The 144179-nt window shown below is 43.3% G+C and overlaps 1 long non-coding RNA gene across 2 annotated transcripts; it reads right to left on the reverse strand.

Annotated features, from left to right (window-relative positions):
• Positions 1-37727: 37727 nt before the first annotated feature.
• Positions 37728-90557, reverse strand: LOC142829394 (uncharacterized). Of its 2 annotated transcripts, none has more exons than XR_012903788.1 (4): positions 90508-90557; positions 47180-47287; positions 42317-42436; positions 37728-38865 (listed from the first exon to the last, which is right to left on the reverse strand). It is a non-coding gene; the product is annotated as an uncharacterized LOC142829394 (long non-coding RNA). The 2 variants fall into 2 exon arrangements; XR_012903787.1 differs by lacking the exon at positions 90508-90557 and adding an exon at positions 56922-57051.
• Positions 90558-144179: the final 53622 nt, after the last annotated feature.

Genomic DNA, 144179 nt, shown 5'->3' on the forward strand with positions numbered 1-144179 from the left:
GATTTGCAGTCCTATAAACTCAAGGGCTGTGTCTACACTGGGCCACTTATTCCAGAAAATCAGCCGCTTTTCCGGAATAAGCTGCGAGCTGTCTACACTGGCCCTTGAATTTCCGGAAAAGCAACGATGCTCTACTGTACAAAATCAGCCACTATTCTGGAAAAACTATTCTGCTCCCGCTCGGGCATAAGTCCTTATTCCAGAACACTGTTCCGGAAAAGGGCCTGTGTAGACAGCCCAGTAGTCTTTTCCGGAAAAAAGCCCCGATTGCGAAAATGGCGATCGGGGCTCTTTTCCGGAAAAACGCGTCTACATTGGCCACAGACGCTTTTCCAGAAAAAGGGCTTTTCTGGAAAAGCAGCCTGCCAATGTAGACGCTCCTTTTCCGGAAAAACTGAAAATGGAATAGTATTCCGTTTTAAGCATTTCTGGAAATTCATGCCTGTGTAGACACAGCCAAGCTGTTTCAGCATATATAATAGACTAAGGTGAAAATAAATCTTGTGGACTCACCTAATTTGTTGGAATGTTGGGAATTTTTAAAACTCTCTTAAAATAATTACTCCTTACTTAACCTGTAAGATTTCCAGGGCAGGGACCATCACTTTGTATTATGCTTGTTAGCACGTTGGGGCTCTGATCCCCAATTGGAGCTTTTAGGTGCTATCCCAATGCAAATGAATAATAATCTGAATCAGAAAATATGCTCCATTCAATTTAGGTTTAGATCTGGAATCAACACAGCAAGGAATGGAGGATTCTACTTTTATCTTGTCACCACTGGTGATTAACAAGTGAACACTAGTACATTAATCAGCCCTGCTCTCTTTCTCCGACTATTTTCATGTTTATTTATATTTTCAAGAAAAAATACTCTGCACTTTTATAGCATCTTTCAGCCAAATTCACCAAGCGCTTTAAAACATTCATCTTGCAATGTCTTAAAGTATTTTAAGTAATAACAGCCCCATTCAGGGAACTAAGGCTCAGAGAAGTTATAACTTAATGCATGTTGAACCAATGGGATTTTCAGCAAAGCCAGAAATAGAATAATAGAATCATAGGGCTGGAAGAGACCTCTGGAGGTCATCAAGTCCAAGCCTCTTCTAAAAGCAGGACCAATCCCAACTAAACCATACTAGCTGGGATTTAAAAACCTCTAGGGATGGAGATTCCACCACCTCCCTAGGTAACCCATTCTAGTGCTTCACTACCCTCCTAGTGAAATAGTTTTTCCTAATATCCAACTTAGACCTCCCCCACAGCAACTTGAGACCATTGCTCCTTGTTCTGCCATCAGTCACCAATGAGAACAGCCTCTCTCCATCCTCTTTGGAACCTCTCTTCAAGAAGTTGAAGGCTGCTATCAAATCCCCCCTCACTCTTCTCTTCTGTAGGCTAAATAAGCCCAAATCCCTCAGCCTCTCCTCATAAATCATGTGCTCCAGCCTCCTAATCATTTTTTTTTGCCCTTTGCTGGCCTGTCTCTAATGTGTGCACATCCTTTATGTAATGGGGGCCCAGAACTGGCCATAGTACTCCAGATGTGGTCTCATGAGAGCCAAATAAAGAAGAAGAATCACTTCACTAGATCTGCTGGCAATGCACCCCGAAATGCGTTTAGCCTTCTTGACTATAAGGGTATACTGTGTATCCCAGATATCTTTAAACTTAATCCACTACTTTTACCAGATCACATTTCCCTAGTCTTTGACCATTAAAGAGAGGCAATGTTTGTCACAGGAGACCTCTGTGTGCCATACATATGACAGCACATTGTTTGTATTTACAGAGGCATCAAACAATACTTTCTATGATATTTATTGTGATATCTTAAATGGACACAGGTGCCACAGGGTTGCAATTTAGTAACAAGCTTTACAATGATCTAGAATAGTGTTTCTCAACCTTTTTGATACCAGGGGCCAGCTTTCTGCTGTCCTAAACTGTGTCAGAGAGATCTCAAGGACTGATGCTGGTCCATGGACTAGTCATTGAGGAACAGTGGCCTAGAATGTAGAAACAAAACCCTTGATGAGCAATGTGGAGTTTTTGTTTGTTATTGGGAATGGATTTTAAATGGCAGGATATTATATATTCTTTAGTAAACATTCTTAGGGTGTGTCTACACTGCCATCCTAGTTCGAACTAGGGTGGCTAATGTAGGCATTCGAACTTGCAAATGAAGCCCTGGATTTAAATATCCCGGGCTTCATTTGCATGTTCCTGTGCACCGCCATTTTTAAATGCCCTGTAGTTCGAACTACCTGCCCACGGCTACACGTGGCACGGACTAGGTAGTTTGAATTAAAGCTCCTAATTCGAACTACTGTTAAACCTCCTTGCAGGGCAGGTAGTTCGAACTACGGGGTATTTAAAAATGGCGGTGCCCGGGAACATGCAAATGAAGCCTGGGATATTTAAATCCCAGGCTTCATTTGCAAATTTGAATGCCTACATTAGCAACCCTAGTTCAAATTAGGGTGGCAGTGTAGACATACCCTTAGGCTACATCTACATTGGCACCCCTTTCCGGAAAAGGGATGCTAATGTAGACTTCGGAATTGCAAATTCCGCAGGGGATTTAAATATCCCCCGCGGCATTTCCATTTACATGGCTGCCGCTTTTTTCCGGCTTGGGGATAAGCCGGAGAAAAGCGCCAGTCTAGACGCGATTCTCCGGAAAATAAGCCCTTTTCTGGAGGATTTCTTATTCCTTTCAAGTAGGAATAAGAAATCCTCTGGAAAAGGGCTTATTTTCCGGAGAATCTCGTCTAGACTGGCGCTTTTCTCCGGCTTATCCCCAAGCCAGAAAAAAGCGGCAGCCATGTAAATGCAAATGCCGCGGGGTATATTTAAATCCCCCGCGGAATTTGCAATTCCGAAGTCTACATTAGCATCCCTTTTCCGGAAAGGGGTGCCAATGTAGACACAGCCAGCGTGTGATCCTACCTCAAGGCACTGGTCAAGTATATGGCAGGGAACAATCCTTCATTCATTGAGATTGCAGTCATTTCCATTCTTGCTGTCTTATGATTGTGATAATCTGCTTCAGGAAATAAGCAGAAGCATGAATAGAGGGTAGGTGACTATGATAATGTGCTGTTCAAGCCCTTAGCCTGTGTGGAGCATATGGCCTGCACATCCTCAGAAAGGAAGGATTATATTTCCACACAGAAATCCCCTGCACAACACCCATTTGTCCAATGATCTTAGGTAAAAAATGGTTAGTTTACGATAGAGGTTTCCTCCTTCCTTTGAAGCATTAGATATTGGCTGTTGCTAGATATATTAAGGAGATGCGGCCAGATTTGTAGAGTTATTTAGACACTAAGTAGGACTTTCAAAAGTGCCTAGGGTTAGGCTTTTGAAAATCACTGTACACAACTATCTGAATCTTTAGGTTCCTAAATACCCTTTACAAATCTAGCTGTAGATGGATTGAAATATTTTTAAAAGCAGAAAACAGAGGAAAAGTACAGTGGTAAAGTTACAGATTCAAACGAAATACTTTTTGTATATCCCTACCATCTATCGTGGTGCCCTAACCAATCTTTAATATATTTCCCAGCATAAAATAATGTGCAGTGCTGCACATTTTGTGTACTAATAGGCAAAAAATAGGTTGTAATCTCCTTGAATATGTACAATAAATATATTAATATTAATTTATATCTTTTGGAAATTACTATAGATTTGCTGACTTACACAAGTGCAATACATAAATACATACATAAAAGTTTAATGCATGCGTATTCCTGCAGCCATCAACAGTGGGTGTTGACATATTTTTAGTATTTTCTTATTGCTGCTTCCTAGCCCTTTTTGAAAAACTAAAAATGGATGGGAGAGAGAGATACACAAATGTAACACTGCTTCGGGTTGGGTCTTTTGCAGGAATTGAACCTGGAATTTTACATTCTAAAAGCATTACTCTCTGTGGGTTGGGCTAAAAGCTCAGGTCTATTTGCAGCGAGGCACAGAAACCTCTTGACATGGCCCACTAGAGGCTGACAAAGACTAATGCTGCATTAATGTGAGTTGCACACTGCCCTGGATGGAGAAGCTTCTGTTGAGTGTTGGAGGTCTATGGCAGTGAAAATCTTCATACTGTCCAACACATAGCAACAAATCAGCTGGTCAGGTCATTGATGAGGGTAGAAACCTTTGGATCTAAAAGCATAAACTCAACCATCTGAGATAAGGGGTTGGGTTCATTAACACAAAAGTAATAACAGACTCATAAACTTTGTCATAAGGTCACGCCTCTACACCAGAGCAAAGATATGTGCACATTCTGTTACTCTATGTACAGAACTGTACCTTGTTTATGAGGAAGATAAAACACAACACAGCAGAAATTAATCCACTGAAGAAATCTAGCAAAATACGCATTAGGCACTAAATCTTGCCTTGGATGAGTGGCTATACATGAGTGTTGGATAGGATGCTCAAAACTCTGAATCCAGCAAACTGGCAGCATTGGAATGATCCAAACTCAGTGGAAAGGCAACCCAATGACTTCATTGGGCTTTAAAGCCAGACTGTCACAGGAGTGGGCAGATAGTATTCTGCCATGACACACAAGTTGGCATGCATAATGTGGCAGGCATTGCTGTGTCCAACAGAGCATGACTGTATCACAGTCCAACAAGTGAGTAAGCTGCAACAAGTAGTAACTGGCAGTAGTTGCTGTTACAGAGAGATGCACTCTAACAGTATGATGTTTAATGGCCCAGTAGGAGACATCCTGCTCTGCAAAATATGTCCTGCTTTAGAAATATATCCACCTGTACACTGCTACCTCCCCTGTGCAGGATTTTGTTTGCAAAATCTCAATTTAGACTTGTCTCTCTCCAGCAATTTGCCTGATCTGCAGACAAATAAAATCAGTGAATTTGCTATTTCTGATTTCAAAATCCCTCATTCCATCACACAGGCTGAGTTCAATGTTGGGTTTCCACTGGTGTATCTCCGGGCACAAGATAAGCCGTGACAGTCCGTGTCCTTGAAGGAGATGGTAGGGATGTGGTTCCCTAAACCTCTGATCTGTTGGAGGGGCCCGAGGTGGGAAGAAATGTCCCAGTGTGTGTCACAACCTGTAAAGCATTACTCTCTGTGGGTTGGGCTAAAAGCTCAGGTCTATTTGCAGCGAGGCACAGAAACCTCTTGACATGGCCCACTAGAGGCTGACAAAGAAACCTCTTGACATGGCCCACTAGAGGCTGTAAAGGTAGCATGGCTTAGGCGTTTGCTGAATCGGGGCTTAATCTGGGAGGTACAAGGTTGTTTTCCCATTGAGTTAATAGTAATTATGTTGGGTGATCACTGATGTCCCCAGACAACTTCCAGGAGCAGGAATCCTATGAAGCTCAGCTATAGTTGCTGCCCTCACCTTTTAGGAGTTATGCCAATGCCTTGAATTGGACAGGTGCAGATATTGTTGTTGCTTGTTTGTCCCGACAGGCTTTCTTTCAGCTATGCAACATTGATGCTATGCCCAGAAAGATTGATTAGAAAGAACTTTCATCCTGTGATATGTATAGCATTTGTTTGTTGCTTTTTAAAAAAAAATCTAAGTTGTTTTCTCTGATTGTGGAATATTTACTAGAGTACCCAGTTTCTAAACAAACAAACAAACAAACAAACACTGTGAGAATGTCTTTTCTGCCATACTTTCCCCCTTTTATGCTATTTTTGTTACCCTGTCACCCCAAAACTATTATTTAAAAATTTAAAGTTATGCTATGCCTATTAAGAAGTTAAAATATTCATAGCACCTTGAAACTTTGCCTTCTATATCCTTGCATTTAAATGCATGAGTAAGTGCATCCTTATTCAGCAAAGGACCTAAATAAATCCTATTGGCTGCTGAATTTTAGTCCTCCTTCGGAGGGCCATTTCTGGGGCTGAGGAAAAAGGAGTAATATTAGGGTTTTGACGTATAACATTTCAGCATGTTGTCAGTAATTGACCATATAAAAATAAAAAGATAAATAGATATTTTAAAATTGTCACACGGAATGAAAACAAAAACACACAAAACAAAGCAAAATCTCTTTAAAAGGATAGGGTTTTTCTTTAAATATCTGCAGTTACAAAATCCCAAATAAAATTGAAAATACAAATGCTGTAGGGTTTGAAATAAATATGTGATGTATTTTCTGCTCCAATACATGATTTATTTCTTTTATGTTTTATTATTATTTCTGAGAAACCCATATAGAACTCTATTAATTAAAACTCAACCTGACACTTTAGCTCCATAAGATTTAGAAATTAGTGAGATTTCATCTCATTAGTGCATTTATTGCAGTGCTCATCCTTTTAATTAAGCATTAAGTCCCTCCAAGGTGAGTTTTATCATCCCATAATGCATCTGGGTTTCCACTACTTGTCTCAATGTACATTATGGGATGACAGCCACTTTGGTAAACCTTAAGTGTGAGATCAGTGAAATTTGATCTTTTGTCTTTTTCTCCCTCTTCTTTTTGATGGCTCCGTTGGCAATTTTTAACCCTTGGCCTTTTTAAATATTCAGGAATTGCATTGCTGTGAATTGTGTGTAGGTTAAAATCAAGGCCTAGTCCCACTTTATCTCACAAAATTAAGAAATCTGTTTTCAAGGGGGATTTTTGCAAATCCTTTTCTATACATCATTTTTTTCTTTTTCTTCTTCATCATCATTATCTGCAATATAAATGTTAATGCTCATAAAAGGCCTGATCTAAAGCCTAGTGAAGTAAACAGGAGTCTTTCTACTGACTTGAATGGGGCTTGGATCAGGTCCGAAAGCTGTTGTATTGAGAACCCTGAAGTCTGATTTTCCATCCTTATTCACCAGATAGGCCCAGCACAAGCAGTATAAGCTTCCCAGCCAGTCTGTGCCTCAGCCTTTTCATTTCTAGGGAAACTTGGAAAATATTTAGAAAATCTCAGAGTAATTGATGTGGGGTTCATTAACTTTCATTGCAAAACTTAGAGATAAGTTTGGTTATAGTCACTAATTTTTAGAAGTTAAAGTTAATTTAATGTATATTAATCATTAAATTGCTTTTTCTTTTCTTACCCCCAAAATTAAATGTAATCATAGAAATGCCCCAGGCATTTAGCTGAGCCCTGGATCCCCTTTTTGCATATTGGGGAGCTAAACATGCCTGTATGTAAACAAGGTTGTAGTGGACAAGTGTACTTTTTAAATGTAAAAGCACTTCTTATACTGTACCTTTGGCACTGTCATCATTAATTATGTGATATTCCAGCTGCCCTCTAGAATGGGTTGTTTATTTATTTCTGTAATATTTCTGTTACCTAAGAGATCTTCCACCCCAGGACATTTTATTGTATAAGTCTGAAGATGTAAAGACAATTCAAAAAGTTAATAAGAATGTATAAACACTCCTCATGTAAAATGTCCATTCACAATTGGACTTGTGAAACCATTAAGAGATTACAAGCTCAATAGCTGGCCTAGCCAAACAGACATCAAACTCAAAAGGATTTGTCATCCTGGCTGCTTTTCTTGCTACTGACTGATAACGGTGATCCACACTGAAAGCTAAACTTTGCCTAGCATCCTGTTTCCCCTCTCTCTCCTAAGGCCTCCCTTTAGCAAGGGGTACGACACTTTTACCGGGAACTTTGCTAAGCAACAAACTTCCCAGAATCTTCCCAACTATCATCCATGCAGGCAGCGTACATATCTAGGCCTAACCCTAAACCCAGCCCCATTTGCCAAGATGGCTGCTGGGAAGAGCGGTGGAGGACAAAAATCCTTCCCTCCCCCTTCCCAAGGTTGCAGAGAGAGAGAGAGAGAGAGCAAGAGGGAGAGAGCAATAAGGCCTTTGTGTGGTCCCCCCTGAATGGAAAACAACAAGGGCTCTGTGAAGCAGCAAACTAATTATAAAATTCTCTTTTTGGGTGTGTGCATACAGCTCTCACTGAAGTTAATTGAAATCATGTGCACCTCCAGGTACTGAGTGTGTCCCTAGAACTTACTACATTGCCATAAAAACAGGAGATTATTTTCTGATTTGACATCAAGACCCTTTAGTTGAGACCCTCTTCTAGCATAAAAAATCTGTGCTCCAGCCAGAGAAGTGCAAGTGTTTTCATGTCATTGTATTTGAGGCCCTGAAGCCAAGGGAGATCTGGCCAAAGATTAGCTGTTGAATCATACAGTGGCGTTAATTTGCTCTTTTTCTTAATATTTAAGGCTGGTGTTTTCAAAGGCCTGTGGAGGCAAGCTGTGTTGCTCTAGTTTGAATGAGATTTGAGTACTCAACTTTTTTGGCTTTTTTTTTAAGGACCAGCCTGATACGTGATCACATTTGGAAATACTGTTTCCTCTGTCCACTGTGTCCAAACTCCATTTTGCTTTGTCTTTTATCTTTATCCAGACTGTCACTTACAGGCAAAGACAACATCAAATCCAGGGTCCAAATCATATTAGCTGCCATTGTTACCTGCCACGTTGGTTGTTACACCCTACTGATTAGGAATAAAGTGCAGCTATAGGGCCTGATTCTCCTATTTCTTACTCTGGTGTAAATGAGATGGCACTCGACTGAACTCAGTGGAGCTAAAGTGGAGTAAAAGTCCTGTGAGAGGAGAATCAGATCCACAGTGTCTCAGTTTAGGCGTCAATACAGAATGCATGCATCATCTCATTTAGTGCTGCAAAATAGCAGTCCCCAAACTTTAGATTTTTCCTGAGTAGACAATCTCAGCACTGTCCTCTGTGAGAATGATGGGATTACTCATCTTGAGCAATTGCAATACATCTGTGGTAGAGGTCCAGGTGTGCAAACTTCACCCTCTTCTGTTTAAAGAGATTATCAACTCTGAATATAATCTAAGGAAAAGTTACTCTGCCCTGCTTCAGTAATGAAAAGTCACCTATTTTCCCAACAAATTAAAAGAAAAGCCTTTCTACTCTATGAGAAATACAACCTTGCGGTCAAACGATGGGGCAAGGTAATCACCTTTTGATCCCAAATATGGGTGCTCAATTTTGTAAATTTAATAAAAAAGATAAAAATGTGGCCGTGTTTATATCAAAAGCAATAAACTCTGATTAGATCTCCCTGGTTTTGTATTGAAATCTCTATGGGTAACACGAAGGTGAGAGCTTTGTGCAAGATAACAGCGTCAGACCAATGTGAAACTGTATGAAGTTTTAAGAGCCTTTCAGATCTCAAGAGTTTAGGAAATTAAAATAATTGGTGCAACTTTTGTCATAGTTTCATTGTGTTTAACTGTCCATGTCACTCCATCATGCAAGCCTTTCATGGTGAGATTCATCTGTTTCTTTTCTTGTGCATGGAATTGGTGCCTGCGTGCCTTCATTTTATTAGCCTTTAAAAATTGAGAATTCCCATTGTCTTATTGTACCACCAAAAAGTAAAAGGCCTGCTTCCCCATTTCTTTGTCTCTTACATGGTCATTTACACTTGTGCAAAGTAACTGTGAAAAGCTATGAAAACAAAATGTCACCTCTCATTTATGCTGGTTATTTGCTTTCACTTTGAATTGGTGTAAATGACTCCACAAGGCTGTGAGGAATCAAGTTTTAGATATCAATTAGCTTACCTGGCATCCATAAGGGCTCTGCAACAGGGCTCTACTGTTTAAATAACCTGCCTCTCCAGATTGATGAACTTTATTGATGTTAAGATGGGAGCTGGCTGAGTGTAAGTTACAATGCACTGTCATAATTTTACATGACTGCCTGGAATTGAACCAAGAACTGGGTCAGCAACTTTTAGCACCACTTCCACAGGGTAAAGAACAATGTTTAATTGCTCTGATTGGGTTTGAGAAGTAAGATGCTACTCAACCTAAGTAAGTGCAAGAGAATAAGGCCTTATATTTTTAAAAGGGGTGAAATGTCCTTTGCTTCAAGCAAATCTATCATCTTTCCAGTGCTCATCACCATAGAATCTATGGACAAATTAAGAATAGTTTGTATTTGGTTTTATTCTGTTATTTCAAGCCATAGGGCATGTGTACACAAGGGAGTTATTTTGAAAAAACTCCCCTTATTTTGAAATAACAAGGCAAGCATCCACATTACCCACCCTGTTATTTAGAAATAATGGGCTTGTTATTTCAAAATAGTAACTCCTGCTTCTCCTTCGAGTGATGTCCCTGTGGGTGCTCCACTCAGGTGTCGGTGAGTCCTCACACAGGTGATTGGAGAGTTTTAGGCGAGCAGTATCTTCCTGCACCATGCATGCGCAGTAGGTGTCCTGAGCTGTTTTCATCCGCTAGCTGCGCGCATGGCATGAGAGTCGCTCAGTTCCTTTTCTACTGTCATAGGCAGAAGATGGAGTTTCCAGCAGTGCTCTCCTCACTGAGAAAAGACAGGAAGATTTAGTTAGTTGTTTATAGGTTTTAGTGTATTTAATGTTTAATAGTTAGTTTGTGTTTCTCCCTTTCTCTTTTTCCTCCGTCCAAGTTCTTTGTTTCTGCTCAGCATTATGCCAGGCTCCCCTGATTCTGACAAATGCTACTCCTCCAGAGACTCAATGCCCACTTCAGATGGGCACGTTTCGTTTATCAAGTGCCTACACAAAGGCCATATGGTGCAGAAAAGCCTACACTGCCAAAGCATGACCGCCAAGGCCAGGAAGGACTGGGAGATGAGGCTTAAAAATCTTCTCTGGCAGAAATCTCTTCAGCCCCCAGAAGCCCCCTTGGAACTGGTAACACTGAAAAAAAGGGCCAATTTATTGTCCATATGGGATTTGCCTAAGTCCCGGGCCTCTCCGGCATGGTCCTTGCCAGCCAAGCTGTTGACTTTGCGTACCACGTGCTCGCCAGTGCCGTCAACATCTGGCACGGCACATAAACAAAAGATAGCACCAACGAAAGCTGTGGAGCTGGAACCAAAAAGAAAGGGCACCGCTCTGGCACCGACATCACTGGCACATGCAAACATGCCACCTCCATCGCTGCCAAAGGACATGATGACACTGCCTCAACCAGTGGAATCCTGGCGGGTAGCAGCACCCAAGCATGTCTCAGCACTGCAAGCACCAAAGTTGAGACCACATAAACCACAGTCCTGGCACCAAGTGTCACAATTGCCAGTGCCTTCCTCACCAGTGCCAATGGACAGAACGACTCTACACTCTCCTCGGATTGAGGAACCTAGTCTGCACCAGTGTTCCTCTGAAAATATTTCATTCTCTCCTATGTTGTCATCTATAGGTACCACACCTGGCACCAGAAATGGGAGCCATTTTTCCTCCCAGCACTCGTCACCAACTGGTTCAGTAAGTTCCTGGTGCACTTATTCAGGGAGGCAGTTGGGATTTACTGCCGAGGTATCCTCACAGGTCTCTGGCTCCATTGATGATGATAACCAGAAGGCTGCTTAAGTGTGCTCAGTGATGTGTGCTGTGTGTCCACAGCAGACCCCAAGAGAGCCCCCAGAGACTACAAACCAGATAAGGATCGAAGGTGCTAGGCCAGGTTTATTGTTAGAAGTACAGTAATAGTTGTCAGTAAACTCTACTGAACCACTACGCATACGTACTTGCTTAGAATGATTCAGTCAGTGGGAAATTTCCATTGCCCCGTAGGTCATACAAAGACTGTCCCCCCCACAAGACACCACCTTATATACAGGTACAACAAATCACATCTCACTGCCGATGTTGTCAGGTTACCACCCTCTGACGTTGTCAGGTTACCACCCTCTGACACTACTTAGCTGCTACCCATCATCCTGTACATCGTGGTTCGATTAGATCATCTCTATCCACCATGCTGTCATTTTAGAATCTTTCTTGAACCTGGGTCTGTATCTGTGAGGAATGGGTACCAAGGTCTTTTTTAATGAGCTAGTGGTGTCATGTGCTGTCCACTTATGACCAATACGGATAAATTGTTCTGCATTCGGTACCTATCACCAATTAGTGTTTTGGACTCTTACCCCTGTTCATGCCAAGTTCTGTTGGCTGGGGCCTGCCTCTTGTTCACAGTTTAGCTTTGCTTTATATTAGCCATGTTTTGTTCATTGTCAGCTAGGCCTCAGGCCTGGCCTGTGCTACATGGGCTTATGTCTTACTATACCTGGTGCTCAATCAGACATGGACCACCATACCACTAATCTCAAGATTCATGGTTCAATCATCCATGACTGTATCCACCTTAACAATACCAACTTCAGTGGCCACTCTAAGAACCATGGAGCCAATGTTATTCTTGACCAATGCATTGGCACCGACCTTGTCAGTTGACTGTGGCTATTTTGACACACACACCAGCAAAGACTCCTCTGCAGATTGCTCAGTCATCTTCAACCCATCCTCACCATCAGCCACGACTCAGACGGGTCCTGTAGAGGAGGAGGATGACTTAGGTCAGTCAGATTCAGATAGCCAGTCTCCACTACAGCAGTCCTTGTCATCCCACAGTGAAGTGGTGTTTCTGTCTTCTTCTTCTCCTCCAGATGATGACCTGAAACAGTTTCAGGAACTATTCAAAAGGGTATCACAGACACAAGACATGCCCTACAGGAGGTGCAAGAAAAACAGCACAAGCTGCTAAAAATTTTGCAAGTCACCACATCCTCTAAGATAGCACTACCCATAAATGAAGCCATCACGAAGCCTTCAGAAGCCATATGGTAAACATCGGCCTCTATTCTACCCACCAACCATAGAGCCAATAGAAAATACTTTGTCCTGGCTAAGGGGATGGATTTTCTTTTCTCTCACCCCCCAGCCAAACTCACTGGTTGTAAATTCTGTCCATCACCATTCTAAACAACCACAGATCACTACCTTCTTACACAATGTACCACTAGTCAACATCTGCTACATGGTCTTCCTCACATACCCTTCTCACAACATTATTCATTACAGCAACAACCGGTACCTACAATGTCTGTTGCTGATGCCGTCCTTGCTTCTTCTGGCACATAACTCCAAAGACCCACCCCATGGCCGGGAAGAGAGACCTGGGGCTGGGGGGACAGCTGGGGTTGCTTATCCCAGAAGAGGGGAGTTGACGAGCATAGCAAGCAGGGCGTGCAGCACTCTAGTAAAGTTATATTTATATTTCATTTGAGACCATACATTCTTCTTATGTTTTTGTTCCAATATACAGAAGAAGACTGTTTTGAACCAGTATATCCCAGATTTTCAGTTTTCATTTTTGTGGAAGTTCTTGCAATCTGAGGTTATAAGACATTCTGGAAAGAAAACATCTGGGACCCTACTCTGGCTCCTAAATGTGCCTTTGACAGCACATATAGGGCGTGTCTAGACTACATGCCTCCATTGACGGAGCCATGTAAAGTAGTTTACTCGGCATAGTCAATGAAGCAGGGATTTAAATAATCCCCGCTTCATTAAAATAAAAATGGCCGCCGCGCTGTGCCAACAATCAGCTGATCCGGCACAGTCCCGCAGTCTAGATGCAGCGCGGTTGGCAAGGGAAGCCTTTGTCGACTGCTCCAGTATGCCTCGTGAAATGAGGTTTACCGGAGCGGTCAAGAAAGGCTTCCTTTGTTGACGGTGCCGTGTCTAGACTGCCGGGCTGTGCTGGATCAGCTGATTGCGGCACAGTGTGGCGGCCATTTTTATTTTAATGAAGTGGGGATTATTTAAATCCCCGCTTCATTGACTATGTTGAGTAAATTACTTTACATGGCTCCGTCGATGGAGCCATGTAGTCTAGACACACCCATAGAGGACAGAGAAGAGTTGCAATAGCCCAAGGGGGAAGTCACGTGGAAAGGAATTGTGTGGGGCCATTCTACACAGTTTTAAGATGGAAGTCCCGCTCCCCCTCCTTAGGGGTGTGTCTAGACTACATGCCTCCGTCGACGGAGGCATGTAGATTAGCCAGAGCGGCAGAGGGAAATGAAGCCGCGATTAAAATAATCGCGGCTTCATTTAAATTTAAATGGCTGCCCCGCTCTGCCGATCAGCTGTTTGTCGGCAGATCGGGGCAGTCTGGACGCGACGCGCCGACAAAGAAGCCTTTCTTGATCGGCACAGGTATGCCTCGTGAAACCAGGTTTACCTGTGCCGATCAAGAAAGGCTTCTTTGTCGGCGCGTCGCGTCCAGACTGCCCCGTTCTGCCGACAAACAGCTGATCGGCAGAGCGGGGCAGCCATTTAAATTTAAATGAAGCCGCGATTATTTTAATCGCGGCTTCATTTCCCTCTGCCGATCTGGCTAATCTACATGCCTCCGTCGACGGAGGCATGTAGTCTAGACACACCCTAGGAGATGTTCCACAGAGGATGAGCATGTTGTGATGATGAGAAGAAGATGAGTATAGTGCTGAGCACCATGGACATTCTGGGCTAGAAATAGCCCATTTGTGCTTGCAAAGAGGCTGTCAAGTTAGGATTTCAGTTTATGCTCTATAATAAACCAACTATTGCATTCACTCTGCGAATACTGCAGAATACTGTTTTAAAGGCAGGAATTGTCACAAGACAAAAAATGCCAACGGGGGAATATACTGCCTAGCGATATGACAATTTAATATGATCACATAACACAGAGTGAGCTCTGAAGTCATTTATTATAGACAGGATATTAAAAGCGTTATGAGGGAGGGCTGTGCCGGGGTGTGGGAGGAAGCCCATTAATCTGTTTGGTATTTTGGAGACTTGTGCCAAATGGTTCATCAGCAATTTGGGCATCTTCCAGCATGGCTACTCCATAATCAAAAAGCAGCTTTTGCACTTCACTGCCCACAAAGCTCCAGTGCCCATAGAAAGTGGGTGGGGATTGGCCAATCAATGTAAACTGCTTGGAAGAAAGGGGGCTTTTAAACACAATGATTTGAGGGATCATCCCCTTCATGAAGAAAATGTTGAGACAAAGGGGGAAACAGGTGAGTTTCTGTTTATAGAGCGTTTTCCAAACTATCCCATCATGAGAGGAGAGTTTGAGTCATTATGTGGCAATGAAGCTAGCCTGCTCAGCAAATAGATGGTTGGATCTTGGAATATCTGCAGAGGACTCCATGCTGATTTCTGAGGGGACATGGTCAGCGGCAGCATGAATTCTACAGGTGTCGTGCACAGAGGGGGAAGGGGGACAGTCCTCCCACAACCCCACTGCACAACATGAGGCAACTCTTGCAGAGTTTTCTGATCCCCTCCCGCAGATTTCTCTGATTAAGGTCCTGTTATGCTAGGTGCTGCACATACAAAATCGTACACTGCCCCAAAGATCTTACACTCTAGGGCTACGTCTACACTGGCCCCTTCTTCGGAAGGGGCATGCTAATTTTGAAAGTGGGAATAGGGAAATCCGCAGGGGATTTAAATTCAAAGTAGGAATAAGAGATCCTCCGGAATAGGGCTTTATTCCGGAGGATCGGGCCAGTCTAGATGCTTTTTTCCGGCTTTTCCCCAAGCCGGAAAAAAAGCGGCGGACATGTTTATTTAAATCCCGCGGGGGATATTTAAATCCCCCGCGGATTTCCCTATTCCCACTTTCAAAATTAGCATGCCCCTTCCGAAGAAGGGGCCAGTGTAGATGTAGCCTGGGGTATGTGCATGCTGCAAAGATGTGATTGAACTCAGGTAGTCAAATCTGCACTAATTTTAATGTAACCAGCATGGCTAAAAATAGCAGCAAAGGGGTGGTAGCCTGGATTTGGTGTGGGCTGTATGGGTACATCTAGACTACATGGCTCCGTCGACGGAGCCATGTAGATTTGTTTGTTCGGCAAAGGGAAATGAAGCCGCGATTTAAATAATCGTGGCTTCATTTAAATTTAAATGGCTGCTCCGCTCTGCCGATCAGCTGTTTGTCGGCAGATCGGGGCAGTCTGGACACACCCCTGCCGACATGAAAGCCCTTTATCGACCTCCCCGGTAAACCTCATCCTACGAGGCATAACGGGGAGGTTGATAAAGGGCTTTCAGGTTGGCGCGGGAGTGTCCAGACTAGTGCGCTGAGCCAACAAACAGCTGATTGGCTGTTTGTCGGCTCAGCGCGGCAGCCATTTAAATTTAAATGAAGCTGCGATTATTTAAATCACGGCTTCATTTCCCTTTGCCGATCAGCCTAATCTACATGGCTCCATCGATGGAGCCATGTAGTTTAGACACACCCTATGAGCCCATTTGGAACCCAGGATACATACTCCCTTTGCTTGGCTGTGCCAACATTTGTGCTATGCCTTTACTGCTATTTTTAGGAAGCTAGCTAGATTACAGCTAATGTGCTCACACCAGGTGCAGTCACACATCCAGTTGCAATGTAGGCATAGCCTACACAGACAAGACAAGAGTAGGATAAAAACATTTTTACAGACTGGGAAACTGAGGCACATAGTAATGAAGTGACTTGCCCAAAGTCACACAAGAAATCTATGGCAAAACCAGGGAATTGAACCTATCTGTCCTGAGTCCCAATTCAGTGCCTTATCCACAAGATCATCCTTCCTCTGCAGTTTTAGTCAATAAAGCAATTTGCACAAATTCAAGTGCATTGTACTAGCATATATATGCTATTTGGGCCAAGTCTTACAGTTTTATTTAGTTTTTACATAGACAAAATTTTTTGTGTCTTACATAGGAGTTTTGCATATGTGAAAACAGCAGTATTTGTCTCCAGAACTATTTGTTATTTTTAGAGTTGTCTACACTATAATTCTCCCCCAAGTCAGGGGGAAAGAAATATTTAGATAAATGATGTTATTGCAAACAATTTAAAATACTTAATCCTTCAGCGGTCAGTGGAGAAATATATGCCCTTACTGGAACTAATAATAAACAGTTCTGAAAGTAAAAATACTCTTGTTCCCATTTAGGGTAAACATTTTCCAATCCAGGTAATCTAAGTAATACATTCCTTTACATACATATTCCCAGAACTATATAAAATTAAGTCTTCCTGAGTGTTCTGAAGGCTTTACATCTCAAACCTGACTGCAAATATTAAATGTTTTTTCATTAATTTGAGGGATATTTGGCAAGGTCCTCATCTGATATAAATGGGCATAGCTCCACTGAAGTCAATGTAGAATCACTGACTTGTATTAACTGTAGTTTGACTGTAATCACATCAAGTATATCAGGGTATATCTACACTAGCCCCCTAGTTCGAATTACGGAGGCTAATGTAGGCATTCGAAATTGCAAATGAAAGCCCGGGATTTAAATATCCCAGGCTTTATTTGCATGTTCCCATCCGGTCACCATTTTGAAATTCCACTAGCCCGAAGTAACTGCCTGCGGCTACACGTGGCAGTTCAAATTACTTACTGTTTTACTAAGTCCTTAGTTCCAATTAACTGTTACACCTCATTCCAGGAGGCGTAACAGTTAATTGGAACTAAGGACTTAGTTCGAATTACTGTTTCACTGCTGCGTGTAGCCGCGGGCAGTTACTTCAGGCTAGTGGAATTTCAAAATGGCGACCGGACGGGAACATGCAAATAAAGCCTGGGATATTTAAATCCCGGGCTTCATTTGCAACTTTGAATGCCTACATTAGCCTCCCTAGTTCGAACTAGGGGACTAGTGTAGACATACCCTTCATTGATTTCACTGTGGTGCAGGCCACCTGTCTAGTGAGCATCAATCTGACAAAGGGCATATAAGGAAATTTCTACTTCTCTGGGTGAACTGTAGTTCGAAGTCGTTTCCAGTACTGTTCTTTAGAGGCCAGGAGGGGTGTAGACCCATAGTCCGATACACTCTTGCTATCACAAAGTCGGTAGCTACCTTGCAAGGGATATTCAGTTCTTGGGAGGATGGATAGCAGTAGTACTGCCAGAGAAAGGCAGCTTCAAAATCTGCACAGAGATCCATAGAAACCAGCACAGGATTGGAAGAGGCATCTGCTGGTTGACCCGGCTCTGGTTTCCTTGGGCACACCACTCAGAGTGGGCACTGCACTTCTGACTGACATTTGCAGTTGCAACGATGAAAGTGATGCAGCTCAAAAAGTGAACCGAGACCCATGTGTGGCCAGAATAGGTAACTGGGATATCTACCAAGATCATAGATCACACTGTAGGTTAAATTAAGTTTAGTATTGGATTCAATATAGCAAAATCATGTGTCTTCTGTAATAACCATCAGAAACAATATGCAGAGTAGGACTTGGACTGAGCTTAGCCCAGACTCCCAAATTTGGGAAAGTTTGTATCTAGATCTGTATCTGAACTTTGCAATATGTCCCTGATTCTAGAAAGGATCAGGTAATGTTTAGAGAGCACCCAGGTTTAACAGGAAAGAAGCACAATACCTCTCTTAACTGTATAAACATTTAGAGGAGCCATGTCTGGAAGAAAGAGAAGAGATGAGAGAGAGAGCTAACTTCAGAGAAAAATAAACGGAACTATTTATTTATTTATTTAAACCTTTTTTTTTTTTTAATATGTATTGTGTTTTAAACATTTTGTAAGCTGCCTCAAATATTTTAAATAGAGAGGCAGGATAAAATATTTTAAATAAATAAAAAAATAGATTTAGTTATAGATAAGTGTACACAGACATATGGGCTGTGTCTACACTGGGCCACTTATTCCGGAAAATCAGCCGCTTTTCCGGAATAAGCTGCGAGCTGTCTACACTGGCCCTTGAATTTCCGGAAAAGCAACAATGCTCTACTGTACAAAATCAGCCTCTATTCCGGAAAAACTATTCTGCTCCTGCTCGGGCATAAGTCCTTATTCTGGAACACTGTTCTGGAAAAGGGCCAGTGTAGACAGCCCAGTAGTCTTTTCCGGAAAAAAGCCCCGATCGCGAAAATGGTGATCGGGGCTCTTTTCCGGAAAAGTGCGTCTACATTGGCCACAGATGCTTTTCCGGAAAAAGGGCTTTTCCGGAAAAGCAGCCTGCCAATGTAGATGCTCCTTTTCCGGAAAAACTGAAAACTGAATAGTATTCCGTTTTAAGCAGTTCCGGAAATTCATGCCAGTGTAGACACAGCTATGCTGTACAGACCAAGACACCCCAGGTCTTAAGAATTCATTGTGGGAATTGATTTGCTGGACCTTTATGTTGATAAATTCTTTGTAATACTTAAGAAAGGGTGAAATATGCACAGTAGAGTGGAGACTGATAATAGGTTTTACTGCCTATTACATCTAGGGGACTTGTTTCAATTTAATCCAAGGGGCAGGTAGTGCCCAAAGTTATTACTATTATAGGAGTGTTCGGTGGGCAAGGCAAAATACATTTGTGGATTCTTAATCTTGTGCTATAGTAGGCAGCTCTCTTCACTATAAAACCATCGTAGCAGATGCACTTGTTGCCAGCTTTGTCAACATACTCATGAGAGTAGGAAAGAATTGGCTGAGCATATAGACTAACCTGACTTCTAACCCTTGGAGGTGGTTTAAATGCTCTAGGACTGGTGCAACAGTTGGGTTGGGTGAAAATTTGCATCTAATCTATGTGATGCTGCTTCCATTATTTTAATCCATGTGTTAAAAAGATAACTCTTGACACCGATTTATCCACCCATTTGGTCTGATTTTGCCCATCCCTTCATGTTATCTCATGAATATTAGAACCAAAGCCCAACCCCATCACTCTTAGCAAGCTAAAGAAACACAGATGCAAATTGTTATACACTATCCTCCCCCTCTCCAGTCACTTTCTCTCCTCTAGCCATGGACCATATAAAAAGATGACACTTTAGACACAAATAATTTAATGACTGATATTAAAAGCATCTTTTTTTAAACAGGTTTTTTTGGTTAAATCTGTCATTATGAAAAATGCTCCTAGCAAAGTTTGCACACTGAGAAAGCTTTGAAGTTATTAGGCATATAAATTGACTGTTCTCTCATTTATATGCAGGCAAATTGTTAAAATTTATTAATCTGATTTGCATATAAAATTATGGCACTCATTGTCACTGAGAATTCTTGTTTAGGGAAGGTTTTCCAAACATTATTATCATTAAACAGGTATTGAAAATACATGAAGGGTTATTTGTTGTGTTGTTTTGTTTTTTAAATATCTATTTGTCTAGCTCAGTAAGGAACTTAAAATAAGTTTATTCCCAGTGGAATAGCCTGGAGGCACCTCTGGAATCATCTCATGAGCTTACACTTGGTATTTATTACTAATTAGTAACTAAATGTTTGATGTTACTATTCATGGGGGGGGGGGGCGTAACTTAAAGGAACTGTCTTATTGTAACGTAAAGGAAGACACTGTATTAACTCGAGCTTCATTGAAAATTATAGTGTAAATCTTTTCAAAATGAATCAAAGCCCATGCTGAATTATTTCTCACCAAAGTTTTACAGTCAGAAAGATCTTAAATCAGTATGACTTGTCTTGAACAGAGAGCTATATTAGTGTTTCTACATCTTCTGCAAGCTCATCCATTCTTGGATGAGAAAGTCTCTGCCATGGGTCCATTTGCTAAAGCAACAGCTGGCTTTTTGAGGCAACGCATTATCTGCGTACAATTAAAAACCATTCTAGCTAATCTGAGCCTGAGCAGATGAGGGACATCATTGACAGTGCGGTTTTTCTTCACCCTTCCCCATTTGTTTCTTAAACATTTATTTTATTTTATTTTATTTTATTTTATTTTATTTTATTTTATTTTATTTTATTTTATTTTATTTTCTCTTCAGAGCTGTCTCTTTGCCATGGAGTCCAGCTGAGAAAATGCTCTCAGAACCTTCCGAGGCAAAAGCAGGGAGCACACTGCAGATCAGCAAGGGTGGTAGCTTGGGGATCAATGACAATGAAAGAACATATGGTCAATAATAAATCTGTACAGTAGTGCCAGTCCATCTGAATCACAAGATTAAGAATAATAACACATTCGTACAAGTAGTGTGGTAAATCTCCCATTACATTTACTAGGCTTAATATATCTGTATATGTATGTTTATAAGGGTATCTTATAAGATATAATATATGAAGTGAAGGAGGATTTATGGAACAGTTTGTGTGAAAATGTTCTCTGATAAAAACAGCAGAAAAGGGCATGATAAAACATTAACATCTGGAAATACATATGTCACTACAACACAGAAAAAAATCTGTCTGTGACTGGGACACAGAGCAGTAGAATAAGACTCCTGTCCTAACAGAACTGTAATGTGCCAAGTTTTTTACAAGTCTTGGAGAAATCATAATCCAGGGTTTTTCATCTCATATTTTAAATGTAGGAGGTTGCATGCCATCCTTTAGTTAATTCCTTATTCTGCCTTGAATTATTGCTTTATTTTATAGATTTATTCCCCAACACATTTTGCAGGAAATCTAGACTCTTTTGTTGCATTTTCGTAGCAATGGGACTTGTGCTTTTGAAAAATTTCCCCATAATGGCTATTATTTCCCTCAACATCCCATGATCTTTTTTCACAATGTAAATCTCCACATAGGAAAGACATCCATCTTATGTGAATTTGTTCATATGTGTTTAAATAATTCTTATCCTCTCAACACTTCTGTGCGATAGGGAATTGCGGTTATCTTTATTTAACAGATGAGGAGTTGAGGCACAGAGAGAATAAGTGATGCATCTGGTAACAAAGGGACTCTGCAGCAGAGCAGAAAATAGGATCTGGGTTAGCCATGTCCTGGGAGAGTCCCTAACCAAAGGAACATCCTGTAAGTTGAAGGCCTGAATACAGCTCTGGGGTGCCCAAGCTGCACTTGGTGAAAGACCTGAGACATTTGATGCAAAGGTGATTTCCATCCACGTGTGGATCTTCTGAATCCTGGTATCCATCTGGGCTGGCCTTCATCTTCTGGGTTCTGTGTGGCAGCTACGGATTGCTGAGGTGTAGAGAAACCCTGATACACCCAGTTTTCATGAACAATGTTCCTGCTCAAGGAAAAGGATGAGGTAAAAGTCCCTTGCTGCAGCTTACAGTGTTTCCCAATTGGTGCTCCACAGAACTCTGGGGTTCCGTGAAGTGAAAGCAAGGGTTCTGTGAAGAGCTGGCCCCTTCTTAAAGAGCCATAGCGGGGGCCTTTTTTTTTTTGCTTGATGAAATGTGGCAGGGGCCTTTTTTTTTAAGGCAACCTCAGGGGTTCGGTGGCCAAATAAAATTGGGAAACACTGCTTTAGGGAACTGTAGCAAAGAGAAGAACTAGGGGCACATCTACACAGCACACAGGGAAGCCTCAAAATTAATCCGACGCAGTCTTCCCTAATGTGGACGTGCTATCTAGATTTAGAGCCCCAGGAGGCACTGGAGAGGAATAACTTAGAATGGCTCTGGGTGAGGAACTATTTCGACATAGCAGCAGTGGAGTGTCTACATATGGCTTATTTCAAAATACCTTTTTTGGAAGAGGCCTTATTCCTCCTGGAATGAGATTTACAGATTTCAGAATAAGCTATCTGTTATTTCAAAATTATTAATGGAATGTCTGTGTAGACGGTCACTTTGTTATCTCGAAGTAACGGTGCAGTGTAGACGTGCCCTAGATGGGTTAACAGATTTTTTTTGACATGTCAAATGTCTATGATTCATTAAAGAGCTTAGCTTCCTGCTTAGTACCAACAGGCAGGTTGGCAGAAGAGTCCCTTGTTTTTAAATAAAAGGGTAGTATTCTTCCCTTGGCCATGGTCTGCTATCCTTTCCTCATTTTGATACAACCTTGCACTGTGAGCAGTTCCAGTGAAATCCCTGGAATCATTTGCATAGTCAAATACTTCTCATTGACCCTGCTTTAGGAAAGTTCTCTACCTCTGTGATAGGCTGCTAGCTAGGAAGTCTGAGCCAGAGCTCTGTCACACCAGCTCCATCAGGTAGGTTTCATTGGAGCTGGCTGAGTAAACCCAAAACTAAAGGGCGAATGGGGAACAGCTGCTGGCCTCGTTAGACAGGTGTTACATGAGGCTGAAAGGAAGGAAGTAGAAAGGGGAGGAACCAGGCAGTGGAAGGATGTGTTGCTCTGCTAACTGCAGAAGCTAGTGGTCTCTGAGGGAATTGAGCTACATCAGTTGCATAGCTTATTTTGAAATTCGGAGCATCTAGACATACTTCAAAATAGAGCACCCTTCCTCCGACGTCCCTTACTCTTCATACAGTGAAAGTTACAGGAGTCGGAGTAATAAGTCCTCCAGCTTGACAGTATTTTAACATTATTTCAAAATAACTACCTGCTGTGTAGACGCAGACTAAGTTATTTCAAAATAATGTTGCTGTATAGATGTATGGAGTCTCAAGTTTTGGAAATAGAAGATGGTGGGAATAGACACTGGAAATAAAGAGTATGGGTGATCATGGAATCATAGGGTTAGAGACCACAGGAGGTTATCAAGTCAAACCTCCCTGCCTAAAGCAGGACCAACCCCAACTAAATCATCCCAGCCAGGGTTTTGCCAAGATGGGATTTAACTTCCTCTAGGGATGGAGATTCCACTATTTATCTAGGTAACCCATTCCAGTGCTTCACCATCCTCCTAGTGAAATAGTTTTTCCAAATATCCAACATAGACCTCACCCACAGCAACTTGAGACCATTGCTCCTTGTTCTGTCATCTATCACCACTGAGAACAGCCTCTCTCCAGCCTCTTTGGAATCCCCCTTCAGGAAGCTGAAGGCTGCTATAAAATCTTCCCTCATTCTTCACTTCTGCAGACTGAATAAGCCCAAATCCCTCAGCCTCTCCTCATAGGTAATGTGCTCCAGCCCTCCAATCATTTTTGTTGCCCTCTGTTGGACTTTCTCTAATGCGTCCACATCTTTTCTGTAATGTGGGGCCAAGAACTGGACACAATACTCAAGCTTTGGCCTCACCAGTGTCAAATAAAGGGGAATAATAACTTCTCTAGATCTGCTGACAATGCTCCTACTAATGCATCCCTATATGCCATTAGCCTTCTTGGCTACAGGGGCACACTGTTGACTCTTATCCAGCTTCTCATCCACTGTGATCCTCAGGTCCTTTTCTGCAGAACTTCTGCTTCACCAGTCAGTCCCCAGGCTGTAACAATGCTTGGGATCCTTCCGTACCAAGTGCAGGACCCTACGCTTGTCCTTATTGAACCTCATCAGATTTCTTTTGGCCTAATCCTCTAATCTGTCTAGGTCACTCTGGACTCAATCTCTACCCTCCAGCATATATACCTCTCCTCCTAGCTTAGTGTCGTCCATAAACTTGCTGAGGTACAATCCGTCCCCTCATCCAGGTCATTAATTGATGTTGAACACAGCTTGCACTTTGAGGTTTGGTTTGCATTGGTGCTGACACTTGCTGTGCAGAAGGCAGATAAGATGGTAGCAAAGACACTGATGAAACGCATTTCACAAAACAGAAAATATGGTTGTTTTCAGTAGTGCAGCTGGTACAGAAGAGACCATTTGGACCTGAAAGCTTCACAAATTTAAAATTACATACCTGTCCATAATTTTAAAATGATCTCAAGGATCCAGACTGCAACAAATGTTTTGCTGCTATTTGAGTCAGTCCTTGCACTTCATTTGAGAACTCAGGCATCATTTAGCTAACTGAGGCAAGAGATGAAATTCACTGCATAGTGAGCTAGCACAAGAGCTATGCAATTTGATGTTTTACTTTTGAAGGGTTACATGATTCATGGTCTGTGTGCTGGCTTTTCACATGGGATGAATCTTACCTTTCCTAAGCAAATTCCCGTTTACACACGTAGAACTCTGATGCTTAGAACGCATGCAAGAAACATTCCAATAAACCACTGCAAGGCCCATTTTTTTATCTGTCTGAATGCCAGTATGACAATTCCTCTTTGAAAATCTTATAACTTAGAGTGACTGCACAGTAAGCTGAAGTCCATTGAACCAAATGTAAACATAGTAGACTACCTAGTTCCCACAATACTGAATTTCCATTACAAGAAAGGAAAGAATGATTATGAAGCTGTCTACCTTAAAAGCCTAGAGTAACCTTCTACTGGTCAGCATTTCATTTTTCACCGAGAGTCTTCTGTTCCTTTCTGGCTTCTTCCCATCTGTGCTATAAGGCTACATCTAGACTGGCATGATTTTCCGGAAATGCTTTTAACGGAAAAGTTTTCCGTTAAAAGTATTTTCGGAAAAGAGCATCTAGTTTGGCGTGGAGTTCGCGTTATAACGATGCGCTTTTGCGGAAAAGCGTCCGTGCCAATCTCGACGCGCTTTTCCGCAAAAAAGCCCCGATCTCCATTTTCGCGATTGGGGCTTTTTTGCAGAAAACAAATGTGGGCTGTCTACACTGGTCCTTTTGCGCAAAAGTTTTGCGCAAAAGGGACTTTTGCCCAAATGGGAGCAGCATAGTATTTCCGCAAAAAGCACTGATTTCTTACATGAGATTGTCAGTGCTTTTGCGGAAATTCAAACGGCCAGTGTAGACAGCTGGCAAGTTTTTCCGGAAAAGCAGCTGATTTTCCGGAAAAACTGGCCAGTCTAGACACAGCCTAAGTGTATAGCATCCTTCCTAGATTTCCTGTCTTGACATCTGATGAAGGAAGCATCTATGGATGATGTGATGCTGCAGGCAGTCTAAGGGTATGTTTACACTGCAAGCTTCTTTCGAAATAAACTTATTCCAGAATAGTTTATTTTGAAATAGGGTGTCCACACTACAGAGAAGCCTGAAAATTAGTCCGAGGCAGGCTCCCCTAATGTGGATGCGCTATCTCGATTTAGAGCTGCAGGAAGTACTGGGGAGGAATAACTTAGAATGGCCCTGGTGAGGAGCTATTTCTACATAGCAGCAGTGGAGCACACATTGCAGTGAGGATACTAGTATTGTTTTTCTGGAATAACGGCCATTGATAATTCCATTGGTAACAATTACTATGCCTAAAGCAATATGAACAAGAATGCCAGAAAGAGGACCTTAATAAAATAAAATAAAATAAAATAAAATAAAATAAAATAAAATGCTTAAATTCCTGCAACATAGAGCAACAATAATAGTGAAAATGTATTTATTTTCTCAGGATATTGACAAACAGCAGTCTCTTAAGTGTGATGGTCTTTTAATAATGCAGGAAGAAACTTAAAAAGGCTAAAAGAAATCCCATAAAATAATCCAGTCATACTTATTTGCTTGCAAAAGCTATTTGCTTGATTACATTTCAGTTACTAATAACTAAAATACTAATCCTTTTATTTTTATAAAACAATTGAACAAATACAAATGCTAGTAGGAACAGATGTTTACATATGGAAAAGGTCACTTGTAGCCAGATCATTGATCTGTCTGCCAATTTCCCTAGACATAGGTGAAATAACATCAATCAAGTTTATTATATATAACCGCTGCCTAGTGTTCCAGTCTAGAAACCTTAAGCAATACACAGAACTGTGTGACTGCAGCAAGCTGTCTCCTGTACAGTCACACATGTGTATGCACTGTAGGTGAAATCCAAAGGGCCAGCACAGAGTTTATAGTTCCACCCAAGGACTTATGTGGCGTGATAGCCTGAATATCACCCTGCGTAACGTATGGGCAATGACATCCAGAACAATTAAGCCATTCTCCTAGGAGATGGTGCAGCTGACCTTGGTATGACTACTGGGTAATCTCTGATCATTTAATTCAGGTAATTTAACATTGTACAATTCTTTGGAGACACTTCTGATTGGTGACTTAATAAATGTTATCTTCAACAATGTTTTACTTTATGTTGCTAGGATGCATCACAGTATTTACACCTGTGGGTATATTTCAGCCCCCCTGAAGTTAAAGCTTAAAGTTAAGTGAATGCTGGCATGCTTTGCTAAATCAGGGCCATAGCAAACACTTTCCATTTATATTATGTAAGAATAATCTAGCGCACTGCTTAAGTGAACAAATATTATTTGTATTCTTGAAATCTCAACCACCTGGCAATGGAATTGTTACATCTACACCTACAGTTTTTAAAAGTCCCTTTCTTTAAGATACACCACTTGGTTGGAATTATTTCTGAAACAAATGAAACACCCTAACATTAATTGAATCTTTAAGCACTGCCTAGTTTCCTGGTGTAAGTAACATTCAGAGGGCTCCTCTTTCCTGTTCTTTCACTGTATGTACTTTGTATGCCCAATATCAAAACGTTTCTAGTTGGGGGGAGGTGAGGTAAGACTCATGTCAGCATAAGCTGCTGCATTACCCAGCCTGATGTTGAAAACCCTCCCTGATCTCAACAGTCTCCATGAAATTCCATCCTTACTCTCAGGCCAGACACAGGTCAGCTGGGAACTCATGACTAGGAGGATCCTGGAGGAACCTGGCATGGATCTGGAACAAGTATCAGTGAAGTGAACTAGTACATGTGGGCTTAGAGAGGGAAGGGATTGGCCTGTAGGGATAGTGAGGGTAGAAATGTCGAAGAACTTTTAGGGGGACAGAGAACAGGATTTAGAATGAAAATCTAGGTATCTGTTATGGATGAGGGGGAAGGGAGGATGCAAACACAAGAACTGCCATACCAGATCAGAGCATCTAGAATCTGACACTGAGGCAGGATAATTCTAATCAAGTGTAAGACCCAGTAGCAATGTGAATTGATTTAAATGAAGGCGATTAGGGGTTTGGAATAGGTGCCATATGAAGAGAAGTTAAAAAGACTGGGACTTTTCAGCTTAGAAAAGATGAGACTATGGGTAAAGAGGGGATTTTCTGACATTTGACCTGTGTAGACTAGGCCAAATGGTGGAAAAACCTCTTCCGGGAAAAAAATCCAGAAGAAGGTATACAAATGCAAGCGCTGTTTGCATACCTCTTCCAAAAAAACCGCAACAGTGTAGCTGTACCCTAAGGCTGTGTCCAGACTCCATGCCTCCGTCGACGGAGGCATGTAGATTAGCCAGCTCGGAAGAGGGAAATGAAGCCGCGATTAAAATAATCGCGGCTTCATTTAAATTTAAATGGCTGCCCCGATCTGCCGATCAGCTGTTTGTCGGCAGATCGGGAGAGTCTGGACGCGATGCCCCGACAAAGAAGCCTTTCTTCATCGACACAGGTAAGCCTCGTGAAATCAGGTTTACCTGTGTCGATGAAGAAAGGCTTCTTTGTCGGGGCATCGCGTCCAGACTCTCCCGATCTGCCGACAAACAGCTGATCGGCAGATCGGGGCAGCCATTTAAATTTAAATGAAGCCGCGATTATTTTAATCGCGGCTTCATTTCCCTCTTCCGAGCTGGCTAATCTACATGCCTCCGTCGACGGAGGCATGGAGTCTGGACACAGCCTAAGAGGGGATATGATAGAGGTCTATAAAATCACGACAGGTATGAAGAAAGTAAATAAAGAAAAGTTATTTACTTGTCCCCATAATGTAAGAACTAGGGGTCATCAGATGAAATTAATAGGTAGCAGGTTTAAAACAAACAAAAGGAAGTTTTTCTTCACACAGTGCACAATTAACCTGTGCAACTCCTTGTCAGAGGATGTCATGAAGACAGGACTTTAACTAGGTTCAAAAAAGAACTAGATACATTCATGAAGTTTGGATCCATCAATACTAATTAGCCAGAATGGGTAGGAATGGTGTTCCTAACCTCTGTTTGTCAGGGGCAAGAAATGGATGACAGGAGAGGGAGCACTTGATGATTACCTGTTTCCATTCATTCCTTCTGGGGCATCTGGCATTGGCCACTGTCAGAAGAAAGGATACGGGGCTAGATGGGCCTTTGGTCTGACCTAGTATGGCTGTTATTATGATCTTGTGATTTAAATCATTGATCATTGATTTAAATCACCAAAAAAAACCCTATTGATTTAAATTGTTTCCCACTGATACTTTTTCACATATTTCTTCAAACACTAGACTGCCTTTCACTTTCAATCTCAACCAGTTCCTCTCTATTGGTCAAAATCAAATCTAGAACAACCTCCCTCCTGTAGCTTTCTCCCCCTTCTGAAATAAAAAGTTGTCTCCAATATATTCCAAGAACTTGTTGAATACTCTGTGCCCTGGTGTGTTGTTTTCTCAACAGATGTCTGGATAGTGGAAGTCCCCCATCACCAACAAGTCCTGTGGTTTGGCTGATTTTGTTAAAAAAAAAAAGCCTCATATACCTCTTCTACCCGATTAGTTGTTCTGTAGCAGACCCCTACCATGAAATCACCTTGGGTTTTTTTTTTAACACTTTTATCTTTACCTAGAGCATTTCAACTTTCTCCTGTTTCCATCTCAATCTCAGTCCAATTGTATACATTTTTCATATATATGTCAACATCTCTTTCCTTTTTTCCTTCCATGTCCTTCCTGAGCAAGCTGTACCCTTCTATACCAATATTCCATTCACGTGTATTATCCCATTAAGTCTCTGTGATGCCAACTATGTCATAGTTGTGTTTAATTGCTAGCATTATGAGTTCTTCCTGTTTATTCCCCATTTGTATACAGACACCTAAGATATCGATTTGATTCCCCACCAGTTCTGTCTTCTCTCTGCTTTACCCCTGGTATTACAGCCTATACTCCCCCCAAATTCTGACCCTTCTTCAAGGTCTCAGATTTGACTTACATGTAGGCTTTGGTCACCTGCTCCCTTTGAACCAAATTTAAAGTCTTCCTCATTAGATTAGCCAGTCTCTATCCAAATATGCTCTTCTATTTCTTTGATAGGTGAACCCTATCTGCTTTGCAGTCCTTCTTTCTGGAAGAGCATCCCATGGTCAAGGAAGCCAAAGCCCTTCTCATGACACCATCTTCACAGGCAGGCGTTCACTTCCAGGCTATGTCTGTCTCTGCCTGGACTCCAGAAAGATTGGACAAAACTCCACCTATTCTCCAAATTTTTTTGCCTGTTCTCCCAGAGTCCTGCAGTCATTTCTGATCTTTTGAGGGACATACCTTGCATGGATGAATAGCATCAGATAGCAGTCAGAGAGCTGGATGATCCTCGACAATCCCTCTGTAATGTCTTCGATATGGGCCTCTGGCAGACAGCATACCTTCCAGGATGCCATCTCAGGGCAACAGATGGGTGCTTCCATCTCTCTAAGAAGAGAGTCTCCAACCAGCTCTCAAAAATGAGGTTTACAGGATCTTTCGAAAAAGAGTTTATTTTCAACAGATCCATGTCTAGACTGATGGGTTTTTTCGAAAAAGCTCAGTTTAGAAAAAAAGTGGCGGCCAATTTTTTGCTAATGAAGCACGGGATATTTAAATCCCTGCTTCATTCGCAATTTCTACGTGCCTAATCTACATCTTTCTGTCGACAGAGAGGTGTAGTCTAGACGTACCCCTAGAGACCTTTTACTGGCTTTCTGCACAGGAGTGAATTTAACCCAGAGAGTCCTGAAGAACGACTATGAGACTCTGAGACAGATCCTTGGCTGCTGTAATTTGGCATGGGTTCACTGAAGTCAGAAAGCTGTGCCAATACACACAAACCAAGGATCGACTCACTCTGCCCTACCAGAACTGGTTAATTCTGTAGTCAGTTTCAGACACACTGTCACACAGAAATTCACAGATGAGGACCCAGACAGAAAAGCTAAACTACATAGAGGTGTAAACAATGAAATATAAGATATGTATTTATGTGTTGATTTTCTGCAGTGTGTGTCAGTGTTTAAAGATTCTGGTTAATTTTTGAAGTGTGAGTTTGTGTATCTACTCTACTGTACAGCTGTGGAATTGGCAAACACAAGGATGCTCGTTACATATTCTCAACCACTCCAGAATGTTAACATATCATTAATATGCGTAGGTGCAGATATCTGCCTGTTGTTTTAAAATGCTATACCATTTATATAGTGCTAGTACTTGAAGGATATAAGAGACTCCATGCTTAGCTAGAGAGTTTCCTAAATAAAACCAGTAAGTTATTGCAGAAGTAATCAGACAGCTCATAAGAGTTCAGGTTCAGATGTCTCTCTATATATTCGCCCAGCACTTGAGTTCCATCTCAACTGTCTCCCCATGTGCCCCAGTATAGCCTTTCTCTCTAACTGACAGTTTGCTGTTATAAGCTTCTACCAATCTTGTTACAATGGAGTCCCTTAAGACCCGGGAGCAGTCATTTAGATGGTAAACAAGCTGATTTCCTCCTCTCTCCCCCAGCTTTTTGTTTAGAACTATATTCTGGCACCAGTGTTTGTTTTAAAATGTACCTGTTTGCAATCCGAAGCAATCGTATGCTTCATATGGTGCTCAGGCTCATGACAGAGGGTCATATTTCTGTGGCTAATTGGACTGGTTGAAGTGAAGTACTCTGTGTGTGTGTTTAGTTTCTGAGAGAATTTAGTGCCGGTGAGAGGTGCCAGATAAAAAACCCTGTGGACTGAGAACCTTTGTTTTATCCACAGAACAGGCAGCATGGGCAACAGCAGTGCAAGATTATTCACTGATGGCCAGTTCTATAGCCTTGTTGCAGTCAAAGGAAACACATCAACTGATACCAATGGACTGGCTATGAACCTTAATGTGCGTGAACCTTGCCCTAGAAAATCCAACCCGAGGCAAGACAGGGTGCATCTGTTTCCATGCGGTACGTCTACACTACAGGCTTTTGTCGACAGAAGTTTTGTCGACAGATACTGTCGACAAAGCTTCTGTCGACAAAGAGCGTCTAGACTACATCCAGTTCTGTTGACAAAGCAAGACGCTTTGTCAACATGACAGTGTAGTCGCAAAGGACACTGTTATAATGCCTTCTGTCGACAGTGATAGAAATGTAGCCGTGTTAGTCTGGTGTAGCTTGTTAGTCTTTAAAGTGCTACATAGTCCTGTATTTTGTTTCTGTCGACAGAACTCTATCGACAAAAGGCGTTATTCCTCGTAGAATGAGGTTTACCGCCGTTGACAAAACTGCTGAGTTCTGTCGACATTATGTGGCAGTGTAGAACTCAGTGGCAGTGTATAGTTTTATCGACAAAAGTCCACTTCTGTCGACAAAACCCTGTAGTCTAGACACACCCCATGTGTATTTTCATACTTGTGCTGGTGGGTTTTGTGATGTGTTCCAGTGGGGCTGGATTAATACCACTGTGTCATCTTCAATGGATCCCTGGCTACGTTACCTCATGGTAATAACTTACAATCACCACCAACCTACACCTCAGATCAGGAAAGCACCCAAATAAACACATGGAACTTCATCCCTAAGCATGGGTTAACTTTAAGCATGTGTTTAAACTCAATGAGAAATTCATATTTTGCAGGAAAACATTTTGGCTGTAATATTTAAATGAACCTAAGGAAATCAGGCACCCAACTCTGAATTTCATGAGGCTCCTTTAAAAATCCCTGTTTTTAACTGTGTAATGTTAATGCTCTATTCATTGTATGTTTGAGCATGTAGCCTTATATAGTCATTGATTTTATTACCATTATTTAAACTGAAATAAAAACATAAATAAAAGTTATTTATGCAAAAATAACTAGATTTTCCAATATTTAGTGCTAAAAAATTCAGAATTTACGTTTTTATTGGAGCTGGAAAGTTTCCGGTGGTGAGAGAGGATAAAACATGTTAAAAAGGCAAACTGTAGTGGAGTATATATAATTGTGCACTTTGTCTTGATCAATTACTCAAAACTCATCTGACTTCTTAGCACATATTATGTCAGTTTGTCTTATTTTCCTAGCCCTCAATGGGCTGTTTTCAGATAAATTCTTCCTTTGCAGGAACTGTACAGATTCATTATTATTTTCTAGCACCCACAGATGTGCTAGGCATTGCAGACATATAAAAAAGACTGGCCCACATTCAGCCAAAAAATGAAGCATATGGTTAACTTTAGGCACATGTTTAGCACATGGACTTTAATAAAACCAAAGCATGTACTTTAAACCTTTAATGAATTGAAGCTTTATATTCTAAGGGTGTGACCTAACACCTAATTAAATCAGTCAGGGTATGTCTACACTACAAAGTTAATTTGAACTAACGGATGTTAATTCGAATTAACTTTGATAGGTGCTACACTAGCGCTCCGCTAATTCGAACTTAATTCGAACTAGCGGAGCGCTTAGTTCGAACTAGGTAAACCTCATTGTACGAGGAGTAAGCCTAGTTCGAACTTACTAGTTCAAATTAAGGGCTGTGTAGCCCCTTAATTTGAACTAGTAGGAAGCTAGCCCTCCCCAGCTTGCCCTGGTGGCCACTCTGGCCAACACCAGGAAACCTCTACTGCCCCCCTCCCGGCCCCGGCCCCCTTAAAGGGGCACGGGCTGGCTACAATGCCCGTGCCAGGTGCAAGCCTGCCAGCACCCAGCTAGCAGACCCTGCACCTGGCACGGCTCGAGCCACCCACCCGATACCCCCTAGCCCTCCCCCTCTTCCTGGGACCAGGCTAGTGGCTCCCAGGAGCTTGCCCGGGACCGCAAGAGGTGGGCACCCGCCTGGTCTAGTGCGGACATCGTGGACCTCGTCCACGACCTCTGCACTAGGCACAGGAAAGTGGCCGTCTAGGGCAGGAGAGCTGCCAGCCTGGCCACCCAGGAGCAGGTGTGCATGAAAATCAAGGTGGTCCACTGAGAACCCCGACCCTGAACCCTGAGCTTACAATGGCCGTCCTGGGTCAGGCCAAAGGTCCATCTAGCCCAGTAGCCTGTCCGCCGACAGCGGCCAACCCTAGGGACCCTGGAGGGGATGGACCGAAGACAGTGACCAAGCAATTTGTCTCGTGCCATCCTTCTCCAGCCTTCCACAAACTTTGGGCAGGGACACCACTCCTACCCTCTGGCTAATACCACTCCATGGACCCAACCTCCATCACTTTATCTCACTTCTCTCTAAACTCTGTTCTAGTTCTAGTCTTCACATCCTCCTGCAGCAAGGAGTTCCACAGGTTGACTATTTGCTTTGTGAAGAACAACTTTCTGTTACTAGTTTGAAGCCTGCTACCCATTCCTTTCCTTTGGTGTCCTCTAGTCCTTCTATTATGGGAACTAATGAAGAACTTTTCTGTATGCACCCTCTCCACCCCACTCATGCTTTTATAGACCTCTATCCTATCCCCCCTCAGTCTCCTCTTTTCTAATCTGAGAAGTCCCAGTCTCTTTAGCCTCTCTTCATATGGGACCTGTTCCAAACCCCTGATCATTTTAATTGCCCTCCCCTCTCCCAGCCTCTCTCTTCCCCTCTCCCACCTCCTTTTCCCAGTCTCCCCGAGTTTTGTTCAATAAAGAGAGATTCTATTTTTGACCACACGTTTTCTTTATTTTGTACATCAGGAAGGGGGGGGCTAGGGAAGGGTACGTGGAAGGAGGTGAAGAAGGAATGGGGCACGAGCCCCCGATGGGGAGGACTGGGCTGGCTCTGCGAGCTTCTGGAGGTGGAAGCTCTCCTGCAGCCCCCCAATTGCCCCCTCTCCCCAGATGGCAGCCTGCGGCAAGTGCAGCTGGTCTGATGGCCGAGTGCTGTGATGTGCCCAGTGTGGGCACTCAGGGCACTCCAAGCCAGGACTGCTTTGCAAGTGGGGCATCCCTGAGAACTGTCTGTCCTGGGTGGGGGTCGGGACCCTTTAAGCACAGCCCTCGGCTAGCCTGAGACAGCAGCTCCACGCTCTAAGTCCTCATCTGATGCCCTGCCGGCACTGCTTCCGGCCATCCTTAAGCCCAGTTCAGGGTCCACTTAATGTGGACATGCTAGTTCGAATTAGCAAAACGCTAATTTGAACTAGTTTTTAGTTCTAGATGCGTTAGTTCAAATTAGCGCTGTAGTGTAGACATACCCTCAGAGTGTTTCCATTGACATCAGTGGGCTTTGGGTCTATATAGTTGATTCTTATCGTCATAATATTTATATAAAATTTTAAGAAGTTATAATATTGCTTTCCCTTTTTGGCACATTTCAGTCAAAATGCTTTATGAAAGTTAATTGCTTTATGAAGGTTAATTTTCACAATCTTTATGGGAGGCTAGTAAATGGTGTCACGCCTTTTTTACAGTAATAGAGATGTGGCCGTGTTAGTCTGATCTAGCTGAAACAAAAGACAGGACTATGCAGCCCTTTAAAGACTAACAAGATGGTTTATTAGGTGATGAGCTATGGTCGTGCCAATTTTCTTCCACAATTTGATCTGAGGAAGTGGGTCTGGCCCACGAAAACTCATCACCTAATAAACATCTTGTTAGTCTTTAAAGTGCTGCATAGTCCTGTCTTTTGTTTCACCTTTTTTACAATCAGATTAACTGGGGCACAGGCAGTTCAATGACTTGACAATATTCACCTACTAAGTCAGAAGCAGAACTGGAAACTGAGGCCAGAGAGCTTGTTTAACCATAAGATTACTTTCACTCTGAATTTAGGATGGAGTAACTAGAAAATGAAATTAACATGTTTATATGCGCTTTGTATAACTGTTGTGTAATATGGTTTGTGCGATGTAGACGTCCAAATCAAGGATGCAGATGCTCCTCTACTTTCTAAAATTAATGGCAATTATCTCTGCCTTCGATGGCAAACAAAGACGGGAGCCTCTCATTTCCACAATCTATCATGCCACATAAGATTTGCTGACTTATGTTTTGTGATGGGCCAGTGTGGAAAATATACAAACACATATGCCAATGCTGCAAATCAGTTCTGCAGCAAAGTGGAAATAAGTCTAGTACCAATAAGCAGCAAAAGCTATGAAAAAATACCTTTTTTTCTCTAAATTTTCAACTTGCAGATAGAAAGCAAAGCCATCAATCATGCTTGAGAGCCTCCATTCCGGGGATGTTGTTCTTAAAGACAAGCCAGATGAAATCAGACAAGACCAGAATATGCAAAGACTTTTTTGTAGGTGTTAAGAGGAGGGAAACTTCTTTTTTCTTTTTCTTTTTTTTTTAAGGCAAACTTGTAGCCTGGCAAAGGCATGTATGTTGGCTAAGTTTACTGACAAAATGACTAATTAATTGCTTCACAAATGGCTATTAATCATCCATTAATGAGATAGTCTCTTTTCTTTGGCAAATACAGGCTCTGTGGCAATCCTTTCTCCTTGGTACCCCAAGCAGGCTAAAAGCATGTAGGACTCAATTAATCTTAGAGCAGCATGGGGTGTTCGAAACTGCTCACAAGCTGAAAAGAAGCAAATAGCTAAGACATTTAAACTGTCCATATTTCACTGTGTAAATTCAGAGGCACTTAATCATTCCTCCAACCATTCTTTGTTCCTTTTCTCTCTCTGCCTTGTTATATGTATGTTTCAAGCCCACCTTGGAAAAAAATATGGGAGAGGTTCTAATAAATCTGATTCCAAACACATTCAGAGAAACCTTTAATGAATAGACACAGATGTGCACTGTTCTTCTTGAAAAAATGCTCAGATAATTTTGTTCAAAGCAACTACAGAATACAACCAAGTATCTCTTCAAATCTACCTGGCTGTGTCTACACTGGGCCACTTATTCCGGAAAATCAGCCGCTTTTCCGGAATAAGCTGCGAGCTGTCTACACTGGCCCTTGAATTTCCAGAAAAGCAATGACGCTCTACTGTACAAAATCAGCCGCTATTCCGGAAAAACTATTCTGCTCCCGCTTGGGCATAAGTCCTTATTCCGGAACACTGTTCCGGAAAAGGGCCAGTGTAGACAGCCCAGTAGTCTTTTCCGGAAAAAAGCCCAGATCGCGAAAATGGCGATCGGGGCTCTTTTCCGGAAAAGCGCGTCTACATTGGCCACAGACGCTTTTCCGGAAAAAGGGCTTTTCCGGAAAAGCAGCCTGCCAATGTAGACGCTCCCTTTCCGGAAAAACTGAAAATGGAATAGTATTCCGTTTTAAGCAGTTCTGGAAATTCATGCCAGTGTAGACACAGCCCCTGTGTTTAGAAGAAGGGATAGGGCTTGTTTCCCCACAGTGTGACTCCAGTTTCACTTCAGAGGAGTTACATCGATAGATAACTCGCGTTAACACAGTGGTGCTTTAGATACAAAATGTGCAATGCTCGTTTGGTTAAAAGATTAGGCTAGATTGTTGCCTGGTGTAAATTGGTGCAGACTTACACCATCTGAGGATTTGGCTAATTAGACCCTACAGCATGGTATGACTATGTATTGTGACACATATGTAGTGCCTGTCTGAAGACTCCATTGGAAAAAATAGATCATGTAAGGCTAAATCCCACAGTTCTTCTTGAACAAGGCTTGAAGGATTTGGGCTGTTGTCTTTATAGATATCTTAAGAGCCATTTGAGAGCAATACAGCAATTCTACTTTTCTTTTAATCTCTAATAACATTGTAAGAGCTGAAAGGAGCACTGAAGGGGTTGGAATTGGGGGAGTGTGATATTTTAGGGGATAACCTGACCTCTTACTATTGGGAGTTTATGAGGGAAATTTTCCCTAATGTATGTTACTCCATAAAAGCTTTCTGCAGGGTTTCTTGCACCTTCCTGTGATGCAGCTGGTACTGGCCATTGTCAGTGACAAGATGCTGGATTAGATGGACCACTGGTCTGATCCAACATGTCAGTTCCTGTTTCTGTGTACCATTTGGTGGCCAGTTCAAACTCACTCTTGATAGCAATAGAAAGTGATTCCTTTCTTCTGAGCGTTTAGTAGTCTATGTGAAGTCAATTTGGTGGTCTTAGTCTAATGTCCACATTGCAAAAATCACCACAGTAATTGACCCTATATAGCTTCCTTGCTGGATGTCACAGAAGAAAGGTCAGAGATTGAATGGTTGTGCCCTCTGAGCTATAGAGGGGAGTTAGGCTAGGACAGGTCAGGTCAGGGTTGAGGAACATTGCCTGGATGGTACAGAAAAGCTTGCACTGCTGCTTCCTTAGTAGCAAGTCATCACAGGAGAGTCCCCAAAACTCTCAATCATGGATATGGCAGGACATCAGTCTCATCATTTTCAAAGCAGTTCTGTTAAGTATTTTTATTACGAAGAATGCAATGACTACAAGCATTAAAACATTGGCTTCACTTTCTCTCAACGTCTCTGTCTGTGATAGTCTTTGATGCTCATTTCTACTCTCTAGGAGCTTTCTTCGCATGTCTCCTGTGCCACATGGCCGCTCATTACCAACACTGGTATTGAAATAGCCAAGATAATAAGGGACCAAAGCTGTTCCTTGAAGTGGTTTTGTGCCTTGTTTTACAAAGAACAATGTGTGTTATCTCTGTGTACAGAAGAATTGATTCAAATAAACTAAGTACCCATGGCAAGCTTCCTGTTAAACTCAAATGTACCCTTCTGGACATTTTTAAAAATTAAATTCTAAAGTGTTTACACTTCCTGGCTTTCAAAGGGTCAGGAAGCTGTTCCGGCAAATTATCCAGCACATAGTTATGAATATTAAATTCATTTATGAAACCATGATCAGCTGATGATCATGTGGAAACCCAGAAAAGGACTACATTTGCAATTAATATTACCTGTAACAAATCATTTGACCTTCTCTGCTATCTGGCCAAGGGTAACCAACTCAAAATGTATTAGGAAATAGTCTAATAGTTATGTTTGTTAGGTGCAATTCATTACCCAATTGACGAAACTGTAACTTATCCTCCCTTTGTACCTTCCAAATGGCTAAACCTTATTTTTTCCAGGCCTGGATTTTTAAATATTCATCTTATAGGGGAAAGGCATTTTGTTTTCTAAAGGGTACTGTAGAGTGCTCTCCTTTTCCTACAGGACGATGAAAACAATAAATTATTCAGCCTAAGAATATCTACAATGCTGACTCACAGCTAGTTCTGATTTTTTTAGGCCTTGTTTTCATTAACTTCTCCAGTAATAGTCCAAATCTGTAGTCGGATTGAAATGTCCTATGAAATTGCCCTGTTCTACTCAAACCTGGAAGCCCTCAACCTCTAGCAAGTGTTCTGAGATATTGTTTCTGATTCTGTGAAATAAAATATGGTCTAGATTTGACAAGAAAAGATTAAGCTGTAACAATTTGTAGGCTACCCCTCCCCATAAGACAGAATGTGTGCCTTTGCAGCTGCAACCATGGTAGGAGTTGTTATTAGAGAATGTATCAAAATGACCTTTTCTTAACTGTTGAGCTCTATCTCTGACTTGCTTCTTTCCTAATGAAAACAAAGAAATAAGTTCAGAGGACACCAGGGCAAAGTCGACTGTTGGATAATTTTTGCTTTTTCATTCACAGAATATATTTAACAATCAATCAATATATAAATCACGGTCATGTAAACCAAAACTTTTTTTACCTTATTTAAAATATACATTGGAAACATTCATTCTTTGTACCTTGAAATACAATACACTGGCCTATTCATCTGCCAAAATATACCATCAAAATATACAAAATATATATTACAGTAATATGGAACCAGATCAAACAGTCCTCGTTCACAAGTGTAATCACTACTTATGTGAGTAGTTCCACTTATGTCAATGAGATTACTTTTGTGAGGAGAAAGGGTTGCAGGAGGTTGAACGTTGCACTGGAATAAGAACCATGGATTCGGAAATAGCCATACTTTTGTGCTGAGTGATATAGATACACAGATTGCATGGGAGAAATCGATTAAAAATTAATTCCATAAAATTTCAAGTTTTATAATTTATAACATTATTTTTGTGCATCTTAGGGCTTTATGTGACTCAGTTACGGCTTAGCCCATGCATGGAGCAGCCTATAGCTGCACTATCCTAGGAGTAGCCTAGGACTGAATCACACCTCTTCCCCCACCCCCGCCCCCAGGTTTCCTGTCAGTTCCAGGAAGGATAAACCCTGTGCCAGCTCTATACCTGGCAATGAGCTGCATCCCTGGCAAGACAGCCCAGCTGCACTGTTGATGCATAGGACTCCCTGGTGGCATGTATTTTGGGCCTTATGGAACTACTGTATTAGGACATGTTAGGAATCATATCTCTATCCTAACTGTCCTAATATTCCAAACGTGTCTTAGGAACTGCCATAGTAGAAATAATAAAATAATATTAAAGGGATCTCATGTGCAAATAAGATATTTTCTGTCTTATTCTGTATCCATTTTTTAATGATTTCTAACATGTGCCAATACAATGGAAATGACATGTGCAGTTACATAGGCCATTCCCACCCCAGAGAACTCACAATTTAAGCTTATGAGAAGATGCAGCAAGTAGAAGAAATGGATTGGATTTCAACCTACTGTTGCAGAATGAGCATTTTTTGTCATACCAGTCTGTAGTCTCATGCCAGTGAATGAGAGCAGAATTTTGGCCCTAAAATACCTGCAAACTGGCGAGGAATGTCTTACATTTATCAGAAGTATTTAAAATAAAAATAAATTTACTGTTCTGTTGCTGGGAAATTTAAAAAAATACAGTGTTACTGTAGGACCTAGACAAAACCAGCATTTTACACTATTGTGTTCTCAGCTGCTGGATAAGCAGCAAATGTTTTCTTGCAGTCAGTATTCGTTGCTCTAGTACTACCACTTCAGCACAAATGAAGAAGTGAACATTAGAAGTCTGGGGCTTATTGTGCCTGCCAGTTGCTCTTTTCTTTTTCGGTCTTTTGTCAAACAATTTACATAGGAATAACTTTTTTTTTCTTTATTCAGGTAGCTCTACTGTTAATACATCACCACATTGAAACTGTATTCAAAGATGTGATATACTAACCACTTGTTGTACTGTTCTGTTCCAATGTGTGATTGCCAGACAAACCTTTCAGTATTACTGAATGATGTTAAGGTTAGTCACATGATTTGTTATGCTTTGTCTTAAATGTTATTTTTACTTACTGCTAATCACTTTCAATGACAGCTTAAAAAGAGGCTAATTTTATGTGACATTGTACTAATTGTCCTATATGAAATGTATGATGTTTCTGAAAGTATCAAACATGGAGTTAGGCCATCATAGAAAAAAGCACTATGTTCCTGCCCTAATCACAAAAGCACTCAGGATATGTCTGTATTGCAGGCTTCTTTTGGAAGAAGCTTTTCCAGAAGAGATCTTCCGAAAAAGCTTCTTCTGAAAAAGTAGGTATACACAAAAGTGCATCAAAGATAGCGTTCACACTGAATGGACACTATCTTGCATTTAAGCTGTGATTACTATGGACGGAGTGGCCACCAGGGGCACCTGTGCTTTTTCCTCTTTTCTCTTCTGAAAAAAATTTCCTCTTCCCCATCCACGCACGCCTTTTTCCGAAAGAGCTCTTTCAGAAAAGGCTTCTTCCTCGTAGAAAGAGGATTACCAATGCCAGAAAAACCCCCTCTGTTCTTTCAATTTTCTTTCAAAAAAATGTGATTGCAGTGTGGACGTAATTGATGTTTTTTCTGAAAAAACCCTATTGTGTAGACGTAGCCTTAAAGATGTGTTTAAGTCCCTCTCAGATATCGTGCAGAATAAGAGAATTCTGGAAGTAAAGTAGGAGTGCTCATTTGCATGTCGCTAACAAGAATGAACTTCTGGCTAGCACATTACTTCACAGAAGTGCTAGGAACAAAGGGTGTGTCTAGACTACAGAGTTTTGTCGACAAAAGTGGACTTTTGTCGACAAAACTATACCTGCGTCCACACTACCGCTGAGTTCTGTCGACATAACGTCGACAGAACTCAGCAGTTTTGTCGACGTATGTAAACCTCATTTTACGAGGAATAACACCTTCTGTCGACAGAGTTTCTGTCGACAGAAGGTGTTATTGAATGGAAACTGTCCTTTGCGTCCAGACTACCATGTCGACAAAAGCAGCTTGCTTTGTCGACAGAACTCAATGTAGTCTGGACGCGCTTTGTCGACAGAAGTTTTGTCGACAGTATCTGTCGACAAAACTTCTGTCGACAGAAGCCTGTAGTCTAGACGTACCCAAACTGAAAGACCTAGATATCCTTCAGCACACAGGATTCTTTTCCATGCACTTTCCAAACAAAAACTGTAGAAGGCTTTTCCCATTTCTATCTTCAATGTCTCTTTTGGGTATGGAATAACCCCAAATAACACAAATTCCATCCTGTCCCATTATATCACAGAGGTAGCTTTTCCTATTTGTACGGCAAATGTCATTGTTTTCTAGGATTCTTGTCAGATACCATCTGTCTTTTCATCTACACTATTGCACTTCCAAACTCCTCTCTCCAACAACTGAATTCTTTTCTAAGTACGGAAACATTGCCATATATTTAGACTCTCCTGGGAATTTTCTTTTTGTATTTGTGATGACAATAAACTGACAAGCTTCTCTTGGCATGACACTGTGTATCAATCAATCTATGCCAGGTCCAGGCTACTTTGTTCATAGTTAATTTGTTAAATTCTTTGTGGGAATAGACATGTTCCCCACTGAGCACTCAGCACAGCTGCAAGGAGAGCGAGTGGCTGAACAGAACCTACTGTGTAACATGTGTTGAGAGCTGTGATACTGTGGTAGATTTGAGGGCAGCAAAGTTCAAAGAATACACTCTTGCTTTGGGGGTTCTGTCCATAACCAGAATGACAAGTAAACCCTTGAAGCTGGAAGCTCATGCACTTTCTCATCAGTAAACATATAGTAGGAGAAGAGAGAGAGAGATTTTCCTCACCTGTATATTCTCTTGTGTCAACAGCAGGTGATAATTCTATAGTTTCAACATTTCAGAACAATTGTTTTTCATCTTGATCATTGTGTGGAGCTGTTTTGGTAACTTACCAGTAGCCTGCACCTGGTACAATTTGACAGAGTCAGAAAAATTAACACTGTGAACTGTGGGTACAGAGACCATGTGGTGATAGTATGAAATGCAAGTGAATACTACTACTACGATCCAATCAGCAGAGATTAAGCACAAATTTAACATTTAAGCACAAACTTAACATCACCTTGGGATTTTCCTTTAGACTATGCTTTCACATTCAAACTTAAGATAGCATCATAACTTCACAAGAACCCCCAAAGGCTTACTTTGCCCTGAAAGTGCATGCTCTTTGATATTTTGCTGCTTTGATTGCATCGATATCTCACCAGTCAGTTGCGTGTAACCAAATTCCAGCTGGTCACAGTTTTCTACATGCTCCCATGGACATGAGTTAGATCCAGCTGTTTTCATGCTGTTACTGATTTTTGAATGCCTCAATTATTTGCTCCCAATTTCAGATCTTCAAAGTGCCTGGTTATCCAAAAAGTCCTGAGCATCTAATACTCTGAAATTGTGCCTCTTCAGAATGTCTCAAACTAGGTTCTGAAAAACAGAGACTCCCAAAATTGCAAGTAATTTTTTAAAATGTAGTCCACCACTGAGGAAGAACGGGAGGTTGAGTCACTCTGTTTACCATTGTTCATCACTGCAGACCCTGTAAAATGTATCAATATGATGATTTAATTTCATTTCACAAAGAGCCTATAGAATTCTATTGAGGTTTTTTCAGATTTGGTTTTTTAATTTGGAAGATGAGGAAGTTGGCATAGCAGATTCCCACACAAATCTGGAACTGTGTTCCAACCTATTTTACTATATTTTCTGTAACTACCTTACTAGATAGTACAATATCAAAAGGTGTCTAATTACATGCCAGGGAATTCCAACTGTTCCCCTTGTGTTCTGCATTACACCTGGTGATGTTGGAAGAGCCTGAAAAAGATCCCTTGTCTCAAAGTTGTTTCTAGCTTCAAAAGAGTTTGTGCAGCAGACGATTTCCCTTCCTGTGACTGGTGTGCCCTTCCTGTACCTTTCCATTGATCAAATCACATTATTAAAGCGGAGTTCTGTTGTGCAGATTAAGTGACCATTCTTTTCCTTCTCCTCTCTTGGTCCCCAGGTCTTGTAAGGCCCCAGCTGATCATGGCTCTGGGAGAGTTAAATAGGCTGTGTTCTTTCAATGTCACTGCCAATATCAACTGGCAGCATTGGAGGCCAGGCTCACTGGCCAGATGCTAGCCTTTTAAATGAGATATTGAGGTTTTCCATTATGCTTGATTTAGACTGACATTTATGTCATTCTTCTGCACAGATGATTTCTGTAGCTGTGTTGTGCCTATGGAAGAATGTGATCAACTCTGAGGTGACTCGGGGTATGTTTCCGTTTTGTATAAATGTTAGGGCAAAGCTGGATGAGCTTATTGTCCAGGTTTATGGAGCTGGTTTCTACAAACAGAGGAAGGTCAGCGACAAGGCTGAATGCCTTCCTTCTTTGCTTTATTTTTTATCTTGGAACACTCACCCTTCAGTCAGGCTAATGCTGGTCCACATTGTGCTTCAGGGAGTCACACATTGCAGGGTCTTCCACACACAGGCCAGTAGATGTGGGGTAAGGCATGAGGAAAACTAACTCAATAAAAACATATTGTTTGGAGCTGGCCCAGTTCAGGGCTGGCCTTACCATGAGGCGAACTGAGGCAGCCGCCTCAGGTGCCAGACTGTGTGTGGGGGCGTCGCTACTAGGATCCAGAGTGTAGAAAATTGTGTCTCCTGCTGGTGCATATGTATTCTCTCTGCTCTAGATGCACTTAGATGATGGAGCGCTATGCTGGAGGAAGGAGGGCAGAATTGAGACCTTTCAAAGATTAGGCCCAAGCGACGGGGCATGGGGGCATCATTTGAGCTCCCTGCCTCAGGTGCCAAAATGTTGTGGGCCGGCCCTGGCCTTGTTCTCACTAAAGTCAGTGGGAGTTGTGCCCTCTCTTCAGCAGGAGCAGGACTGAGTACCTATGACCAGATTTTCAAAAATGCTCCGCTCCCATTTAGGCACCTAAATGAAGTGGCCTGACTTTCAAAAGTGCCCTGCATTCCCGCCAAGAACCACAGAACCAGCTGGGGACAGAGCTCTTTTGAAAAGCTGACCATTTTTGGCTGGCATGCCAATGCCATGGATATTATTTATATCAGTGGCATATATATCATTCAGGATGGCCTCTGAAGTAAAGAGAGAACTTGCTGAACATCCATGAGTCCTCTGACTTGTAACCCACTGACATGCTGCATGAGCAGCTGCATTCTTCTTCGAGAGACGTCCCTGGGGGTGCTCCACAGTAGGTGTAGGTGCATCCCAGCACCTTAGAGCGGATTTTTGATAGCAGCGCATTGGGGCTGCGCATGCGCGGCGCGCAGTGTGCGTTGGTTCCCCCAGTGCCATTGCGCCTGCGTGGCCACTCTCCCTTCAGTTCCTTTCTACCATCCCCGGCTTCAGACGGCCCTCCGCAGTGCTCCTCATTCCTCAGCTGTTCTGAAGCGATTTAGATAGATAGATTAGTTCATTCCAAGTTCCTTTCCCTTCTAGTTATTAGTGTTAAAGTTTACTAAAAGCCAAAAACCGCAGCATCATCAGCAGGCCTCTTTGGATAAGGGATAACATTGCCGCCATATGGGCTCACCTGGCTTCAAATGCTGTGCAGACTGCAACAATGCTATGCCTGCCTCAGATGGCCATGATATGTGTGTTCAGTGCCTCAGGCACTCACACTCCCAACGGGACTGCACACACTGATAAATGAGAGCAAATCAATGCTCGCACTCACTCAATCCATACAATTCATCGGCGCCCATCTCGACTCCACCACCGCCATGGCCTCCCTACTTACCAACAGGTTCCTCAGGATCAGCCAACTAGTGTATTCACTCTGTACAATGCCACTCGTCATCGTCAATGACTGTCTACAACTTCTCAGTCACATGGCGTCGTGCAACCCTGTGGTCCCCAACGCACGCCTATTTATGAGGAGTATCCAGGCTCAACTACAAGCCCAACATCCATTCAATGAGCAAAACACTATCACTCCCACATGTGGTAAAGATATCACTACAGTGGTGGACAAAACCATACAACCTCTGCAGGGGCATACCTTTTCAAAACCCAGAACCCACAGTGGTCATCACCACAGATGCCTCTCTCACTGGGTGGGGAGTGCACATAAAAGGACTCACAACATACGGCCTATGGACCACAGCAGAGGGGACATTACACATCAGTGTCCTTGAACTCAGAGCCGTATGGCTGGCATGCCAGCATTTCCTTCTCCGCATCACTGGAACCCATGTCAGAATATATACAGACAATACGGCCTGTATGTTCTATATAAACAGACAGGGAGGTGCATGATCACAGGTGCTTTGCAAGGAGGCCATAACACTCTGGAACTGGCGCCTTGCCCACGACATCTCCATAAGTGCATGTCACCTCCCCGGTGTCCTCAGTATAACAGTGGATGCCCTCAGCTAGCCCTACCCCAAGATCACAAGTGGGAACTCGACAGCGCAGTTCTGACGGACATAGTCATGCGATGGGGATATCCCCATATAGACTTATTCACCACCAAAGCGAACAAGAAATGTCCACTGTACCGCTCCGGAGTGGACATGGGGAAGCAATCCCTCGGAGATGCTCTCGTCCGCAAATGGGATGCACCCTTGACAAATGTGCTGCTGCCACATGGGCATCAGAACACACCTTCGCGAAGCACTCCGGACCTCTCCACTACACTAGAGCAGCAAAAGCCGTACTGCAAACAGCATACCTACCTGATCCAAAGTCCCTGCCTCCTTAAAACAAATTGCTTTGCAGTCACCTACAGTGGAGCACCCTGCGGGAAATCTCTCTCTCAAAAAAGGGGAGGTTTCTCATCTTCCTGTACCTGATGTTCTTTGAGTGGGGATGCTCCACTACCCTCCCTTCCTGCCCTCTACTTTGGAAAAAAAAAGAGAAGCTGTTCTCCTACTCTGGCTTCCGGATAGAGAAGGAATTGAAGGGAAGGTGGCCACGCATGTGCGATGGTACCGGGGTGGGGGGGAGGCTGTTGTATGTACCGCATGCTGTGCGTGTGTGGCCCCAATGCACTGCTATCAAAACTCCACTCTGAGGTGCAGGGACACAGCTACACCTACTGTGGAGCACCCCCAGGGATGCTCATCTCAAAGAATGTCAGTTACAGAAAGGTGAGTAACCTCCTCTTTTTATTTCCAGGTCAGATCCAAATTTGGTCTTAAAGGCCAATGGCTCCAAGGACCATTGCTGTGCATTCTCTTAGTGTGCTTCCTCAGTGAGCCACTGAGTCCTATATTACCCAAAAAACTTTGGGAGAAGGGAGAGTCATGGCATCACTGTACTTAAAAAATGGTGAAGAGTGCGCTCTTTTCCTTGCCTCTCTCCTGGTCCTCGTCCTCTCCCACTCACACACTTAGGAGTGCTGGCAGGGTTTCTGCTTACTTGATGGCCAAGTTCTCCCTGGACGTTCCCTTGGCTAGTGCTGTTTCTCACGGCCCTCTATCCAGGGTTGTGCCTAACTTGCCCTTCAAGTATTTCTGAATACAATTTGCTATGCTCATAAGTGACCTGATCTGTTTTCAGGGAGTCAGAGCCAACTTGGGAAGTACCAGGGAGAAGCCAACCCCTGACCTGCAACATCACACTGAAAGTTCTTTGTTACCCCCACTGACCACCCAGATATGCTTGTTGCCCTTGCAACCTAAACACACCTTGCAAGCTTTCTGCAGCTTTTCTGAGCTATAAGGAGAAGCCAGTCAGCTCCAAAGGGAATCGTGCCCGGTTAACTTCCATCAGGCATTCTGACTTCATCTGCATTCCTGAAAAAACAAAAGAAAGAGAGAGGAATAAGTGTATACTCATTTGAAAACAGTAACAATGATGCACTGAGATTGCCTTGGCACTTTTTTTATCTCCCTCTGGTCGGGGGGGAGTTTGTTATAAAAAGGTCAGACACATAACTTTGCAGCTTTCAGCCGTCTCTATTCTTTTCTTTTGCAATTCTTCTCTCTGATTAAACTTCCAGATGAGTCTAGGCACTGTTGCCCAGCCCTTCACATTTAATGATTTTATGCATCACTTGCTCTTGGCACTGCTCAGAGCCCTGCCATCTCCACTGCAGTCTGTGATCTTTGCCTTTCAGTGTCTGCCATCCACTAGCATTTCTCTCAGATTTCAAGATGCCTTTTTAGTTTTTCTGGGTAGGATCCAGAGGGAAGGTGCTGATGGGTCCCCCAGACGGGAATTACAAAACACCCCAGGTTTTTCTCAGCTTCCTCACTTTTAATGACTATTATTCACCATCCTTTTCTCTTTAATATTTGAAAAATCAGCATTAAGATCACATAATCAAACAGATGTACGTGCTGAATTCCTGACGGAATGCAGGGCTGGGACTGCATGGGAGGGATCAAAAGGTGACCCCCCCCCCCAAAATGGACAATGTTCATTATTCATAAGCAAAAGGGGAAAGACTGCATGTGTTCTGTGTGTGCTGTGATTAGGAGAGGATGAGGTGTTCCATGTAAAGGTTTGTTTTTGCCACTGAAATGTAGAAAAGGACAGACTATTGGATCACTCGGGTAATGCAGGCTGTGAAAGGTTCCAAGGGCAGGTGCAACAAGCTCAGTACAGTTCCTGTTGGCCGAGATAGAATGGAGAGAAGGGCATGCAAAAGAGGATTCTTTTCAGATCTCCTGGCAGAATCTCTTCTTAGCACAGTGCCCCTGATTTAAGTTTTTGATGCAGTAATGCACCACGTGGGTGTTGAGGGTCCTGCAAATGTATGCACTCTGCTCTGGTGTCTGGTTATCAGCTGGGCAAACCCAATGCAAACCACGGAATGACTGACTCAGAAACATCATTGGCACAGTGGGGTAACAGTCTAACACAATATCACTCTGAGCCCCGCAATCATTTACATCTCTCAGACGGACAGGCCCATCTAATATTTTCTTCCAGCGTTACATACTTGTGACTAGTCTCAAACAAAACATTTTTTTACACACCCAACATTTTTATTTTGCTGGGCCTGGATTTACTCTCTTATCCACAAAGAATCAACGCTTCTATTTCTGTCTGCTCCATTACAGTCATGTCACATTCTTTGTACTTCTTGTTGATTTGCCTGTCTATATGGCCTCAGTGGCTCAGAGTAGCCACCCGAGTATGACAGAGGGAGTCAGGCGAGTTTGCCCTTGAGCAAGTAACATGATCATGGCCACATCACGGCCACAGTGCTACTTTAGCACACCAGCTCAAACAGAGCCAGTGCCTGTCTGTCTACCTATGCTGGGAATCACCCTCCCTGCTCCTGTGTACACAAATCCAAATACACAGCACAGGCAACTGTGCATTATTACGTAACCCAAGTATGCAAGCACAGCTAGTTTCATAATATCTAAAAGATACAGGGCTAGATTGTGCCTATTAGAGTACATCTAGACAGCGGTGCTATTTCAGGATACAAGAGGTCTACCCTGTGTCTTTTAAATGCTCCCGGTATTTCAAAACATTTTTCAAAATAACAGGTGTGCTATTCTGGCATTCCTGTAACTCTCATTCCATGAGGGCTAAGGGATGTCTTGAAATAGCATGTTATTTTGAAATTTGACAGTGTGTGGGCACACCAAATTTCAAAATAAGCTCTTTTGAAATCCAATTGAAATAAGATATGCAATTTGCATATCTTATTTTGAGTGTAGGGTGCTGTGTAGACACACCCCTTGGCTCAGATCCATGTCAGGAAATTCTGTGGAGTTACAAAGGCCCAGCAGAAACTCCAGTTGGCTTAATATCTTGTGGAGCTGCTGGAGAAATTAGCCACTATGCCACCTCTTAGGCATAACCACAAAGCCATTAATGAATTAGTGCACAAAATTACAGGGACTGAACTATATTTAAAAATCAGTGTATCTTTCCATATTTACTTAGCAAGATCTGAGTTCAGTGTTTCAGTTTTCTCCCCTGAAGACTGATGATGTCAAGAGCAAACAAAAAAAGGGCAGTCCTTCCACTATTTTGGGTCCTTCGTGTTAGCAGGGGATCATGAAACCTTGGCTCTCACCAGGTAAGTTCAAAGGAAACTGATTCAAATATTTTGTTTAAAAGTGGAAATGCATTTGAAATGTGTAAGTATATGTTATGGAACAAAGGCAATGACTCTATAGTTAAATTCTTTTGAACAGTTTCTGAGAGACATTGATTATTATTGAAATGTTGACATTTAGTATTTGAAAATAATTAACACTAGTAAACATACCGGAAATTAGGAATACATCCCTCTGATAGTGCCAGATCATCACCATTACATGCTCTGTGGGCTTCTCCATGGTGTTTGTAGTATCTGTCCTCCCAGTAACTGTTACAGTAGTTCATGGCCTTTATAATATAATCGGTCTGTTTCTCTATGGGGATTGTAATAGCTGTAAATCCAGAAATAGCCCATTCATACATACTGTACACTCAGTTGGCTCCTTTGTGGAGTTTATAATAGCTAGGAGTATAGAAATAGCTGGTTCATGACCATTACAAACTGTCATCTTGTCAGAGTCGTTTATATTAGCTACGATCCCTGAAGCACAGTATTCATAGAGATTATAAATCCACACCTTATAAGGAGAGCTGCAGGGGCCTGATTCTTTAACACTTTACTTGCATAAGTAGTCTTGCAAAAGCCAAAGGGGCTGTTTGTATGACTACTACTTCTCTGTATGGCTGATGTAAATGTAGAGCAACAACTATCATTTTACCTTTTGGTGGTTAAGCCAGATAATTACATCAGATGGTTAAGCCAGATACTTGCATGTGTCACGTGTTCCAGGGTTTGTTCTGGGTGACTACAGTCACATACTGGAGAGTTTTCCATTTTCCATTTGTGCATCAAGTACCTGCCTCTACCATGATTTGTATGGGTGTGGTTTAAGGTTGCCCAAAAGCTTCAGGGAAGATTGAAGCCAGGGATCTTCTGTATTGCGTCTTTCATAAAGAGTTTTGTTTGTGACTTGTGAAAGCCATTTAGCTTTCCAGTCTTTATCGGGATTGAAGTCACATTATAGAAGTTTAAGCATGTAGGTCCAAATGGCTTGTATGGCTTCAAGTCATGGAGAGGGAGATTGCTGAGGTCCTGGTGGATAGGAAGATGTTTGTTTTCCTCTATGCAATGGACATTTTGGACGATTGAGGCATTGTGGAGAATGGATGAGGGAGCCATGTGTGACAACACAGACAGCCAAGGTATTTGGCTTGAGTTGAGGTTGCCAGTGAATAACTAAGGACTACTAGTGTCAGTTAAGTTTCCAGGATCAGGTGGAGATATTGGTGAGAAACATGAATATTAAAAATGTGTTACCTTAGACTGTCACTGGCATTTTTGCTATTGATTTAAATACTGTGTGTCAGGCTGAGAACACCAATCCCACAATGATGCACAGTAGTCGGAAGGATTAGGCCTGTGAGTAACTGCTTGCCAGTGTGGATAAGAGTTTCACAAGTTGGCCCTTGGATTTATGTTCATTTGGTGGGAGTGCTTCCCTGTCCTATAAGGGTGTTTTAATCCCAGATTTGTCCCATTGCTTTTCCTCCAGGATAAATAAATCTAACATGTAGCACACTCCACGTGGATGGTATTTTGATGTGCTATGTCAGAAGAGACATCCTGAGTAAAAATTTGCCCTTTCTTTACCTTCATGCATCTGATGAAGTGAGTTGCAACTCATGAAAGCTTATGCCACCAGACTTCTTGTTGTAATTGCTGAAACAAACTAGCCCGGCTACTTCTGAAAATTGTTTTCGGTTGCACTCAGCACATAAAAGTAATGTCTGCTTTGGAGATACCTATGGAAATATCTGTCAGAGATTATATTTAGTTGGCTAGTCTTGCTATGACTCCTTTAAGGAATACATTTATCATTCCTGCCTAGTCTTTTAGATTTAATTTTTTTAACGAGGGTCATTTTTATCTAAATAAATCCTACCAGCCAAGTGATGGTATGTTTAGATACTTGATTTCGATGGGCAATGGATGAGCCCTTCAGTTATTTCCTGCTGTACTGCAATAGTTGTCCATATAACTGGAATTACAGAATCTTATAATGGCATTTTGGCATTGTTTTTATGATCAGATTATTAAGATCTACAGTTTTACAGTTGTTTTCCTTGATATTTTTCTGGATGAGTTTATTTCCTGGAGTTTCCTGAGAGCAGAACATCAATGGCCTGCCTATTAAATTTCCAGTTTGGTAAATGAGTCTCTCCAATTTCATTTTCCATTGCATTTTCATGAATATTATCTGTGATCTTTTGTCCTTGACAGGCAAACTGTATGTACATTTTTCTTTTCCTTTATTGCATCACTTGGAAGCAGAGTGGGTAAAATTGGAAAGAAATACAGTGTGCATGTGAGATTTGTTTTGATTAATAGGGCTTTTCCAAAAAGAGAGAGAGGTAGGTCGTGCTACCTTAAAACTTCCTATAAATGTGTGGTACTGCTGGGTTGCTGATATAATATTTGACTGACAAGTATAGAGCTAAATTCTGCCGCTCATACTCAAATGGAGTATCACCTTACCCCAAGAATAACTTTGTTGAAATAAATGAGGCTACTTATAGAATAAGGTGAATATGGATGGCAGACTCTAGTGAGTATTTATTGAGATTTGCAGAGAGTTTTTGATAGTGGATTCCAGAATGTTTTCAGACGTGGTATGAAATGGAATAAAATCAATTTACCCATGTTTTGGGACAGTTCCATTCTCCAATATGTAAATCATTGATCATTACTATTTAAATTGCAAGAACTTCAGGGAAGGGATCATCTCTGTTACATTTAGATTATCTCCTGTGTACAGTGCCTAACACAAGAGTACCCTGATGCTACTGCAATGAAAATTAATAATAATAATATATAAAATAAATAATAAAATAATAAAAATAAATAATAATAATCAAGATAATGACTAATTAGGTGTAGTTTTCATTCAATGGGAGAGGTTCTGATTTATGCTGATATTGAAGCCTGAGATTTTTAAGAACTTCATCTAGTGAAGTAAGCAAGTCCTCAGTGTTACTTAACTGGTGTCTGCAAGGAGAGATCTATCTTGTATTCCAGCTATATAAATTGATCTTATTTCCAGCTATAGCTAGTTATTTGCAGATAGCAATTGCTAGTGTTTCTACTCAGGTGGCAAACATAAAAAGGTATTCTTGCTTCAGTCCATATCATAGAGAAAAGTTTCTATTGATTTCCTTTTGAAGTTTAATGAAGCTTCTGGTGACAGGTAATTATCTCACATCTCAAAAGTCAAATTTTGACCAAAATGAAGTCAAATTATGCCTGGCCCTAGTACAGGTTTACTAAAAAAGGACAGAATGCAATTTGATACTTAATATTCAAAATATGTGCTACTGTGCCTAATTTTGATACCATAAGTCACATGATAGTGTTTCCATTTTTCAATTGGCCGAGTTGAATTTTTATAATCTGATTTCAAGTGCTCATGAAAAATAAATTTTAAATTTGCTTTCCAGGATCATTTAAATATATAATATGGACATTCACTTTTGAGAAGATGTATAGCAGTAAAGCCCAACTAAATGAATTTTCACAGCAGGTAAGCAATAGGGGTGAGGATATTTTTATTTACACTCAGATGAATACTTGTGGGAAATGTTTTTCATGATTCACCTAACTCTTGTTCATGGGAATGTTTCTAACATGTTTTTAAAGGGACACAATGATATTCTTCCATTCTATAGGGTGGCGTGCCCTGGATAGTCCCTGTAACATTTTGTTCAATTTTGAAATACTTGAAAGTAGAGCTGGGTCAGATTTTTCAGATTAAACTTTTTTAACTAAAAAATAATTTCAGATCAATTGACATATTTCATGAATTTGTGTCAAATTTATTAAATAAATAAATTCCCCCCAAAAGAGGAATGTTTCCTTACTACATTTTTGTGTTGACCTATATCAAATTTGCCTTTTAATGTTTTGGTTTGGCCACTGAACCATAGATCAGTTATTCATAGAACACTTGTTGAAAGTTCATGGTGGGATATACGACACAACAGCAAGAATTTAAAGTTACTGCCAATTCACCAGTTACCAGAAAAGGGTTCACAATGGAAAAGGTTCAGGTACTACAGAGCTAGCGAACAAAGATGGAAACATTGACTTTTAATACCATAGCAAAAATAAAATTATCAGAAGGAACTACAGGCAGTCCCCGGGTTACATGGATCCGACTTACATCGGATCCCTACTTACAAACGGGGTGAGGCAACCCCGCACTAGCTGCTTCCCCCCAGCAGACCAAGGAGATGCGAAGCTAGCACCTCCCCCCCCAGCAGACCAGGGAGATGTGGAGCGGCTTTTCTCAGCAGACACCTCAACTTGAGAATAAAGGACTGAGGGAAGTGAGGTGTGGGAGAATAAAACTGAGCTCTGGAGAAATGTTTGGCTAGAGTTTCCCCTACAATATGTACCAGTTCCGACTTACATACAAATTCAACTTAAGAACAAACCTACAGTCCCTATCTTGTACGTAACCTGGGGACTGCCTGTACCATACTTTTCATTATTTTTGATAATGAATATACCACTTACAGGAGTACTTATACCATTACAATATCAACAAAGCTTTTGTGTTTTAAAGTACTGAACAAAATATAAATTAATCATAACTTACACATTTTCTGTGAGTTACCAATATGACCAGGATCTCTCTCTTTTTATCCACCAACATACCTACGATTTGTGCATGCACATGCTCACACATAGCCTTGTTTGCTAGCCATTTTGTTTGCATTATACTGATTTATGCTCAAACTAGACCATTAAGTTTGGCTCCCTAAGTAAGAGTGGTGGTGAAGAGCTCCTAGGGAAGGATTCCTCCTTGAGTTGATGGAAAACATGTTTTAGGAGAATATAATATGCATCTCGCCTTAGAGGAGTGTGGCATACACATGTCTGTAACTGGCCAGATCTGTTGACAAATATGGAAGAAGTGCAAGGACTGCTCTCCCTTGTTTCTCACACCTTCCCATTTGGATAGTCACTGCCTGTAGTGCAGGGGTGGCCAACCCATTACTGGCAAAGAGACAAAATAGTGGTGGACATAGCGCAAAGAGCCGAGGGGAAAAAGTTGTCATGCAAAAACAAAACACCCAGCCATCACGTTTGGTCGAGCAAAAAAAAAAAAAAAAAAGGAAGCTGCCCCTTTAATTTTGGCTTTTTGGCCACATCAGGCTCCCAGTGGCCATCTTGTTGGTGCTATTTTGCTTTGCCGCACTGGACAGCTCAGCACAAGGAGCACCCAGTAAGCACAGGGAACTGGGGGTGGCTTTGCAAGCCAGGAGGAAGCTTCACAAGCCTCACTGTCTGCAGTGAAGAGCTGCATGTGGCTCGCGAGCCACAGGTTGGCCACCCCTGTGTAGTGACTCTAACTATGGCAGCTCTTGCATTTGAGGAAAGAGAAAGGTCCTTGTGCCTTCTCTGCAGAGATGCCAGAAACAGCCTATATTAAGGTCTGTGGGTAGTGTTTCAAGTAATCAGTAGGCAATTTTGGATCAGCTATAAGCTGAAAGAAAACTAAAATTGTAGCATGGGTAGGCAAAAATATCTGGTTAATTCTTAAGGTGTCTAGAGTCTGAGCAACTCCCAAAGCAACATCCTGGTTTGTATGTGTGTGCCCCTCCATTCCCTGGGACATTTTCAGTACTGCAGGAGGAAAAAAACACAAGAACCTCAAAGAACAAATAAGAGATGCTCAATGAATGCCGGCAGAATCATTGTAGGCATCCTGACTAGGCCATTTACATAAGTGCCAGGGGAAGCGGGTGTAAAAGCAGCTGTTCTTGTCAGGTAGCATTTTTATACTCACTTTGCACTGATGACATCACATGGTGCAAGCAATGGTGAGTTGGGCCCTTCTCCCTTGTTGGACTAAGTGGGAGTGGGTTACATGGTACAATGCTAGCCAGAGAATGAGATCTTAGTGCTCTGATTCTCCATTGTCCAGACCCTTGTGTAGCTATTTGCATCTGTGCCATTTTGATTCGACACCCACTGTGGACCTCTTTTGCACTGAAATGAACGGCTACATGTGGAGAGCAATGAAGAATCAAGACCTTAATGTTTCCAGAAGCCTGCGCAGAATGACACGAAGTTCAGTGTTAGTAAGAATATTTTGCCTTCTCTCCTGAAAACATAATTCCTGAGTGCTTAGTAAATAATGCAGCAAAACAACATGCGGCTCAATGAATGTGCAGAATAAATGACACATCAAATCTAATTTTCCTCACATTTTACACTAGTTCTACAACAGTGTAAATCACTGGCTTCAGTGAAGATACTTCTGATTTACACTGGTGTGAGCAGAGAATCAGAATTATTTTTAAAAGGCAGCAAACAAAGTCCTGATGAATTCATTGCTTCTTACTACTTTTCTAAAGCAAAATGATTGCCAGCTGATGCAAAACATCTCACAGATTTAAGAATTAGTTAGATTAAGAACAGTTAAGCCTCATAAAGACGTACCACCTATAAAAACAGTCACATTAGGAGGGATTAGAGGGCTAATTTGATCCCTCACACACAAAGCTCTAATTTGAAGCAAAGAAACCAAATTAGTCTTAATTAAAGTCTTGTTTGAGACAACCATTTAAACACATGCTCCCTTCTAATAGGGCTGATTTTACAGATGTAGTGTCATGTATTTACTAAACCAATATGTTCTCTTTCCAAATTTACTTTTACGTGTCAGATATTTTGGATCGGACTTTATCTCTACTTTTAAATAAAACCTTTACTGAACAGGATTGGGAAATCATATCTGTGAATGGAAATGTGAGTGGTTTAAATGGCAATCAGAAATCTTTATAGGCTTAATAAAGTGTCTTTGGGCAATTACTATAGTTTATTTTGAAACAGGACAGATTACAAATAACTCTATGGCTACGTCTACACTGGCATGAATTTCCGAAAATGCTTTTAACGGATAAGTTTTCTGTTCGAAGCATTTTTGGAAAAGTGCGTCTAGATTGGCAGGATGCTTTTCCGCAAAAGCACTTTTTGCGGAAAAGCGTCCGTGGCCAATCTAGACGCGGAAAACAGTACAATGCTGTCTACACTGGCCCTTTTGTGCAAAAGTCTTTCGGAAAAAGACTTTTGCCCAAACGGGAGCAGCATAGTTTTTCCGGAAAAGCAATGATGATTTTACATGAGATCGTCAGTGCCTTTCCGGAAATTCAAGCGGCCAGTGTAAACAGCTGGCAAGTTTTTCCGGAAAAGCAGATGATTTTCCGGAAAAACTTGCCAGTCTAGACACAGCCAACATGTTTACATGAATAGCATCTCATGAGATGTCTGAACAGCAAATCTTCTTTCCATTAAAAATAAATATATCCACAAATATTGTCTTGGTTTCCTCTATGCATCCAATTTGCTTATTTCACCTGTTCGATGCCGTAACGTACAAATGTCTTGTATTGGCTAGCCTCCTAATTTGCATCCCACCTTTCACAGAGAAGTCCCAGAAGAAAACCACAGAAAGCTTCTTTTTTTCTCTGCCACTCTCTGTCTTTTTGTCCCTGACTGAATAAAGTCCTACAACAAGAAATAAGGATCTTTTTCATAGGCTGTAACATTGAAAAATCACCAAAGTACTCTCCAATATAGCTGAAATTAGACAGGAAAGCAGAGGCTTTTGTCTCCAGTAGATCATGTGAAAATATTTACTAGAGAAGATAATGTTACCCGGGGGAAGCTGACAACAACTTAAACATGAAATGCAACCATCAGGAGAGCACAGACTGTCACATCAAGCTGGTGACATGAAAGCCTCGGTCATGCTGTTTAAGAGAACGAGACTTTGTATTTGAACTGGGTCATCAGAAACTTCCCTTTGACCTCAGCAATTTCTAACTGGCAAGAGCTGCCTGCTAACATTTGTCATTTAATTGTCAATGGCCAATAAGCATGACATCTGTTATTTTCTTGCTTGCTTGTTTTCTTCACCCTCTTCATGGTAAGTATGAGTGCCTGGGGTTCTGTGGCTTTGCAAAGCTGTATGTGGCTGTGTAGGCAAATTCTGTGGAGCAACAGAAATGCTCCAGCACTCTTGCTTGGTTACCACTTTACAAGTTGCATAAACTATTCATCTAAACCACACCATTACATAACTGAATACACGCTAATCTTCACAATGCCCCAGGGAGATAAGTATCATTGTTCCCATTTTTTAATCTATTAGGGTATGTCTACACTACAAAGTTAATTCGAACTAACAGACGTTAGTTCAAATTAATTTGATAGGCGCTACACATACAAACCGCTAGTGTGAACTTAATTCGAATTAGCGGAGGGCTTAATTCGAACTAGGTAAACCTCATTCTACGAGGACTAATGCCTAGTTCGAATTAAGTAGTTCGAATTAAGGACTGTGTAGCCACTTAATTCGAACTAGTGGGAGGCTAGCCCTCCCCAGCTTTCCCTGGTAGCCACTCTGGCCAACACCAGGGAAACTCTATTGCCCCCCTCCCGGCCCCGGAGCCCTTAAAGGGGCACGGTCTGGCTACGGTGCCCGTGCCAGGTGCAAGCCTGCCAGCACCCAGCCGGCAGACCCTGCACCTGGCACGGCATGAGCCAGCCACCCGCTGCCACCCAGCCCTCCGCCTCTCCCGGGACCAGACTGGCGGCTCCCGGGAGCCTGCCCAGGTCCGCAAGAGGCGGGCGCCCACCTGGTCTAGTGCGGAGATCGTGGACCTCATCCACGACCTCCGCACTAGGCACAGGAAAGTGGCCATCTAGGGCAGGATAGTTGCCAGCCTGGCCACCCAGGAGCAGGTTTGCATGAAAATCAGGGTGGTCCAGTGAGACCCCCGACCCTGAGCCCTGAGCTTAGAATGGCCGTACTGGGTCAGACCAAAGGTCCATCTAGCCCAGTAGCCTGTCTACCGATAGCGGCCAACACTAGGTACCCTGGAGGGGATGGACTGAAGACAATGACCAAGCCATTTGTCTTGTGCCATCCATCTCCAGCCTTCCACAAACAGAGGCCAGGGACACCATTTCTACCCCCTGGCTAATAGCACTCCATGGACCCAACCTCCATGACTTTATCTAACTTCTCTTTAAACTCTGTTCTAGTTCTAGCCTTCACAGCCTCCTGCAGCAAGGAGTTCCACAGGATGACTATTTGCTTTGTGAAGAACAACTTTCTGTTACTAGTTTGAAGCCTGCTACCCATTCATTTCATTTGGTGTCCTCTAGTCCTTCTATTATGGGAACTAATGAAGAACTTTTCTTTATGCACCCTCTCCACACCACTCATGCTTTTATAGACCTCTATCATATCCCCCCTCAGTCTCCTCTTTTCTAAGCTGAAAAGTCCCAGTCTGTTTAGCCTCTCTTCATATGGGACCTGTTCCAAACCCCTGATCATTTTAGTTGCTCTCCCCTCTCCCACCCTCTCTCTTCCCCTCTCCCACCTCCTTTTCCCAGTCTCCCCGAGTTTTGTTCAATAAAGAGAGTTTCTATTTTTGAACACACATGTTCTTTATTTTGTACATGAGGAAGGGGGGCTAGGGAGGGGTGAGTGGAAGGAGGTGAGGGAGGAATGGGGTACGAGCCCCCAGTAGGGAGGACTGGGGTGGCTCTGCGGGCTTCTGGGGCTGGAAGCTCTCCTGCAGCCCCCTGATTGACCACCCCCCTCCGGATGGCAGCCTGCAGCAAGTGCAGCCGGGCTGATGGTCGAGTGCTGTGATGTGCCCAGTGTGGGCACTCAGGGCACTCCAAGCCAGGACTGCTTTGCAAGCGGGGAACCCCTGAGAACTGTCTGTCCGGGGTGGGGGTCGGGTCCCTTTAAGCACAGCCCTGGGCTAGCCTGAGACAGCAGCTCCACGCTCTAAGTCCTACTCTGATGCCCTGCCGGCACTGCTTCCGGCCATCCTTAACCTCGGTTCAGGGTCCACTCAATGTGGACATGCTAGTTCGAATAAGCAAAATGCTAATTCGAACTAGTTTTTAGGTCTAGATGCACTAGTTCGAATTAGCTTAGTTCAAATTAACTAATTCGAATTAAGTTAGTTCGAATTAGTGTGTAGTGTAGACATACCCTTAGATACTGAACTGAGATCACTTCTAAATGCAGAACCAACATATTCACTCACTTTTCTTCAGGCTATCATGAGCAAAATATAAGGTAAATCCTTGACTTAAAGCAGGTAAAGCTGTGAGTAGTATACATTTTTATTGTTTGGTTTGACTTTATGAGGAATCTTATCATCATCATCATCATCATCATCATTTAGCATTAGAGAATCTACACCTACTTGATGATGTAAAATAAAACCTCTGCCTCTCCAGTTCTTCTTTTTCTTCTCCATTGAATAAAGACCCAAAACAAAAAGGATCTTTTTCAGAGAGGCAAAATTTAACACCCCAGTATGTACAGGTCTAGGGGTTTGGTTCAATCCATAAACTGGGGTCCCACTGTGCAATTTAACCCTGCTCTCTGAGTTTTGAGTTTCCCAAAGTTCAGGGTTGTTTATGTATGATGTTTGGATTAGGTCACTCTCTACTTTGGTATGCACATGTTGCAGGGAGGTACAAACACTGTAAAAGCTTAACCAGTAGGAATTGGACCCAGCAACTGCATGAGAACAATAAGTTTGTTTTCTTTCTGAAGTAAAATGGGCAGTTCATATAAATACATTTTAATAGACATCCCATTACCACCAGCAACTTTCCTTTCCCAAATTCCCATCCCACCACCATTACTCTTTGTCTACCACTACATCAATTATAGGGAAGACTTGGCACTCACTGATATCTCCTTCTGTACACACACACACAGCACAAACTGCAACTGCAAGTCAGTTTCACACAGCTATACTTCCTTATCAGCTAGCTAAAAGCATTTGATCAGCAGAAAAACATTTTTAACTTCTAAGTTTTGACAAAAAATAGGGGAGGGGGACAAGGGAGAGCTTTTCATGGTCACTTTGTCATTGAAAAGGAAAAATAATTACCGGAAAAATAATATTTTCACTGACAGTTCAGGGTAATTAGTTTCCCAGGGAGAAGGCGTTGGTAGCAAGGGGCTTTACACAGGGAGTCTTTGTCGTTTTATGGATGCTCATCTGTCAACTGTCAGGTTGTTTCAAAGGCGCTCTGGCCATAATGTTTTCCTTCTGCACCTTTCCCATCGTGGTGGCCCAAATTTGCCTGAATAACCATTCGTCTTCCTGTTTGCCTAGTCTGGGCATTTACAATGAGCTGGGATGGAGCGGCGCTGCTGGAGCTGTATAGTGTGAGGGTTCGTTGGGGAGAGTGTTTAACATTTTATAATGGCTTGGATGCGCAAGATGTTCTGGTTGGATACACTTTATTTTTCTGGACAAAGTACTCTTAGCAAATTAGAGACAGCTCCTTAACTTGAAAAACTAAGGATAGTTCAAACAAAATACAGGACTATGTAGTACTTTTTCCTGTAGGGAAGAACTTTTCCTCAGCACAAATACATAGATAAGCAATCTACTGCATTTTTAGTATACCACATTTATCACCATAAACCCCATAACTCATATTCTCAGACAAAAATCTTTGCGAAACTGCAGTGAAAGTTGTAAAACCACATTAAGACCAAAATGTTCAAACCTGGATGCCTAAAGTTTGGGAGCTAATGAGGTGTCCTGATTGTCTGATGTGCTGATTTCAGGAGGAGTTGTGGACAAAATGAGGCCACTTACTTACATGGTTAGAGATGGATGCAAGTTCCTGGTTATAAATATCTAAGTCCAAAACACTTGACCAAGTAATTTAAAGGAGGGGAAAAGTATTAGTGATCTAGAGGTAAAATATGCAAGTGTCTGAATGACAGGATATTCTTAACTCTGCCTCCCTGTGCTTGTCTGCTCTCCAGGTTCAATACCTGCACTAGTTATGTGATTGCCGTTGTGGCAATTAGGGTCACTTGTAGTCAGATGTCAACTTTGTAATAATAGGGCAGTGAGTGATTCCCCACCTCTAAAATTCACTCCTATAAAATATTATTAGGAAAAAAATGCACCATCTTAGAAGTTCATCAGGACCCTGTTTCAATGACCTTTGGCTGAGATGCTTGCATTTACTTTTGAACAAGCAGTTTTGTTGTGTTTCTGATTTTGAACGCCTTATTGCCATAGTGCTGTAGAAATTAATGAATTAACTGGGTTATCCTCTGCATTACTTTTCTCCTCGGCCCCCAACCTGGGAGCCTGCAATCCTCTTAAAAGATATCCACCGTGGTTTATGCAGGAAAGTTCATGTAGCCTAATATTGTCAGGAAAACCAGCCATCGTCCGAGGAGGACTCCACTTTTGTGAGGCCCTGGGCCTGAGCAGGTGGCAGGCACTTGTTGGGAAAGCAGGATCAGGGCATGAGAGTGTCCCCTGCCTGCCCAGAATTCCTGCCAGGGAGTGGGGTTCAGACATGGGGGCTTGCCCCACTTTGTCCTCTCATCATTCCTGCTGGGGAGCAGGGCACAGGAGCTCGCCCCACGCCCTGGCAGAGCAGGGCAAGCCCCAATGCTCCAATTCTGTTCCTTATCAGGAGTGTAAGGATGCCACTTTCTATGCCCACCCCTTTGGGCAGGGCCCCTTGGCATGGCGCCCACTGACCCAGTGGCTATTCTACCACTGGAAATAGAGAACAGTAAAGAATATATGCCCCAATTCTCGAGTGCCACCGAGATACATTCCTACCTTACAAAATATGAGCAGTTCCACTGAAGGATTACCTGGTTATCTCTCACCTTGGATTGGAAATCTTCTTCAGAATTGTCAGCTGGAACTTGCTGTGGCAAATGGTCCCTTGACAGCTGCTATTACATTCTACCCCTCTCACTCTGCCTGATTTCGAGCACTCTTTGCAGAGCACTGCTGTGACCATGATGACAGTCAGTAGAGCTGTACAGAGGGACTTACCCGCTCAAGTCCCAATTCAGCAATGTGTTTAGACATGTGCTCCATCTTACTGCACATCTTACTCCATCTTACTGCATCAGCAGTCCCGTGGAGTTCAATGGGAAAAGCCACACGCTGAAGTGTTTTGTTGGACTGGGTACTTGTATTTTTCCAATGGGACTATTTGTGAGGGGAATCAGAGAAGCAACAAACCATAAGTTTAGAAGGGACCATAAGGGTTGAGGGGCAGGTTCTGGGCAGGACGTAGGGTGCAGGAGTGAGCTGGGTATGTGGTAGGGGGCAGGGGATTGGAGAATTTACCTAACACTGCTCCGGGGGGGGGGGGGGAGGGGAGTCACAGGTAGCCCCACTCTGCCTTCAGCACCTTGCCCTGCCTCCTGCACCTCCCACACACCCCAACCCACTGTCCTGAGCCCCTCATCTAGCCCAACCCCGACTCCAAGATGCAGGATTTGTTGTGTCTAGACCATCCAAGACAAATGTCTGTCCAGCTTCCTTTAGATAAGTCCTCACCTAACGGAATTAAGTTTGAGCAATCTGACTCAAAGTATTGCTTCTCTAACATTTGGTAAAGATCACAACAAAAAAGCTTCAGAGGGGTAGCCGAGTTAGTCTGTAACAGGAAGAACTTAAAAAACAACAAATAGTTTATTAGCACTTTAAGTACTAACCAAACATGTAGATGGTATCATGAGCTTCCGTGGGCATAGCCCACTTCTGCAAATAACCAGAGTGTTGGAAGTCTAGAACCAAGACTAAATAAGGAAGGAGGGGGAGGAAGTTGAAAGGGGGGGGGGAGACATTGGGTAGATAAGTTTCAAAGCCGAGCCAGTCTGTAACAGGAAAAACTTAAAAAACAACCAATAGTCTATTAGCACCTTAAAGACTAAATAGTTAAAAGAGGCTGATGAGAATCATTAGTTTGCACAGGAAAGGAAGAGTACTAACACCAGATCACAGACATCAAGAACACAGAACACAGACATCAAGAACCATTGGCGCCTTCATTGTTTGATTGGTTGATAATGTGCAAGCCATCCGATATCGCGATTTAGACCATTTGCATGAGTTAAACTTGTGAATGAAGTGGTGTTCCAATCCTTCTCTGTGTATTTGGCTTGTGGAATTGGCCTGAATCAAAACTGCAACTTGGAGATCCATTAATGAGTGTCCAGGGAGGCTAAAGTGTTCCCCAGCAGGTTTTTGTGTTGCCTTTGTGGATATCTGATTTGTGTCCATTAATTCTTTCCCATAGGGACTGTCTAGTTTGTCCACTATATATTGCAGTGGGCCATTGCTGGCATTTGATGGCATAGATCACATTACTGGATGTGCAGTTAAATGACCCTGATTTGGTGGCTGATGTGGTTGGGTCCAGTGATGTAATCACTTGTATAGATGTGTGGGCAGAGTTGGCACCAGGGTTGATTGCAGGAGTTGGTTCCTGGATGCGTATGATGTAGCTGTGTAGTGTGGTTACCAGAAAGGATTTGTTTCAGATGACAGGGTTATCTGTAAGCGAGAATAGGCCTTTCCCCCAAGGCCTCTGAGAGTGAGGGGTCATTTTCCAAGATAGGTTGTAGATTGTGGATAATGCGTTGGAGGGGTTTACGTTGTGGACTGTAGGTGATGACAAGTGGAATTCTTTTGCTTTCTCTTTTGGGTCTGTTTTGAAGTAGTTCATGTCTGGGTACATTTTTGGCTCTGGCAATCTGTTTTTTCACTTCACCAGGTGGGTATTCAGTTTTAGGAATGCTCTATATAGATCCCGTAGGTGTTTGTGTCTGTCTGTGGGACTGGAGCAAATCTGGTTGTATTTTAGGGCTTGGCTATATACAATTTATTGAGAAATTTGTCTGGGATGGAAGCTAGAGGCATGAAGGCAAGTGTAGCGGTCGGTAGGTTTCTGATATAGGGTGGTGGAAATTTGTCCACCATTTAATTGTACTGTAGTGTCAAGGAAGTGGATTTCTCTTGTGGATTGATCCAGGCTGAGGTTGATGGTGGGGTGGAAGTTGTTGAAATCCTTGTGAAATTCTTCAAGGGTATCTTTTCTGTGGGTCCCTATGATGAAGATGTCATCGATGTAGCGTAAGTAAAGTAAAGGTGTTAGGGGGCGAGACCTGAGGAAATGCTGTTGAAGGTCAGCCATAAAGATGCTGGCATATTGTGGTGCCATGTGGGTGCCCATGGCTGTGCTGCTGACTTGAAGATTCCAATTGTCTCCAAATCAGAAGTAGTTGTGGGTGAGGACAAAGTCGCAGAGCTCTGTAATCAGGTTTGTAGTGCTGTCTTCAGGGATGGTGTTTCTGATGGCCTGTAATCCGTCTTCATGTGGAATGCTGCTGTAAAGAGCTTCTATGTCCATAGTGGCCAGGATGGTATTTTCAGGTAGATTACTGATGTTTTGTAGTTTCCTCAGGAAGTCAGTGGTGTCGTGGAGATAGTAGGAGTGCTAGTAGCAGAGGGTCTGAAGAGGGAGTCAATATAGCCAGATAATCCTGTTGTAAGTGTGCCAATGCTTGAGATGATGGGTCGTCCGGGATTTCCAAACTTCTGTATCTTGGGTAGCAAATAGAAAACTCCTGATTGGGGATTGAGGGAAGTGAAAAAAAGATGATCATCCAGTCTGAAAAGATGCAAGAGGGCAAAAACTAAACAATTTTACTATTTAATAATAATGGCATGATTGATAGTTGACATTATTTTAATATGGCAAATAGGTTTATAGTTTGCATTTTTCTGGACATATCCCCTAATTCTGATTAATTGAATAAACAAACTACACCGAGCCCCTCAAAAGGACAAATTCACAACTCTATGGACTCCATAGAGTCCATATTTGTCACTAAACAAATATAAAAATTACAGCCAACTACCACCAGTTCTTTTTAATTTCCAGTGTGGTCACTCAGTGATACTTAAGCACTGCAAATGCTCCCTTTTGGAGTCAGATTGCTTCTTTATTAATTCCATTCATAAATATACCCTGGGTGTCCAGAGCAGCATTTGAAACCCTGATAATCAAAAGCTTATTGTTTGTTTGAGGATCTTGAAAAGGAATTTGAAGTAAATGCCAAGGGAGAATAGAATAAAGATGGAGTTTTTCCTGCTAAACCAGCAGGAAGCCATCTAAAGTATAATGTTATGCACAACTTGTAGCTTGAGGGACAGGGGTTTGGAGGTGTGTGTGCCCAAGTGACTCTGTGTGCGTGCAATTATAGTAGTAAAGTCACTGTTCCATGCATAATTAATTTGGCACTTCACAGATGGTAGATTCCCTGTACAGCATTAACAGTCTTATTATGGTTGAGGTGCATGTTTGATGTTTTGAAGACTTGTAGCTTTAGCTCAGATTAGTATTTAACTCAATAGAACACAATATTGAAAAGCCAATCCCCAACTTGTACAACATAGAGGAGAAGAGTAGCTCTGGCAACTTGAGCAAGGCAGGATTTTATTTGTGTGTACAGGCAGTCCCCGGGTTACATGAATCCAACATACATCTGATCCCTACTTACAAACGAGGTGAGGCAACCCCGCACTAGCCGCTTCCCCCCAGCATACCAGGGAGACACAAAGCTAGCGCCCCCCCCCCCCCCCAGCAGACCAGGGAGACGCGAAGCTAGCGCCCCCTTCCCCCGCCAGCAGACCAGGGAGACGCGGAGTGGCTTTTCTCAGCAGACACCTCAGCTTGAGAATAAAGGTGTGGGAGAATAAAACTGAGCTCTGGAGAAATGTTTGGCTAGAGTTTCCCCTACAATATGTACCAGTTCCGACTTACATACAAATTCAACTTAAGAACAAACCTACAGTCCCTATCTTGTACGTAACCTGGGCACTGCCTGTATATGTATGTGTGTGCGCACTTGTGCATAGAGCAGTAAACAGAGGGTCAGACCTGCAGCTGGTATAATATCACCATGGCTCCATTGACTTCAGTGGTATCTGTTTGCTTCAGCTGGAGAGCGCACATCTATTACACACTTCTTAAAGGAAATGCGTTTCTGCTTTTGGACTGGTGTTGCTTTCCTTTAAAGCATATATACCTGCACTCCTGTGAAAGGATTAAAGATAAATAGAGGCTGCAATGCCATAGTATAATGAATATGGCATATATTGACTGTATATTATTTGAACTGTAGCCTAGTGTAAAAATGATCACACTGTTTGGCAAAGAGAATAGATACCAAATGATGTCTGTTTGCTCTAATTTAAAGCATTGTTGCATTTCCAACTAGAAAAGGGATGAACTGTTGTTGGCATAAGCTTCTCTCTGCTACAGAGCTATCCTGCTATAAAGTCAGTGTACTGCCACTGTGACTCTTAAATTCACCATATCTCTGTATTACACATACATTCTTGGCTCAGCACACTTCTTAACTGGCCCTCACTTTCAAGGATAGCCTAAATGTACCCCCAGTGCCTCTGCATGCAAACGCAAAGATCAATCCTGCAGCCCACTTAAAAGGCCTGATTTTGTAGCCTCTTATTTAAATGTGCTAATTCAATGGGATTCCAGCAAAACTCTCCTTAATATCAAAAGGAGTGAGTAAGGACTGGAAGATTTGGCCACTCGTGTTTTTATAATGTTGCTATTAAGAATTATTTCTACTAAAATGCTGACTGATGAAAATACAGCAGGAAATGTTTATGATACAAGAATCAGACACAATTTTAAGTTTCCTTCTCTTTATGTTGTGTCCCATATTTTGGCTCTCTCGTCTCTCACATGTGAATGTTAGCAGGTTAATAGATACTGGGCTGAATGCAGATGTGGAATACATTGTGGTGCATTGTATATTAGGGTATGTCTACACTACAAAGTTAGTTCGAACTAACTTTCATAGGCGCTACACTAGTGCTCCGTTAGTTTGAATTTAAATCGAACTAGCGGAGCGCTTAGTTTGAACTAGGAAAACCTCATTTTACGAGGATTAAGCCTAGTTCGAACTAGCTAGTTCGAATTAAGGGCTGTGTAGCCCCTTAATTCAAACTAGTGGGAGGCTAGCCCTCCCCAGGTTTCCCTGGTGGCCACTCTGGCCAACACCAGGGAAACTCTTCTGCCCCCCTCCCGGCCCCGGACCCCTTAAAGGGGCACGGGCTGGCTACGGTGCCCGTGCCAGGTGCAAGCTTGCCAGCACCCAGCCAGCAGACCCTGCACCTGGCACGGATCGAGCCACCCACCCGATGCCCCCCAGCCCTCCCACTCTTCCCGGGACCAAGCTGGCGGCTCCCGGGAGCTTGCCCGGGACTGCAAGAGGCGGGCACCCGCCTGGGCTAGTGTAGACATCGTGGACCTCGTCCACGATCTCCGCACTAGGCACAGGAAAGTGGCTGTCTAGGGCAGGAGAGATGCCAGCCTGGCCACCCAGGAGCAGGTGTGCATGAGAATCAAGGGGGTCCAGTGAGACCCCCCCGACCCTGAGCCCTGAGCTTACAATGGCCGTCCTGGGTCAGACCAAAGGTCCATCTAGCCCAGTAGCCTGTCTGCCGACAGTGGCCAACCCTAGGGACCCTGGAGGGGATGGACCGAAGACAGTGACCAAGCCATTTGTCTCATGCCATCCCTCTCCAGCCTTCCACAAAGCTTGGGCAGGGACACCACTCCTACCCCCTGGCTAATACCACTCCATGGACCCAGCCTCCATAACTTGATCTCACTTCCCTTTAAACTCTGTTCTAGTTCTAGCCTTCACAGCCTCCTGCAGCAAGGAGTTCCACAGGTTGACTATTTGCTTTGTGAAGAACAACTTTCTGTTACTAGTTTGAAGCCTGCTACCCATTCCTTTCCTTTGGTGTCTTCTAGTCCTTCTTTATGGGAACTAATGAAGAACTTTTCTGTATGCACCCTCTCCACCCCACTCATGCTTTTATAGACCTCTATCCTGTCCCCCCTCCGTCTCCTCTTTTCTAAGCTGAAAAGTCCCAGTCTGTTTAGCCTCTCTTCATATGGGACCTGTTCCCAACCCCTGATCATTTTAGTTGCCCTCCCCTCTCCCAGCCTCTCTCTTCCCCTCTCCCACCTCCTTTTCCCAGTCTCCCCCAGTTTTGTTCAATAAAGACAGATTCCATTTTGGAAGACACGTTATTTTTATTTTGTACATCAAGAAAAGGGGCTAGGGAAGGGTAAGTGGAAGGAGGTGAGGGAGGAATGGGGCACGAGCCCCCGATGGGGAGGACTGGGCTGGCTCTGCGAGCTTCTGGAGGTGGAAGCTCTCCTGCAGCCCCCCAATTGCCCCCTCTCCCCAGATGGCAGCCTGCGGCAAGTGCAGCCGGGCTGATGGCCGAGTGGTGTGATGTGCCCAGTGTGGGTAGTCCGGGCAATGCAAGCCAGGACTGCTTTGCAAGCGGGGCACCCCTGAGAACTGTCTGTCCGGGGTGGGGGTCGGGACCCTTTAAGCACAGCCCTTGGCTAGCCTGAGACAGCAGCTCCACGCTCTAAGTTCTTCTCTGATGCCCTGCTGGCACTGCTTCCGGCCATCCTTAAGCCCGGTTCAGGGTCCACTTAATGTGGACATGCTAGTTCGAATTAGCAAAACGCTAATTCGAACTAGTTTTTTAGTCTGGATCTGTTAGTTCGAATTAGTTTAGTTCGAATTAACGTTGTAGTGTAGACATACCCTTACACACTGCTAAATGGGTGCAACTTGCACAGTAAGGGTGTGTCTAGACTACATGCCTCTGTCGTCAGAGGCATATAGATTAGACACATAGGCAAAGGCAAATGAAGCCACGATTTAAATGATCGCGGCTTCATTTAAATTTACATGGCTGCCGCGTTGAGCCAACAAACAGCTGATCAGCTGTTTGTCCGCTTAGCGCGCTATTCTGGACGCTCCCCTGTCGACATCAAAGCCCTTTGTCGGCAGCCCCGTTATTCCTCGTGGGATGAGGTTTACCGAGGCATACAGATAGTTCGGAATGGCTTGCTAGTTCGAACTATCTAGCCCGTGCTGCGTGTAGCCGCGCGGCACGGGGTTCGAACAAGCCGGCATTTAAAAATGGCGCCAGCCGGCTTATGCAAATGAAGCCCGGGAAATTCAAATCTCGGGCTTCATTTGCACGTTCGGTATGCATACATTACCCCGCTAGTTCGAACTAGCGGGGTAGTGTAGACATACCCCATGCCTCTGACAACAGAGGCATGTAGTCTAGACACACCCTAAGTGGCTGATTGTTCACCACCTTAAACCTCATGTAGCTATTTCCATGACAACCCAAGGCACTTGGGGGAAGCTGTTCTTGATTTGATTTTAACAAATAGGGAGGAACCGGTTGAAAATTTGAAAGTGGAAGGCAGCTTGGGTGAAAGGGATTGTTAAATTATAGAGTTCGTGATTCTAAGGAATGGTAGAAGGGAGACCAGCAAAATAGAGACAATGGATTTCAGGAGGGCAGATTTTAGTAAACTCAGAGAGCTTGTAGGTAAGGTCCCATGGAATGTAAGGAAGCAAGACTAAGAGGAAAGACAACTGAAGAAAGTTGGCAGTTTTCTATAGTTTAACTATTCCACTGCAGAGGTGTAATGGACAGGAGAAGTGCTGACCAGAACCCAGTGACTAAGGGGTTAACTCATGTAGCTAGCAAAGGTGACTAAGGAGTTAACTCATATAGCCAGGAGGCCAGTAGAACCAATTGATATAGAGTGTTGAAATTTGAATTGGATATAGGTTCCCTGCCATCTTTCTTTGTGTGGGAGAGAGAGACCAGGAATTGAGAGAGACAGAATGATTTAAACTCAGGCAGGACTACCATGTCTCCAAACAATTTCAGGCATGGGAGTGGACTGAACAAAGAGAAAATTAGAAGTAAGTAAAAAGGGAAAAGTGAATCCAGTCACATTCAGGGTAATTTTTCTTTATTTTGTGGTTTGGTCTCAACTGCTCTGTGTGATTCTATGCCTTCCCTCCCCAATTACATCTAAACATTATTCCTAGAGTTTTTCTTTGTTTTTTAATTTATTTTCCCTTGTTGCTCTGTGACACCTAGCAAACAAGTATGCTTTAGCAAGTTTATTTTTTGTTTTGTAATAAAAATCACTTTTTTCGAGGTGATGATTTGATTCTTGTGTCCTGGAAGGTCTGTGTGTGTGTATCTGCATGACTTTGACTGAGGGGTCAGCTACCAATGGCTGCAGCTTGTTTTTCTCTTTTCTTTTTTAAAGCTCTTTTAGGGCAAAACTGCCAACTTTCTTCAGTTGTCTTTTTTTATCCCTAAAAACCAGGAGTGAACATTTGAAATCATCCCCAGCAGCATCCCCAAGCTCTTTTAGGGCAAAAGAGCTTGGGGACGCTGCTGGGGATGATTTCAAAGGTTCACTCCTGGTTTTTAGGGATAAAAAGCACTTGCTGATGGCAGCAATACTCCAAAATCTGTGTATTATGATTCTGGGGAGAAGTTTTTTGTAACCACAGTCTGTAGAGGCAAGGTTTTGAAGCTCTCTTGCGGGCACTCACCTTCTGCACTTGGCGTGGCGGAGTGGGGAACAGCCCTAACAGGAGCAAAGATAGAATGATCCAGGAGACCACCTTGGATCAACCTGGAGATCTTACATGATCTAAAAATCAAAAAGCAGTCATATAAAAAGTGGAAGCTATGTCAAATTACAAAGGATGAATATAAGCAAATAATACAGGTATGTAGGGGCATGATTAGAAAGGCAAAGGCACAAAACAAGCTAAACCTAGCTGGAGATATAAAGGGTAACAAGAAGACAGTCTACAAATATATTAGAAGCAAAAGGAAGACCAAGGACAGAATAGTCTCATTGCTCAGTGAAGAGGGAGAAACAATACCAGGAAACTTGGAAATGGTGGAGGTGCTTAATGACTTCTTTGTTTTGGTTTTCATCAAGAAGTTTTATGGTGACCGGATGCCTTACATAGTGAATGCTAGTGGGAAGGGGATAGATTTAGAAGTTAAAATAGAAAAGAACATCTTAAAATGTCTTAGAAAAGTTAGATGTCTCCAAGTCACCAGAGCCTGATGAAATGCAACCTAGAATACTCAAGGAGCTGATAGAGGAGGTATCTGAGTCTTTAGCTATCATCTTTGAAAAATCATGAAAGTCAGGAGAGATTCCAGAAGACTGGAAAAGGGCAAATATAGTGCCCATCTATAAAAAGGGAAATAAGAACAACCCAAGAAACTACAGACCAGTCAGTTTAACTTCTGTAACAGGGAAGATAATAGCGTAAGTAATTAAGGACTCCATCTGCAAACATCTGGAAGATACGTCTACACTTGCTCCCTAGTTCGAACTAGGGATGCAAATGTAGGCGACCGAAATTGCTAATGAAGCAGGGATTTAAATATCCCACCCTTCATTAGCATGATCTTGCCGGTGCATTACTCCGCTCAACAGCTGTTTCAAAAGTGAAAGTGCACGCCAGGACGTGTTAGTTCGAACCAAACCCCTTGGTTCGAACTAACATTACTCCTGAGGAGTAACCAAGGGTTTGGTTCGAACTAATGCATCCTGGCGTGAACTTTCACTTTTGAAACAGGTGTTGAGCGGAGTAACGCACCGGTGAGATATTTAAATCCCCGCTTCATTAGCAATTTCGGTCGCCTACATTTACATCCCTAGTTTGAACTAGGGAGCAAATGTAGACATACCCGAGGATAATAAGATGATGGGAAACAACCAGCATGGATCTGTAAAGAACAAATCATGTCAAACCAGTCTGATAGCTTCCTTTGATAAGACACCAAGCCTTGTGGATCAGAGAGAAGTGGTGGATGTGGTATACCTAGATTTTAGTAAGGCATTTGTCATGGTTTTGCATGACCTTCTTATCAATAAACTAGGGAAATACCACCTAGATGGAGCTACAATAAGGTGGGTGCATAACTAGCTGGATAACCATTCTCAAGAGTAGCTATTCACAGTCATGCTGGAAAGGCATAAAAAGTGGGGTCCACAGGGGTCTGTTTTGAGAGTGGTTATGTTCAATATCTTCATTAATGATTTAGATGATGGCATAAAGTGTATCCTTATTAAGTTTGGAGATGATACCAAGCTGGGAGGGGTTACAAGTGCTTTGAAGGATAAGGTCAAAATTCCAAGTGATCTGAACAAACTAGAGAAATGGTCTGAGAAAAATAGGATGAAGTTTAGTAAGGGCATATTCAAAGTATTCCACTTAGGAAGGAACAATCAGTTTCATGTATATAAAATGGGAAGTGATTATCTAGGAAGGAGTACTCCAGAAATGGATCTAGGGGTTATAGTGGACCTCAGTTGGAGTATTGTGTCCAGTTCTGGGCACTACATTTCAAGAAAGATGTGGAGAAATTTTAGAAGGTCCAGAGAAGAGCAACAAGAATTATTAAAGGTCTAGAGAACATGACCTATGAGGCAAGACTGAAAGAATTGGGCCTTTTAGTTTAGAAAATAAAAGACTGAGAGGGGCCATTATAGCAGTTTTCAAGTATCTAAAAGGGTGTTACAAGGAGGAGGGAAAAAAATTGTTCTCCTTGGCCTCTGATGATAGGACAAGAAGCAATGGGCTTAAACTGCAGCAAGGGAGGTTTAGGTTGGACATTAGGAAAATCTTCCTAACTGTCAGAGTGGTTAAACACTGGAATGAATTTCTTCGGGAGGCTGTGGAATCTCCATCTCTGGAGATACTTAAGAGCAGGTTAGATAGACATCTATCTGGGATGGTCTAAACCAGTGTTTTTGAAAGTGCTCCACAGAACCACTGGCCCATGCCGCTTCCCATGGCGCTTCTTGGCTGCAAAGAGCAAAACAGAGCCAGTGGGAGCTGCGATGCTCCGTGGCTGCAGCGCCAGTAAATAAACAAACTGGGATGGCCAGTTAATGTGTTTCTCAAAGTGGTTTCCCAGAGCACTTTCAGAAACACTGGTCTAGATGATACTGGGTCCTACCATGAGGGCAGGGGACTGGACTCGATGACCTCTCGAGGTCTCTTCCAGTACTAGTGTTCCATAATTCTAAGACAGTAAAAAATCCCAGATGAGGAGCTCTGGGAAATGCTGAGAATTGGAAATAAGAGTACCAATTAGATAAACAATTACATTTTGACCTCAAGGAGGAAGCAAAATTGGCTGAGTAATGCTCGATCTCTCCCAGGGCTCCCATGCATGGGTCTTTGCAACTTCAAGCTCCTCTTATGGACAGTGTTATCAAATGTCGCCAATGTGGTGCCCTGACATGTCTTTCTCTGCTGAATTTTGATAACCTTGCAGGAGGAATACCAGGTAGTTTGATTTAGGGCTTTAATTCAAAATACCAGGTCTCTGCCGCGTGTAGACGCGGGCAGTTAGTCCGGACTTGTAAATTTCAAAAATGGCGACCGGCCAGGAAAATGCAAATCAAGTGCGGGATATTTAAATCCCGGGCTTGATTTGCAACTTCGAAAGCCTACATTAGCCTCCCTATTTCGAAATAGGGGGCTAGTGTAGAGATACCCAATCTTCTCTTTTCTAAACTAAACAAGCCCAATTCTTTCAGTCTTCCTTCAAAGACTTTTAATCATCCTTGTTGCTCTTCTCTGGACCTTCTCCAATTTCTCCATATCTTTCCTGAAATGTGGTGCCTGGAACTGGACACAATACTCCAACTGAGGCCTAATCAGCACAGAGTAGAGCGGAAGAATGACTTCTCGTGTCTTGCTCACAACACTCCTGTTAATGCATCCCAGAATCATGTTTGCTTTTTTTGCAACAGCATCACACTGTTGACTCAAATTTAGCTGGTGGTCCACTATGACAAATGTATTGCCTTTGTTGCAATATGCTCCTTCATACGTGCCAGGGCTGAGTTTCATTCCTGCTTCTTTTCCTTTTCAGAATATACAGATTGTCCCTGATGGTCAGACTTTCCTGTAAAGGACCCAAATCTGTTGCCCTTGCATCCATGTCAATGGGACTGCTTTCCCAGCAAGATTCTACCGTTTTCTCCTTGAAAACTTTTCCACACTGTCATAATCCTGCATTCACATGGATCCCCAATGAAACCAAGCTGTCTCTATGAGGGTGCAGGGGTCCACCTTCATAGAGCAACTTTCAGGATCAGAGCTTAAATTCAACCTAGTCCAGGTGAGAAGTGATGAGTTGCAACTGTTTACAAACACATGAATTGTTTTTTATCATATGCAACCTGTTGTTTAAAAACAGTTTCAGTATTTCCCCAGGACCCGAAGACAAACATTTGAGGATATGTGGTTATTTGTGAGGCCAAGAAAGTTACAGCATTTCCTTTTGATGTTGCATCAGATAGAATTTTCTCATGGCTTATGAGTTTATAAAATAAAGAATGGGGAAAGGCAGTAAATCATTCAGGATCAGACAAGGAAACTTTTTTTTTAAAAGCCCTACAAAACAATAGATATTTAAGGAGAAAGTGTTCCAGCTCCTTCTGACAAAGACCCTCCAGAGGATTACAATGCAGTCAATGTTGCTTTAATTAAATTTAATGCTGTGTGAAATGCACTCCGAGAAACTTTGATGAATGACTGGGGCAATTCACACAGCACACTAAAGGGCATCCAGTCCTTGCAGGGGTGTCAAGCCACGATGAATTGGTTAGTACAGGCATGTTTATAGACTGCCTAAGGAACCTTGTATCTGTGTGGTAATGTCAGAGATAATGTTATGATTCGCTGGACCTTGGGGGGCTTTGATGACACGGTTAATGAGATGTCCCAAGGAGTGTCCCAGCAGGTTACTCTCAGACCTCCCACATCAAACGAAGCAGCTTTGCTTCTTCAGAGCCTGCCGTCCTCCAAATCCCTCAGCTGAGCTTTTCTTTCCATAGGCTACTTTTTTTGTGTGTCCTTAGTCAACATTAACTTTGTCTGGCAGCTGCAATGCAAAAAGTTGTTAGTTTTTAATTTGGTTTCTCTTTGACCTGCCTATACAATGGCTTTCTAGAATTTTACAGAAAGGGGGGAGGGGAGGAGGATAAAGCAAAGGAGGAAAATAAGGAAACAAAAACTTTTTAAAAAGCTGAGGAATGTTTCCTTCACACTGACTTTGGTTGCAAAGCAATGAGCTGTGATAGTGGGACTGGATCTTTTATCTGCTTCATGCAAAGAAGTGAAGAAGAAGAAAAACCTGATGGATTAATTGATAAATACAATTGTTGTTGTTGTTGAAGTTTGTTCTAAAGGGTTGATTATAGGGCCATACTAAAGGTTGAACTTCTCTTTGTAGGAGAAAAAACTCACTATAGGTTTGGTTAAAAGTGAGGTTAAATGGCAAGTAAACATTCTTACAATAATACATCTATCTGTAAAATTCCCAGGGCAGGAAATGGACTTGAGGAATTACATCATTAAAGGGGGATGGACATCAAAGTGAACACAAGACCATCTCAAATGACCCCTCTCAAATATAAAAACTGTATTTTTTTGGTATCTTTGAAGTTTTGCAAAAACATTTTGGGCTGATAATGGTTCACAGATTTGACAGATCTATGAATGGCATCAGCCATAAGAAACACTCTCATTTGGACAGTATAACAACCAATTAAGGCAAGAAGTCCTATACTCGTCTAGACAGAGATACAATATTTAAGAAAAATTAAGATGAACACCTTTGTATCTACAATATTGCAACTGTGCCCAGGAACATTTTGACACAGACCACAGAAGGGTGCAGTGATCTGTATTCTGATGTGCAATGGTTTATGGGCTTTATATATTTCTTTTGATTGATTATTTTATCATTGTTGCGTAGCAATATGAATATCTACTTCACAGACAATAGCCAAGACACTAAGGCTGTGTCTACACTGGGCCACTTATTCTGGAAAATCAGCTGCTTTTCCGGAATAAGCTGCGAGCTGTCTATACTGGCCCTTGAATTTCCGGAAAAGCAATGACGCTCTACTGTACAAAATCAGCCACTATTCCGGAAAAACTATTCTGCTCCCGCTCAGGCATAAGTCCTTATTCCGGAACACTGTTCCGGAAAAGGGCCAGTGTAGACAGCCCAGTAGTCTTTTCCAGAAAAAAGCCCCGATCGCGAAAATGGCGATCGGGGCTCTTTTCCGGAAAAGCGCGTCTACATTGGCCACAGATGCTTTTCCGGAAAAAGGGCTTTTCCGGAAATGCAGCCTTGCCAATGTAGACGCTCCCTTTCCGGAAAAACTGAAAACGGAATAGTATTCCGTTTTAAGCAGTTCCGGAAATTCATGCCAGTGTAGACACAGCCTAATATAAAAGTGGGCCTGATTCTTGTTTAGAGAAAGGTCACATGGTGTTGCTAAGACAGTGGAAAGGGGCCTTCGAGTGGGCATAATTTATATTTATAATCTCTTAAAGGCCTTTACATTGCTAGAGCACTGTAAAGTATCTTTGGTGGAATGCAAATTAGGGCCAGAATCTGAGGGTCTGATCCTCAGACAGATCTGATCCAAAGCCCACTGAAATCAGTGGAAATTTTCCCACTGACTCTAATGAGTTATAGATCAAGTTCCTGGTGTAAACCAACATAGCCCTATTGAAAGTAATGTAAATAGGCTGATTTATTTCAGTAAAGTGTATTAAGGTGGCATGCAGTTGTAGATATGTCAGTCACATGATATTAGAGAGACAAGGTGGATGAGGATCTTTTATTGGATCAGACTTCCAATAAAATACAGTATCTCTCCCCCCCTTGTCTCTGTATTAAGTCAGTACAGCTTTCCATGGATCTTTATTTCAATTTTTCACTGAAATTGAGTTTTGAAAAATCATGAAATATAAAGCTTGACATTTATATTTCAATATGGTTTCAGCCTCATTGCCCATTCAACATATGGATGTGAATGTTGTGGTATCTACATGGAACACACCTAGGAGTGTGTCAGAGAGGTGTGGGGAGTCACTCGGCCCTGCACCCCAAACCGCAGCCAGATGTGACTCTCAGCCAGCAAGTAGGAACAGAAGGTTTATTGGTTCACAGGGACACTGCATAGAACAGACTTCTTGTTAGCACAAGAACCAGGAGCAGTCAGTCAATTCAACTTGGGGACATGGGGCCCTGGGCCCTGTTCACCCCATCCTGCTCCAAGCCCCCTGAAAAAACCCACACTCTCAGCAATCTGTCCCCGTCTCTGGCAGCCCCGCCTTCCTCTTTGACTAGCACAAGGTTTCTCCTGGTCACATCCCTTCCCATGCTCAAGTTACAGGGATCATTGTCTACTTGATGGGCTGCATTATCTCTCAGTGAGTCACCTGCAATTCCCATCCCCATCTAGATAGTAAAGCAGTACCCAGGGAAACAGAGAAACTGAGGCACACATGGGACTACTACAGGAAAGTGGAAATCACGTACAAGAAAGCAAACAGAGTGAACACTTCGTCACAGAGTGATACATAAACAAGAGATTTAGAAACAGCAACAAAACAGGAAACAGAAAATACCAAGGGACAAACTGATTTGGATTATATGCTCATGAAAGAGAGCGAGGGGGAGTCAGACTATACCATTCCTTTTATATCTCTGCATATGTTACCTGGAACTTTGTCTGGGCTTTCAGAAGTAAGAGGTGTGACAGGGTCAGGCCAGAGGGATTCAAGAGAGTAATGGAAGGGAGATACATTAGCCTTAGATTGAGTAAATCTCTGTTCCCAGGGCAAACTGTCAAGGGCTAGTCCAGAACCAGTGAGAACTTGCCAGAATCAATCAGGGCAGATAAGCACCTGGAGCTAATTAAGTGGGCTTACAAAGCCAAATGAGCCAAGGCTGGTTAGAACACCATGAGCCAATTAAAGAACCCATTGAGACTGGTTATAAAAAGAGCTGCTCTACAGTTCGTGCCCAAGGAGTTGAGAGGCTCAAGCAATAATGAATAGTAGGAGGAAGTGCCTGAGAGAAGGCAGGTGCTGGGGAAGGTGTGAGAAAGTAGCCCAGGGGTTTTGTAGCTGTCTCTCAACTGATGTTAAAGATTTTTATAGGGAGCTGCTATTACAGGGTCCTGGGCTGGAACCCAGAGTAGAGAGTTAGCCTGGGTCCTCCTGATCTCCACTTGGGGAAAAGACTGAAGACTACCCAGTGCTGTATCATTTGGGGGTCCACCAAAACTGTGGAGTTTGCTTTCCCTTTATAGCTTATACTGGCCAGGGATAAGAGTAGCTCAACAAACAGCCAGCTGATGCCCTAGGTGTGGTGCTTAAAATGAGGGCTGCTGTGAGCTTCTCAGGCAGAAATCCTGCTGGAAGCTCAGGATCCCCCAAGTTTGAGTAGGAACTTGGTCACAGAGGGCACAGCATACCTTCTTACTCCCTTGAGCAACTGGATTGGGAAAGAGCAAGGAAGTCTAAGTAGGAAGTGGGTAATAGGGTGATACCTTGAATCCAGACCCCTATTTATTGTGCTGCAAAGCTGAGCCTGTGTAGGGATGGTAGGGTATTCCTGCTCCACAAGAGCAATAGGGAAAACCATGTGATTCAGGTGTCTCCAAATCATTAGGGCTCCTGAGGAGTATTCCCTGGGGTAGTGCATCTTGCATATCTCAATCTCTAAGTCACTCGCTGTCTGTGCAACAACTGCAGTGCAGCTATGCAAATCCTACCACAGGAACCTTGTTCTTTGCACTACAGCTTGTTATATAATGTCACACATGTAGATTTTGATGTTAATTTTCTAGGAGAGGGGGTTGTGTGACTTGCTTTACTGGTTCAGTTTTTTGTTAATTTTGCTCTTAATTTTTACAAAAATAAACAAGAAAAGGAATGCTTGTGTGAGCAACAGGGAATGGATATGTTTGGAAAGCATTGATGTCCTGTCGGTAGAAGTGCACTCAGCTTTAGCTGTACAATTAATACAAATGCTCCTCAAGGATTGCATAATTAATTGACAATTGACACTCTGTTTAAACCAGCTGCACCAGTACTTCCTTCAATTCAGCAAAGGGCCTGAACAGGCAACTCCAGCCAGCTAGAATGGGGAGGGGGGGCAAATAAAGTGTTGTGTAACCTCTCCCTACCAGGAGGAGAATGGACTAGTTGGTTCCTACTATCCATTATTTTTGTATCTCTGTAGTCGAAACCAACTATCCAAGCAGAATCATTTAAAGTTAAATGGCATTTATTTAATATGTTACTGCTGGCCAATATTGTTATAATGAAGTTGAAACTAGATCACAGAGGAAGCAAATGCCAGATTTGGTTTGTCTTGCAGGAAAAAAACAACAGAAGAGCAGGCTGGAGTGTTTTCCAAGAATCTAATCTATTTTTAAATAGGTGTCTCTCTAAATTGTAACACCCACAACAATCTCTGCTATCGTTAATGGGCTGCCAGTTCTTCCATTTAAATGACTGGTTTCCGAATTAGAAGTTAAAGACATCATGTCATTGTCACTGAGTCAGTGGCAGTAAATCTAGCAAAGGACCCTGACATCATTGGGAGCAACAGTGTCTGTCAGTTTCAAACAAAATAGCAAGGTCAGCAAAGAGTCAAAAAAATGGCTTATGGTGTGATGGTCTCATCAACATGGCCAAATGTGTGAAGCAAGCCTATAATAAAAGACTTGCTTTATGGTGGACTTTTGGCAATAATAAACATATTAATAAACATATCTTATTTCTTATGTAGTAGAAGCACCTGTTACTTGAAGTCTTCAAAAATAGACCTGTACAGTATTATTTAAAAAATTAAATGTAGACTCAAGGAGCTGTAACTTCTTAACACGCTTGAGGACTACACGAATAGCTCATTGATGCAAAACATGCTCTGTCTATTGCTCTGTTACAAATCCAGTGGATTGTTTAGACTGAAATCCTGATACAAGAGTGTGATTATCCTCTGACTCGGCCTCACAAGCATTTAATATACAGCGCTTCTAGTGACTTCAGTGGGAGTACCACATACTGAGGTCTAGCAGAATTTGGATCTAGGTCTTTAAATGTTTGGGAAAGACCAATGCTGTAAGCAGAACTCCATCACGTTGACAAGGTGCAATTCAATTTTTAACATATAAAGAGGCATTTTCTTTCTTTAGACTTTATTTTCATGGTATAAAATTGCTCAATCTTGAGGTATTGCCTGGTACAAATGATTGGTTAGTTTAAGGGCCATCATCTTCACCTTGATTCCTAGACTCTTCCAGCCAGAGTCTAGTGTATAGAAAAGAGGAGGCATGTTAAGGGCATTGCAGGATGGGTAGAGGAAAGGTCAGAGCAGAGTAAAGCTCCACTGTTATTTAATATTTGTATTCCTACAGGATCCAGTCATAGATCAGGAATGCATTGTACTAAGTGTTGCTGAAACACAGGACAAAAAGACAGCAGTTGCCCATTTACAATGTAGGTATGTGCAATGATCTTGAGTAAGTGGAGACTGCCCCTGTGTGGCCCCAAATGGTCTGGGATTGAGAGGCCCTGAATCAAGCAGCCACAACTAGTCCACCTTCCACTAATTCAAAGTAGTAAATCATGGCTAGACTATCTTCAGCACTTATGCGGCAAAAACTCCATATAGTGATCTTTCCCTTAAACAGATTTACCTTAAATTATTTTTATCACTACCTCAAGCAGCCACCTCTTGATGCTGATAATCTTGCCAGTTATTGTCCTGTCTTCAGTCTCCCTTTTTTAAGGGGAACGTCCCTGATAAAGTTGTGGCCATGCAATTATGGCAAAACTGGCTGGCCTCACACTAACTTGACTACTCTTGCCTGTCTGGAATGCTCTGCTCTCCTTTGATTAATGACCTTCCCTGGCAATGGGCAAAGGTTAAACGGCCGCACCAGTTTTATTAGCTCTGTCAGGTGCCTCGATCCTGTTGGCTACTGTATTGCTGGCGATCTTGGTAGTTAAAAATGGAGCTGCTTTCAAGAGGCACCACTCATTTTATTCGTAAAGCAACCAGAGATAGAAATGGATAATTGCATCCCAACACCAACTGTGCTGTCGTGAGGCTTGACAGAGGCCTGTTTTTGTTGGATGTGAATGTGTGATTGTTAAGGGAGATCCTAGAGCGGTGCCTAGTGGGGGGATATCTCTTTAAGAGTCCTACAGGGGTGGGAGAGGTAGAAGTGAGTAGTGTCTGGGACACTGATGCTAGGCAGATTTAGCACTCCACCCCCACGAGCTTCTGGAATTGGGTGTGGTAGTTTGGGGTCTGCTCCAATAGATTCTGTCTCTGTTGCCAAGGTCAGGCTCCATGATCAAGCAGGCAGCTGCTTTTCTAAGGCCATGTGGCCTGGGTGAGCTGGGAGAAGCTGAGCTGGGAGCAGGAAGCAGGCTGCCGTCCCTCACTCTGAAGCACTTTGCAGTAAGTAGTGAGGATGTTAACCCTCTGCCAGCGAACACGGGCAATGTTAGTTACAGCAAGGGGAACTGGGAGGGAAAATAACTTCTCCTGGGTTTGTTGTCTGTTTGGAATGTTGTTTGCTTTTAGTCGAACTGTTCTAGTTACTGTCTCAGCCAGTGATATTCTTCAGCTCCTCTTTAAATGTAGCAATGGGGAAAGAGTCATTTCTATTTCGCTGGTCTCAGTTTTCGTATGATCTTGTAACAGGGTTTTCTTTAAGTTTGTATACTTGTGAGCAAGGCTCCCTGCCAGCTGCACACCTGCACAGGTACATAACCCTTTTCTGAACCCCGCACAGAGGTTCAGAGCTCCCCTCAAAGGCAGAGAGCTCAGCTGAGATGGGGGGGGGGCACTCACCCTCTCAGAGGAGCAGAAGCAGCAGCTGCTGCTGCTGCCTACATATAAATGGAGAAGCTGGCTGTAGCCAGAACTTCAGGGCTGGGCAAAAGATGATTGGCAGGCCAGATCCAGTGATGAGAACCTCAGCCGTCTCCCTGCCTGCCCCGCACCTGCTGGGCACTCAGGAAAGCCAGATTCAGGGTCACATATGTTTTTCTGAATAGGAATGTTAAAATGCGGTTAATTGACTAGTCAACTAGTCGATAGAATTTTCATCGATTAGTCGATAGGCACGTCCACATTCCTCCTTTGAAATGTACAAGAGCCCCAGCTGGGCGGAAGCACCACTTCAAAGGGGCTTTGCAATGGGGAGCTGGGGATCAGCTGGGCACTCCAGCTGATCCCCGGATCCGCTTGCACTTCTGCCCCTTTGAAGCGCCGGAGCAGCACTTCAAAGGGGGAGTGCAGCATTATTGCCTGCGATTAATAGGTTAAAAAAATTAACGCATTAATCCTGTCCTGGGTTAATCGCAGGCGTTAACGCAGGTCAATTGACAGCCCATATTTTTTAAAATCCTGTGTCACTAATTAGTACATGGTAAACCATATTGCATGAAGGCCAGATCTTTGCTATCTGGTAGAGTTCTCACTCTTACGAGTCAGAAGCAGCAAGTACTAGGTGTGATTATAGCTGTTTCGTAGGGTATAACCTTATTTGCAAAATCTTTGAAACATGCATCTGTTAGAAGGGATGATGACACACTTACTCCAAGGTTTCAGAGGGGTAGCCGTGTTAATCTATAACTAAAAAAACTTAAACAATGGCCCTGTAGAACCTTAGACTAACAAATATATAAATAGTATCATGAACTTTCAGGTTCAAATAGAAGAGTTAGCATGGCATCCTAATGAGGAGTTCCTGACATTCCCCGCCTCTGTCCAGGATGGTCCGAATCTATTGATTTTTTTCAGGTCTTATTGTGAAGCAGATTTATTTTCCTATGATGTAATTTATGGTAAATTTGTTAAATGGGTAAGATGAGGAAAGTCTTGATTTTTTTTTTTTTTTTTTTTTGCTGGGTGGAGGTCAGCTGTGGTCACAGAACTTTCTTGAATTTTGTGTGCATTTTATAAACAGATTGATAAAAGATCCTAGAGCTACGACAGAAACAGCAATAAAAAATAAGACATACATTAAGTTCAGGATAAATCATTGTACAGAATCAGTTAATGTTAACAAGTGAGAAAATATGAGGATGGTTCCAGGGGAACTTTATAATAGCACATCATCTCCTTTTACTTGTTTTAAAAGAAATCTACAGAAATGGAAACTAAATGAAATCCATTAAGTCTCTGTAATACCAAATATCATCTCCCACCATTGGATGATTTTACTACCATATGGATTGCAATGTCTGGACCTAGTGTGGTAGGCTGAAACTGAAGTTCCAGCTTTCATTTGGACTTTCTTTCCTTTGGCAGGTTGTAATCAGACCTTTAATACTGTTTTAACATAGGTTTTTCTGTATTCAATTTTCTTACATGGGTTAAATTAATTTCAGGGCTATGATCTAATGGCAGTAATTGCCTCAGAAGTGTGTACAGTATAGGATATGTTTATTTTAGTTTCAGCCAAGGCAAATGATTGGCTTCACTTGGCTTCACTTCAGGGATCAGTTGGGTTAGGGGAGCCAAAAACAACAGCTACCTTTGCAATCTGGCAAGCAGATCCAAAATACCTTACACGAATATTTGATTTAATGATATGAAGGGCAGTGAGAGTAACAGAGCAAAGCTCTTTGTGTCCTGCTTTTCTAGTGGGTGGCTGGAGTGGAAATCCCTCTGTAGCTCTTCATTGTGGTGTGAACCATCCTTGTCATATAATGACTGCTATTCCCTAATTTCAAATGGCAATTTATTCTCTAGGTTCTAAGAGTTTCTGAGGTACTTTTCAAGTAGATCATAGCTAATTCTGACAACAGGAGAGAAGAAAAATAATTGAATAATTTAATTTATTACTCCAAAGTGTGCGTGTGTGTGTGTGTATCTATCTATCTAGTGCATCTGTGTGTCTGCAACTCCATTTGTTCAAGTACTCCTCCTAACTGTAAGTGCTAGGACCACCAAATTTGCTTGCAGCTTCTTCCTACCCTAACTTAAACCAAGATCAGGGTTTGGATGTGCCTGGAAAATGGGAAGTGCCAGGAAAGGTACTGTGTTCCATAACATGGAAAGGGATGGCAGAGAGAAGAGGAATGTGAAAGGGAGGGGCAGAGGGAAGGGATGCAATACTGAGAGTGGCCTCTGGGGGCAGCTGCAGCACCAAGAGAGTGGCCAGCAGGGTTAGGGCTCTGCCATCTTGCCTGCCAGCACACTGAAAAGGAGCCCCCCCCCCCCCCGCTGTAAACCTATAGCCTGACCCCCTGTGGAAAGGCTGCAGGGGAGCTCTGAAGGAAGAGGCACTCCCCAGAGCCTTGCCCCCCAGTCAATTTGCAGTCTGCAGAGTGTGCTGGAGTGGGGGGGACTATTGGAGAGGGACAGCCCCCCCCCCCCGACAACTTGCCAGGGGAGTGAATCACTGTCTCACCCCTGAATTCTCACTCCAGCTTTAATTTTCCTTTGTAAAAATAAATGTAACTACAGTATTTCAAACATAACTCTGCCTTCTATGCTATTAATGTCAGTTGTTTGTGGAAGGGAAGGTCTGTGTAGAGGCTGACATATTTATGGGTTTCAGCAGACAGTTGGTTGACAGAGGATGGGAACTTGTTTAGGATACCTTTCCTTCATATTTGGCTTCAGAGATTTCTTTAAAATATCAAACTAAGTGCCAGACTTCATGCAGTTTCTGTAAGGTCATGAAAGCATGCGAGGCAAACAAGAAATGTCTCCTCCCCGTATTCTCCTCATATGGTCTCTGTGCTATATATAGGGCAGGTCTGCCTGTTATGTTCATGGCATACACCCGGGGAAGTTAGATAAAAACACAAATACTCTTCCTGTAAGGTTGCAATGCAACACTATTTTATTTCTTAGAATTGAGAATAATACACCAAGGGTGTGTCTAGACTATATGCCTTTTCTCGAAAAAGGAATGTAAATTAGACACTTCGAAATTGCAAGTAAAGCCAGGATTTAAATTTCCTGTGCTTCATTTGCATAATGGCGGCTGCGGTTTTTTCAACACGGGGCTTTTCGATAGAAAAAAGGCAGTTTAGATGGGGATCTTTCGAAAATAAAACCCTTTTTCGAAAGATCCTGTACTCCTCAAAAAATGAAAATAAAGGGGTTTGATTTTCGAAAGATCCCCATCTAAACTGCCATTTTTCTATCGAAAAGCCCCGTGTCGAAAAAAACTGGCCGCCATTATGCAAATGAAGCATGGGAAATTTAAATCCTGGCTTCACTTGCAATTTTGAAGTGTCTAATTTACATCCCTTTTCTCGAAAAAGGGAACCACCCCAAGACAAAAGAGAGAGACAAAACAGACTGCTCCTTAAAAGAGAGGCACAACTCACTTCACTAGGTTCTCTGTCTGCAAGCTGACTCTTCATTCCATGCTTTCCTACATAGTGGCCTAGTTTGCAAGCAGACCAGGAAAGCCCTTACAAATTAAAGTGACGGTGTGATGAAGTGGGCCGGGTCTAGTCACAGCTGAAGGCGTCCACTCAGGGCGAATTGCTTAAACTCGGGACTCCTTAGAGCCCCAGACTGGAGACCTTCCCAAACAGGCCACAAACCAGTCACACTGAGCACTCCAGCTGCCTATCTGGCTGGCCTGAAGCCTCACTATCAAAACCCCTCTGATATCCCAGCTCCCTTTGTGCTGCAATCACCCCTGGGCCTAACACACAGGTGAAGGGTTATAGAACCCAATCCCACTTACCCTGAATGAGTTCTTCCCATCCCAAGAAACCAGCCACAGTTCCCAGTCAATTTACACTCTGGATCTTACCCACAAGATCACGCTGGGCCAATCCTTTAGAATCTACAATCTAAGGCTACGTCTACATTGGCGCGATCTTGTGCCAAAGCTACCGCTTTTGCGCAAAAACATGCTGCCTGTCTACACTGGCAAGGAGTTCTTGTGCAAGAACACTGACATTCTAATGTGTGAAATCAGTGCTTCTTGCGCAAGAACAATGATGCTCCCACTCAGGAATAAGCCCTCTTGTGCAACTATTCTTGCGCAAGAGGCCAGTGTAGATAGGCAACATGAATTTCTTGCGAGAGCCCGATGGTTAAAATGGTCATCGGAGCTTTCTTGCGCAAGAGAGCGTCTACACTGGCACGGATGCTCTTGCGCAAAATCACATCTCTTGAGCAAAGGCACATGCCAGTGTAGACGCTCTCTTGCGCAAATACTTTAATGCAAGAACTCTTGCGTTAAAGAGTATTTGTGCAAGATCATGCCAATGTAGACGTAGCCCAAAGGTTTATTACTAAAAGAAAGAAAAGCATAAGAGTAAGGTTGTTAAGGAGAATACATTACATGCATCGAATCACCCAGTTCTTGATACAGATTCTTAGCAGAGATGTTATAATCTGCTATTTTAAAAGTCTCTGGTGTACATCCTATGTCAGGATGGGTCCATGGTTCTTTCCGGCTCGCTGTTCCTTGCAAGGCTACATCTGGAATCAGTAGCTGAACTGAAGACAAGACGGAGATTGCCACATGGCACTTATATATCCAGGGGCAGATGACGGTTTTGCGGGGCCCCGGGCAGCATACTTCCGTGGGGCCCCCCCTTTGCCACGGCGCATGCGCAGTGATGCCATGCGCATGCGCAGCGGCGCCACGGCACATGCGCTGGGCTTTCTGAAGCGCGGGGCCTGGGGCGGCCGCCCCGTTCGCCCTGCCGTATATCCGCCCCGTATATATCTCTCCTGGCATCTCCCTGTCCAGAGCAGGTCACATGGTCGAGTGACCTATCTGTTTCACATGCTGGCAGCCATTATGCCCTGGCTGGTTTGCAGGTATCTAGATTTCCAGACGCGTTCCTCAGGTGTGTATTGGCACCTAGAGATTCATTGTCCCTGGAGCTTTGCTAATTCGCATAGACACTGAACGAACATTCTTTACCCATTGCTTTGTCTCTTCCAGCATAAGCACAGAGAACATATTTATAACTCCACATACAGATATCATACAAATACATTAATACCATGTACAGAATCAGTAAAACACAAGCTTTTATTTGACACCTCACATGGCCCCCTTTGTACCGACTTTTGGGGAAAACACCTCCCACCCATGGGTGCAGCAATTATCTTTTTCAGAGATGCTGAACACCCACAATCCTCCTAAAATCAGTGGGCCCCACTACTAAAAATAGGGCCACCATGCTTGAGAATTTTGTTTGACTCAGTCTGTTTTCTAGCAGAATATGACGATGTGATGTTACATTCTAGTCTGTTTTTCCCTGTTTTCGTCTGGGTGATTTCAGTGGCCACAACAGAGCTACTTCAGATTTACTCTGGAATCACCAAGGATCAAATTGACCCCTTGGAAAAAATATTATTTCAATATTTTCTGTCTTTCTCACTTCATAGTCTGAATTTCTCTTCTCCCACAGATCCACTCACTCACATCTACATTTAAAATTTAAAAGCAATATATATTTAAATGTAAAACAATTGTAAGTGTAAGTATGTGTGCATACATATCTCTTCCTCTCAAGCGCGCGCGCGCACACACACGATTGGGCCTCAACCCAGACAAGGAAAAGCCCCCATAGGGATAGTTCAGACTCCATACCTACTCAATTCTTGGCCCTCCTCTTGAGATTATCCACCTGTCTGTGTCAGGCCCCATTACTCTAGTAATTAAGGACTTAAACGTAGAAATAACATATCTCCCACCCCCCATACATATACACATACACCCTGCTTCTCAACCTGGAGGAGAAATAGCTTGATTTGTCTGCTTTTTTATGTTTGTGCATGGTATTTAGTGTGTTTCTTTACATTTACTCTTTGAGCTACGGTTTGATTCCCCTGCTTGTGTATACACACTTGCTCTAGCACTCATAGAACTAGTGTGAGTATAAATAATAGGGTAGTCACAAGCAGTAGCCACTGTGAACATTACAAAGCTGCCTGAAACTGGTGAGTACATACCTGGCGCAGCAAAAACATGTCACCACTACCATGTCTATTTATTTCACACTAGCATGACTGTGCAAGTAGAAGAATTACTACCTCGTGGAATAGACAAGCCTGAAAGTGATCCAGTCTGTGGTCATTCATATCTCTTGCAGAAGTGATTTTTATAGTGTAAATTTGTCAGCCCAGACAGGTCTTGAACACAGGTCTGTGGCAGTCATCACACACCAATTCCCCACCAGTGTCTTACAGACAACTGCTGTGACCAAAGTCCATGAAGTATAACTATGGCAGAAGATATACCCCTGTGCCCAGACTGAGAGAGATCTAAGGCCCCGATTGGGTGCAATCTCTATTTATTTCTAGAGGAGGAAACTGGAAGTTGTCCATACAAGTAGGATTCATTCTGCCATGGACCACTATTCTGGTGTTTTCCTGATCTCCTGGTATCCTGACTTGGCCTTTCTGTTAGTAAGTGGCTCTTGATCCCTGCCTACTAGTTTGCCTCATGTTTCTGATCTTCAGGTGTTCCAACCCAGCTGATTCCTGATAACTGGCAGTTGGACCCCTCTTCCATGCCCAGTGCTAACCCCAGAGCAGTATTCCCGTGCTCTCACCCTGACAGCAGCCCGGCTTCTGTGAGATGCTCTTTCTCACACTCACGAGGTCTGCACTACTAGATAATGGTGTAATGCTTCCAGTAGAATATAACTGTCAAAGCGAAGCCACACCCACAGAGTGAGAGACTATCTCTAAGATAGGCAGGTCCAGTTCCATAAAAACCTATGAATATCTGGACTCATCTGGGAGCTGGTGCAAAGAGCAGAGTTCCAGGTCAATGTATTCATAGGACCTGAATTGCTAAGCAGACAGGTTGCTGTAATTTCTAACAGCTGGACTTCTCAGGCTATGTGGCTTGCTTCCTCGATTTAATTAACTTCAAATAGTGTCAGTTATGATGTGGACACTTGTCCAGTAGGAACTGGATTGAGTCCACTATCTAATTTCAAACAGATCATCAGCTAGTAACAGCTCTTGTCATTGCCAACCTAATGTAGCTTTGCACAGGAGACACAGAGGTGAAAGCTTCCTATCTTTCTCATTTAGCCCTGAGAGATCCTCTGGATTTTAACAGTCTTTTAAAAGACATTTACTGTGGTTTTTAAAAACTGGTGTCAAAGCTGCTCAAAGGAAACCACACACTGGTAAGGTAGGATTGTACAGGTCCTATGACCTGTATAATACCTGAATGACAAAAGGTAGTAGAGCTCACATATCATATGAATATTTTCCCAAGAAGATTTTGAAGGTGGATATTAAAGTTATCCCAGTTTTCTTGAAACAAATGACAGAGTTTATTTAACATTACTATTGTGCTTATTGTGGCAACCACTAGTTACTGTTATTAAAGCAGGGGAGATGTCAATATTATTATATCTAGAGATGTCTCTTGACTCCAACTCAGAGAAGACAAACAAAATGTAAAAGCCTTTGAAAACATACCTTTGATTGGACCAACTTCAGTCAGTGAAAGATGGTATCAAAGTTTGTCTCTTTCACCAACAGAAGCTGTCCAATAAAAGATAGTGTGTCATGCACCTTGTCTCCCAGGAACAATAGGGCTACAACAACACTGTAAATAAGAAAACATAGTTACACTCTGTCATTAATGTTAGACTCCAAAATATTAAGAAGCCAAGATATTCAAAACTAAAGGAAAAGGCCAAAAAAAGGCATTTTAAAATGTCCTTAGTCACATAGACATTAGAAAAGCAAAGATAAACTCCAACCGTACCATTCAGACATAAGCAAACTCAAATGAAAGGCACATACATTTGATACATTTAGCTACCCTGTTAGGCTATATCTAGACTACATCCCTCTGTTGGCAGAGGGATGAAAATGAAGCACTTTGAAAGTGCAAATGATTAGTAAATGGGAAAAACTTTTCTAAAAACAGACCTTCCCTAGTTAAATCTTTTAAATAAAAAAAAATCATACTACAAAAACTAAATTTTCTACACTGTTGTAGCTGAGAATTTAAATATTAGCAAATGCTAAAAATATTGGGACATTTTCATGTAAAATTCCAACAATTTTTCTGTCCCTGTGTCCCCACTAACCTGCCACATCTGGACCAGAGACGCTTCCATATGCCCAATGAATCTTGATTCTGCCAATGCTTCCTCCCCATCACCCGTTCTCTATTGTAACCTCCCAGTAGAGGCCAACAACCACAACCATCTCAATTTACCATCTGCAATGCACAATTGCAATACTCTCTGGATCCTTTCCTTTTCCCCCTATGTTCAGTCCACAATTTTGATATGGATTGGGAAGGTGTATTTGGTTCTCCTACCTTTTCCGTGTCTTGCCTTTTCAGACTAACTTTTCAGGACAGGAACTATTACTTACTAGGTATATATAGAGTGCTTAGCATAATAGAATCCCAAGCTCATTCGGAATCTGTAGTTGCTACTGTAATACATCTAGTAATAATAGAAACAGAATATTACAATTGGCCTGGCTGTTTCAGACCACTTTTTGTAGGGCTGCATAAGGTGGGTGAGGGAATATTTGTATTGAAAGAGGCAAGGTTCCCAGCTACACAGAGCTCTTGTTTGGGTCTAGGAAAGGTCTATGTAAGTTTTTAATTCATACTAAAAGTAAGTGAATCTTTGAAGAATGTTTGTAATTTTCAGCCGTATCCAGTAATGGTGCTAATTGTGCTTTAATTATGTCACCTTGAGAAACATAAAATATTTTTAATTGAATAAAGGTCCCTCCCTAAGTATTTCCCCTTGGTGTAAATACAGAACACACAATCAAACAAAAAAGAAGGATAACAAAGATGAAAGGGATAGAGTACAGTATGAGCCAGATTTTCAAAAGAGCTCAGACCAATTTTTCAAATGCTCAATACCTACAACGGGAGCCAGACTTTTTTTTAAAAAAAAGCTGAGCACCCAACAGCTTCTACTGGGACATTTATGGCTGTAAATTCTGAGATCTTTTGAAAATCTGGCCCTATATCTTTATCTAGAACAATTGTATGTTATTTTTTTACTTACATCAACTAGTAGCTGAGCCCAGCTCATTTCAAGCAAGAGAAAGACTTGCAATATCAAAGATGTACTTAATTTTCATTGCTGCACATAAAACATCTGACAATATTTGCGGAGGAAACCAAAATGTCTTCCTTTGTTTGAACAAGCAAAAGGATCAGTACAATGTATCCATCTGCAAATGAACATCAAAGCACTTGCATAGAACTCAGGGATGGTGACATATATTTGGAGAAGCAGTATGAGAGCAGTCTTTTGCAGTCATGGGGGGTCTCTGCGTTTAGCAAGAACAATGCTGATTGGAGCTGCATCTTTTCTTTTTTCTTTTTATTATCACTTCATGGTTAACATCTGTGGATAAGTAGGATTAACAGCACATTTTCAGTGACATTTAGCTCTTTTAACAAGTTCTCTCCAGTCAAAGGTGGCTGGCCTGAAAAAAAGGAGAAAAGTCATTAAGCAAACAAATCTTTGCCAAGATTTGATGCTAAACATGCCATCGCCCTGTGTGAGTTATTCACTGTATATGAAATTTATTCCACAAGACTGTGACCTTGATGTTGATTAACCAGAAATCCCCTTTTTCTTGTCATTATTAACAGCTTTAGGTGCCTGAATTGCCCTTTTTTAAAAAAAAAATCCATTAAAGAGGATTTTCTTAATTTATCATTTATTTAGTAATGCGGCTCGTCAGCATAGCCTCATGAGACACAACAGCTCAATTCCATGGAACTGCCAAGGATGGCAGCAGGGGATTCCTGCAATCAGTCTCCCCTTTCTATGCTTAGTATATCTACAGCCATGTGAATAATGACTGACCTGTGACAAACAGGGAACAACCCTCATGAGTAACCGAGATGTTCATTTACAGTGACAACACATTTGAAGAATCGTATAGATTCATACCAATTGGGGGGATCCTGTGGGTGACATTGTCTTGTTTCAGGCAATTTAGTCCATTATTCAGAAATTGGTAGGCATATGTGGTTCTTTCTTAGTTGTGCTTTTCCAATTCTGGATTTTCTGGGCACACTAAGACCCTTTTATACCAATCTGGTGACCCCACAGAATGGGTGGAAAATGCTCACTGAGAATACACTTGGCAAAGAGGGTTTCCACAGTCAGTGCCAAACTGGTAGAAATGGTTCTACATTCATCATGGTCCTTGTGAAGGGACCCATTTTGGGATTTGGCTGGGATACACAGCACTATGTCTGTTCTCATCTTTCAGGGACTTCTGGGAAGACATGGGAAGCAGATTGTAAGTGAGGATACCCTGAAGTTGCTCTGACTTACATTTGTGGACAGTAGAGCCATGCTCATTGCTAGGCTATAGAGAAAATGAAGATGACTTAAATCCACCCTTGTCTGTTCCAGTCTATCTCCGTCCGAAACACAGGACCAGAGTAACTAAGAATCAGGTCCTTTGTGTGCTAGCTGCTGCGTGTAAACTGAGATAGTGAACAGAGAGGGGAAAGGTGAAGCTATCTTACCTCCAAAATGTCCCCAGGCAGCTGTGACCTGTGAAAGAGAGAGAAAAGAAAAGTCAGGTATGCTTCTTATGATTCTGTTTGCATAGAGTTACACAATTGGGAAAAATAATCCCAACTATACATACAAAATTTAGCTATAACTACTCAAGAGAGAGATCTTGGAGTCATTGTGGATAGTTCTCTGAAAACATCCACTCAATGTGCAGTGGCAGTCAAAAAAGCAAACAGAATGTTAGGAATCATTTTAAAAGGGATAGAGAATAAGACAGAGAACATCTTATTGTCTTTCTGTAAAACCATGGTACACCCACATCTTGAATAATGCGTACAGATGTGGTCGCCTCATCTCAAAAAATATACTGGCATTGGAAAAGGTTCAGAAGAGTGCAACAAAAATGATTAGGAGTTTGGAAAGGGACTTTTCAGCTTAGAAAAAAAGGAGACCAAGGGGGAATATGATAGAGGTCTATGAAATCATGACTGATGTGGAAAAAGTGAACAAGGAAAAGTTATTTACTTGTTCCCATAAGAGCTAGAGGTCACTACATGAAATTAATAGGCAGGAGGTTTAAAACAAACAAAAGGAAGTTTTACTTCACACAGCACATAGTCAACCTGTGGAACTCCTCGCCAGAGGAATTTGTGAAGACCAGAACATTAACAGGGTTCAAGAAAGAACTAGATAAATTCATGGAGGCTGTTAGCCAGGATGGGTAGGAATTATGTCCCTGGCCTCTGTCAGAGGCTGGGAATGGGCGACAGGAGAGAGATTACTTGATGATTCCCTGTTCTGTTCACTCCCTCTGGGGCATCTGGCACTGGCCACTGTTGGAAGACCAGATACTGGCCTAGATCAACCTTTGGTCTGACCCAGTATGATTGTTCTTATGTTGTTATGTTCACAGTGATAAATTGCATAGATATGGAGTATTGTAAACCTAACTTGTTCTAAGGAATGATTAGATAGTATTACATTACAGAGAAGAGCTGGCACCCTTTTCTATATAGAGAGCCTTTCTGCCTTGGCTTTTATGCCAATGTGCATAGATTAACTCATAATGCTTTGTGACGATACTGTTAAACTGTCACCTTTGGCCGTCCCTTGGAACTCTGTTATGGCAGGACATCAAATGTTATCACTGCAGTTTATGAGATTGTACCTGCCTGCAAACCTGCCATAATCAATTCTTGATCATCAGAATCCATCATTGACTCTTTGTCACTTGAGACTCTACACACTTCTGCTTTTTATCATTTTTCAAGTATTGTTAGTCCTAATGCACATATCGTATTACATACAAACAGCCCACAGTCACGCAGTCAGAAGTTCACATCAGTAAATATTTCATTGCAGCTGGGCATAATCTAAATTAGTGACATTTCGGTCCAGCTTTAGATTTCATATTGTCCAACTTCAAGTTGCATCGATTGGACTTTATGCTGTAGTTGAAGTCCCATGGTGTTTGTGGTATTTCTAGTTGGCTGAGCATCCTTTGTTTACTCAGGAGAGTCAGCAGAAGCCATTCTGACTTGGATTTAATGGCCTCTTTTGAAGAGAGGCAAGAGAAATATCAACAAAAGATGTTAGAAGAGGAACAAAATCTGTCATCCATCTAAGGTGCCAGACATGGGTAGCAGGAGGACAAGACCAGATGCAGGGAATGAAGATTGTTCACAGGAGGTTGTACAGCAGGACGTGTTGGGGCATGAACACTGGATGTGGAGACAGGAAGCTATGGGGCTGGGTCAAGGTGTTTGAAGTGTGAGAGGGGGCTCAAGAGAGGACACTGGAGTACAGGGTCTGGGGCAGTGTTCCCTCTAACATTTTCTATCGTTGGGCGGGTTGACATTTCTTATGTGTACCACCAATATTGAGGTAGTGTGTGTGTGGGGATATGCACCATCAATACAAATAAAACACATGCATAATATTAAGCAGCCCGTATGTGTGGAAGAAAATATATTAAAACAAGGGATATTTAACACAGAGCAATGCATATGATATTTAATGTGAAATTAAATAAAAAAGAGAATTAACACTACCCTTGGAATACATGTAATAACCTAACAGAGCAAGTTAGTACTCACTACTTCTGACTCATAAGAGCTAGAACTCTACCAAATAGTAAAGATCTGGCCTTAATGCAATATAGTATACCATGTAGTAATTAGTAACACAGACTTTTAAAAAATTATTAAGTTTAGAGTTTTAGATATCTGCAACACTCCAAAAACCTTCTGTTAAAAGAAAATTTTCTTTCTTACCTTAAGCCATTAATACCTTATGCAAACTTTGTTTGAAATGCAATCTTTCTAATGTCCTGGCCCACACACTTCCCTGGTAGCCTGCTGCCTCCCCAATATAATCAGACAGAGGGGACTGCAGCTTGTCAGACACCCCAAGCAAATTGCCCCCAGCCTCTACCTCACTGCACAGATGCGAGCACCCACCCACCCTGTCTTTTCCCAACCTACCCCATGCAGTCAGTCCCTTATCCCCCCTTTCCCAGGAGGCTTGAGAATGCTGAGCTTTGCCTCTCTCTCCTCCTGCAGAGGGACACTCTCAACTCCCCTCCCTTCGGGCTCCTCATCAGCCAATTAATTACTTATGCACTCATTCACTCACTCCCCATCCCCCCAGCCTCTCCTTATCTCCCTTTTCATAGAATCATAGAAACATAGAGCTGGAAGAGACCTCAGAAGGTCATCAAGTCCAGCCCCCTGCCCAAGGCAGGACCAATCCCAACCAAATCAACCCAGCCAGGGCTTTGTCAAGCCAAGACTTAAACACCTCTAAGGATGGAGACTCCACTACTTCCCTAGGTAACCCATTCCAGTGCTTCACCACTCTCCTAGTGAAATAGTTTTTCCTAATATCCAACCTGGACCTGTCCCACCACAACTTGAGACCATTGCTCCTTGTTCTGCCATCTGTCACTACTGAGAGCAGCCTCTCTCCATCCTCTTTGGAACCTCCCTTCAGGAAGTTGAAGGCTGCTATCAAATCCCCCCTCACTCTTTGCTTCTGCAGACTAAACAGACCCAAGTCCCTCAGCCTCTCCTTAGAAGTCATATGCTCCAGCCCCCTAATCATTTTGGTTGCCCTCCGCTGAACCCTCTCCAATGCGTCCACATCCTTTTTGTAGTGGGGGCCCCAGAACTGGACACAATACTCCAGATGTGGCCTCACCAGAGCCGAATAAAGGGGAATAATGACATCTCTGGATCTGCTGGCAATGCTCCTCTTAATGCAACCTAATATGCCATTAGTCTTCTTGGCTACAAGGGCACACTGTTGACTCATATCCAGCTTCTCATTCACTGTAACCCCCAGGTCCTTTTCTGCAGAACTACTACTTAACTAGTTGGTCCCCAGCTTGTAACTATGCTTGGGATTCTTCCGTCCCAAGTGCAGGACTCTGCACTTGTCCTTGTTGAACCTCATCAGATTTCTTGTGGCCCAATCCTCCAAGTTGTCTAAGTCACTCTGGACCCTGTCTCTGCCCTCGAGCGTATCTACCTCTCCCCCCAACTTAGTGTCATCCACAAACTTCCTGAGGGTGCAATCCATCCCCTGATCCAGGTCATTAATAAAGATATTGAACAAAACCGGTCCTAGAACCGAACCTTGGGGCACTCTGCTAGAAACCGACCGCCATCCTGACATTGAGCCGTTGATCACTTCCCGCTGGACCCGGCCTTCTAGCCATCTTTCTATCCATCTTACTGTCCATTTATCCAATCCATATTCCCTTAACTTGCTGGCAAGAATATTGTGGGAGACCGTATCAAAAGTCTTGCTAAAGTCAAGGTATATTATATCCACTGACTTTCCCACGTCCACAGAGCCAGTTACCTCATCATAGAAGCTAATCAGATTGGTCAGGCACGGCTTGCCCTTTGTGAATCCATGCTGACAATTCCTAATCACTTTCCTTTCGTCCAAGTGCCTCAAAATGGGTTCCTTAAAGATCCCTTCCTTGATTTTTCCAGGAACCGAGGTAAGACTGACGGGCCTATAGTTCCCTGGATCGTCCTTTTTCCCTTTTTTGAAGATGGGCACTACATTTGCCTTTTTCCAATCATCTGGGATTTCTCTCGATCTCCACAACTTTTCAAAGATAATGGCCAAACGCTCCTCAATGATATTTGCCAACTCCCTCAGTACCCTCGGATGCATTAAGTCCGGACCCATGGATTTGTGTACGTTTAGCTTTTCTAAATAGTTCCTAACCTGTTCTTTACCCACCACGGGTTGTCCATCTTCATCCCATCTTTCATCACTTAGCGCACAAGTCCAGGAGCCAACCTTGTCCGTGAATACAGAGGCAAAGAAAGCATTGAGTACTTCAGCTTTCCCCACATGATCTGTCATTAGGTTACCTCCTTCATCCATTAGGGGCCGCACACCCTCTCTGATCACCTTCCTCTTGTTAACATGCCTGTAGAAACCTTTCTTGTTATCCTTCACATCCTTAGCCAGTCACAATTCCATCTGCGCTTTCGCCTTCCTGATAACCCCCCGGCAGTCTCGAGCTATACATTTAAACTGCTCCCTGGTCATTTGTCCAAGTTTCCACTTTTTGTAAGCTTCCTTTTTGTGCTTAAGTTCACCAAGGATTTCCCCTGTAAGCCAATCCGGTCTCCTACCATGTTTGTCTGTTTTGCTACACGTCGGGATGGTTTCTTTCTGTGCCTTCAATAAGGCTTCTTTAAAATACTGCCAGCTCTCCTGGATGTCTTTCCCCTTCATGTTAGTATCCCAGGGGATTCTGCCCATCTGTCAGCCGACGGTCAGGGCAGTGTGTGTGTGTATGTTTCCGAGAAAAGGTTTAACGTTTGTGTCTTTACTGCTAGGACCGGGGTCCCGTCGCAGAGGGTGGCCAGCAGGCCAACAGATGCCCCGTTATATAGGAAGAGCTTATTACACCTTAGATTTTAGCTGCTAGAACACAGGGGTTCCTTCGCAGCGGGCAGCCTAGGAAAGGCTGAAAAGGTGCCCCAACGGATCTTGTCACCTGGGAGTGACACAGATCCAAACGCCCAAGCTCTCCCTATGTCTGTCCCTTTATGACCGTCTGAAGTTCTTTTAAATTGTGCTTGGTTCTATTATAGCAACTGAAGGAGTCAGGTTAAAGCTTAAACAGTTACAGGTTTATTAAAGAAGCTTATATATCATATGGTTACAATGGCTATTGCTCTATTTCTTAAATGCTAGCAAATTATATATATATATATATATATATAGGTCTTAAAAATGATTACAGGAAAAAGATAAAGATAGAAAATAGAAATAATGGTACCAAGTCACAGCTTAATCTTTAAAGAGCTCTAACACTATATATATATATATATATATATATATATATATATATATATATATATATATATATATATATATATATATATATATATACATACACTTAAACAAAGGACCACATCCAGGTACAATTTTTACCCCTTTCTGTGCCTCTCGACTCCAGCGTTTCAGGCCAGGGCCGGTTTCTCAATTCCTAGGAAAGACAAATACGAGGTGGGCGTCCCCTCTGGAACCTCGGGAGATCAAACACCTAACCCGACCAACAGATAGATGGTAGATTGACACTCAGAGAAAATGCGCTGCTGGACCCATCTATATACCCCTGGGGGCCCGTATCCTCTTTCTTATCTAAGATGCCGAATTGTACTGGTCCGTGTTGTGGCACCAGTTCTTACAAGCAAGTTTCAAATTAATTTACACTTGCAAGAGAGATAACTAAATTGTGAGTACTAGACATTTTTTTACTGGGCGAGAGATTCCTCCCCCCCGCGGACGGCTGTGTGTTCGTATCAATATGGGTTAAGTCAAGGACACTCCTTGGCAGCCTCTTGGTCAGCAATTGGCATATCTCTGTTTATAGCCATTCACGGTCACACAGCCTGGGCCTTCTGCTCTGTGTGCCCTGTATGCTCCAGGCAAGCAAAAATGGATGTTATAAGGGGGGTTCCTGTCTGGTTACACCATCAGATCTCTGAGGGTATGTCTACACTACCCCGCTAGTTCGAACTAGCGGGGTAGTGTAGACATACCCTGAGGGAGTCAAAATCTGCTTTTTTGAAGTCCAAGGTGTGTATTTTACTACTCTCTTTTCTTCCTTTGGTCAGGATCCTGAAATCTACCAGCTCATGATCACTGCTTCCCAGGTTGTCACCCACCTCCACTTCCCCTATTAGTTCCTCCCTGTTTGTGAGCAGAAGGCTCAAGCTGTGCAGGTCTTCCAGCTTCTCAATTCAAGCAGGCAGCTAGCTTCTTTTAGCTGCTTGCTTAGTGAGACCGCCCCTCCCCTGGTAAATCAGCTGAGCTCCCTGCCTGTGTTATAAAGAAGCCTTTGAACTTCTGAGCAGAGCTCAGAAAACTGTTGTATGAGTGCACAGGCGCGCAGTTTACAGAGAACCTTGGTCTGGGTGGGAGTTAGGGTGCGGTGTGGGGGCTCAGGGCAACAGGTAGGAGTGAGGTTCAGGTTCTAGGTGAGAGTTATGGTGCAGCAAGGGAGCTGACAGCCTGTGTGGGCCCTTGGGCAAGGTGTGGGGAGGGGCTGGCTTTCTGCTTCCAGAATGGGCAGAGCCTCAAGCAGAAGGGTCAAGGCCTTCTCCAAGCCCTCAGAGCCACCCGGAGCACATGGCACAATGCTCTGGAGTCAATTTAAAGGCCCCCGGTGCCTTTGAATCACTGGGCCCTGAGGTAACTTCCCCTTTGCCCCCTCCCCCACTTCAGCGGCCCTGGAGTTCAAGGGAGGGCTCAGGGCAAGAGGCTGGGTTGAAGGTGCAGATTTTGAGGGGGGGGATTAAGGTGCTGGGGGAGTCTCGGAGCAGGAGCTTCCTCATGCTTTCAGTGCCGGTTGTGGGTAGTGGCAGCACACGGAGCCTTGTATCTTCCTATGGGTCTGCCCCAACAGAGCTTAGTTAGGAATTACTTTGAGTTTTCTTCCCAAACGTAATGGATAATACTTATACCATTTCTTTTCACCAAGCCCTAGTGAAACTTTCATTTGTAGGTGTGTGTTTGGGGAGCATTTACAGTGAACTCAGCAAGGGCTAGAGCCTAAGGATAGTGCCTCCCATGCTTAACTTTCAGCTTGGAATTTATATAGCTTGTTCTTATACCAAATATCTGAAAAGGTTTTTAGAGCAGGATAATGCTGAGAGGACCTCGACATAGGATGACTGGTTGCCCTACCTAGTGTATTTGGTGTAATGCAGCTGAAGAACCCTTGACTTGATCAGATCTGTCCTTGCTTTGTGGTAATCCCTAAACTGAGTCCAAATCCAAAAGCATAGGCTGTGGAAACAAACACAAATAGCTGCAGTCCTTGTGAAAAATACAAAATTGCAGTTGACAGGCAATTTCAGATGCTTTTACAACTAAACCAGAATATTTGGAAAAATACAGTTTTGCAAGCAGTTAATAAAAATCAATAGGCTAAACATTTTTGTTATACTTTGAAAATTGAAAAGAAAAACTCTGTGACCTGGTTTATTGTCACAATTTTGGCTTTAAAACATAGGATTAGCTGCACGACAAATTTATGAATTAGTTTAATTCTCATTCAGTTCCTGGATTAAAACCAACAGGAAATATTATAAGAAATATCAGTAAAAATATATGTCAATGCAATATTAAAATTGATTTTTGAAATGCACAGTAAGCAGAACAACTTGAGACAGTTTCTCTGAAGTCAATTGAGTTTTGCCAGAAGAATTTAACCTTCTAAAGTGAAAGCTGCCACATCAACCCAACAAGCTCCCTTCCCTTGTGTTTCTATAACATTTTTATGATAGAATTAAGTGTTCCATGACATGTGTCCAATGTGACAGAGTTAACATTGTCCTGAGTTCTTAGGCTTAAATTTTCAAACTTCACATTCTGTGGATGCAGTTCTAATATTTAATCTCCTCATTTTGTATGGTTAGAAAAAAAGGAAACAAGGAGTGAGTGGTGCAAAAAAAAAAAAGATTGTTTCATTTGTTTAATATTATCTGTATATGAATGTTTGAAGATCAACTGCAGCTGCTTCAATCTTCTCTGTAGTGTAGACATGGCCATTGATAAAAGAGTGCCTGCTTTTGTGGAAATAGTGTAATAACCTTATGATAAGTAATAGTCAGCTGCACCAAAAAATCACCTGTGCAGATTGGCATAGCTTTTCACAGATTGGCATAGCTTTTAATATCACCTGAGACTGAGTTCAAACTAATTATGGACTTCAGCTGCAAAATGTGGCTTTAGTTAGAGAAGAAGGATGACCCAGTGGTTAGAGCACCAGTGTAGGAGCTCAGAAACCTGGTTTCATTTCCTTGGTTTGCCCCAGCCTTTCTATGTGATCTTGACACACTAGCTTCTCTGTGTCTCAGTTCCCCATCTGTCAAATGTAGAGAATAGCACTACCCTACTTCACTGGATTGTTAACAGGCTAAATGTGTTACAGATGATAAGATGCGAGGTGACTAGGGTAATGGGGTTAGATAGGTGCCATGGCTACCTGGAGGCATAATATTCAGCTTGGGCATGCTAAAAATAGCAGTATAGCCATGGTGTGACAGGCTAGCTGCCAATGAGCCCAATCCTCTCTCAAGTCCTACGTATACAGGCAGTCCCCGGGTTACGTACAAGATAGGGACTGTAGGTTTGTTCTTAAGTTGAATCTGTATGTAAGTCAGAACTGGCGTCAGCCGCTGCTGAAACTGATCAGTTTCAACAGCGGCTGAATCTGGACGCCAGTTCTGACTTACATACGGATTAAACTTAAGAAACCCAGGCGTCCCCAAGACAGCTGCTGCTGAAACTGATCAGCGGCTGATTCCAGGAAGCCCGGGGCAGAGCAACTTTGCCTCTGGCTTCCTGTAGTTAGCACCTGGTCAGTTTCAGCAGCGGCTGGCTTGGGGACGCCTGGGGCAGAGCAGCTGGGGTGCTGCTGGGGTGCTGGCGGCGGCTTTGCTCGGGTGTCCCTGCTCTGCTGGGGGGGGGGTCCAGCGGCTTTGCTGGACCCCTCCAGCAGACCAGGGAAGACCGGGAGAAGCTTTTCTCACCCCAGAGGACACGAGTGGCGACCCGCCGCCCGTGAGCTCTGGGGCGAGAAAAGCCCTGTTCGTAAGTGCGGATCTGACATAAGTCGGATCCGCGTAAGTTGGGGACTGCCTGTATACTGGGGGCAACTACCCTGCTTCCTCCCTCCCCACGGTGGCAGCTTACACCAACAGCTCCAGTGTAGACATATCACAGATAGTTCCTAAAAGTAGAATACTGCAATAAAAATCCACCGGGGTATTTCAGAGGAGAATTTTACTATTTGTTTCTAGCTGTATTGTCAGCATTCACGGGGTTTTTCCCTTCTGGAGATGCTGGGCCAAGTTATGGTTCCCTACTGACATCAGTGTGGTTGTGCACATGCAACTAAGGGTATGTCTACACTGCAACGCTATTTTGAGATACCAAAGTATCCCGAAATACCTATCCCACATTTTCACAGCAAGCCAGTTATTTTGGGCTCACTGTTCCGACGTCCCTGTAAACCTCATTCTACAAGGAGTAAGTGACATTACAGAACAGCGCTTTATTTCGAAATTTGGCGTTGTGTAGTCAGAGCCAAATGATGAAATAAGCTATTTTGAAATAGCATTGAAATAAGATACGCAATTTGAGTAGCTCAAATTGTGTCTCCTACTTTGAGTTGCAGTGCAGTGTAGATGCACCCTAGGAGAAGAACTTGGCCCAATATGTTTCTAGTAAAGACCAATAAAACAAGATCTTTTCCCATAAGCTGTACTATCTATAACACACATGTAGTAGTCCTGTTGATGTTCTTGATGAAATTTTAAATGCACTTTAAGACCTGGCATAATTGGCTTGGGTTTGTGTGTGTCATGGTGGAGACTTGAAGACAGTTCAGGACTCAGCTTGTGTTGCACCCTGGCACCATTTCCCCTGTTGATTTAGTTTCATTTTCTGTTTTTCTGGCTTGCTTAACTGCCTGTAACAGCATTGAAAGGTGTTTTAAATCTATCTTTGCTTCTCTCTCTACTTCTGTGCCAAACCAAACCAGAAATGGTGGCTCATTGAATCTAGCATCCCATGAGAAGTAAACATGTCTTATTATTTTACAACTTAGCACTCAGATTGAAGAGATTTCCATTATTCAGCTGGCTCAGTCACTCAAAATTGTCCTGTTTTGGTTACTAACAAATCCAGTTTCTGTAAGCAAGGAGAATGAGTAAGGCCTCTACTCTACATTGTTCACCAGCTAAGGTGGACTTTTTTTTTAAGCACTTCCATTTACTAAAGATTTTCATAGTGAAATAAGTCAGGCAAGAGCATCATGGCATCAGTCATGATTGTTTTAATTCCAGTTCTTGTCTTGATAATGTCACAGTCATGAATTGTCTGCTGTGCCATGCAAACAGCAACATGGTCTTGATAAACTAGTAACCCACTTGGGAGTGCTGCTACTGCTTCCAGTAAATATTTATTCATTTTCAAAATATTTTTGCCTTTTATTTCTAATCAGAGAAATTCCTGAAAAAGGAAGAGATCTATTTCTGGTTAGGGGCTCCCATTGGACTGCTAAAGTGCTGACAATTTAACATGTGCTTAAGTGCTGTGCTGAATCAGGACCCATTGAGTTTTCCATCAACCCCATAAAAGCCTTGCCTTTTCTAAGATTATGCATGTCTCATTATACGTTATCACTGCATTTCTAAAACACCAATCATATAATTAAGCCTTGAAAAAATAGTAAGATTCTCTGCCTACTTTACAGTTTTTACAACTACTGCACGGATTTCTGGTAAATCAATGGAGTTGCACTGCTCTGCAGAATTTAGCCCATTTAACAGTTAGATAAATAGTTCTTTGCTCTTAGGTCTTGTAGTGGCAACAAATCTATCTTCACAAAACGAATATATTTTATCAGTTCTTTTCCATATTGTCTCAGGCAAGTTCAGACATCTCACTTCGCAACAGGAATTTTAAATGGAAAAAATACAAGTAGCAATCTTCCCCCCCCCCCCCCCCTTCATTTTGATGGGATTGCTGGTGATCGAATACATTACAAGTTATAGGAATTTTAGACAGACTTTTTCTAAGCATCTTACAAACTTTAATTAAGCCTCATGAGACCCTCTCGATTTATTTTGATATCTGTTTTACAGCTTGACAAATGAGGCATAAAGATGTTACTTGACCTGTTGAAGGTTACACACCAGGGCTACGTCTAGACTGGCATGATTTTCCGCAAATGCTTTTAACAGAAAAGTTTTCCATTAAAAGCATTTGCGGAAAAGAGCGTCTAGATTGGCACGGACGCTTTTCCGCAAAATCAGTTTTTGCGGAAAAGCGTCTGTGCCAATCTAGATGTGGTTTTGTGCAAAAAAGCTCCGATTGCCATTTTCGCGATCGGGGCTTTTTTGCGCAAACAAATCTGAGCTGTCTACACTGGCCCGAATGGGAGCAGCATAGTATTTCCACAAGAAGCACTGATTTCAGACAGTAGGAAGTCAGTGTTCTTGTGGAAATTCAAGCGGCCAGTGTAGACAGCTGGCAAGTTTTTCCGCAAAAGCAGCTGCTTTTGCGGAAAACCTTGCCAGTCTAGACACAGCCCTGGTCAGTATTAGTGTTAGGACTAGAACATTAATATTTTTGACTTGCTGTCCCTTACTCTATGTGCTAGTCTAAATTTCTTTCCTATGTGCTAGATGTTTGAACTGATATGAAATAGTTAAAGAAAGCACAGTGGTAGTAAGTCAAGGGCAGATTTTACTGCTAATCAAAAGCTGTTTAAGCTTTTGCTCTCACTGTTTTGGATATAATCAGGACTTCTCTCCATTCAGTCTGAGTCTGAGACTATACATTATTTTACCTCGATAGCCGCATAACTGTTTCAGAGACTGCACAAGAGACTTCCTTTAAGCTGGCAGCATAAACTGCCACATTCACTTCATCAAGTGTAAGTGTTAACTACTTCCCATTAACTCAAATGTTCACAGGTTCAGGATCATCAGAGCCTTTTTAAGCAAAGCATCTGTCTGAGTTTCTTTCAAGTTAATGTTCCATACAGTATTCTTCTGAAAGGCTGGCAAGAAAGGAGGAGGGAAAAAGGATAGAAGAACCCTTGCAAATATTCTTTTTCTTCCATGAATTTGAAAAAGAGACTGTGCAAGCAAGACAAAACATCACTCCAGTTAAGGATCTTCCTTGTAAACTGATACTTCACAAGGAGAGAGAGAAAGAGAAAGAAAGAGGTCCTGTGGTCTGATCACAGAAAAAGATGCCAGGAATTTCCAAACCTAGACATTTGATCCCCACCACATTTCAATTCACAATCTGCTCAGCAGAATTGGAAAGCAAATGGTGACTGTTTTTTTGAAAGAACAGTAAGTGCTATTTTAATATCAATACATTGTCAGGATTCATAACATGAATTTCATAACATGTCCAACAGCAAAAGTAAAAGCTGGTCTCTTTAACTGGTAAAGAGTTCAATGGAGAGAGATTGAGGTGCCTGGTGTTTAGCACAAAATTATCAAAACAAGTATTAATGGTTTGAAGTGGTGAACCATAAAATACTCCCAAGTAGGCCCAAATTTCATTTCAGATACAGAACTGTACTGAATTAAACAAGGGTCAATCAGTATGTGCCAAATGACAAGAACAGTACTTAGACTATGGAGAAGCACACCAGTGTTTATGAACCCACAGTGTTTGCTTAATCGTGGTTGGCTTCTCATCCAGAAATATGAATAATTTATTATATAACACTAGTCTATCTGAAGGGAATTTGCTATGATGTGAAATCCTCGTTCCATTTGTGTGTGTGTGAGAGAAAGGGTGACCTCCGGCTCCAGCTAAAAGTTCATACCCGTATCTGGATGAATTTTGATCCAGTATGTTCAGTCAGAACATCTTTGACATAGTTGGGATTGGTCCTGCCTTGGGCAGGGGGCTGGACTTAATGACCTCCTGAGGTCTCTTCCAGCTCTATGATTCTATAAGGCTACAAATTTCTACTGGTGGATTGCTTCACAGTGAAATGTGCAAAATAAAGGCAGACTCTCACCACATTTTGTATCAGTGACCAAAGAATAGATTTTGAATGTGTTTACTATGCTTTTTGGGGTTTTTTTCTATTTAATGTTGGATGAGAAAAACTGTTGGCTAAAAAATTCATGGAAAAAATAAAATCTCAGGGTTGTTTTACTATCAGAGGCGGGGAAAAAAAGTTTCACACTTCTGCACTAAGTGCTTCATATTTCCATATTTCCCTTATTTATGATACTCCTGCACCCTTAATTTCCCCACTCTAGCAATTGACTTCTGAATATTAAAAATGCTGTATATTAATACAGTACCTTTCATCTATTATTTATACTAGCCAAGACCTGCCTCACAGCTGCAGTGCAGTAGGCTGAGGGGCAGCAGACACAGGAGAATGTGGTGGTGAGGTGAGATGGGGGACAGGTGTGGAGGAGGACAGGGCATAGGAAGACTCTGGGGCTCTGGTTTGGGGGGGCTGAGGGAGGGACAGGCAGAGTGCAGTGGGCAGGGATTTACCTCCAGCCCCACTGCTTACAGCATCTCCTGCTTCTCTTTGTCTCTGCGCCCAATGTGCTGCTTAGAGAAGTCATTGTGCCGTGGCAGCAGCTGCTCGATGCACTGTGAAGCACTGTCCCCCACTGTGCTCTGCTGTCCCCAGTGTCCCCATCTGTCAGACAAAGCGCCTCCAGGGTGCAGGAGCAGCACGGGGCCCCAGCCTGTGAGCCGCCCACCCCAGAGGGCATAGACCAGTGGTCCCCAACCATTTGACGTCGCCGGGCGCCAGGGGGCATGGCTGTTCGCCTGCTAGGCACCAGAGGGCAGGGACACTCAATCACCAGGGGGCAGGGTTGCGCATATGCCGCACCCCCATGAGCCACGTGCCTGGGGCCTGCACCCCCCCATAGCCGCGTACCAGGGGGCTGGTGCTCCTCATGCGCCGCACGCCTGGAGCATGGGCAGCCACTTCGCCATGTTCCAAGGACCAGCGCCCCACCCCCCCCATAGCCGCGCGTCTGGGGCTGGTGTCCCTTAACCCCCCATAGCCACACAACCGGAGCGTGGGCGGCCACTTCGCCATGCACCCGGGGCCGGCGCCCCCACCCGCCCATATCCGTGCACCCGGGGCCGGCTCTCACCGTGCGCCATGCGCCCGAGGCCGGCTCCAGCACAGCGCATGCGCCACCTGTCTGGGGCCAGGCCAGCCCCGAGCACTTGGTGGACGCACACAAATGCTCCCGTGGGCACCATGGCACCCGTGGGCACCGTGTTGGGGACCACTGGCATAGATCTGCATGGTACCACCACTGCCACCAGCTCCCTGCCTCACCTGTTGGCCACTTGCTATGGAGGCACTGAGCCCTGCCGCAAGCCCCCACCAATGGCAGCCTGAAGAGAGGGGCCCTGGCCAGGCCCCACCCAACCCGGCTTGCCGGGCCACCTGCTGCTGTGCCTGCTGCCACCACAGGGCGGGGTTCCCCTCAACTCGTCATTTCTCACTCATTCTGGCATTTTCCAAAAACTTCTCAAGTCTTACAATGTATTCTTAAATGTTCCCTGTGACAGACAGCTCTCCTTTTATAATAGTTCAGATTATACTAGTGTCTAAGGTTCTAACAATCTCTGAGCCTCTTAGTGCTAGGAACTAAATAAGAGATCGTTGCTGTCCTATAGAGTTCAGAACAATAGATAAGGTGAGAGGAAGGCAGTATTATTGCCTTTCTTCATAGATTAGGAACTGAGACATGGAGAAATTAAGTGACTTACCAAAGGCCACTGGAGATAGGTAGCAGACCCAGGAATCAAACCCAGATTTCCAGTTGAGGATATTTACTTCATGACCCCATGCTGCTTCTCTTCCCTGCCGAATGCTACAAAGCATGTTCTTTACTGCCATGCAGCTGTCCTGAGGTGCAGTATTGCATTATCCTCATTTTATATCTGGGAAAACTGTTTCATGGGAGAAATGACCAGTCCCAGATTGCAGGTGGAACTGAGAATAGGACTTGGGAATTCTGATTCCCTGGATGTGCCCTAATCACAAGACTTCTTCCTTATTAAGTTGAAATGACAGCCATACTTTTACTGTTTTTTAATCAAGTTACTTTTCCCTTTTCCTCAACATAAAGCCGTTCCTTTGGCTAACATCCTGAAATTCATCACCAGAAACACCTATTGAGAAAGGGGATATTGGAGTGTGTGGCAGAGGTGCTGCTCTCCTTCCCTAGAGCCCCTGATTCAGCAATATTTCCATGTGGCACAAGGTATTCCTTAAAGCCAAATGGGGCTTGGATAAGCTAGAAACATGGGGTTGCAAACCTGCTGCTGGACAAGGGTGGGAGGAAACATTGAGAGCTCCCTGTGAATCTTCTTGTCAGAGATGGTCATGGGGAAATTATTATGGAGCACGGGAATCAGATCAGCAGGTCCATTTGATCCTGCCTTAATTCACCTCTGGGAGCAGTGCCATATGGATTCCATTGTTGTCAAATAGACACAGGGAGACACATCCAGTCCTGGAACACTGACATTAAAGTTAAGGAGTTGAGCCCACTTACATCAGAGCTGAAATTGTCCTTTCTTTCCCAAGTGGTGGTTGAATATACAGTATATAGGAACGAAGGCCAGTGAGGGTCAATCCAGGCCAGGGGTGGGGAACCTTTTTTGAATCGGGGGACATTGACCCACAGAAAAATAAGTTAGGGTTTGCACACAAGTGATAAGCAGGAAAAAAACCCTTTCACTTTGTCCCCCGTCAGAGGAGAAAGACACTCTCCACATTCCATTTGCACACCAGAGCCTGGGGGGGCCCAGCCTAGAAGATTTTGTGCACTCCAGCCCCCACAGCGTTAGAAGAGGGGCTGGAGCACCAGCATGGGCTCCCCAGTGATGGGGGGGTGCCCTGCGGATTGGGGGCTGGATCCAGACAAGCCAAGGGCCTTATCTGGCCCCTGGGCCTGAAGTTCCCTACTCCTGATCTATGCTAATGAGTGGGTCACATGAGTGGCCCTCTTTCATTTCAGTGGGTCACAAGATTGTCATAACCAAGACAGTCTCCCAGGGTATGTCTATACTACCCTCCTAATTCGAACTAGGAGGGTAATGTAGGCATACTGCACTTGCAAATGAAGCCTGGGATTTGAATTTCCCGGACTTCATTTGCATGAAGCTGGCCGGCGCCATTTTTAACTGCCGGCAGTTTGAACCCCATGCCGCGAGGTTACACGCGGCACGGAGTAGCTAGTTCGGATTAGGTTTCCTAATCCGAACTAGCTGTACTCCTCGTGGAGCAGCAGCTGAATCGGAGAAGCTGAGGGCAGAGCAGCTCCAATTGTCTGGCTGCCCGGAGCACTTCCGGGTTCCAGATGGTGCCAGACCATCAGAAGTGCTGGACCATTGGATGCCGGACCACTGGAGTTTTACTGTATTAGGCAGGCCTAGATAATGCTGTAACTATTATGATGATAATATTATAGCTGTGTACTTCAGAAGTACAGGGAACACTACTTTTTATTGGAATGGTAATGTGTTAGTGTGTATAAATGATGTTGCTACATACTGCTATCCAGTGAAACTAGTCTTCATCAGTTGCATGGCATTTGTACTGTCAGACACTTATTATATCTGGATGGTGGCAGGAAGACATCAGCCTATGTATAAATATTAAAGCAAGCTGGAAAATCCTCTACTGAAGGCATAAATGTAAACACAAATGAACGAGAAAAGGCTGGATACCTTTATATCCAGTTTCCCCACAGCAGTCAGGAAGTGAGAAAACCAAGGTGATTACATTTAAAATAGCTAGGAAATTATAAAGAAAAAACATACTAGTTAAATATAAGTCCCCTGTTTTAAGAAGATATTCCTAAAAGGAAATGTATTGCAATTAGAACTGGTCAGAAATTTGTTTCAGGTAATATTTTTCTCCAGAAAGCAGATTCTCTTCATGAAAAAATGTTTAGTCAAAAAGTCAATTTTCTATTAAAACACAGTTTTGATGGAAAAAAAATTATTCACCCTAATACTGACACGTTTTAGTCTTCTGGGTTATTTATTTACATGTGTTATATCTCAGATTATAGGGAGCTCCTTAGATCAAGAACTGAAATAGGAGGATGAGTACATAAGTTTAAAGATGAACCTTTTTGATCAAGTCTGCATGAGTATTCGTTCAAAATAGACAAAGTTGCCAAAGGCTTGCCCCAGTATGCACTAGGCTCAGTTTAAAATGTGAGAAGGATTCTTTGTAGGAGGGGAGAGGACTTTGATTTGTTTATTCAATGGAGGGGTATCCCTAGGGAACAAAAAGTAATTTTATAAAGATTTCTAGTACATCACAGCAGTAGTTCGAAAAAAAGCAAATAGTAACAGTCCACCCAGAGCATACTCATCTCATTTTGCTTGAAGCAGCACTACCTCTGCATCTGTGGAAAATACTTCTTTCACATCTGCATGATGGCTCAGGACAGAGAGAACCCTTCGTTTGAGTAAATGGGAGTCCTGTGCATAGAAGGCAATATTCATTCCCCCACAGAGGTCCAAAACGAGGCTTATGCTCTACATAAGTCATACTTAAGCCCTGTTTTAAGGACCTAATTATGACTTAAATCTCCCACACCTATATAGAGAGAGTTGTGTCAGATCTAAGAGCAGAATTTTATCTCTAAATTGCTAATGATTTTTTTTAAAGTGTCTATCTAGCCTTTTGTGTCTCTTGCATAAATTAATCCAGTGAAACCTCAGAGATCATTTTGTTCTTTTGTCTAATAAAAGTTTTTAAATGATCTTCCCCCTCCCTAAAAGCCCCAATGGGCTTCGTCTATACTGCAAGGTTTTTGTGCAAGAAGTCTTTTGCAGAAGAGTTCTTGCGCAAAATGTCCACACCTCAAAGTGCATCGCTTTTGTGATGTGCTTTTACACAAGAGAGTGTTCATACTGCATGGACGCTTTTGCGCAAGAAAGATCTGATTCCTATTCATAGAATGGCTACCAGAGCACCTGTGCTTTTTCACATAGGCTCTACTTGCACAAGAAACCCCTGCGGAGCGTCCACACATGCCTTTTTGCGCAACAGCTGTAGTGCAAAAGGAGTTATGCTTTGTAGAAGGAGGTTTACCTACACCGCAAAAAGCCCTCTGTTCTGTTGATTGACTGTCGATTTGCTTGCGCAAAAGCACACTTGTGGTGTGGACATTCTGCGGGTTCTTGCGCAAAACCAGCCAGTTTTGCGTAAAAACCTTGTAGTATAGACGTAGCCCAACTGTTTTTGAGAGTTGTATGTATTTTATTTTGAAATGTACTGATATCTTTAAATCAGTCATATGAATTCGTCAGATCTCTAGTTATGGACTTCTTAATGTGTAACTGTAAACAAATCCCATAGCCACAAATAAGGATCTAGCTACTTGCTGCATGATGTTCCAAAAACTGGCTGTAGTAGCAGCGTTATACTTTATAAAACTCTCTTACAAACACTACGCAGCAGGGGAGCCAACAGCCTGTATGGGCCCCTGGGCAACGTGAGGGGGGCCTAACTCTGTGCTCCCAGGACGGGGTCAGGGCAGCCTGTCCTCTGCACTGCTCAGAGCACAGCATGGCCCCCTGCCCTATCCCTGAGAACCGTACTGAGTGTGCTGCATTGGGCTCTGGCAGCAATTTTAATCACCCGGGGCTCAAGCCACTGTTGCCACAGAAGCTGTGGTGACCAGGAACTGTGAGCCCCTTCGAATTGTCAGGCCTGCAGAGCAGTGATTTTCAAAACTTAAGACCCAGTGCACTATACCTAAAACTCAAAAGCACTTACCATACTGTTATTGACATTTCATTCCGTGTAGTTACAATGGATTCTTAATCTGATAAACCAAACCATATACCACTGCATTGCAGACCATTTTTTGAGAACTGTCATTCAAAGAAAATCGCAGGAGTAACAGAATATGACTAGCAATGAGAAATGTTCAACTTCGCTATTCAATCAACACCACCCTAGACCCCAGTGGTGACCCAGTCAAGAGAGCTCATTAAAAACAGTTGCTCTTTCCCAACATCTCCAAGTCTGTGATAAAGGACATGAGTAGAAAGAATATGATTCAGTCTCAGAACACAAATGTGAAGATTGGGTTAATAGAGGAGCAATAAAATGTCATCATTTCTAAAGCTACATAAGCAGTAAAACTGAACATTTTGCATGGGCACATCTTATTCTGTATAATCATCCACTCCTTTTCCTATTGCCCTCTATCTTTTCACCATCAATATTTGCAGATGCATAACAAAGGAATGACCTACTAAAAATGATTCTTTGCAGCAATTCCAATGCACGTCACTTTCCATAAGGTGCACGTGTGTATCCAGACATGGATACATATGACATCCATTGAATGCCAGCAGTACACAAATCATACTGTATGTGTCTCTGAAGTTTGACAGACAGCTGCTAAATGTGAGTTTGACTTTCAAAAGCTGAGCAAAGGAGGAATTTTGAAGAAATGGAGACTGAAGAAAAGAAAATGATAGGCAGCAAGTGCCAGACCCATGTTAGCAAGAAAAAGATCATTGATATCAAAACAGAACCATCTATAGGGGAAAGTAGTGTGCATATCAATTAACATGGTTTAGATTTAACTGACTTATTATTTATATAGTTCCCACAGGGTGCTAAACTCATTACAAAAAAAGATACCTCTCTGTGACCATGAAAACTCCTTAACTCTAACTGGAAAAGTTGTTCACTGTTCTGTAACAGTCACTTCTATCTGCCTGTCAAATTCACTAAACCTAACACACTGCGTTCATAGAATTTACCCAAAAAGGGTCATGTAAGGCGCTGAATAGAAGCTGACCTCATACTGACCCTCATAATCATTGTGTCATACATGTATGGGTGATGTTTACAGAGTTGCTTGTATGTACTAAGAGTACATTTTAGGATCCATGTCTCAGATAGGATTGACAAACAAGTGTTTTCTACACAGGCACCATTTATGGGGTATTAGAAGGTCTGTAGCCCCCCCTACAGTTTGAATCCTTGGATTTCATACTTGAGGTCTGCTTAAAGCACGTGGCCCTAGTTCCAGCGGCAATTTGGGTGGCCAGGTGTCCAGTTATTGCCTGTACTGTCCTTTATTCGGGTCCCCAGTCTGGTAAAAAAAAAAAACAGAAAATACTGGATATGTGAAATGTCCAGTATTTCCTGTTTCCCTTGGACAGAAGCCTGGTGGGGACAATTTTCCCCTGCCGCATGTGATGAGGGAGTGAGAGGGGGGTGTTTGGTATTTTTTGTTAAACCATCTGGCAACCCTAGCGGTAATTCGTAACTGCAACAGAGTTTGTGCTGCTTTCAGCTTTGTCTTGGGACAGGTAATTTGTTTATAAACAGAGGGCGATTAAGATAACAAAAGGCTTGTCATTAAAGTAATTGAAGAATCTTTAGATTCTGGGTATTCCACTTAAAAGGTAGGAATAAAAGAGTAAGGATAAATAGTGGTTGCTCCTGGGAATAAATGGTGGTTTGCTCCAGCATCTAGACCACTGGTGTAAAATTTACTCATAAATGTTCTTGAAAAAGAAATAAACAGTGAGGTGGCAAAATTTGCAGATGGTACAAAATTACTCAAAATAGTTAAGTCCAAAGGAGACAGCAAAGAGTTACAAAGGGATCTCACAACACTGTGTGATTGGGCAACACAAAGTCAGAGAAAATTATGTGTCGATGAATGCAAAGTAATGCACGTGGAAAAATATAATCCCAACTATATGTACAAAAAATGATTTGGTCTAAAATAGCTGTTATCACTGAAAGAAAGGGATCTTGGAATCATTGTGGATAGTTCCCTGAAAACATCTGCTCAGTGTGCAGGGGCAATCTAAAAAGCTAACAGAACATTGGGAACTATTAGGAAAGGAATAGATACTAAGACAAAAAATACCATATTACCTCTATAAAAAGTTACGGTATGCCCACATCTTGAATACTGCATACAGATCTGGTCACTCCATTGAAAAAAAGGTATATTGGATTTGGAAAAAGGTACAGAAAGGGCAACAGAAATGATTAAGGGTAAAGAACAGCTTCAGTATGAGGTGAGATTAACAAGACTGGGACTTTTCAGCTTGGAAGAGAAATGACACAAGGATGAGGAAATGTGTTAGAGGTCTAGAAAATCATGAGTGGTGTGGAAAAATAGAATAAGGAAATGTTATTTACTCCATCACTAACATAGCACAAGAAGCTCACCCAATGAAATGCATAGGTAGCAGATTTATAACAACAAAACCAATTATTTCTTCGTGGTCAACCTGTGGAACTCTTTGCTAGGAGATGGTAGAAAGGCCCAAACTATAACAAGGTTCCAATAATAACAAAATAAGTTCAAGGAGGACAGGTCCATCAATGGTTACTAGCCAGAATGGGCAGGGAGAGTGTCCCTAGCTACTGTTTGCAGAAGCTGGGAATGGACGACAGGATGGATCATTTGATGGTTGTTCATGTATTCTGATGCACCTGGCATTGGTCGCTGTTGAAAGACAGAATACTGGGTTAGATGGACAATTGGTCTGACCCAGTATGGCCATTCTCTTATATAGAACCCAGATGTATCTGCCCCCTGCTGCAACCCACGAGACTCCATTTCCCTTCCAGAGATGAGATAGAACCCAGGAGTCCTGGCAGTGTCTTTTTCTCTCTGAAGAGTTAGAAACAAAGTAAAAATACAGATTACAATTTTTAGTTTAACCAGTGTCCCTTAAGTGATTTGCCACAAGATGTCAGAATATGTTAATATTAGAACTGAGTGTGTCTAATATTTATTTAATTTTCTTTTCTATACGAATTAAATACAGGCTTCTGGCAGCTAATTGCTAAGTTATCTGGCAAAAAAGAGAGAGATTTCCAGTGCCTTAATAACCCCTTGAAAGAGATGATGTGTGTGGGTGGAAGGGTAGATAGGGTCAGTCCCTCCCCCTCCCCAATTTGCTGCTTGGCTTTTACTGAACATGCTCAGTAACACTGCTGAACCTGCTGCCTTCAGTCTGCCCCTCCATGCTCTTACTCTTCCCCTCCCCCCATGCACAAGTCACCCTTCCCCCACCAAAATCTGAAATGGCACACCTGTTCCTACACAAAGGAATATTTAATGACTTGTTTGCCTAGGGTCACCTGTAAATTAAGCATTGCAAGCCAATACTATGAAAAGCACATTGACAGAGGAAATTAAGAGGGGGATGAGAAATCAACAGAAGAAAGCAAAGTGGAGACCAAACCTAGCAGATCAGCCTCACTCTGGGATCAAAAGCAGTGAACTCTGGGAAATGTCAGGAGACAGAAACATTTGAAGTCCTGGTTCATTTGGTGGAAAACCAGCAAGCTCTGCAGAAAAACCTGAGATGGACTGTTTTATCATCTGTAGCTTATTAACGTTAGATTTTAGTCTTTGGGAAATGTTGCACTTTTGTTTTGTTTATAACAGGTTTTTTTCTATTATCCTTGTTCTTTATCTTTGAAATCTCTGTTCTTTCTAAATAAAGGTATATTTGTTTTCACTATACATAGATTCTATTGCTAGGTTGTCATATTGGAGCTGATACTCAGCTGAATCAGTATATAGGCTATGTCTACACTACAGGGTTTTTGTGCAGAAACAGCCGTTTTTGTGCGGAAACCTGCAGAGCATCCACACCTCAAGCATGTTTTTGCACAAGAAAATTTACAGTAAAACAGCAGAACAGAGGGCTCTTTTGTGGTGTAGGTATACCTCTTTCTATGAGGAATAACTCCTTTTTGCGCAAGGGTTCTTGCACAAAAAGGTGTGTGTGGATGCTCAACAGGGGTTTCTTGTGCAAAAAGAGCCTATCTGAAAAAGCACAGGTGCTCTGATGGCCATTCTCCAAATGGCCATCAGCTTTCTTTCTCAAGAATGTCCATGCAGTGTGGATGCTCTCTTGTGCAAAGTGCTTTTGAGGTGTGGACGCGCTTTTGCGTAAGAAGTTTTTGCTGAAGATCTTTTCCGCAAAAAGCTTCTTGTGCAAAAACCCTGCAGTGTAGACAAAGCCTATGGGTATAGTATTTATTCAGTTGGAAGTAACACACTGTGGCTACGTCTACACTGCAGGCTTCTTGTGCAAGAACTGTTTTGCGGAAGAGTTCTTGTGCAAAAGGTCTCCCACAAGAGCGCATCCACACTACCATGTGCTTTTGCGCAAGAGATGGGTTTTTGCGCAAAAGCATCCATGGTAGTGTGGACGCTCTCTTGCTCAAGAAAGCTCTGATGGCCATTTTAGCCATAGGGGTTTCTTGCACAAGAAATCCATGTTGCCTGTCTACAATGCCTTACCGTGTTAGATATTACTTACCCCAATTTATAAATGGTGAAATGACACTGAAGAGCTGTCACATATAAAGGTATAGGGCCTGATTCTGATCTTAAACCAAGAATCCAAAGTAACTCCTCTGCAGTTACCACAATCTAAGATGAACATCAGTCAGATAAGAATCAGGTCCTAATGTTTTGCCTAAGTGTCGTATTCTGACTGATAATCAAGACTAGACCCAGGTGGGGCCATTGACAGTCCAGTGTTAGCTACCTCTCCAGTCAACCAAATTCTGTCCTCAGTTCTGTGTGTGCAATAGGCATGAACAGGAGATGTGATCCTGAACCCGAGGGCAGAATCTATCCAGACACGTGTGGAGGGAAGGTTTATAGGGGTCAATTGAGGAAGAACTCTGTACGTGTGAAGTATGGGGGTGGTGAGGCCTGCATTCTCTCCCCTTTCCCATTCCCCCTACCCCTTCCCTACTACTGATGAGCCAGAAGCTAGCCTCTAGGAACATATGCCATTGTAGCAAGAAAAAATTGTAGATAAGGGCGGGAACATAACAATCTTGTATACCTAAATGTACTGATCACATAAACAAAGTCAAAGGACAAGCAGTACAGCTGTGCCATACTATAATAAGCAATGAGTAACCCCCGGAAATCTCCAAACTGCCACAAACAAGGTAGACATGCAGTATTTAAACCTGCATCAGAGCACAGCAATTTGGACCTCACTGATGGGCTTTGGGTACCGGTGCCTTGGAAGCTGAGACAGTCTCCCACTTCATCCGCAGCCAAAATGGGGTTCCCGACTAGCCGAAGGTGTGTAAGAAATGCCGCTTTTCCTATCATATTGTTCTTTTAGTTAAGGGGCACAGCTGATAGCTATCAGGAAAAAAACTACTTGGCTACGTCTACATTGGCATCCCTTTCCGGAAAAGGGATGCTAATGAGATGAGTCGGAATTGCAAATCCGCAGGGGATTTAAATATCCCCCACAGCATTTGCATTTACATGGCTGCCGCTTTTTTCTGGCTTGGGGATAAGCCGGTGAAAAGCGCCAGTCTAGACGCGATTCTCCGGAAAATAAGCCCTTTTCCGGAGGATTTCTTATTCCTACAAGTAGCATCCCTTGTACAAGTAGGAATAAGAAATCCTCCGGAAAAGGGCTTATTTTCCGGAGAATTGCATCTAGACTGGCGCTTTTCTCCGGCTTATCCCCAAGCCGGAAAAAAGCGGCAGCCATGTAAATGCAAATGCCGCGGGGGATATTTAAATCCCCCGCGGATTTGCAATTCCGAAGTGTCTCATTGGCATCCCTTTCCGGAAAAGGGATGCTAATGTAGACACAGCCCTTGTATTTGACAGATACCTGTGTAGCATCCTTTGTAATTTGAGAACCCAGTGTCGGACCTGAGACTTACTCTTGCCGACAACAGGGTTGTACATCTATATGAACTGGAGTATGGTGGAAAGAGGTTCAATGTATCTTTGGAAGCGTGCTCTGTTGTAATATATTCAGCATATATTTGATTTAGCCAAAACTAATCGGCATCACTCCAAAAAGGCTATATAACTACAAATGTACTCACATTCTTCTTTATTGTGAAGGACAGAAAAGACAGACAGTGATAGTGTTTCTGCCAAAGTGATCTGTAGCATTCCAGTTGTCAGAAGAATGTGGCCCTAATATTCCCTCAAATGCCAAGGAAGTGCTCCAGGGTAAGAGTTTCGCTCATCTGGCTGCCTAGTGCACCAGCTTAGAAGACAAGCCCATAAAGTCATGTGAGTCAGAGTGCTAGGTCGTGAGGCCACGTCATCTCTTTGTTACAGTAACAAGATGCACTGTATTAAACCCGTGGTTCTTAACCATGGGTGCATTGGATAGTTGATGGTTTTAAAACAGACTACATAAAAAGCACTAGCAAAGTCAATGCAAACTAAAATTTCATAGAGCCAATATGAGAAAGTAGGCAATTTTTCAGTAATATTGCATAGTAACAGTTTTGTATTTATTTCTGTTTTTCTAAGCAAGTAGTTTTTAAGTGAGATGAAACTTGGGGGTGTGCAAGGCAAAGCCGACCTCTGAAAGGGAGACAGTAGTCTGGAAAGGTTGAGAACCATTGAATTAAATTACATATTTTGTCCCAAATTCCCAGAAATGCCTTTGTAAAATTTTCCACAGGTAATTTAGTACAGACACGAGCAGTCCTGAAAACCTGGGCCTTTGTGTTTCAGTGCACCAGACAAGGTAAGCAAAGAGTTCATACCCAGACATGTTTGTCTAGGGTAAGTTTTTAGGCTCAGCTCCTCAGTTGAGGTAAATCCTCATAACAGAGTTACACCAATTCACACCAGTTAAACAACCAGTCCTTAGTGTGTCCTTGGCCTTTTTTATTATTTTCATTGGTCTTTTCTGTTTGTCAGTGTAGTCAAACCTTTATTTCCTGAACTCCAGTTAATCAACACTCTCAGGGCATGTCTACAGTAGGAAATTATTTCAAAGTAACTACATTCGACATCATAACTCCCAATTTAACAAAAACAAAATAGCGTGTCCACACTATGGACAAGCATTGAAATTAGTCAGAATTATTTTGAAATATTGTATCCACACTGATTGGAGCCTGTCTCGGACTTAGACCTCGCACTGTGGGGAGTGTACTGGGAGGGAGGAGACTGCCGGTGACTGCTTGGTTAGGCAAGCTACGACGCATGCTTTCAGGAGCTCCTCCTTACGCCCGCATCTCACATGCCACTCCTCCGCTGCCTCACCCCTTGTGGGACACAAAATGGATCCAGTGTGCTCTGATTGCCCTTGTGGATGCCACAGCACTCACAACATGGAGTCAGAGCTGCTGCAAAGCAGTGCCAGGCTCACGGGCCTCATGCTGCGCCTCATGGCGCAGGTCGTCCAGACTGCCCAAATGTTGCTCCAGCAGGATGAGGGCCAGCCTGGACCATAGGCCCTGATCACCCAGGTCCTGCCGCTCTTGCTGCTGTGCATGCCCACAATCCCCTGGACACCGTGGAATGCTGCTTCTGTCAGTGGGAGACCAGTTTGGACAGGTGGGACCGCATCGTCCTGCAGCTATGGGACGACCAGCAGTGGCTCCAGAACTTCCACGGGCTCAAGGCCACCTTCCTCAAGCTCTGCAAGTGACTCGCTCCTTTCCTCCGGCGACAGACACCCTGTATAAGACCCGTCATCCCCATACAAAGTGTGTGGCCATCACACTCTGGAAGCTCACCACACCAGACAGCTACCGCTCCATTGGGAACCAGTTCAGCATGGGGAAATCCACAGTTTGCAGGTAGCAAAGGTGCTATTACGGAGGGTCATCACTCTGGGGAATGTGGACACCATTCTGAATTACTTTGCCGCCATGGGCTTCCTCAACTGCTGGGGCCATAGATGGCACATCCCCCATTCTGGGCACCAACCACCAGCCCTTGGACTTTATCAACAGGAAAGGTTATTTCTTTAGGGTGTTGCAGGCCCTCTTGGACCACAAGGGTCGCTTCACCAACACCGGGTAGTCGGGGAAGGCGCACAACGCCTGCATCCTCCGGAACTCCTGCCTATTCTGAAAGATGCACTCTGGCACTTTTTTCCCTGACCACACCATCAGAGTCGGGGACGTGCACATGCCCATCTGTGTCCTGAGTGGCACATCCTGCCCCTTACTCCCCTGGCCCTTCATAGGCAGCCTGGACCCACCAAGGAGCAATTCAGTGCCAGGCTGAGTAGGTGCCGCATGGTTGTGGAGTGTGTGTTTGGCCATTTAAAGAGGAGGTTCAGGAGTCTCCTCACCTGCCTGGACAACATCCCCTTTGTGGTAGCAGACTGCTGTGTGCTCCACAACTTGTGCTAAAGTAAGGGTGAGACTTTTCTGCCAGGGTGGAGGGGTAAAGGCTGAATGGCTGGCCACGGCATTCAAGCAGCTGGACGCCAGCACCATCAGGAGAGCACATCAAGTAGCTGTGCTCATCAGGGAGGCCTTGAGGGAGAGTTTCGTGCAAGGCCAGTTGTGAGACTCTCCCCTGTGCCTCTCCATTGTTGTGTACTTTTGGCATCCAATGGATGTTTCATTTAGGTAAATCTGAAATGTTTGTCTGAATTTTGACTTTTTAATGCTTTTAATTTTTTTATATAAAATATATTTGGAAATGAATAAAATATTCCAAATTTTTTAAAAACCTGATGTTTTATTCCAGAAATGTTGCAACGGGATGTTTTGACATTTTTGAAATGCTTTGTACCAATTTATTTTCCCCTAAACAAAATTTCATCACAATTGACTTGTTTCCCTGAAACAATTTGCTTTCAGTGAATCAACATTTTCTGACAGGTTTTCTTGGAAATTTTCCCATGCATTAGTCGGGCACCTGCTTGTTCAGAGGAGCAATAAGAAGTGCTGCTCTCTCTATTGTTGTAAATGAGAAGTAACTCCACAGGGATCAATGGAGCGACACCAGTGTAAAACAAGTACAGTACTCTTGAGAGGAGCAGGTCCATTGTACTTGCTGACTCTGAACTGACTCTGAACTGACTCTGAACTGTCCTGCTGTGCAGCTGCAGAAAGCTTTTGATGCCAAATGCATTCTGGCACAACTCAGCTGCTCACCTCTATACTCTCTTGAGCTATGTCTACACTCGCAGCTTCTTGCATCAGAAATATGCAAATGAGGATAAGCAATGCCGTTACGCCAGTTAATTTCAGGAATAACGGCATTGCGCAAGAGGGGTTTTCTTGCGCAAGAAGGGGCAGTGTAGACAGCTCCTTCTGGCGCAAGAGCCTCTTCTGCAAAAATGGCAGCTCATTAGGTATGCAAATGAGGCTCGGCAATATTCCACACTTAGCCTCATTTGCATATTCTGATGCAGAAGCTGCAAGTGTAGACATAGCCTTGGGGTATGTCTACACTTGCACCCTAGTTCAAACTAGGGATGCAAGTGCAGGCATTTGAAATAGTTAATGAAGTGGAGATTTAAATATCCCACGCTTCATTAGCATGATCTCGCCGGCGCGTTACTCTGAATGCAAACTGTTTCGAAAGTGAAAGTGCACAAATCACCAATGGTAAATTAGATACCACTCTCTACAGAAAGCCCACTGACTCATACAGTTACCTCAAGCCTCCAGCTCCCATCCAGAACACACCATACAATCTATCGTCTATAGCCAAGCTTTAAGATACAACCGCATATACTCTAATTCCACTGAGAGAGACCAGAAACTTCAGGATCTCTACCAAGCCTTTGTAAACTTCACTTCCCCACCTGGGGAAATAAAAAAACAAATTGAAAGAGCCAGACGAATATCCAGAAACCACCTACTTCAAGACAGACCCAAGAAAACCAACAATAGAACACCACTTGTCATCACCTATAACCCCCAACTTAAACCCGACCAATGCATTATCAATAACCTACAACCTATACTGGAACAGAATACTACAGTCCGAGAGGCTCTGGGAGACAAACCCATAGGCTGTGTCTAGACTGCCAAGTTTTTCCGGAAAATCATCTGCTTTTCCGGAAAAACTTGCCAGCTGTCTACACTGGCCGCTTGAATTTCTGGAAAAGCACTGACGATCTCATGTAAAATCATCAGTGCTTTTCCGGAGAAACTATGCTGCTCCCGTTCGGGCAAATGTCTTTTTCCGAAAGACTTTTCCACAAAAGGGCCCGTGTAGACAGCACAGTACTGTTTTCCGCAAAAAAGCCCCGATCGTGAAAAAGGCGATCGGGGCTTTTTTGCGGAAAACCGCGTCTAGATTGTCCACGGACACTTTTCCACAAAAAGTGCTTTTGCGGAAAAGCATCCTGCCAATCTAGACGCGCTTTTCCGAAAATGCTTTTAGCGGAAAACTTTTCAGTTAAAAGCATTTTCGGAAATTCATGCCAGTGTAGATGTAGCCATAGTCTCCTAGGGTAGGTCTACACTATAAAGTTAGTTCGAACTAACGGACGTTAGTTCGAACTAACTTTAATAGGTGCTACACTAGTGCTCCGCTAGTTCGAATTTGAATCGAACTAGCGGAGCGCTTAGTTCGACTAGGTAAACCTCATTTTACGAGGACTAACGCCTAGTTCGAACTAGCTAGTTCGAACTAAGGGCTGTGTAGCCCTTTAGTTCGAACTAGTGGGAGGCTAGCCCTCCCCAGGTTTCCCTGGTGGCCACTCTGGCCAACACCAGGGAAACTCTATGCCCCCCTCCCGGCCCCGGACCCCTTAAAGGGGCACGGGCTGGCTACAGTGCCCGTGCCAGGTGCAAGCCTGCCAGCACCCAGCTAGCAGACCCTGCACCTGGCACGGCACAGAGCCACCCACCCGATGCCCCCCAGCCCACCCCCCCTTGCCGGGACCAGGCTGGCGGCTCCCGGGAGCTTGCCCTGGACCGCAAGAGGCGGGCACCTTCCTGGGCTAGTGCGGACATCGTGGACCTCGTCCACGATCTCCGCACTAGGCACAGGAAAGTGGCCGTCTAGGGCAGGAGAGCTGCCAGCCTGGCCACCCAGGACCAGGTGTGCATGAAAATCAAGGGGGTCCACTGAGACCCCCGACCCTGAGCCCCTGAGCTTACAATGGCCGTCCTGGGTCAGACCAAAGGTCCATCTAGCCCAGTAGCCTGTCTGCCGACAGCGGCCAACCCTAGGGACCCTGGAGGGGATGGACCGAAGACAGTGACCAAGCCATTTGTCTCGTGCCATCCCTCTCCAGCCTTCCACAAACTTTGGGCAGGGACACCACTCCTACCCCCTGGCTAATAGGACTCCATGGGCCCAACCTCCATCACTTTATCTCACTTCCCTTTAAACTCTATTCTAGTTGTAGCCTTCACAGCCTCCTGCAGCAAGGAGTTCCACAGGTTAACTAATTGCTTTGTCAAGAAGAACAACTTTCTCTTACTAGTTTGAAGCCTGCTACCCATTCCTTTCCTTTGGTGTCCTCTAGTCCTTCTTTATGGGAACTCATGAAGAACTTTTCTGAATGCACCCTCTCCACCCAACCCCTGCTTTTAGAGACCTCTATCCTGTCCCCCCTCCGTCTCCTCTTTTCTAAGCTGAACAGTCCCAGTCTCTGTAGCCTTTCTTCATCTGGGACCTGTTCCCAACCCCTGATCATGTTAGTTGCCCTCCCTTCTCCCAGCCTTTCTCTTCCCCTCTCCCACCTCCTTTTCCCAGTCTCCCCCAGTTTTGTTCAATAAAGACAGAGTCAATGTTGGAAGAAACGTTATCTTTATTTTGTACATCAATCAGAAGGGGGGCTAGGGAAGGGTAAGTGGAAGGAGGTGAGGGAGGAATGGGGTATGAGCCCCCGATGGGGACGACTGGGCTGGCTCTGCGGGCTTCTGGGGGTGGAAGCTCTCCTGCAGCCCCCCAATTACTCCCTCTCCCCAGATGGCAGCCTGCGGCAAGTGCAGCCGGGCTGATGGCCAAGTGGTGTGATGTGCCCAGTGTGGGCACTCAGGGCACTCCAAGCCAGAACTTCTTTGCAAGCGGGGCACCCCTTAGAACTGTGTGTCTGGGGTGGGGGTCGGGACCCTTTAAGCGCAGCCCTCGGCTAGCCTGAGACAGCATCTCCATGCTCTAAGTCCTCCTTTTATGCCCTGCCGGCACTGCTTCCGGCCATCCTTAAGCCCTGTTCAGAGTCCACTCAATGTGGACTTGCTAGTTCGAACTAGCAAAACGCTAGTTCGAACTAGTTTTTAGTTCTAGATGCGTTAGTTCGAACTAGCTTAGTTCGAATTAACTAATTCGAACTAAGTTAGTTCGAACTAGCGCTGTAGTGTAGACGTACCCCTATAGACAACCACCTAACCTCAGGATGATTCTTACCAACAACCACAGGACATACCACACTAATACCAACCCTGGTACCTTCCCTTGCAACAAACCCTGTTGCCAGCTTTGTCCACATAGTTACTCTGCTGACACCATCATTGGACTAACCACATCAGTTACAAGATCAAGAACACATATTCCTGTTCATCCAGAAACATAATTTATGCCATCATGTGCCAACAGTGTCCGTCTGCTATGTATATTGGACAAACTTCTCAGACACTTCACCACAGAATTAATGCCTACAAATCAGACAGTTTCATAAAGAAAAAACAGTTTCTTGTCATTTCAACCAGATTGGGCATTGTCTCAACAACCTCACTATCTGTATCTTACCCGTATTTTCCGGCGTATAAGGCTACTGGGCGTATAAGACGACCCCCTAATTTTTTAGTTAAAAGATAGGTTTTCGTCTTATACCCCAGCGCCCCTCCGCCTCCCCGGTTTTCCTCCCGGTGTCCCTGGTCTGCTGGAGATGGTCCCCAGCAGACCAGAGGCACCGGGAGCAAAGCCGCAGCAGCGGCGGGGTCCCGCGCCTCTGAGGCTTTGCCAGAGCAAAGCTTCAGAAGCGCGGCACCCCGCCGCCGCTTTGGCTTTGCTCCCGGTGCCTCTGGTCTGCTGGGGACCGTCTCCGGCAGACCAGGGACACTAGGAGCAAAGCCTCTGAGGACGCCCCAGGTGCGGGACAGCCCCGGCACGCCTGGGCTGCCCCGCCACCGGAGCCCCTCCGCGGCTTTGTAAAGCCTCGGGAGAAGCCGGCGGCGGGGCATCCCAGGCGCGCCTGGGCTGCCCTGCCGCCTGTATACCCGGCGTATAAGACGACCCCCGATTTTTGGGGGATGTTTTTTAGCATCAAAAGTCGTCTTATACGCCGGAAAATACGGTACTTCAAAGAGACTTTAACACCAGACTACAAAGGGAAACCTCAGAACTGTCATTCATGCTTAAATTTGACATTTTATGAATGGGCCTTAACAAAGATGCTAACTACCATACCCATTACAAAGATAGCTTCCCCAATTATCACCCCTAATATCATTATCTCATAGAACTAATCTCCCCCCTCCCCCCTCCCACACATTCCCCCTCTGTTCTAAAACCTGATTTCTCAATTTTATATGTGTTCACTTTTATTTTATTGTATCCCTTTGGTATATATGGTCATGCCAATTTTCTTCCACAATTTCATCTGAGGAAGTGGGTCTGGCCCATGAAAGCTGATCACCTAATAAACCATCTTGTTAGTCTTTAAACTGCTGCATAGTCCTGTCTTTTGTCCGATCATTTAAAACACACTTGCAGCGTAACACAGCTTCAATATTAAAGTTCCTGACACCAATGCAGAAGCAAGGAAAATGAAGTGGCTGTTATGATGAGAAATGCCAAGGGCAGATATGAAGCAAATACACGTGATTTTACATGAACAACTGACCTTGCATAACTACCGATAACAGCATTGACCACTCTTTATCCTACTTCCTTTGTGCTCTTCTTACCTTAACAATAACTACTCCTTGGCTTGAATATATATAAACCTGAGAGGTCACTGAAAAATGAAATACTAAGAACTGCATGTCTCAACATAACACTAATGTCTGAAACACTGTCCTCTTGTGGCGATTTCACTATACCGCCATGGCTGCAGTAGCACACAGCCTTGCCCCGGGTCAAAGGCAGAGTCGGGGCAGCTAGCTGAAGACGGGAAATAAAATGGGAACTTCTTCATATTGCAGAGATGAAGACACAGAGTTGGTTTTGTGCAAAAAGAAAATGAATCAGATGAGACAGGTGCCCAGTCAGATGATGACAAAGTAAATGAACTGCTGCCAAGTGAGAAGCAGCCCCGGATTCCCTTGATGGTTGTCTGTGCTTCCGTGAGTCTCAGAGCCACGTAGAATGCAGTCACCTTGCTGGAGCAGTTCAGTGTCTACATCGACAGACGGTCAAGAAGGTTTACAACTCAGGAAGGCAGATGACCCCGGATGGCTTTTTCAAAAAGTGAACTTGCTTCTTTTTCATGCCAAATTTGCTCTACAGCATCCAGCACATCCTGTCATATAAACCCAGTACAAAGTGTTACAGTAATTTTGCAATAAATATCAGGTGAAGGTATCCTAAATGAGATTAATCGTTTTTCTCCAAGCAAAAGTCAGGAGATTTCCTGCAATGAATTGTTTCAATATTCATTACTTAACTGAAAAAAAATGTTCTTACTGGATGAATTCTGCTTATTCATAGCATTTTACCTTGTGTTTTCCAATGTGCTTTTAAAAATGAATCAGCATCTGTCTTACATTTTTTGCTATGTTCATTAATAACGAAGATTTGTGTTAATAATGATGCAGGAATTAGAATCAAGTTTTCTGTTAAGGGAGTGTGTAATTTAAATACCAAAACATTTTCCAAACAGATGCTTTGTGCAAGATAAAAGTATTCATACTGACAAGGTCAGCCGCTATAACTGGCAGTCTATTTAAGACCTAATCCAAAGCCCATACAAGCTAATGTAAGTCTTTCCATTCACAGCAATAGGCTTAGAATCATACCCTTCATGAATAAATTTCTTGTCCCATGCTATATGTGTTGACCTCCAGTCCAGTGAATAATCTATGCCAGGATTTATATGTCTCCAGTTGAATGAATTATATACCACTGTCACGTATTGACCCCCCCTTTTGTGGGGAATGTAGGATCGATTCACCCTCAGTGACAACTCAGAGGGCTCTGATCCCCCAAGCTTACTCTAGACCCCCCAAGTTCCAGGGAGAGGCTTGCACGCGCACTAAGGCTGTAAAGCCTGCACGATGGTCTCTTCCCCGGCAGGTCACTCGTCCCTCACCATGACTCCATGCTACTGGGCTAATGTTCCCGCCTGGATCAGGCGTCCCGCTGCCCATCGCTCGCCTGAGTCCCGTGGTGCTTGGGCTGGACCATAAAACTGCCTCGTTTAGCGTCTATCTCTCCAACTTGCCAGTATCAGTTCATGTAGGGTAGGGGAACCCGGGCCCTCCCGCACTTGCGGGTTCCAGTCCCAGGACCCTGAGGTGAGGCCACAGGGACCTTATCTGAATGGTGAGCCAATGATTAGCCACTCACCACCCATCTCGGGGATTAGTAGCCAACTTCCACCCATCCTGGGACCACTTCCTACGGGCTTAGATGCTCCACCGTTGGCTACTCCTTCTGGAGTGGAGAGACAGCTGCTCCGGTGCTGGCAGTGGGTGTCCCTGCTCAGGGGTCAATCTCCCCGCCTCCCTTGTCTGGGAGCCTAGCCACCTGCTTCTGGAGCCGTCTGTCTCTGCAGGCCGGCCAAATCCGGCATCCCTGGTGCGTCCTGCCGCTTCCCCCGCTGCTCTGGCGTATCCAGCCACTTCCTCCCCGACTGCCCCAGCGCATCCGGCGGCTCTCTCCCCCGCTGCCCCGGTGCCTCCGATGGCTTCCTCCCCCGCTGCTCCGGTGTGTCCGGCGCGTCTGGCGGCTTCCCCCCGATCAGCTGAGCCGGCACCGCTTTTGAACGTGGCATGCAGCTCGACACATGTGCAACAGCACTGGGGGGAGCCGTGCTGGCCTGATTCTGGGCCGGGAGACTCGCGCGCTTCTGGACCCAGGAGGAGGGACGGGCCCGGCCCATCACAACCACAATCTATCCCAAGATTTTATTAGAAACTCTTGTGAGTCAGTGAAAGTACAGAATGCTAGGAAAGTAAGGGGTTCATTGCTTAATACCTCACTTGTTGTCTGTTTTATAACTAACTAGAAGAGTTACCTGGTGTTGCTCGGGTCCTTAAGTCAAGTAATTTGTGTTTTATGTAAAATAAAATGAAACTGTACATGTTTAATTTAAATCTTTGCTCTGGTATGGGACTGGGGGTGAGAGGTTCAGGCTACCCCAGGGGGGAGAGGACTAACCTCAACCCTGTCTTGCCACAGCAGTCTGCGACCAGGTGAGAAGTAAGGATGTGAAGTATTGGGTAATTGACTAATCGAATAGTCAATGCATTTTTGCATCAACTATTCGATTAGTCAGTAGGGCGCCTCTATCTTTGAAATGGAGCAATAGCCCTACAGCTGTTGCTACACTTCAAAGGTGAAAGCGCTGAAGCCTGGGGTCAGCTGGGAACTCCCTGCTGAACCTGGGCTCCATGTGGCACTGCCGCTTTGAAATGCCACGAGGAGCCCAATGCTGGGCTCCCTGCAGCATTTCAAAGCGGCAGCGCTATGCGGAGCCCAGGGTCAACTGGAGTCCCCAGCTGCTCCTGGGCTTTCCGTGGCATTTCAAAGCAACAGCATCACACGGGGTCTGGAGTCAGCTGGAGAGTCCATGGCCATTGCCACTCTCATTTTGTTTTGATGTCCCTGGTTAGAGAATCTCCCATTAAGATGTCTATTTATGTCTTGTCTTTCATGTTTGTCCACAGAGAAAATTGGTAATAGATACTAATAGTGTTTTATCTGTGTACAGCAAATGATCTAAAATACATATTTTGTTTATGAACCTGCTTTAACATGGTTCATATAAAGAATAAATAAACAAGTAAAGTTGCTCAGTTTAGGGGATTTTTTAAAAAGCTCATTACATGGAAAACTTTGATTTTAATATTTGGTTTTCAGTGAAGATTTAGGGCCCAAGCCTGCTTCTATTGTCTTAAGTGGGAGCAAGGTTAGATCTTTGGGGGTTTTATTAGCTGGGTTTACTGAGACACAAAGGATTAACACATGACTTTCCGAGGCCTGATCTACACTAGGACCTTTCTCCGAAATTAGCACCCCTCTGGTCAATTATCTAAGCAATGTGTCCACACAACCAAGCCTGTTATTCTGCAATTAGGGACTGCAGAATTTGAACCCTGTAGTCCTACTTTTCACAAGGAGTAATGCTATTCCCAGCCTTGTATCTCCAGTAGTGTAGACACTATGGTGCCACTAATTCAAACTAATTGGCCTCCAGGAGGCCTCCCACAGCCGCCCACTTTGGCCACACCTGGCATCTCCACTGCTCCCCCCTCCCAAAGAGCTCTATAAGTCCTGGGAACTGGGGGAGGAGCCTGTCCCACATGGCCAGTTTCATGAGCCCTGTGCAAGTGATGAACACACAGAAACATGAGTGCCCCAATGTCCATGATGTTGTCCACATTGCCCAGAGTGATGACCTTCTGTAGCAGGACATGGTTGATGACCTTGGCTACTTGTACAAGCACAGTCCCGACTGTGGATTTCCCCTCCCTGAACTGATTCCCAACTGAGCGGTCACTGTCCAGCATGGCAAGCTTCCAAAGGGCAATGGCCACGCCCTTCTGCACAGGGATGGCAGGTCTCAGTAGGGCATCCTGTCACCTGAGGGCAGGGATAAGCCACTTGCAGAGCTCAAGGAAGGTGGCCTTCCACATGCAGAAGTTGTGCAGCCACAGCTGATCATCCCACCCCAGAAGGACGATTTGGTCCCACCAGAGTTGGTCCCACCGAACTTGTCTCCCTCCACCAGAAGTGGCGTTTCACTGTGTCCAGGAGATTGAGGGGTGTGCACTGTAGCAAGAGCGCTAGGACTTGGCTGAGCAGGGCATGCCAGGGTTCATCCTCCTCATCTCTGTCCTGTTCCTGGTGGAGCAACAGGCAGGCACTATTTTAGGATACCGGCAATATCCCAAAATAGCTACACCGCATCTTCACAAGCCGCCTGTTATTTCGAAATATTTTTTGAAATAACGGATGCGCTATTTCAGCATACTAGTAACCCTCATTCCACGACGGTTAAGGGGTGTCTCAAAAGAGCGCATTATTTCAAAATTTGGCACTGGGTAGACGCACCAAATTTCAAAATAGCCTATTTAGAAATTTAATCAGAATAAGATACGCAATTTGCTTGTTTCGAGTTTAGGGTGCTGTGTAGACACACCCATAGTGTATACACTGTCCTAAAGTCCTCCAGTGGGTAAGTGGCTCATAGGACTAGAATCATAGGACAAAATCCTTAAACGTGATTGCCTACACTTAGGCATCTCATTAAGTGGACTGATTTGCAAAAATGCTGAACAAGTAGAGTTGCCACAGAAGTCAGTGGCTCACTGCCCAAGGTTCTGAGCTCTCTGGCCCTGACCCAGCAAAGCACTTGACTACATGCTTAATGTTAAGCATGTGAGTAGTCTCACTGAAGTGAATGGGAGAATTCTCCTGCTTAAAGTTAAGAATATACTTAAGTGTTCTGCTGACTGGCACCAGAATGCCGAACATCTTGCAGGATCAAGCCTGTCACTGTCAATAGCTTGGTCCTGTTTTGCCAACATGGCTCATTTTTGTGATCCCAATGAAATCATATGAGTAATTCCCATTAACCTCTAGCAATAATCTGCCAGGACAAAAAAGAGCAACTGAAAATACAGCTGCTTATTAAATTCCTATACATTAAAACTTTCTAAGATTTTATGACTGCACCATATTTTGAATAGACTTAAATGGAACTATGGGCAGGAGACTAGGTTTGCAGGGAAGGTCCTAAGTGCTGTTGTTTGGCATATTCTTTTGCTCTACATTAACTCATTTTATTATTGTTCGTGCATTTAAAAGGCACTCGTCACCATAGTCCCTGTGCTCCACATGTTATCTTGTGGTAACATTAGTCTGTGCCTGGCTTTTTTTGTTCATGTCCCCCATAGCTCAAGCATATTTTCAGTCCTTTCCCCCCACTTTATTCACAATTTGTCAGGCTTTCCTGCACATTTCCTTAATAAAGGAAATCAGGTCACACAATTGCAGGGCACTTCATATGGGGTAAGGCAAATTGTTTTGTTATAGGAAAAAGTATTTCACTATGAATTGCTGTGTGTCACCCCACCTCTGAGTCAGTCTGTTGAATAAAGAAATTTTGATCAGCTAAGGTTTCATAACTTATAACTCTTTGCTTTGTCTTCAAGTGAACCCAAGGGCTGGCTGTGAGTTAGCTAGCTTTGATCTTGAGTTAGCACAGCGTAAGCCACTTCTCACAAAGCTGTCCTCCATGGTTTGTTTTTTATATTTAATCTGTTTGAATATCCCTAAAAGTGGAGCAATTTTTGAGGCAGCAGAAAGATTTGGTTCAGTTTAGTCAGTGATCTTGTACAAAAATGACAAATTTCAGCTGCCTTGGGAGCCTGACTAATCCAGCCAAAGAGAAGCATAGGGAAAACTACACATCTCATTTTTTCTTGCTTATAAATTGACAATATCTGGTGTCCAACCAGACTCACAGCCATAGACATAGGGAGACATGCACAGAGCAGAAACAAAGATTTATACTTTAAAAGCCTCAGATGGGGTAGGTATGTGCCACTAGCTTCAGGTGTGGCTACACTGGAGCAGAGGGGTACGTTTCCCAGCACAGATAGACACATTCTCTCTAGCTCACTAAAAATAGTAGTATGGATGCTGTGGCACAGGCAGCACTTCAGATCATCCACCCACATTTGCACTCAGGGCATCCGGTGGGCTTGGGTTGGGGTATCTGTGCTGCAGCATTCATGCGGCCATTTTTAGTGTGCATTGCTAGCTCGAATGGAGCTAGCATGAGAGGCTTCCTGCTCCTCACATGCTTCCTGCTCCTCACCCAGAATCCCAGCCCTGTGCACTGATTTCTTGACCACAGTGCTCAATATCTTTCTCATCATACGGACACTAGTCAGAGAGGCAAGAAACTTGGGTTCTGTTCCCTCCTCCTCTGTTGACCTACTGTATGACTTTGAGTAAGCCACTTCCCCTTTAGTTTTCCCATCTGCAAAATAAGGATCAAGATGAGTTTTCTTCCCTTAGAAAAGTACTTTGAGATCTACTAATGAAAAGCGTTCTGTTAATAATTAAGTATTATTATTATTATTTATTCTATTGAAGTAGAAATGTAAGTTTTTAAATGGTTTATTCCTCTAAAAGGTAATCAGCTTTCTCAAATTTATCTATATGTTTGGTTTAACGCATAGAAAATATTCCTGTTACATGTCTCTCCTATTAACAAGTCAAATCAACTCTGATTTGTTTAACTGATGTAATAAATTACATAGCAAGAGACTTGAAAAAAACAACACTAATAGTTCTCACCTAAAGTTGACATTTTTTCCTCTTCTAACGTTTTAAATGCTGATAAAAACATTTTAAATGCTGATAAAAAGAGACCTGATCTTTGTTGCCAAGACAATTAAAATGAAGAGCAAATGATATAATAATGGATGAATGTGTTACTGTGGGAGCAACTGTGTTAGACCCTTACAGTAATGAAATTTACTATTTGATAGAGCGGAGTGAATACTGTAAAAGTAATTCTGCAAATATTCATTCAGATTCAGTTGAGTCATTCAGTTTTAATGACTTCATTGCACTGAGAGAGTGCCCTCTTATGTTTCCTCTCCCTGAATAGTCTAGCGTGGAAGTTTATGATGCAAATGTTTATGGAAACAGAAATTTTGCAGAATATTCATAGAATCATAGAACACTAGAACTGGAAGGGACCTTGAGAGGTCATAGAGTCCAATCCCGTGCCCTCATGGCAAGACCCAGTACCATTTAGACCATCATAAAAAGCACATTTCAAATTTATGATCATATTTCCCCTGGAAGCCTGATTCTGGCCATGATTCAGGAAAGCAGCCTTAATCAGGCAAGCACAATTGCTTAACTTTAAGCATGTACTTAAGTCTCATTCAGTTTTGCTACCATTGAAGACAATGAAATGTCAATGACAGAAGGTTTGGGCAATTTCTTCAGTGACCTCCAGATGATATTCCAATTCTTTATTTATCGACTTCTGAATTGAAACAGAGTTCTCAATGGTGCCATCAACAGGCTTCAGACCTCTGGTTGTTGTCTTTGGTTCCATCATGATCTCCTCAACTTGCCACTAAGGAATGTGGAGAGAGGTATCACTTCTCTCTCAACATGGCTACTCTGTCTCTTGATGTCATGTGACAGGTACAGTGGAGTCATGCGGGGAGATTTAAAGCTGGCCAAGAATTTTTTGTCTTAATTATTTTTCCATTTGAAAATGTCAAAACCACAATGTCCCAAGAGTAGGTGTCAATGTTTGTAACTCCTCTATTTAAAAAAAATGTAAAAACTAAGAATATGTAGACATATTTTAATTTATCAATTTGAAATTACTTTTCAATTAGAAATCTGTTACTTTTTATTTATAAAGGTGAAAGTCAAAATGAAATGTTTTACCATTTGTTTTCCATTTACATTATTTTTGAGATTTTTTGTCCCAATTCAGAATGGGAAAAAAAATTCAAAATCTGGAATTTTGTTCTGGGTGATGTTCCAGTGGCGCATAGCTGAGGATGCCAAATTCAGAATAAACTGCTGAGAAATAAGGCAGACTCATCCCAAAATGGTGGTTAGTGTATCATTAGATTACATCAATACAGTAACAAATGTCTGTCTTACTGCAATGGTGAAAGAAAAATAAAGTCTCCTTAAGCATTCTAGCCCTTGTTTCACTAACCAGGTACTGGACTCTGTGTTGAATAGTTACTAATTTCATCAAAATATAGGGTCCTCTAATACCAAGACATCAGCCACTTAGCCAGGTTTTACCCAGTAACCACAGATGTCAGTTCTTTAGTGACTAAAATGTAAAGGTTTAATAATAACAGAAAATAAAAGAGTTAATAATGGTTAATAAATCATATACATGCAACTAACTGCAAAGCCTTATATCACATTATATCTGAAGTGTAGCAGTGATGGAATAGACTACTAACTTGTAAAATCTCTTCACTAAGATTGGAAGGCCCTCACTACATTGCTCAAAATTCTCCTTTTAGCTGAAATCCATAGTCCAAAGAATCAGGGCAGAAAAGAGGCAAAATGGAGACATCTTAGGATCCTCTGCCACGTCCCTGGAAATGTACTGTCTCAAACAAAGCTCACAACCAAGATGCAGTCCAGGGTCACAGGAGCACACAGGACCTTACATAGCTTGATGACTTACAGTGCGTGGCCATTGGGACTACAGGATCTTTAGGAAAAGGTAGGGGGATATGAAAGAACCGCGTCTAGATGGCGGTTTCACTTTCAAAATACCCTTTTTTGATAGACCGCTGTGACACAATTATGCAAATGAAGCACAGGATATTTAATCCCCGTTTCATTTGCACTTTTGATCTGCCTAATTTACATCCCTCTTTTGACAGAGGGATGTAGTTTAGACATACCCTGGAGTCTGAGGCATCTACAAGAAGAGCTGTCTGGGCAAACTGAGATTCTTATATGACGCATTGTGAGAAGCTAAGTGAGAAGCTAAGCAGAGCTGTCTGGCCCTAATGTAAATTTACGTGACGGGTGTTAGCCAGGAATACAACACATGTATGATGCCAGTAAATATTCAATATTCATAACTTCAAAAGAAAGATGACACATGCATGCAAACAGGATAGTCATACTTAGCAATTCATAATTTTTCCATTGGCACCTTACATGATATACTTTTTTACAAGATTTGTTGCAGTTGTATAACTGTGACAATAACAATTATATAAGTGGTTGTATTCAATCATACAGCATCACAGATGGGAAATCAGTTCTAGAGCTGATGAGATTCTTTGCTGTGCCTCTGACTACAGCATAAAACACATAATGCAGGGCAGAAAAAGGGACTATGATGGTTTTAAGCAGCTCCTGAAATAATATTAACTACCTTGAAGACGTGTCTAAATTATGACAGAAACACTGCATTTCTTACAAGCCTGGCCTGTTTTTTTTTTTGTTTGTTTGTTTTGTTTTTTTAAGTTTCACCTGAAGAATTTCATCCATGTTTCTGATTTTTTACAAACACCTTGCCTTCTGGGTAAAGATCCATCTGGGTCTTTTAGAAGAATCACATCTGACTGGGTGGCAATATTCAGGACCACCCCTGGAGGGATGCGGGACCCAGGACAAATCAGCCTGTGTTTCTAATCTGCTGGGAGATGCTCCTCCCTGACTCCACTCAGGCCCTGCCCGTGCTCCATCGCTTCCCCAGTGCCCCATTCCCATCTTGTTTCTTCCCACCCCTGTCCCTACCCTGCCTTTTCCCACCTTTTCACTCCCAGTTCCGCCCCTTCTCCTAAGTGCACTGCTCTCTTGCTCTTCCCCCTCCCCATGTACCTCCTGACACTACAGAATGGCTGATCCACGGTAGGCACTGAGAAGGAGAGGAAGGCACTGATCCATGGGCCCACTAGTGAGCAGGAGGCACTAGGGGGAAAAAAGAGGTGTTGATAGGGGGTTGTCTTGTGGTGCTGAGCACCCATCTTTTTTTTTTTTTTTTCCATCCCTGGAGCAGCCTATGGCTGCTGCTGCCAGAGCCCGAGCCTCACATGATACATTGCACTGAAGCATGGAGCTCCCCAAAGAGTGAGGCCTGGAGCAGTCATGCCCATTCACCATACTTAAGGGACGTCTCTGCCAATACTCCTCAAGCTCTCCACTGGCTGGTGGAAACAAACAGAGAACCGCTGATAAGCATTACTCTGCTTGGGGTCCAACTTGATTTGCTAAGGACAGAAGGGGACCCTAACCACATACCACTTACACCTGCTTTGTGCCTCTTCTTCATACTCTTGGGGCTGCTTTCTTCTAAGCAGTTTTTGTTGAGAGCTCATTTTGCTCTGGCATACACATATGCCAACTCCTCTGCCTTCCTCTTGTAGTAAAAACTAAGTGTGCTTCTTTCCCTCATTGCTTAAGCTCAAAACAGCACGTATCATTTAGCTGATTGCGCATGCCTCAGAAGCTGCTAAACTTTCTGCTAGCTCTTTCCATATAAGAGAACTAAGTAAACTTGCAGTAACCAATCACGTTGCGACACGCTGGCCAGAAGGAATGTGGAATCCACAAAAGTTTCAGCTCAGGCGTTGCCCGGGGTCGACTTTGCTTTGAGCACAGAGCTCCTCTGTTGACCTTGTTTGCAAACAATAAAATGGAGTTGGACCCAGCCTGAAAGTGTGACTCTCTTCTTGAGGCAAATTGGACTAGCCTCCAGAGGACGAAACTAGTAATTTATGCAACACTCTTCATATGCAAAAGAGAGAGAGACAGAAAGTATTCTGCTGGCACAGCCAGTTTACCTGGCATTTAGATCATGTTTCACATGACAGTGCCCTCCTCTGGAAGCCATTAGTATAAGAGGGCCGGTAGTGCCACAGCGATGCTAGAGGATTGATGAGCCTGTAAAGAGATTCGTAGGCTGATTGGGGAGTGCACTGTTAATACTATTAAATATTACTTAGACTAGAGCAAGCTGCATGTTCAACAGTTTAAATTTTAATTGCTTGCTGATGCAGACACAAGACTGAATATATGTAAATCCTATTGAAAGCTAATATCATTTTGGCTACTCAGATGGATTAGCAGTGGCTACAATTAGCAGCATGTGCAGCTAATGATATTAGTGGAGAATCCATCATACAGTGGCGTGGGGTGCATTTAAATTTGAACACAAGTAATGTGCCTGCTTTTTTTTCCCACTATAGGGGTACTGCCAACCAGATTATGTACAACCCTCCCATATTGTATTCTTCAGGAGAGGGCCAGGAGCAAGCAGAACATGTGACTGACATACTATAACCTTGAACATTTCTCCCTTTTCTCATTATGTTCATGGTTTCTGAGTGATTCCAGCTGAGAAGCAAATGCCTCATCCATTTTCCTTTGGCCTGCTCTTTTACTGTGACATGGCAATGTTTGTTTGGGAGAAGAGGGAGGAGAGAAAAGGGGGGTGGGGAGAAACTCTCTTGTGGCGAATGCAATCATTCCAAACTCAAGCCCTATAATACCTTTGTGTCATGTGCATGTGTGTGCATTACACATAAAAAACCTACATTAAAATGCTAAGGTTCAAAGTCTAACATTCAAAAGTTAAGAAATGCCAGAACTGTATGTGCAAAATGCTATGTTTACTGCACGCTATTCAAACCCTGCTTTATATACAGAATTATTAATTTCCATATGGGCTTTTCAGTGGCACTCACCACTACAGTGTTTGAATGCTTCAAAAACATTGATGAATTTATTTTCACAACTCTCTTGCTAGGTGCAGTGATATTATCTTAATTTTAGAGTTGCAGAATTAAGGCTACGGGAGATTAAGGTCAAAAGTGTCCACTCATTTTGGGTGTTGAGACACCTAGGGCTAATTTTTATAAAATTAGTGTTGGATAGCACTTTATATGTTCAAAGCATAGTTTCCTTTGACTTCAGATGCAGTTGTGAGCACTCTGCAAATCAGATTCCAGTATCTTGAATCAAGCAACCAGAGAATGAGGAACATAACATTTTTGGCAACCTGATAAAAGTTTGGTTTAAGCGACTTGCCTAGATTCACCCAAGATTTCTATGACAGAAGCAAAGGTACACAATGAAACTCTACAACCTGGCACACTCTGGTCCAGCAACATTAATGGTCCAGCAAGACCCCACGTATTACTGGAGCAGAGATCCCCTCTGGGTGTGGGGATGGCCAGGGTCAGAAGTGCAGGCTCGGCTGGTGACAGAGGGGCCAGAGGCTGGGAGTGCAGCAAAGGCTGGCAATCAGGAGTGCAGCTCTGGCTCAGGCTGGCGGTAGCAAGGCTGGTGGCAGGGAGCACAGCGCCAGCCAAAGCCAGGAGCAGAGCCCAGTGGCCAGGGTTGGCACCCGGGAGCGAGGTTGATGGCGGAGAGGGGATCCTTGACTTTCTCTGGTTTGGAAAACCCTCTGGTTTGGGACCACGCAAACTTTGCCACCTCACTGTTTACCTCTTTCTCCAGATCATTAATGAATAAGTTGAATAGGATTGGTCCTATGACTGACCCTTGGGGAACACCACTAGTTGCCTTTCTCCATTCTGAAAATTTGCCATTTATTCCTACCCTTTGTTTCCTGTCTTTTAACCAGTTCTCAATCCATGAAAGGATCTTCCCTCTTATCCAATGACAACTTAATTTACGTAAGAGCCTTTGGTGAGGGACCTTGTCAAAGGCTTTCTGGAAATCTAAGTACACTATAGCTACTGAAACCCCCTTGTCCACATGTTTGTTGATCCCTTCAAAGAACTCTAATAGATCAGTAAGACATGATTTTCCTTTACAGAAACCATGTTGACTTTCTGCCAACAAATTATGTGCATGTATGTGTCTGACAATTTTATTCTTAACTATAGTTTCAACTAATTTGCCCAGTACTGACGTTAGACTTACTAGGCTGTAATTGCCAGGATCACCACTAAAGCCCTTTTTAAATGTTGGCGTTACATTATCTATTTTCCAGTCATTGGGTACAGAAGCTGATTTAACAAACCATAGTTAATGGTTCCACAATTTCATATTTGAGTTCTTTCAGAACTCTTGGGTGAATACCATCTGGTCCCAGTGACTTCTTATTGTTAAGTTTATCAATTAATTCTAAAATCTCCCCTAGTGACACTTCAATCTTTATAAAGCCCTGACCTTCCTGATAGCCCCGCCCCCTGACTAAGGCTCAGCCAATTAACATTCTTTTTCTTCCTGTCTCTTTCCCTGCCTCATTCACTACATATCTTCTGACTTCTGTGACAAATGAGGCAGGGTCCTACAAACAACAGCTTCTATCACTACATAGTCCTGGTTGCTCCCCAGAGCAGGTCCAGCTTGTGTGCTGAATGAGGCAGTCCTGGGGAAAAAATAGCAAGTAAGCATATAATTAATGACTGTCTTATAATGGACACACACTTGCACATGCCAGCGTTTCCTGATTTCTGAACAGTTGTCTTTGCAACTGAAATCTTCTTTTAAGACTGTTTGTGGAACACTGTTGAGTGGCATTTGCTAGATTTTCTAAAAAGAAAACTGAAAGAAAAATAAACTATGTTGTGTGACAACATATGGACACTGCACGGTTCACCCACTGGGTTGGAATACTACACAAACCTCTGCCACTTTAGCTGATGAAGTAATTGGTCCCAGTACTAGGTTGTCATCATCTATTGTGAACAACTCTAGAGGGGGATGAGAGAGAGACTTTGCCAGTGAGCTTCAGAACTTTTTATGGACAGCAGAGGAATGGTGAGACTTGGGAATTGAGAGCTCAGTTCCAGGTTCTAAAAGGGAATGTGCTCTAGTGACCGCAGCTCATTCCATCCTATTCTCTCAAGCCTGTGCCTGTCCTCAGCCCTTTCTTTCTTTGTCCCCATCTCCTTACCTCAATCGCCTTGCCTAGGCAGCCCCTCCATAGGTGCCAACGTCCTCTCCAGCTGGGGCTGCGCAACCCCCAACACTCATCCCCAGCCCTGCCCTCTTTTTATCCCTTCCCCTAAGCCTGGCCCTGCCTCTTTCTGCCCCTGCTCAGCCCCTGTTCCACCTCTATTCCACCTCTTCCCCACCTCCTCCCTTGAGAGCACCCATTCTCACTCCTCTTCCTCCTCCTCCCTCCCAGAGCACTGGGAAGGAGGTGCAGGAGTTGGCCAGTGGGGCTGCAGGTGTGTGAGAGGCACTAGGGAGAGCGGGGAGCTTGGCTGCTTGTGGGTGCTGAGCACTCACTAATTTTTCTCTGTGGGTGCTCCGGGTCTGGAGCTCATATGGAAATGACACCAGTGAGCCCCACTCTCCGCCATACTGGGCTCTTTATGCTAGTCTTAGTCTGCGTGCCTACCCAGTCCTAGTTTCCCCTCCCTCCCCCCCCCCACTACACACACACAGTTTGGACTCTTGTTCCAGGAATCTCTTTGTCCAGCCAGTCACAGTTCTCCCACTCTCGCTCTGGCTCTAACAATCAGTCTCATCCCCACCTGCCAGTTTCTAGGCAACTTCCTTTGCCAAATCCCCAGGCCTCTCTTTTGTCCCATCTGCATTCCCGTCAGGATGTTTTCTTCTCCAGACCACCTGGCTGACAACAGGGTGAGCAGAGAGGACACAGGAGACACAGTCCACAGAAACCCAGAGCAGCAATTTCAGTGAAGACAAGGCCTGGGCTTTGACACCTAAAAGCGATATTGTGGCCTGTGAGCAACAGGCCTGATTTTCAGAACTGTTCAGCACCTACAGCTCCTCCTTACATCAGTGACCCAGAAACTTGGCAACTCAGGCCACCTATTTAGGTGCATAAATCGAACTACCTTACTTCAGGCCTCCAATTTTGAACATTTTGATATAGGTGTTTAAAACTGAACAAATAAAACTGAAGACCCTCCCCCACTACCCTGCCCTCAACATCAGAGGTGGTTTTAGAAAAGTTCTACCAATCTGCATACACAAATAATATTTGCATGCATGCAAATCTAAAAGAGGTTTTATGCCCAAAATTTTGCGCACACACACAAATAAAGTTGCAAATGGAAAGGCTACTTTTGGGCTTGAACAAATCAGTTAACTTTACTTTTATTTTGAGCTCTTTTGGGCAGGAAGCCATCTTGTTCTGCATTTGTACAGCACCAACCACAGTGGTGTCCTAGTTTGAGACTGGGGCTTCCAGACACTATGGAAATACTATAAATAATAGTAATAATAATGACAACTTAGAGCTTTTAAAAGTTCTTAACCAGAGCAGCAATACTCCTAGAAATAGCCATCTCTGGAGATACGTAGCTGACAAATGGCTGCCTCGTGACAGCATGCCGCATACGTAACAAAAGAGGCATAGACAATACTGTTCAGTTACTTCTTATTTCAAGGGATTTCTTCATTACAAAGAACCACATTTATCTTCATTCTGCACCCGTCTCCTCTTACCCCATTTTTCTGTTGCTTAAATAATTGGCTTAAGCAAGAATGGATAATGAAAGTGTAATAGCTACATTATTTGTATATATTTAAATGATCTCCCATCATTTCAAGCTTCCTCCATTACTCTTATTTATTGTGTCCTTTATTGTGGGAATTCATTTGACACTTTGTCCCTGGTAGATTTTGAGCAGCATGAGAACTCTTACTATCACAGGCTATGTCTACACTACAAAGTTAATTCGAACTAACACGTTAGTTCGAATTAACTTTGATAGGCGCTACACAGGTAAACCACTAGTTCGAACTTAATTCGAACTAGCGGAGCACTTAATTCGAACTAGGTAAACCTCATTCTACGAGGACTAACGCCTAGTTAGAATTAAGTAGTTCGAATTAAGGGCTGTGTAGCCACTTAATTCGAACTAGTGGGAGGCTAGCCCTCCCCAGCTTTCCCTGGTGGCCACTTTGGGCACCACCAGGGAAACTCCTCTGCCCCCCTCCCGGCCCCAGATCCCTTAAAGGGGCACAGACTGGCTACGGTGCCCGTGCCAGGTGCAAGCCTACCAACACCCAGCCAGCAGACCCTGCACCTGGCATGGCACGAACCAGCCACCCACTGCCACCCAGCCCTCCGCCTCTTCCCGGGACCAGGCTGGTGGCTCCCGGGAGTCTGCCCAGGTCCGCAAAAGGCGGACACCCACCTCGTTTAGTGCAGAGATCGTGGACCTCATCCATGACCTCCGCACTAGGCACAGGAAAGTGGCCATCTACGGCAGGAGAGCTGCCAGCCTGGCCACCCAGGAGCAGGTTTGCATGAAAATCAGGGTGGTCCAGTGAGACCCCCGACCCTGAGCCCTGAGCTTGGAATGGCCGTACTGGGTCAGACCAAAGGTCCATCTAGCCCAGTAGCCTGTCTGCTAACAGCGGCCAACACTAGAGACCCTGGAGGGGATGGACTGAAGACAATGACCAAGCCATTTGTCTCGTGCCATCCATCTCCAGCCTTCACAAACAGAGGCCAGGAACACCATTTCTACCCCCTGGCTAATAGCACTCTAATGACCCAACCTCCATGAATTTATCTAACTTCTCTTTAAACTCTGTTCTAGTTCTAGCCTTCACAGCCTCCTGCAGCAAGGAGTTCCACAGGTTGACTATTTGCTTTGTGAAGAAGAACTTTATGTTATTAGTTTGAAGCCTGCTACCCATTCATTTCATTTGGTGTCCTCTAGTCCTTCTATTATGGGAACTAATGAAGAACTTTTCTTTATGCACCCTCTCCACACCACTCGTGCTTTTATAGACCTCTATCATATCCCCCCTCAGTCTCCTCTTTTCTAAGCTGAAAAGTTCCAGTCTCCTTAGCCTCTCTTCATATGGGACCTGTTCCAAACCCCTGATCATTTTAGTTTCCCTCCCCTCTCCCACCCTCTCTCTTCCTCTCTCCCACCTCCTTTTCCCAGTCTCCCCGAGTTTTGTTCAATAAAGAGAATTTCTATTTTTGAACACACGTGTCCTTTATTTTGTACATCAGGAAGGGGGGCTAGGGAGGGGTAAGTGGAAGGAGGTGAGGAAGGAATGGGGTACGATCCCCCGATGGGGAGGACTGGAGTGGCTCTGCGGGCTCCTCGGGGTGGAAGCTCTCCTGCAATCCCCCAGTTAACCCCCCCGGATGGCAGCCTGCGGCAAGTGCAGCCGGGCTGATGGCCGAGTGCTGTGATGTGCTGAGTGTGGGCACTCAGGGCACTCCAAGCCAGGACTGCTTTGCAAGCGGGGAACCCCTGAGAACTGTCTGTCCGGGGTGGGGGTCGGGTCCCTTTAAGCACAGCCCTTGGCTAGCCTGAGACAGCAGCTCCACACTCTAAGTCCTAAACTGATGCTCTGCCGGCACTGCTTCCGGCCATCCTTAGCCTCGGTTCAGGGTCCACTCAATGTGGACATGCTAGTTCGAATTAGCAAAATGCTAATTCGAACTTGTTTTTAGGTCTAGATGCACTAATTCGAATTAGCTTAGTTCGAATTAACTAATTCGAATTAAGTTAGTTCGAATTAGTGCTGTAGTGTAGACATACGTTTCCAAAAAGGAGGGGTAAAATCATGACTTTACTAAAGCCAATGGTTGACTTCATTTGCCATTATTTTCAATGTGTCCAAAATTTTCACTCCAGGTTTTTCATTGATGTTGAGGAAGGTGTTAGGTCACTCCAGTACCGTGAAAGGTGTCTGCTTGACAGATCTGAAATAAAGTCTTCTGTTTTGTGCACATGTAACTCTATGCCAAAATATTTTTTTTTCTGGTTAGCCCACTCTTTCTAGGCTAGAACTTCAGCCTGTGATCTAGCAGTAAAAGTCTCCATTGACTCCAGTATTGTTTATTTGTGCTTTTCAGGCATTTTTCTTTCTACTGAGTGGTCCCTGAAGGTCATTTTTCAAAGCAACTAATGAAAGCCATACAGCTAGCTCCCCAAGCACCATTTTGGAAGTCCCTTTGCACAAGTAAATCCATATAGATTTCTGAATCACGTGTCACTTTTGAAAATGTAGCTTTACTCTGCAGGGACATTCCATTAGTTTCATTATGTTTGAATGAAGCGGCAGAGGGCATGTGTTGCTATCCAAGCTAGTGGGGCAAGCATCAGGAAGAAGAGACATGCCATGAAAGTACATCTGGTTTTTCCTTTTTGAAAATGGCTTTTAGACCAAGTTGTTATGAAATATTGTTGCTCCATTATTTAAGATCCTTTTAAGGAGCAGTCTTTTTCCACATCCCCACCTCAGAAATGTTAATCTTATCACAGGTATCAATCGCTTGGGTAAAGAAGAGGAACTGCTACTTAAAAGGATTTTAAATAATGTCAGTAAGAAATATAGCAGCTTTTTTCCTCAAATGAAACTACTAGCCAAGAGTATACTAAACAGGGGGATCTTTTCAAAAGGTCTTTAAATAATGTGACTATGCTTCTTGGCAACACTCTTCAAAGCCATTTAAAAAGCAGCTCTGCTCTGGACAGCTTGACAGCTCAGCTTGTGTGTGACTGTAACTCACAGCTTGTGTGTGACTGTAACCCAGAGAGGCTGAAGAAGAACTTGTGAATGGTGTTCGCTCATCACCATTTGGGAGCTGGTTGAATCTGGGAGCACTGTGACTATGTAGCTTTATGTCTTCATGAGTGGGGAATGGTTATTTAGCCACGCACCATATAAGTTGAGTCACTCCCCGGTGGCGATGAGATGGTATCTTCTGCCTTCAGAAGCTTATATGAGTTTGAGTCGGTCTACATTGCAGAGGTTTGTGAAACCACATGCATGGTTTGGGATTTTGGTTCAGATTTGACAAACATTTAGCCAAGCTTCAAGAGAGGATTTCTTTTAAAAAATTGGGTCATTCAAGCTTAGAACTCAAACTGAAGTAAAACTCATGGTGCCGATTCCTCCCTAAGAACATAAAGGTTTCAGCAAACCTCTGTGAACCAGAACTGCACAATGCCATGGAGCTTTAGCTACTCAGGGCAGGTCTACACTGCAATTAAAAACCCGTGGCTGGCCCGTATGATCTGACTTGGGTTCCTGGGGCT

Source organism: Pelodiscus sinensis, chromosome 5 (genome assembly GCF_049634645.1).
Source record: "Pelodiscus sinensis isolate JC-2024 chromosome 5, ASM4963464v1, whole genome shotgun sequence".
In the NCBI taxonomy this organism is placed as follows: Eukaryota; Metazoa; Chordata; order Testudines; family Trionychidae; genus Pelodiscus; species Pelodiscus sinensis.